Below are 115,954 nucleotides of genomic sequence, written 5' to 3' on the forward strand. Positions count from 1 at the left end.
GATGGAGCAAGTAAGGCAAAATAGTAGTGCTCATTAAATGTGGGTGTTGGTTATATTACACGCTTCATTTCCAGTCTTTTGAACTATTTCACAATGAAACAGTCCATGCCATGGTAGGATGACAGTGCTTGCAGAGATCAGATGGGGACACATTAAAGCTCACATAATCCCACTGTTCAGTGTCAATCTGTTGACCTGCAAGCAGGTCTGAAAAACCTGAAAATTGGGTAACAGTGATCTCAGTGTAAGGACATCTCGGAGAATGAGCAGAATTTCCAAATAGCTGTTATAAATATGAACATATGTTTTAAACAACTATCAAGAGGAGCCAGACATGCCCTGCATGTGTCTTTTGTCAGTGACAAGAAATTGGTAGTAAATATGGATCTGACTCAACTCAGTTTCCATTGTTTGTTGATATTTACTTAGGTTGCTTCTGTCTTTTACTGGGAGAACATCCACATCACCATCATTGAGTAAAAGTACAGTCAAATGTATATTCAAGTTGAGTCCTATGAAAGTTCTGCAACAAGTAAGATATTCCACTTGTTTTTTGTCATTTGTGCTCAGTGGAAGATAATGTGGACAAATGCTAAGTCATGGAGGAGGGACAACGAGAGCAAATGAAATCTAGTGATTCTAACTTTCAGATCCAAGAACAGCACTTCTATAATAAATATTTCTTTTAAAAAAAAAGATTGATTCATTTATGCATACAAGAGCTGGGGTACAGGCCAGAGATGTAGGGGGTGAGAGGATTCACCAGAGACAGAGTGGGGAACAGAGCAGGCAGACTGATGGAAATACACTGCTGAGGGGAGCAGTGGGCAAGCCAGGAGAGGTCTGCTGTGCCATGTGGATTGCTCCCTGGCCGGCCAGGGCTGGGGATTGAACTCATGTTGCAGTGGCTGCAGACAGCTTCATAGGTTGCTTTTTAACCCCTTGCACCACCAGGGAGGCCCCTATAGCAAATATTTCATAGCATTCCTGTATACCCTAAAATAAAAATTCATAAACCTGTATACACACATAACTGAAAAATATCCTAACTACACTATAAATAGAAATAAGATGAAGGTAATATATTTATTATATTATATTATATTATATTATATATTTTAATACATAATAAATTCGCAGGATTCAAATGATACTCCAGTCTAGAGGACATACTGAGGTAACCAGGTGTTTGTATGACTTATAAGGAGTAAGTTCAGATTTAAAAGATGATCAGGAGTCAAAAAAAAAATAGCGGGGGGGGGGTGTCAAAGATGGTACTGGCAGGCTTGGTCCAGAATGGGCTGAATTTCACAAAAACCTGCTGAAATATTTCCCTATGGCTATAGTCCTGCAGTACTTCAACCAGTGCCTCTGCTTTTCACAAGCTCCCACAAAGGGGCATTTGGAGACATGCCTGTCCCTTTTCTGTGTGCTGTATAAATATTTCTTTAACAAATAGATACTGATGACCTTTTAAGTGTTAGACAATGCATACACACGCTCACACACACACACACACACAGAGTCATGTTCAGACACATTTCCATGTTACCTAAAAGCTCACATGCTCACACAATGCATACATCCCTGAGGGGATACGGGATATTATAGGTGACTCCCAGGATGTCTCATTTTGCTTAGACATTTTTATGATGCAACAATGGGGTTAAGAGTGAAATGGGCAAGGAATAGGGTAAGCCCAAGGGGAGTGTCCCAAAAGACAAAATGGAATGGATGAAACTCTTATATAGCAGAAGACTTAGGGCACTCAGCAGCATTCCTTGACTGTGGGGTGCCTCGCTTCTGTTCTAGAATCAGCATCAAACACCTGAGTCCCTTGGTGGCAGGTAGGTGCATCTATTTCCTCCTGGGGACAGGACTGCAGAGACTGGAGAGGTCGTGATACTGAATACCTGCCTCAGTTTCCCTCAGCCAATAAAAGGAAACAGTTTGAGGAAAAGAAAAGTGGTTTAATTTGTCGACAAATGAGGAGGGCAGCAGACTTGTGTGTGAAAGACCACCATCCTGTTCTTTGGCAGAGTGCAGGGGTATTTATACAAAGAAAAAAAGGGGGGAGATGGGCAAGGGTCTGCAAAGGGGAGGGGTCAGCACGGAGATGGGTGGGCACCAGCTTGCTTTTTTAACAACTGCTTTTTAACTCCCTTTTTTTTTTTTTTTAAAGATGCATTTATTTAAATACAAGCACTGGGTACAGTCAGAAGCGCGGGAGGGCGAGAGAATTCACCAGAGCCAGAGCAGGGAGCAGAGCAGGCAGAAAGACCGAAGTACACTGCTGAGGGGAGCAGCGGGCGGCAGGAGAGGTCTGCGTGCCATGTGGGACCCTCACCTGGTGGCTGGGGATCGAACCGGCGCTGCAGAGGTTGTGGGCAACTTTGCAACCCAGCTTTCAACCGCTGCACCACCGGAGAGGCCCTGTTTAACTCCTTTTAAGAAGACAAACCTGTCAAACAAGGGGATAATTGCAAGAAATAGAGTAAAGACAAACTTGTTAATGCTTATCTGAGAGACTGGTCATAAAGAAGACAAACTTGTCAAATAAAGGGGAATTGCAATAGATGGAGGAAGACAAACTCTTTAATTCTTTTTTTTTTAAAGATTTATTTATTGATGCATATAAGAGCTGGAGTAGAGGCCAGAGGTGTGGGGGGTGAGAAGACTCACCAGAGACAGAGTAGGGAGAAGAATAGGTGGATCAACTGAAATACACTGCTAAGGGGAGCAGCGGGCAAGACAGGAGAGGTCTGCTGCACCATGTGGGTTGCTCCCTAGCCAGCCGGGGATCGAACTCATACTGCAATGGCTGTGGAAAGCTTCATAGGCTGTGTCTTAACCCCCTGCGCCACCAGGAAGGCCCACAAACTTTTTAATTCTTATCTGAGGGACCAGTCATTTGTAATTGCATCAGTGAGAATCCACTAGGAGACACATACCTCTTTTCAGCACAACCCTGCATAACCCTTCAGGTTGATTCTCTTTTTTTTAAAGAGGCATGTATTTTTATTTATTTATTTATTTGTTTGATTTTTGTTTATTTGTTTGTTTATACAAGCACTGGGTACAGTCAGAAGCGCGGGAGGGTGAGAGAATTCACCAGAGCCAGAGCAGGGAGCAGAACAGGCAGACTGACGAAATAAAGTGCTGAGGGGAACAGCGGGCGGCAGGAGAGGTCTGCGCGCCATGTGGGACCCTCCTCCGGTGGCCGGGGAGCAGCCGGGATGGAACCAGCGCTGCAAAGGCTGCGGGCACCTTCACAACCCAGCGCTCAACCGCTGCGCCACCGGGGAGGCCCCAGGTTGATTCTTGAGGGCCCCAGGGTTAGCGACTTGCCCTTGTCACCAACAAGAAGGCCAGAATGTGGACAGGAATAGTCTTGAGGCTGGGGCTCCATCCTTATCAAAGGGGTTGATTTTGAGCCCATTCCCTGCTGTGGCAGCAAGAACCAGCCACTGCCAGACACACCACTCAGCCATGTCCCCACCCTGGGAGACTCAGGCCAGGGTGGGCCCTGCATGGCTAGACACCAGAGGAAGGAGGTCTCCACCTAAGCCCTGGTACGAATCCTGCTGTCCCAGAAATGTGTCTAGAGGGATCCATGATGAAATCAGAATGCTGTTTTTGGATATCTAAGAACAATTTTCATGTTACCTAAAATCTCTAAATGTGCAATTAAAGTCATAGAATGTTGGTAACAGAAATGCTGACAAGCTTAGTATCTCTGATGAGGGGGCAAATGCTGTTGCTTTAGGTGGGGTGCTGAAGGAAAAGGAGGTAGCAGTAGGTTGAGGGGAGATGGGCTTGGATGGGGTGGTTGCAGCAGCAGGCAGGAGTAAGTTGAAAAGCAAGTTCAATGTTTTGTTGTGGAAGAATAGACATGTGGAGGGAAGAACAAAGGCAGCTATTTAAGAAGAATATTGGGCCTCCCTGGTGGCACAAGAGGTTAAGCACAGCACAGTGAAGCATCCGCAGCCTCGGTAAGCTCGTGTTTGTCCCCCGCCGGCCAGGGAGCTACCCACATGGCGCAACAGACCTCTCCTGTCTTGCCCGCTGTTCCCCTCAGCAGTGCATTTCAGTCAGTCTCCTGTTATGCTCCCCACTCTGTCTCTGGTGAATCCTCTCACTCCCCCACACCTCTGGTCTCTACTCCAGTTCTTGGATGCTTAAATAAATACATCTTTTTTAAAAAAAAGAATATTCCTTGTTTGGGGATGGAGTTGAGGCAGGAAGATTCATTCATTCACAAGCACCTCCCAGGGGCCCAGCCCCAAGTAGGGGTCACGATCAGTAGTGATGGTAGGGGTCACGATCTCCGGGCAGCCTGGCTGGCCCTCGGTCACAGGAAAGGTATGGCCTACTCTCCTGGAGATCTTGAAGTGAAGCAGAACCTCTTATCAGAGACTTTAGTGGAGCTCTCAGGTGCACGGAGACACAGATCTTAATGACTTTCTGGTTGTGATTACCTTCCCAGGTTCTCTGGTCCAGGAGGTAGAAGACCAGAGAGTGTTGGCCATGCTCAGGGCAGCACAATGGGCCTTTTTCAGGGGTCATCGCTGCTCCTCCATCCCAGCAAGAATGCATAGCAAAGAGGCTAATAGGATCCCTGCCGTGGCCAAGAAAGTGGCAGTGATCACTGGGTCTACAAAAGGGTGAGCAGATGGGATTCCTGGCTGGCACTAGGCCAAGTGTTAGAGTCTCTGTTTCTGAGTAGTCTCTGCAGTCCACGCCCTTCTCACACATCCCTCCTGACACCCCCACCTTGTCACACAGCTCCAAGTCAACTCCAAACCTCAGCGTCTCTCCATAAAATACCTGGTTTCTGATTCCGAAGGAGGATGCAGTTGGAAAGCCAGCTGCTTCTGGGTGGATCAGAGCATTTCTAAATCTAGCCTCTGCCACTTACTGGCTGGATGATCCTGTAATATTTAGAGACATCGGGAAGGCCCTCTATTCCCAGGCACATAGTCAGCATCTTTTAGGGCCTAATAGGGACAAGTGTGAAGCCTATTTGTGTCTCATACATGGGAACTTTGTTGACTGCAGAAGGCCCACCACTAAGGCACTTGGGCAAAGGGCAGGGCCACATCCACATCTCAACACCAGCTTGGGGAGTTTTTATACAAGAACTTCTATTCATTATTACATTTCTTCTTATGTACCCCCTCCCTTCCCTCTCTGTCATATTGAGCCACAGTCTGTAAGGCATTATAATCACCAGCAGGAGGTGTTGTGGGGAGAAGATCAGGGTGAGGCCAGACGCATGGGGGTGAAAGAATTCACCAGAGACAGAGGGGAGAAAAGAACAGATTTATTGAAATACACTGCTAAGAGGCACAGCGGGGAGACAGGAGGAGTCTGAGCACAAAGGAGTTGAAGCTCTCTCTCTCTTTTTTTTTTAAAAAAGATTTATTTATTTATGCACATAAGAGCTGGAGTACAGGCCAGAGATGGGGGCGGGGGTGGTGTTGAGAGGATTCACCAGAGACAGAGTGGGGAACAGAACAAGCAGATCTACTTAAATACACTGCTGAGGGGAGCAACAAGCGAGACAGGAGAGGTCTGCTGCACCTTGTGGGTTTCTCCCTGTCCGGCCGGGGATCCAGGATCATGCTGCAGAGGCTGAGGATTCCTTCATAGTGTGGTACTTAACCCCTTGCACCACCAGGGAGGCCCCCTCAGGATATTTTAAATCCTCCTGAGTGCTCACAATGCCCAGTCTGCATAACAAATGAATACCATCAACACAGCAGGCTACGCTGATAGTTTACAGAAGATGGGGGAACCTGCCTCTTTCCTTCCCCCAACAAGGGGCCCAGCCAGCACCCAGCCAGGGTGCTCCAGACTTCCTTTAAGAAAGCACATGCAGCAAAAAATTTTAAAAACTGCACAGCTCGTCAGCAAAAAATTTTAAAAACTGCACAGCTGAGGAGAGCTGTTAGGTTCAGAGGCGGTGTGATTTATCCCAGAGGCCTCTGACTAAAACAGAGAAAGAAAAGGCAGTCTAAGAGTCCCTGCAATTTAGGCTGGTACCCGGCAAGCCTACCGCTGTACTGATGGAACACTATTTTTAAAAAACTCCTCCTTTTAACGTTGATATGAAAATTTTCTCATTTATAAAATATGATTAAGTGAGGCTTCTGAAGTTAAAAGGGAGAGTGGAGGGTGAGAGGGACACAAGGGGTGGGCGGCAGGGGATAATGCCCACTGAACATGGCAGCTAGGACACCTAAAAAAAAAAAAAAGAAAAAGAAAACCAAGAAGAAAATATTGCCATTGCACATACAGTTTAAGAATTAAATGGGGTGGCCCTGGTGAAGGCTTTATACATACTTTGCATTCAACAGTTGCTCTTGCCTGCTCAGAAGGACTGAGAGGCCCTTTGGCTCACAGAGGCAATTTATTTAGTATCCTGTGGTCAGCTCTCAGGAGGAGAGGTGGAGAGCTGAAAACATCCCGGCCATCTCTGCCCACAGGATCGGCTTTGCCATCGCCCGGCGTCTGGCCCAGGACGGGGCCCACGTTGTGATCAGCAGCCGGAAGCAGCAGAACGTGGACCAGGCAGTGGAGACCCTGCAGGGGGAGGGCCTGAGCGTGTCCGGCACCGTGTGCCATGTGGGAAAGGCTGAGGACCGGGAGCGGCTGGTGGCCACGGTGAGGCTGGGTGGAAGGAGGTACAGATGGCACCATGCAGATCAGCCCTAGCAGAGGGAGTTGGGTCTCTGGCGTTGGTGTTTGGGACAACACTTGTAGCCTGGGATAGGGTGCGGGTCTGAGGATGAAACAGACAACCAGATGTGACTGAGAAGTTCTGGGAACTCACCCGGCCTGCACTAGAGTCTTGCTAACCAAAGGGTGGTCTAATGACCAGCAGTCTGGCCTTGACCCGGGAACCATGGAGATCTTCCCTCAGCCCTCACCAGCAATGCTGAATGGGATCTGCATTTTAAAGAGCTCTGGGGTGATTTGCATGGAGGTTAAAGTTTGAACAGCCTAACTCCTGGGCTCTCCAGCTGTTGGGCTGGGGAACCCCCTGGGGTTGGAGACTGGATGAAGACCTGTTCCTGTGTAACAATCTAGGAAGAGGTGAGTTGTGTGGTGAAACTGAAGGAACACAAAATGGGCAGACACATGTTGTGGAGAAGGGTTTCTTGCGAGGCTGAAGGATTTCCAGAGTGGGGAGAGAAATGAGAAGGAATTGTTTAAAAATGGAAAGGGTAGGGCCTCCCCGGTGGCGCAGCCGTTGAGCGCTGGGTTGCGAAGCTGCCCGCGGCCTCAGGGGCGCCGGTTCCATCCCTGGCTGCTCCCCGGCCACCGGAGGAGGGTCCCACATGGCGCGCAGACCTCTCCTGCCGCCCGCTGCTCCCCTCAGCAGTGTACTTCGGTCCTTCTGCCTGCTCTGCTCCCCGCTCTGGCTCTGGTGAATTCTCTCACCCTCCTGCATGTATAAACAAAACAAATGAATAAATAAATAAAAACACATGCCTCTATAAAAAATAAATAAATAAATAAATAAAAATGGAAAGGGTAAAAGAGGGTCAGCAGTGACACCTGGTAAGTAAAGATCTGGACTGGGGGATGGCGGGGCCGCAGCTACCAACAAGGCATCTTGTAGGAGCAGAAACCAGATGATTCCAAGGAGGTGAGAAACAAATATTTCACTCAACCTCTGAAGACCAAGGCCTGACTCTGGTCCAGATATAGCTGCGGGATGGTCTGCAGTGCAGAGGGGGTAGTCACTTTGCGCCCTGTGTTCCCAGCCTGACTGGAGAGGGAGAGAGGTTTTTTCTCCATTCCTTCACCCCACGCCTCTGTCATTTTCTCCACAGGCCCTGGAACCCTTTGGGTATGTTGACTTCCTGGTGTGTGTGGCAGGGGTCAACCCTTTTGTGGGGAGCACCCTGGGAGCCAGTGAGCAGGTGTGGGACAAGGTGAGACCTGGGATTGGGTTTTATACACCCTGCACAACTCTCTGTCCACCATTTTTCCACACACAGGTGTACGTGTGTGTGCATGCACACATACACACCCACACATAGAACATAAACTCCCACATGCCCTTGTCAGTACTGACTCTGGTGGGTGGGGGATGAAGCTGACCTTGTTCGAACTGCCCTTCAGCAAACTCAACAGGCATCGAGCATGCCCAGCCTGCACCAGGCCCCCCTAGCCTCCTCTGTGTTACCCCCTCTCCCCTGTCTTCGTGTTCACTCTGATTTCAGATCCTGGAAGTGAATGTGAAGGCCCCGGCCCTGTTGCTAAGCCAGCTGCTGCCCCACATGGAGAACAGGAAGTAAGGGCATGAGAGGGGCCCGTGGACATTGGGGCCTCTGGGCACTGGTCTTTTCTACCCCATAGGAAACACTTGGGGAGGGGTCCAGGAAGTGGAGGATGGCAGGAGAGATGGGAGGTGTGTCCTTGATAAGTGCCAGACCTACCCTCACCCCCTCAGGCTGTGGATGTGACACTGTGATGAAGAGAAAGTTTTGTTGGAGGTACATGGGGTGAAGGTCAGGGAAGAACCTGACTTCTGGGACCTCAGAAGGCTCTGTGTGAGTTTTTTTATTTTAAAGAATTTATTTATGCATACAAGAACTGGGGACCAGAGGTGCAGGGGATGGGTGGATGAGAGGACTCACCAGAGAGAGGGTGGGGAGCAGAACAGGCAGATCTACTGAGATACACTGCTGAGGGAAGCAAGTGGTGAGGATGGGAGAGGTCTGCTGCACCATGTGGGTCACCTCCCTGGCCAGGGATCAAATTCATGCCACAGTGGCTGTGGATAGCTTTGTAGTCTGAGACTTATCCCCTTGTGCCAACAGAAAGACCCTGTTTGAGATCTTTGATCTCCAAGAACACAGGGACTATCCCCCTTTAATGACAGCTGCAGGGAAATAGAATGTAGTAACCTGGCTTCCCAGTTCTTGCTCCTTAGCTCTTGCCCTTCTCTATGGTGATCTCTCCCACTCCTTTTTGGACAGATACTTGGTGACATTTGCTCCTCCTCACCTCCCCAGCTTCCCCTTGGCTTTCCTGGGTCTGGGGCCACCCGGGACGGGCCATTCTGGGCCTGGTGGTGGTACGCTGACCTCATGGGCCTGATGATACATGAGCAATTCTTGAGCTCTGCTCTCCTCAAGTGCTGCCTCTCAGTCTTGGGTCCCTGACCAAGGAATACCCCCTGACTATGGTGTCACTGACTCCATCAGAGATCTTGGTGTCTGTTAATTTACAGATAGTCCCACCTTTCTCACCATGAATCTTGAGCTGGGTTCCCTTGAGCCAGACAGTTTGCTGGCTCATGGTTGAACTTGCCTTCCATCTTGCCCCATCTGCCTTTCTTCTTACAGGGGAAGCTCTGTCGTTCTGGTCTCATCTGTGGTGGGATATTTGCCAGTACCAGTGAGTATAAAACCTCTGGACAGCAGGGTGAGGGACAGCTGACTGGTTTCTTGTGAGGCCCTTAGCGCTGTGCAGGAGACCTGCAGTTGATTCCAGATAGGGAATTAGGAAGCATGATGCCTGCAAAACACCCTGATGGCTACAGAGTTGGTATTATAATCTCCCTGTGCCATAGCATCTCTGAAACCCAAGGATGTTCAGCCTTTCACCTTAGGTAAGCACAGTCACTTCATGGTAAACTAACGGCTAGGATCTGGGTTTTCCCACTTTCAGTTTCCTGAGTGTTTAAAAGCACAGTGCCACTTGCTCTTTGTCAAGCTTGGGCATACATGACAGTGACTTCCTCTAAGGCTAATGATGCCCCTGCACCTTGCACAGTTTGACTCCTTGAACGCTGTGGTGGGATGGTGAGGCTCAGGAGAAAGAATTTTAGTTTGGGCCTAGAGTTCAGTGTATCTTCTAAATCTGAGATCCAGCGTCCCCATGCAGGTTGTTCGGGACCTACTCCCTCCTCCCGCTGCCAATCCACTTCACCCCTTTCCTTTTGCTTTGCAGGAGCTGGGAGTCTACAACACCAGCAAAACAGCACTGCTGGGCCTCTGCAAATCTCTGGCTATGGAGCTGTCCCCTAAAGGCATCCGAGTGAACTGCCTGGTGCCAGGGTTAATCAATACTGACTTTATCCATCTGGTGAGACTCATAAGTAGCTCCTGCTCCCCTACTCCTACACTTGTCTCTCACTAGTCCCTTTGTGGCCAAGCTCCTGCAGGGCCAAGGCCCATAAAGACCTGCCCAGGTCAGAGGCCCAGCCCAGGCTCATCATTCATAGGTTCTGCCCTGCAGCCTTTGGGACAGCAACCTTATCCTTTCCTGCAGTGAATAGATCTTTGTCTTCTGAGGGGAGCGGCCCAAGTATGTATCCTCTGTCCTGAGCAGTATCATCCTCCCACGAAGACATCAGTCTGCCACGATGCTTTGATGCTTTTCCCACCCACACTGCCCCCAGCCCTGCCAGTGGTCCTTCTGCCCGAAGTTGATTTTTAAATCTTTCCTTAGGAGAACATTAAGCGACCAGTGAAAGATATCTTTAAGGGAGCCTTCGGATTGCAGCGGTAGGTGGAGTTTGGGGTTTCGATAGCCCTTGTTTACTTTAAAGGGAAGTTTAACCTTTTTTTTCTTTAAATGAACATAAGAAATTGAAGCTTTTTTAAAAAATTTTTTTTACATTGTTTTTTATTTTTGTAAGATAGTTGATTTCTCTGCTCATGTGTAGTCCCCACATCTGCCTTGAATGGTCACCATAGTCCCTTGTGCTCCTCCCTCCTCTCCTCTCATGTGACTCCCCTCCCACCCTCTCCCCAGCTGGATGCCTAAGATCGCTAGTTTACCTGTAAGTTTTCTTTCTCTCTTTTTTTGACCCTTTGCTTGGATTCCCTATATTCCTTCTATAAGTGAAACCATCCGATATTTTTCTTTTTTAAAGGAAAGTTCAATTTCAAGAAGAGAGATAGCACCCAGATTTTCTCCCAGTTTTCTGACGGGGCCCCTTGCTGAAGTGTGGAGACAGCACAGTCCTGGGGCTGGGGGCTGGAGTGGGAAGCCATCCTGCCAAGCCCACCATGATCTTCCTCGGGTCTGTTTCCCTAGAATTAGTATATAGGGGCTGCTGCTGGGCTCTGCTCTGGGCCAGCTGAGCCAGCACTGCGTGGGTGGGCCTCAGCTCTGTTCTCTTCCCTTCAGGCTTGGGGAGCCCGAAGAATGTGCGGGGATCGTGTCCTTCCTGTGCTCTTCAGAGGCCAGCTACATCACCGGGGAGAATATTGTGGTGGCTGGCTACTCTCCTAAACTGTGAAGAGAGGGGGCCATGGTTCTTGGGGGAAAACTACGAAGTTGGTGATGGGGAGCGTCAGGGCCTTTAGCATCCGGGGTCACTTAGGTAAACTTACTCAGAAAATGAAAAGGAAGGTGAGATATTTGAAAATGTTTACTTGGAAATAAACGTGTGTGGGCACATCTGTTTGACTGTGATATATGAGCCGTTGACCTTGGCCTGAAAGCCTCACTTGTGGACTAGTTCCTTCCTTTATCATTGTCCCTCATTCTTAAGACTTTTACCTCTTCCTCCCTCTCTTCTCTCCTTTCCCATGAAATTGGAAACTGGACTGACTACTTCCTTTCTGCCCATCCAAATCCACCCCCCACGCTTCTCTGTTCTGCTCTGTATTCCAAGATGCTGAGCTGTAGGGAGTGCTTCAATAGACCTCTGTAACCTTTGGTCTTCCAGTTGGGTTTGGTCAAAGGGAGACACTTGGCAGGGATGACAGTGAGGTCAGGGATGTCTCAGGATCTTTCCTTCTTGGTTGACACATTGGGCTGTTTGTTCCGCCAGAGGTTACAGCTCTTGTCAGGCAACACCTTCCACACAGCTAGATTTCCACAGCCGGCCCCATGGCTCTCAAAGCCATAATCGGCCTACAATGGCTCTGCGTGCAGCCATTGTGGGTCCTGTTCAGGCTACTTTGTGTTAGGACTCTGCTGTTGACTGTGGCACCTTGCCTGGAGTGGGTGTCCTATGCAATTATTTCTCTCCCACTGTCGACACAAGGGAGGAAGCTCAGCTGATGGCTTTTCCCTCTCAGTGCCTATATTCCTTAAGACCCACTGGGGCTAGGGCAGCTAGGGAAGCCAACTAGGGCACTACTAGCTGACTCTTCGTTTGGGAGGCTGTGGGCAGTCATCCCTCTTCCTCAGTGAGGAGGAAAAGTTTATGGGCTCCTGGGATCCTTTTCTAATTTCTTGGCTCCCTTGCTTCCAGAGCCACCTGTCTCTTCTGTTCCCTTGCTGTGTCAGCAAAATCATTTGAAACTGGGAAATAGGCTGAAGATATGGAAGAATATTTTTTAGGTTAGTATTAGGCTTGTCTTTCTAGCTCCTATAGTTCAGGTGTAGATTTTTGTCTGTTAGAGAAGCAAATAATTTCTATTAGAATAGACGGTCTCAACAACTATGGTTTATTATCTTACTAGACATCAACTAGGCTTTTTTAAAAAAGATTTATTTATTTATGCATACAAGAGCTAGGGTACAGGCCAGAGGTGAGGGGGTGAGAGGATTCAGCAGAGACAGAGTGGGGAGCAGAACAGGTGGATTTTCCCTCATCCACTGTCCTTCATACACTGCAGAGGGGAGCAGTAGGAGAGACGGGAGAGGTCTGCTGTGCCATGTGGGTCACCTCCTTGGCCAGGGATAGCTGCAGTGGCTGTAATAGCTTCAGAGGCTGAGATTTAATCCATTGAGCCACCAGGGAGACCCCAAGGCATCAATTAGTTTTGTCTTAGCTTCTCAAATGTTATTTGAGTCAGTCATAATATCTTATTGGTTCTCTTGTTTATTAATGAACTGAATACGATTTTGATGCATGTTTAGTTTATATTTGTTATTTATACTTGAAAGTCATGATACTATTTTTTTTTTAAATTTTACTTTAACATTGATTTACTGTGTGTGTGGGTGAACAAAAAGGAGAGGCTGTTAGACTTTAGAGTAGAACCATTTTTATTAATTATGTTACTGAATTTCTACCTTTCTATTATTTGTTTGCGTTTCACATGAAACAAAAAAAAAGACGTTTAAATTCTTTCTCATTTATAAAGAGAAAACTCTCCAGTAATCCTTTATCATCCCGTAGCTCCCATACAATAATATCTTTATCCTTGACAAAGTGGTTTTTAAAACCACTTGTCTTGTCTAAAAAATTGTCTTAGGCTAGATGTCTAGGGCAACACATGAAAAATATAATTAAATATGAAAAGTTAATGTTAGATGAGTGTAAAAGGTTTCAAGCCTCTGCGAGGTGATTACAATGATAAGAAGGAAGTTTTCTGTGTTTTCCTACTTTGCTGCACAGTTTTGACCTCTGCAGGTACTTTCAGATCTCCTCTGATCTCCTCTGACCCTTTGCCTTACTCAGCTTTCACTAGCTCTCAAGGTAAGTAAAAGCGTCTAGTCACAATGCATCTCCACAGACTTTCTCTCATATCAGCATAGAAACAGGACCCTCAGTGTGAAAAAAAAGTCACATAATAAGGAAAACTGCTGTAAAATATGGATTAATGAGTTGAACAGCAAACAGAGTGGAAGGTGTAGTGACAGCAAGGGCAGCTGGGGGAAGGCAAGGGGTTGTTGCTGGCCTCAGAAGGGAGAGAAGGAATAGAATCTAATTCTTGTCCTGGGAGTCTGAGTTCCCACATCCCACGGGGTCTGGTTGGAGGCTCCTGTTACAGGGTAGGGAGAGGGGCGCCCCAGACCTGGCAAACCTGCCTGCTCTAAATAGATTCTGCCATCCGCCTCATCAACAAAAACATATAAGACTTTAATGGGAAGGAACTTTAATACAATTAGGAAACAATACAGGAAAGGCAAAGAATCTAGTTTCTAAATCAAACACCCAAAGCTACCCGTCTCCTCGTGGGTAAAATTTCACCCAAATGGGATTGACCCAGAGCAAGGCCCAAAGCCTGCCACAAGTCTAAAGCATCTTCCAGTGGGGACCCACAGAAAAGGGTCAGAAACCACCAGACAAGTCTGGAGGGAAAAGAACAAAATCAAAATCAAGACAAAAAGCGCCATTGTCACCTCCCCACAAGTCTCACCCACATCTGTGTCACCCAGTCCACGACCGAAAGGCAAGAGCAGTTTCTTCACGTGTCTCTCGGCTCCATGTGCCTCCTCCAGGTCTTCTGGCTCTGCATCCTGCTTCCTTCCTTCCTCAGTCTCCTCTGCAGCCTCTTCTCTCCCTGTTCAGCTCCACCCTCCTTTTTGGGTGGGGCAGGGAACCTGGAACCTCTCCCTTTCCTGGGGACCACCCTGTTACACTCCCACCGTGGTTGTGGAGCAGTAGTAACAAGCTGAGTTGCTTCTGCATATTATTTTGGGAGATGCCATGAAAATGACACAGGAGACTTAACAAGTCCACCAAAGTCACATGTTGAAATGGAATACCAATGTGATGGCATTTGGAGGTGGGCCTTTGGGAGGTAATTAGATCATGAAGTAGTGCCCCCATAATGGGATTAGCAGCCTTATAAGAAGAGGCCAGAAAGCTGGCTTGCTCTTCCTATCCTATGCGGGTAAAAAGAGAAGTCAGCAGTCTGCTATCTAGAAGAGGATCTCACCAGAACCTGACCACATTGGCACCCTCATCTCAATCTCCAGAAATGTTATTTATAAGCCAGCCTGACTGTGATGTAGCTTGAGCTAAGACAATAAGTTTAACAAAGAGACTATGCAAATTGATAAGAAAAATGCTAATACTTACATAGATAAATGGGCAAAATTTATGAAAAACAGTGCATATCCAGCAACTTAATAATCAAGATACTATAAATAATAATAAAATAAAAATGCAGTAATAAAATAACGTTAAAATAATAAGTAAAACAAATAAAAATAACAATACTTTACGATTTTTTTGTCCATCAAGTTGACAAAGATTTTAAATGGACAATACCTAATGGTGTTGAGGGATGAGTATGTTTATACATTTTTGGTAACAGTGGAAACTCCTCCACCAGCTTTTCAGGAAATCTATTTGGCGTTGTGAATCAAGAACTTCATTTAATCCAGAGGCTTTACCTATAGAAATCTATACAAAAGAAATAATTCATGAAATGTCAAGTACAGAATTATTTATAAAATCAAAATATTGGAAATAGACTGGATGTCCCCAGGTCAGGACACTGTTAAGTAATCTGCCTATCCTGCCCATTTGCCCTTGCTCATGTGGCATCCCGAGAGAGCTTGGTGCTCTCTGTTGCTCGAGAGCGAGCCGGGCCTGCTCTAGCACCAGTCCTGCTCTTCTCTCTCCTTGGAACACTCTGCCCACAGCTATCTGCAGTGTTTCAACCTTACCTCATCCAGGTCTTTATTCAAATGTCTTCATATGATACCCTTTATTCATGGCGCCCTCTCCCATACCCCCTTTGTGGCTTCATTTTTCCTCCCATCCCTTATCATCATCTAACATTCCATATAGGACCTCGATTACAATTCATCTACAAAGTTCATCATTGTCTGGTAGCCTTGAAAAGGGTTTTAAAATTTAAAGCCCAATTAAATTCTACATTTCATTGCACTGCAAGTTATTGCATGTTTCTAAAAATAAGACAGAAAGAAGGACCTTTGAGTCGAATCAAGATTTAAAAGGGTAGAGTCTCCAAAATGTGAAACTGGCTGATGGGGAGGCCTCTTTCCTTGATAGGCCTCTTTCCTACCTGCCCAACCCTTCCTTGGAGTACCTTGACTGTCTCAGGCCAAATGTCTGTTGAAGCTGGAACTTTAGGAAACATGGTTGAAAAATACCAGAATGTTAGAAAATATTGGCTGTTTCTTGTGGCCTTTAGGAAAGCCTGACCCAAAAAGATACGAGCTTAGATCTGAACCAACCTGGCAGGAGGGGGACAACACACAGCTTTGTTAGGAGATCCCTTGGCCACTGGAGTGTGCTAAGGCTCAGTTAACCATGCTTTTTACAGAATTACAAAAGTTGGAATTTCTGCCCCATTCTAAAATTAGCTTTAAAAATTAGATAGGGAGGTAAAATTGAGCTGTGAGGCCAAAGAAATGGAGGAGGCCAGATTCCCTGGGCCCTTCCCACTTCCTTGAATGGTCTGAGGTAGCCCTTCAGGGTCTGCCAATGGGCTGCAGCCTGGTCCCAGGTGTAGGTTATTCCATTGTTTCACAAAGCCAAGAGAGAAACAATTGTATATAGGCCTGGGGCTAAGAGCAAAATCCCAAGGCTTATAGCTAAGAGAACAGCCAGGGTAGTATACAGACCTGTGACCAGAAGGTTCTTTCATCCCTTTTAGAGTTTTGGAGGAGTTGATTACCAATGAAACTTCAAGCCTGGACACAATGGGAGCCTATCTTGCTTCAACCTTAAAGACGACCCTAGATCCCACATCATAAACTGTGCCAGCTGGAAGTGGGCTGCTGAAGAAGTTCAGTCTCTAATAGAGATTGCTGTGTTGTTGTTGCAGAAATAAATTCTAGCCTTTGACCCAGGCAAGGGAAGAACAAGCGGTACTTCAGGAATAGTGAGGTCAGGAGAAGCTTTATTACTCATGCATGAGGTCCCAGACCTGGGCAGTCCCATAAGGTCTGAGCACTTGTCTAGAGACAAAGGGTTTTTTTTTTTTATACATAACCATCTTCCGTTGATAATATCGGTCAGTGAGCACAAAAGTTCTTGACTAAAGGGGGAAAAATGCAGATACCCGAGGATTGCCTGGGAGATCAATCAGCTTGGCCAGTCAGAGATCAATCAGCCTGAACGGTGGTCCCACTGTGTTAGAATGTAACCTCCTTTAGATATGCTTATTAAGGAAGCAAACTTCTTATTTACACTTACTTTGCATTATTTACTGCAGCAGGCCTGTGACTCTTTAGCAGGAAACAGGAAAGATTTTATTTGCTTAGCAGTTCCCTTTCATTGTGACTCTCTTCGACACGTGTCTGAGGACGAGAGTTCTCTGAGTGGGCAGGGCAGCGGACAGTCCTCCTGTGCCCAGACAGGCACCCCATCTTCTCTCTCCCAGAAATACATACTTTAAATTGGTGACAGTTGTTTCCCATTCTTTTCCCAGATGGCAGATTTTTTAAAGTTACGTTTTTCTTCTATTTTCCTCCGTCACTTTCTACCTGTCAGGAGGGTGGAGCTGAGCAGAGAGAGAAGAAGCTGCAGAGGAGACTGAGGGAGGAAAGAAGCAGGATGGAGAGCCAGGAGGAGACCTGGAGGAGGCGCATGGAGCCAAGAGACACATGAAGAAACTGCGCTTGCCTTTTGGTCGTGGACTGGGTGACACAGATGTGGGTGAGAGACCCATGGGGAGGTGACAATGGCGGTTTTTGTCTTGATTTTGGTTTTGCTCTTTTCCCTCCTGACTTGTCTGGTGGTTTCTGATGCTTTCCTGTGGGTCCCCACTGGAAGATGCTTTAGACTTGTGGCAGGCTTTGGGGCCTTGTTCTGGGACAATCCTGCTTGGCTGGACTTTTACCCACGAGGGGATGGGTAACTTTGGGTGCTTGATTTAGAAACTAGATTCTTTGCCTTTCCTGTATTGTTTCCTAATTGTATTAAAGTTCCTTCCCATTAAAGTCTCATGTTTTGTTTTGATGCGGCGGATGGCAGAACCCATTTAGAACAGGCAGGTTTGCGTGGTCTGGGCTCCCCTTCTCCCTGCCCTGTAACATTGTGATTCCTCTTCCTTTATCCTCTCATCAAATGCTGTCAATTATATATCACAAATATTTTTCAAAACTGTAGCTATATTCTGTCTTTGCCTCCATTTGGCCCAGGACTTATGTAGGCTCCTCATTGCATGACTGCAGACCTCCTAGTGAATGATATTGTGGCCCTGATTTAGGCCCTCATAGTTTCTCAGTTGAGTAACTGCTTCAACTTTCTAACGTTCTCCTTACACCAGGCTCATTTCTCTTCAATCCTTTCTCCAAACGTGGCCAAATATTTCTTCTAAATGCAAATGGGATTATATTACTTATTTGCAAAAACTCATTGCTTGCCTTAATCTTAATTCCACCTTAATCTTTTACTATCTCAACTCTCTCTTTTTCCCCCGACTTCTGCCCCCTCAACTCTCTTTCTAAGACTTTGCCTTACCAAACATTTGCATTTCTCTAAATGTACCATGCTTTCTCTTCCTCATTTGCATATATGTGTCCTGTGCTTTGAAACACAGTCAAAGACAAATGATAGACTTGGGGCAAATATATGCAACACAGATGATTGATAGTATACAATGAATTCTTATAAATGAATTCCCCAAAACCCAAACTGTTGAATAGAATAATAGAAAAACATGAACAAAAATGACTATAAGCAAGTGATTAATAAACATGAAAAGATACCTAACCCCAATAGAAAAGTTGTTAAAGAGCAAGGACTTTCTGCCTGATGCACATAGAAGCTGATACTATGGCAATGACTTCTGAGAAAAGATAAAGGTTTTATTGTGAGGTTGACTGTCAAGGGTTGGAGGAAAACCTCAAATCTGCCTCTTAGATCAGGGGGCTAGGATTGATTTTTTGAGAGTGGAGGAAGAGGAGGAAAAGCTAGGAATGAAGACATGATAAACTTGGCAAGGTTTGATCGGTTAGTCACAAATCAATTCATATACAGAGAGGTTTCTCGAGATAATCAGCTCTTCCTTGTTGATGGACCCATTGCTTTGAATGTAGTTAGCAGTCCCTTCTCTATCTTCTTGGTTCCATATAGGTGGTCTCTTGATTCCAGGCAACTGGGTTTAACTTAAGGGCAATTACTTCTGGATGTGTTTGGGTTGTATAACTTGTGGACAAGCATCAAACTCTGCTGTTTCTGCAAAAAGAAAAAAAAAAGCACAAAAAGTAGTTAAACACCAATAACTATTCCAGCTCAGTCATGAAGCCTAATAATGAAGCTCTGTTTTCAAATTAAAATTTAGGCAAATATATATAACATTATTAATGCACCTCATCATCTTTACCTTCTCCTCTAAATAAAATGGAATTTTAAAAAACTGATGCGTGGTTTCTTCCTTTTTGCCTTTCTCTATATTCAAAAATATATGCAAAATATAATTACAAATATAAAGTTTTGCTGCTGATGTTTATCTTTATAAAAATGGTATATATTTCTCTGCAACTTGTTTTTCTCACTTGATAATATATAAGGAGTATCCATTCAGGTAAATAATATAAGCATGTTTCATTCTTTTGAAAGCTACATAATAATCTACTGGATGGATAGGCTATGATTTATCCAACTTTTCATCCATTTATTAGGCAAAAAAAAAAAAAAGTAGATAATATCCCAAGGAATAAGATTAAGACTGGCATCAGATTTCTTGTCAGCCATATGAATGCTAGAAGACAATGCATTTAAAGTAGTATGTTTTCACTGATAAAATTTTATAATTCCTGACAGTCATGAACTTTTATGCCCCATACAATGACAGCCTGATGACTTTTGCCAGGTCACACAACCCAATACGGCCACACTGGGCTGCGTACTCTCTTTGAATTTCTCTACATATTATAAAAGCAAAGGTTAAAGAGTTAGGGTTGCAAAAGTGAAGGAAATGTATTGCTGTTCAGAGTGTAAAATGAGACAGTCTTTCTGAGAAGCAGTTTGACAGCTGCGGTAAGACTTTATTACTATTTGTCAAATAGCAATTCGATCTACCTGCCTTCACCCAAAAGATTTAATCAGGTGGAAAAGCAAAGCTTTATCAAAAGGATCAACATAGCATTATGTATAATCAGGAAAGCCTGAAAACAATATAAATAATTCAACAATAGGAAAATTATTACATTAATTGTAGACCATCTCTGAGGTGGTATATACATCTTCTAAAAATCTTATCTTAAAGACTGTAATGTTATGGAGACTGCTCAGGGTCAAAATAAAATATTGGTTTCAAACCACTTCATAGGCTGCACGGTGGGCTGCACGGTAAACTGCACGGTAAACCACACGGTAACCTGGAAGTTTGTTACTATAATATCTACTTTTAAAACTAAAGTATTCCTGACCACTAGGATCAACTACAAACTTGTAAAAAGTAGATATCCAAGGAGAGGGTGTTGGAAAAGTTCATTGCCTGTGAAGGGACATTGGTACTTCTGTAGAAAACAATGGGCCCCTTTCACTGAATGCACGGTGTTCTGTGAGTCTGTCAGTCTACTAGGATTGCACAACAGTGCCCTGGGTGTGCTGGTATATCACTCAGGATAAGCAGTGAAGGACTTTAACTGTGCAATTATTACTCTGGTCTGATAAATGTTCTCTATCTGTCCTGCACAATATGTTAGTCATTAACCACATGTGGCGATTAAGCACTTGAGATGTGGCTCGTCTGGACTGAGACCTGCTGGAGGAGTAAAATACACACTGAATTTCGAAAGACTGATAGGAAAGAGAAATAAAATATAGCATTAATAACTTCGTACATTGATTACATGTTGAAATGATAATAGGTGGCTCACGGTATATTTCTATTAGATGGCACCACTCTGCCCCTACCACCTGAGAAGACCACGGGTACAGGAAGCCAAGGATATCATTTATTGTTTCCTTGTGTTGCAGCAATTTATGATTAACTTCCTGGGATCCAGTCTGCGCTGCAGAGGTACATCCTATTTCACTGCCTCAGCTCCCTAACTAACTCCCTTTCATACGAGCATTTGAGAATCTAAGTCTCCTGATTTCTGTCCTGCTCTCCACTCCCCAACCAGTCCCTCTAGCTAAAGGTCAGTGGGCAGGTACTAACTTTAGGAGCTAAAGAAAATTACTCTGCTTCTCTCTGAGGTAAACAAATTTGGAATGACTTTGAAATCATAAGTTTGAATTAAATTTTAATGCACGGTTGCATAAAGCTCTTCTGTAGGAACAGTGACACTTGTCCCTTTCTCCCTCATTCATTCAACAAATATTTATTGTTTATTATGTGGCAACGTTTGTTTATTACGTGGTAGTCACTATTCCAGCCACTTGGGATACATTGTGGAACAAAACAGATTTCAGTTCTTTCTGGGAGTTTATATTCTGGCAGGCAAGAGATGTTAGAAATAAGTAAATGACATAGTGTGTTGGAAAGCGATATGGTCGGACAGATGAAGTAAGGGATCCAGAGTGCTGGAAGAAGATGGGGTAGAAAGGGGTCAGATTTGACTTCACTGAGAAGTGACATTTAAGCAAAGCCTTGAGAAAAGGGAAGGTGATAGGTTTGTGGCTATCTGGGGGGAAAGCATTTCAGGCAGAGAGAACAGCATTTTAGAGAGAGCAGAAACCTGAGGGCAGGAGAGTTCTCAGGATGTCTGAGGAACACAAAGAGGCCAGCGGGGCTGGGAGGAGGCTGGTAATGAGGTCAGGTTGGAAGGGGGCTGCACAGAGTATTCGGAACCCCCTTGGATGGGTAAGGACTAGGGCTTTGCTGTGGGCTGAGTATTTTCATGTTCCCCACCCCCAGTTCAGTTCAAATGCTGAAACCTAGATTCCACGCTGACAGTGTTAGGCGGCAGGCCTTCAGGAGGGCCTTCGGTCATGCGTGTGGAGCCCTCCTGGATGGGATTAACGCTCTAACAAAGAGGCCAAGAGAGCTCCCCCCTCCTTCCACCATGTAAGGGTGCAACCTGCACTTTAGACACTGGGCACTGGACCTCTTATTGTCATGCTGCCTTTGATCATTTCCACAGTGGGTCACTTTCCATACTGAGACCACACAGCACGGTCCTGAGCCCCCTCATCCCACCTGTCCTGCTGGCAGAGATGGGGAGAGCCATTCTGCTAACCACCTGTTCCTTCTCTCCTTGGTTCTCACAGTCCAGGCCTTCAGGGCACCTCCCCATGCTCCCCTACATCTCTGCCCCTCCCTCCCTCACCCCACCTCAGGCTTTGGTAGGAAACTCAAATCTCAGCACCTGCTCTGAAAGGTGCCCTGAGCAGTGCCCGTGAGAAGACTCCCCTCTACCCACTGCAGACACCAATACACCCACTTTCCTGACATCCTGTTTTCACTGACCTGCTTTTCTGGAGGTGCCTGTGGAGTGTCTGTGTAGTAAATGACAGGGAAGGGCTTAAGCTGAGTGTTCCTGGTGGCCAGGGTGGGTCCCTAGGGTCCCTCCTCCAGGGTGCTGAGGCCACATGAAGAAGTGCTGCACGGGACGGCTCCTTCCCGTGGGACTCAGGCCACCCGAGGCGACTGCCAGCTCCCTCCCCTCCCTGCTCTGATTGTTGACCCTGGACCTGAATGTGAAGGCCTGAAGGTCTGGGTGCTGCAGCTGAGCCACCTGCTGCCCCTCATGGAGAGAGGGGTTGTGGGCAGGGAGGGCCTGTGGAGCTGGGTGACTCTGTCTTGCTCCCTTTCCTCCAAAGGGACCCTTGGGGCAGGGGCCTCACAGAGGACTCTGTAAGGTGAGCAGGGACAAGGAGTGTCTCCTGTCACCTCCTGAACCACATGTCAGGCCGCTTGGTCTGCAGGGCATGTGGCCATCACAGTGAGAGGGAACATTTGCGGGGAGGGAATGTGGCTGGCAGATGCCAACCCACAGAGGAGCCCCTGTCCCCTCTGGCATGCTCAGCCAGAGTATGATCAGCAGGACAATGGCCAGGGACCAGGACTCAGGGCCCCTGACCCAAGGGTCCCCTTGGAGGAAAGGCCCAGAGTGCGCAGAGGCCAGAGCAAGCCCTCAGTCCCTCCCCTGCACTCAGCTAAGGTCCTCATGTCCCAGGGTTGCCCAGCTGGGGAGACTGTGTCAGCACCCTCCTATGTCCAATGCCCCAAAAGAGTTTGCTTCTCCCCTCCCCTGGCACTGTCCTCCCTTCCCCACCTTCTCCTTATACTTTAGCTCCATCTCCTCATCACACGGAAGTCCCTGTTTTGGAAACATCCAGTGTCCAGGTTGTGTCACTGCCCTCCCTGGTCACACCTGCCTGTCTCACAGGGAAGGCTCTGGAGGTGCTGATTGCCACTGTCACAGTCTATGTTCCCCTGAAACAGTGAGTGGGGAGCTTTGGGGTGGGGCAGTGGAGTGGATGTGGATGGCCTGTGGGGAGTATACACTGATCCATGTGATTATGAGGTCTAAATGCACGGCGTTGCATACCCGTCCTGTCCACATTTAAAACCTTGCGTCTGGCTGGTATGTCATCCCGTCCTCACAGGCCCAGAGCTGCCTGCTATGATAGTAAAGCTTGTTCAACGTGCAAGGGGACCCAATGCAAGGACAAGGGGAGATTGGGACCTGAACAGGCTCTGCTTGCCAAGCACCCCGCCCCAATGCTCTGTTCGCCTGAAGAAGGAGGTGTCTTTGATGTTTGCGTTCAGCAGGTTGTCACCAGCGGGGCTGTGTTGGCTCAGAAGAGAGCTCTTTTTAAAACTCACGCCAGGGGGCAGTACAGGCCATCAGTGTCCCCATTTCTGTGCTCATCACCAGGCAGAGCTTATAAATTCACAGGGCAGCCGAGAATATGGAGACCTAGAGATCTTAAATGACTTGCCCAAGGTTGATCAGTTTGTGGCATAGCAGGGATCTGGCCCTGGGTCTTTTTAGTTTCCTTCCCAGCCTTGCGTCTAAGCTCTTCTTTCTGGGTCGATCATAGACAAACATAGCCTCTGCTTTCCTGACTTTTCTTTAAGCCCAGTCTTCATCCTGCTACCGCTCGGATTTTGTTCCTTGGTAATTCCCCGTGTGGAGTGGGAGGAAGATCTGAGCTGGACCTAAGAGCCACACATTTCTTCATCACCTTCCTGGAGGTCTTATAAGAAACCCCCCTTAACTGCAAAGTGCTTTTCCTGTTTAATTTTCATTCTTAGATGCAGGGAGTCTCCACACACCCCTGCTGGAACTGACCGGCTCTTTGGCTGTGGGGCTGGCACCAAAGGGCACCCAGGGGACTGCCTGTGGGCAGCAGCCCTCTAGACTGACCTGCCAGGTGGCTACGACTCAGTAGCTCCCAGTCAGCCGCCCTGTGCTTTCCCCACTCCCTGCCAAGGTGCTCTGAGACATGCACGCTCATGCCACTCACTCTGCAGCCTCTGAGCTCAGCAGCTCCTCACATCTCTGTGGGAACAGTGCAGTGGAAGCCCCAACTCTGAACAGGATGGTCTTCCCACAAAGACGCATGTCTGCCAAGGGCAGCCTCCCTTTTGCCGCCTCACAACCCTATCTCACTGACTCTCTGAATCGTTCAGGTGGAAGATGAGCTGACTCTGCAAAATTCTTTTAAAAATCTCTGTGGATGGCAGCAGCAGAGGGTCTCCCCAGAGGGCACAGGCCCTTTCTCTCACTGGGTCGGGGTTGCACAGTCTGGACGCTGGATCTGGAGCACAGGGAGCCCCGGAGGTGGGTTCCAGGGGTGGAGGTGTACTGAGAATTCCACCATGGTCAGCAGGGCAACTAGTCCGTTAGAGTTCATCAGTACCTGGGCTGAGAACTCAGTTCTTCCTCTCCTGCAGGGAGGGAGGCTGAGGGTTGTGGGAACTCTCCTTCCCGTGCTCTCCAGACATCAGGTCCATCACTCTCTAGAACATGGTGGTGGCAGCTCCTTCTGGAGTCTCCACCACCACCACCAGGACCAGATGTCACACCACCCAGGCCATTCCTCGGGTGGAGATACTGCACTTTACCCTGGGACCCAGATGGAGATTGGGTTGGACGATGAAGGCCAGGGGCTTCAAGGCGCCAGGGGCTTCAAGGCGCCAGGGGCTGGTAGACAAACAGATTTCTCAGATCTAGTGGAGGACATGTCCGGACATGGGACAGAGCTGCTGCTGGATAGGTACTGAGCCTAAATCTGTGTTCAATTTTTTTTTTTAAACTGGCAATAAACTTGTTTTGAAACTCCTAACTCTGCCTCCTCATGAGATCTGCTTTGCCTACAGATTCCATTCATGCCCATTTCCTCATTACTGTCCCTATCTTTAGGAGGTCCTATCTCCAAGCTTGTCACCAGCACTTGAGCATCCTGAGATGCAGGAAAGGAGGGGCTTTGCCTGGGCTGTTAAGAAGAGGGTAATTAAAGGGCATACCAAATCATCCGGAGTGCAATCAAGAGCCTGTCCTCAGAAGGTCAGTGCTTCTGAGAGAAGAGCCACACAGTTGTCTACCTCCCCACCTGCCCACCTGCCCACCTCCCCCTCTGGGAGCCGAGGAAATAAATCTGGGTTAGGAATGAACCATCTGTCTGTCTCCGTCATAAGGGGATGGCCTCTCTCCTAATCCGGTTCCAATTAAGGAACAAAGAAAGCTGGAGAAATCTGGGACCCCCCAAAGGGCAGTGGTTCAGGCCCTCCCCCTGTCCCCCCACTTCAACCCACATGGGGTGTGGCCTACCACTCATATCTCTTCCACTCCAGCCTTGTCCTCCTCCTCTGAGTTCACACTCTCAGCCCCACCAACACCAACAGTGACCCTTCCCTCCCACCTCCCTTGGGGAGCCAAGTCCCCCAGGGCCTCGCCAGCTTTCTCCAATGATTTTTTTTTTTAAAGGTTTATTTATTTTATGCATACAAGAACTGGGGTACAGGCCAGGGGTGTGTGGAGGGGGTCAATGAGAGGATTCACCAGAGACAGAGTGGGGAACAGAACAGGCCGACTGACTGAAATACACTGCTGAGGGGAGCAGCTGGCAAGACAGGACAGATCTGCTGCGCCATGTGGGTAGCTCCCTGGCCAGGGATAGAACTCATGCTGCAGTGGCTGCAGATAGCTTCATAGGTTGTGTCTTAACCCCTTGCACTGCCAGGGAGGCCCCCAATGACTTTTTCAAACCATCACCCACTTCCCTCGTAGATTCACTCTGTGCATTGACCTTGCTGAGCACTTCACACTGAGAACAAGGGCAGTGAGCAGGTACTCGTCATCTCGCCCAACCCTGGTCCCCATCTTACATGCAATTGCTTCTATTTTTACCCAAAGGCTCACACACCAGTGGGAGAGGAGTATTTTCCCTCTCTAGAGGGATCCTCCATATCCTCTCGGGAGGTTATCCTCTCCCATCCCCCAGCGGCCTTCCCAGGAACCATCTCTTATCTGCAGCTTCAACCTCTCAGCTCTAACCTGAAGACAAAACAAAACCATTGAACAAACAAAACTGGAGCTGCAAGTCATTTCTTATCTCTGCCCCATCTGCTCCTAGGGTGCTTCCCAGGCTCCACAAAGCCCAAGCTCATTTCTCTAATTACCCCAAAGATACTTCTTCCCACAGTAGTCTTCTCCTGTGTCCTTGGCAGGTTTTTTCATTATCAATGCACAAATTGAGGTTTTATTTTGCTGCCTTTTTGGGTGTTTAGGAATTAATATGTAGACCCCTGCTGCTCTCCACATACTCAAATACTCAGTAAGGTCTTCAAGGTTAGCCTCTGTGCTTGTTTTTTTTGTTTTGTTTTGTTTTAATCTGATTGAATTTTCTTTCCTTTTCTGTTTCAGAATGTGGCCATTTCTGTCCACAGGCCATTTCTGGCCTCAGTGCTTTTCCAGAAGTTTTTGAATATATCATTGCTTTAAACAAGAAGTTCCAGCATCTTCTTGATTTTTTTTCCCCCTGCCCTATAAGGCAGCATAGAGTAGCTGTGGCTCCTGCTGTAATGTGATTGCCACCGTGGGCTTCACTGCCAGCCCACTTGCTAATTCTGTCACCTCAGTCCTGCTCTGAAAGCAGTTTTTCTGACTTCTCTGGGGAGTGGGGCAGAGGATTTCTGCTATGGACTTCCTTTTCTGCTCTGAAAATAATTAGTGTACACAAGTGCCCCTTCCAGAAGAAGATCCAGGACATGCTCACGACCTTTCTCAAGGGCATTTCCCCTTGGACAGCTCACAATTGAACTGGGCAGGCTCTCTGCCTGACATTGTGGGGTCTTAGTAGTCCCAACCAGGAACATGGTTTCCTCCATTCTCACCTGGTTGGTATCCCAAGACTCCTGAAAGGGAATCTGATTCCCACAGCACAGCCATGAAGCATTTGGTCACCATAGTAAGGAGCAGGGCCTGGGTTTAAGAGGTGGGAGATACCACACAAATCCACCAGCGTGGGGACATACAATATTACAAGCCCTTCAGGAAAATGTGAGTTGGGGGTTCCATGTGAATGTATATGTCCATGTATCACAAAAGGTCATAATGGAGCTGCAAGTCATTTCTTGTGTTTGTCCCATCTGCTCCTAGGGTGCTACCTAGGCTCCAGAAAGCCGTGGAGGAAGCTTCTCACTTCTCCACACATTCTCGTGCCTCTCATGAGAGGGGCACTGTGTACAATAACTCAGCTCCTTCAAAAGTGCTGGTGGGGAAACGTTCACCCTTCGCTCATCCCTTACTTTAGTCAAAGTGTTAAAGGACAGGGAGAGGGGCAGCCCAAACCCCGCAAACCTGCCTATTCTAAATGGGTTCTGCCATCCGCCGCATCAACACAAAACATCGGAGACTTTAATGGGAAGGAACTTTAATACAATTAGGAAACAATACAGGTAAGGCAAAGAGTCTAGTTTCTAAATCAAGAACCCAAAGTTACCCGCCTCCTCGTGGGTAAAGGTCCACCCAAGCAGGATTGGCCCAGAGCAAGGCCCAAAGCCTGCCATGAGTCTAAAGCATCTTCCAGTGGGGACCCCCAGAAAATGGTCAGAAACAACCAGACAAGTCCGGAAGGAAAAGAGCAAAATCAACATCAAGATAAAAGCTGCCATTGTCACCTCCCCATGGGTCTCACCCACATCTGTGTCACCCAGTCCACGACCAAAAGACAAGCGCAGTTTCTTCACGTGTCTCTAGGTTCCATGTGCCTCCTCCAGGTCTCCTGGCTCCATCCTGCTTCCTTCCTCAGTCTCTTCTGCAGCTTCTCCTCTTCCTGCTCAGCTCCACCCTCCCTTGGGTAGGGCAGGGAAACTCCCCCTTTCCTGGGGACCACCCTGTTACAAAAGAAGTAGCTAAAGTCACATATCCAGTACCACTGGTGCCTGACAAAACAAGGCAGTGGCCATCAGCTCTTCTTCCAGGGACTACTTGCACTTAGGTGTGGGGACTCACGTGACATTTCTAGGCTCTAGCAAGCAGGGCTGGTTGCTGCTCTGCCTGGCCAGGACTCCGCTTCAGGTTTTGTCTGAAATTTGCTGGCATATCAGGTCAACTATACTCTGCCCGTCACCTTCAATCGAGAGAGGAGGTCGTGGAAAGCCTCATTCTAATTCAGCACGAAGATGACTGTGGCTTTGATTTCATGTCTCTCTCCCATATATAATTCTCAGCTGCTTAGAACCCACTAGGGAAGCAGGTAAGTGATTAGCTCCTTCCATGACTATGCTGTGTTAGAAAACACCTCCTTCCTCTCTGCTGCATCTGGATGGGGTGAGGCTCCTGGCTCTGCCCCAATTGTCCAAAGGACACAGAGTCTGCTGGTGCTCCCACTGTGACTGTGGATGAGGGATAGATGTGGGGTGTGCAAATTTGCACTACATGTGCTACATCTCATTTGCTGCCAGAACTTCTCATGCCATCTCTTATTTCTGCAAAATCCAAAGGCCTTGACTACTATCACTATGGCAACAGCAGGTATCAGTTCGGGGAGGGCTTGTGTTATCAAAGATACAAAGCTTCAATTTGTTTTTTTCTTCTTTTATTACCACACACTTAACATTTTTTGTAACTACATTTTGGTAATCTTCTAAATACTCAGGAGTCCTTAGGGTTGGACTGGAAGAAAGCTAATGAGAGTGCCATGCTGGATCACTGGGAAGTCCAGATTCTTCTAAGACACTTTGTTCAATTGGGCATAGTCATTGTTTTTTAGACCATGATGGGTGGATCTACTCCCTTCAAACTGGCCTCAGTGCTTTTCCAGAAGTTTTTGAATGCATCATTGCTTTTAACAAGATGTTCCAGCTTCTTCTTGATTTTTTTCCCCCTGCCCTATAAGGCAGCATAGAGTAATTGTGGCTCCTACAGTAAAATATAGTGAAATGCAATGAGGCACAGAGATGTCTGCTCAGCTACACATAAATACATGGTGCTGAGTGCAGAAAGAAACAGAGTGAAATCTGCATCACAATATCCGTTAATTTAAAGGTATGCACAGAAAACAACAGTGCATGCTTTAATAAGGACATGTGCAAATCAAGTGTATAAGAGTGCCTTTGAGGGGAGGAAAATGGAGGTGGAAGTTGGGGATAAAATAGAATAAATAAATAAAATAAGAGTGTAATCTTGGACAGACCAGTGATGAGAGCACTCCACGAAGCAAGGAAAATGAATTTAACTCCCTGTTCCCACGGTTTAAAAAAGCTAGAGTAATGGGATAAGCTCTGGGTCCTGGGATTTGAGGTTATAACCAACTCAGTCCCCAAGTTATGGGAACACACAACTTAGAATCCTCCCCTCTCTCAAGAAGGAAGGATCTTGGCGCCTCCACGAGCGCTGGGGAGCCCCAAGGCAGCATGTGGCGGGCTCTGGCCAGGAGACTCCTGGACCCCGGCATCTGCCTCCGTCCTCTGTGCTGGACCCCATCGCCCCTCCCAGCGCCGCTCCAGAGCCCTCGCACGTCTGTGAGAGCAGCGACAATGGATGCATCTCTGGTCACAACCTCAGGAGATTTTTTAAGTATGATATGAAACCACTGCCATCCATGGAGGGCCTGGAAAGATCTTAGAATATTGTCATATGTCCTTGGGCAGCTTCTAGGAGCAAGGAAGGCAAACAGAATGTATACTGATGGGAGAAGAGACGGTGGTACTAGAAGACACTTATGAGCTAAGAAATATCTGGAGGATATGGAGAGATAAATCACTGCACCTTCCAAGATGATTCTGAACAACCACTCAAACTATTCTTTAATGCCCAGAAATGTATGGCTTCTTCTACTTAATCCATTTCTTCTATACAACGTGAAGAAAACAAGTGCAAAGGATAGTCTAAGGTCATGGACTACAGGTGCTTTGCTGGTTTCTAAATTCCTACTATGAGTGAGACCATCCAGTGTTTTTCGTCTTCTTTCTGGCTTATTTCGCTGAGCATGATCCCTTCCAGCGCCATCCATGTTGCTGCAAATTGTATGTGTTTATCTTTTTTGAAGGCTGAGTGATATTCCATGGTGTATATGCACCACATCTTTTTGATCCAGTCATCTATTTTTGGGCATTTGGGTTGTTTCCAAGGCTTAGCTATTGTAAATAGTGCTGCTATAAACATAGGGGGGCAGGTGCTCTTTGGAATTGATGTTTCTGTGTCCTTTGGGTAAATACCTGGGAGTGGAATTGCTGGATCATATGGAAGCTCTATGTTTAGTAGGTCCAGAAATCTCCACACAGCTCTCCACAGTGGTTGGACCAGTTTGCACTCCCACCAGCAGTGCAGGAGAGTTCCTTTTTCTCCACATCCTCGCCAACATTTGTTGTTGCTAGTTTTTTTAATATGTGCCATTCTCACTGGTGTAGGGTGGTGTCTCATGGTGGTTTTGATTTGCATTTCCCTGATTGCAAGTGATGTTGAACATTTTTTCATATGCCTGGTGGCCATTTGCATTTCCTCTTTGGAGAAGTTTCTTTTTAGCTCTTCTGCCCATTTTGTGACTGGGTTATTTACTTTGTTTTTTTGAGTCTCTTCAGCTCGCTAAGAGCATTCATTATTCTATGAGGACATCAGAAGTCTGCATACTTAAATCTCTAGAAATTTCTAAATATTGATTTTACACATGATCATCACCAAAGAAATCTTTCAGGATCAGTACAATCCTGATTACTTTCTGAACTGTGTAGGTTTATTCTTCTGATTCATCAATGAAAAATACTTGTTTTAGAATTGAAAAATCCCCATACTTTGCCCCCTCTTGTCACCGATGAAGACATGGAGGTGCCGCTGAAAGCCATCTTCCCTCAGCGCCCACGGGCCCTAGGAGATCGTGATGATCACTGAGGGAAGGGAAGGGCAGCCGAAGTCTCTTCTGACTTGCTGGAGAAGCAGCTGTCAGTAGGTCTCCTGAAGCCTCCTAATAAAGGTTAAGGGCTCCATTTAACTAAGCCCCTGGCGGGGCCTCCAGGATGGCCTAGGGGTTAGGCTCAGCGCTCTCACCGCTGTGGCCTGAGTTCTAAGCCCCCGGCCAGGGAGCTACCCGCAAGGCGCGTGGGAGTTAGCCCCCATAAGGGGGGCATGGAGCTAGAGCGCATGTGGTGCAGCAGAAGGTCTCTTCTCTTTGTGCCTGCTGCTCAGCTATGCTCTGTGCTTCAGATCCCCTCGCCCCGATACTCCCGAGTGCAATGCCACTAAACACCCTCCGTATGTTAAAGCATCAAAAAAAAAAAAAAAGGAAGGATCTTGTTTCTTGATCTTGAGGGGGAATCATCAGGTGTGTTCAAGTTCAGACTCTACATCGGGATTCAAGTTCTATAAATATGGTATTATTACATATAAATGCTGCCATAAAGAAATGAAAATTATCCTCCAGAAGCCAAAGGAGAGTACATGTGGGCACAGGACTCGGGGACAGAGCATGGCTACACATGCTGATTCCACCAGTGCCCACTGGAGCTTAGACCTGGTGTGCTAAGACCAATCTCCTTGGGCATCAAAACTGCGAAAGATGAAGATGGTAAACTATTTTTAAAGGTTGCACGGTTTAGGATTCCTGGAAGTACAGGTTATCTTTCATGCTTGTCCTGAATGATAAATTGTAAAAATTAGAGAGGGAAAGAATGAATTGATTGGATATAATGCTTGCCATACCCCATTAGGAACCATTGACCAAAAAGAAATTCCTTCATGTTTTATTCCGGTCACACCATGTTTATAGAGTGTTTAGGGGAAACGCTATAAGAAAGGACTGCAATCGATTGTTTATACGTTTGGACTAATGGCCCAGAATACTTTTTATATTTCAGTGTGGAAGAAAGTGATAAATATTAATTGTGAGTCTGTGGGGGCAGATTAACTCAACCAAGTTTATAAACCATCATGTTTATGAGCTATTTTATAAAACCCTAAGATGTACTTATAGATTATTTTAAAAGAAAATGTCCCACTGGTACCTCAGTGGTATATACAATTTGTGCAGTTCAGTTTCTGATAGTTCTGTCCTATTTGGGATTTTACTATAAATCTTGAAGGGAAAATAGGGTTTGTGTTAAGAGTAAAATTTGTGACATGGACTGGTTCACACCAGTGCTGATTTGCTCCCACAGACTTCCGCCCAGTCTTTGCCCTTGAACTCCCTCAGGCCATCCTTCCTTACCAGAAAAAGTGTGCCTCAAATAACTGATGATTTTTTTTAATATTCTACCACTCCTGCCCACCTGTGATTATGCAGTTGCCTCTCTTTTTCTTTCTCCTTTTCTTAATAAGCCTGCCCTTTTAAAATGTAAAAAAATTTAAAAAAAAGAAATATTGCAATTAATCTGTGCACACCTAACTCACTATCTCTCTCATTATCTGTTTTTATTTTAATTTTTTTAGATTTATTTATTTATGCATATAAGAACTGGGGTGTATGCCAGAGGTATGGGGGGTGATAGGATTCACTAGAGAGAGTGGGAAGCAGAACAGGCAGATGTACTAAATACACTGCTGAGGGGAGCAGTGGGAAAACAGGAGAGGTCTGCTGCGCCATGTGGATTGATCCCTGGCCAGGGATCGAACTCGTGCTGCAGTGGCTGCCAGTAGCTTCATAGGTAGTGTCTTAACCCCTGTGCTTCACCAGGGAGGCCCAGCAAAATAATTTTCCCATCATGTCAGTGGCTTAGCTGTTGTAGGAAGCAGCAGAAAAGTAATGACACAACACATAACAGCTTCTTTGGAAGGTGGAAGTTGTTTGAAAAATCAGTGAATTTGAATGATTAATGGCAAGTGAGGGCCTTAAAACTGTAAGTACATGGACATGAACTTAGCAAACTGCTTTCCTTGATGCAAATCACTGTAGTGATTTTCGAATTGCTACAGAGCTTGAATTATTCGGAAGATCTCGTCCACACCAAAATTGTCAGAACTGAAAATCCAAAACTCCATAATTTGTTGGGTTCAAATTATTTCTACTATTTCTAAGCTTTATATGAGAGAAACTTAAATAAGAAAGAGGAGCTTATTGTGTTTGAAGCTTGCAAAGAAGTAACAATTTTATGTAATGGAAGCCATCGGTGAATGCAAGGTAAATAGTACCATGCTGTCTGGTATTTCCTCTGAAGTCAGACTTACCTTTTAAAGACTTTATCATAGGACTTTACCATTGACAATGCCCTCAAAAAGATCCCTGTAACAAATATAGTATTTGGTTTCATAACCACCAGGCTGCTGACTGATCATAGAAGACAGGCCAGATGGGAAGCCCAGACATAGAAAAGTGCTAAACACCTTTGTCAGACAACTCTGACAGGGACATAAAGCAGGGAAAAGGTAGGATGCGTCCCTCTGCACGCAAATGGCCATTGTGCTTCCAAAGTCTTCCATTACCCAGCTCCTGGTGAGGGGGGCCTCAGATACCCTATCTAGTCTTTGTCCTACCCTTGTTTCTGTGTCACTCCCCAGGAGCCAAGTACTGCATTAGTGACTTCAACCCTAATTCATCTTCCTCACACAGCCTCAGCCACTCCCATTTGACTTCCAACATCTTCGCTCTGCCCATCCACAGGAGCATGCAGCCAGGCTGACCGCCTGCCTCTGCTCTGCCTCCTAACATACAGTTGGCTCAGCCCGTCAGCCAGGGCCACTGGGGGAGCCCAGGCCTTGACTATGAACAGGTTACTGGTCCAGGAGTTGGGTCTAGGGCTTGCCCAATAAGATCCTCTTGTCTATGGAAGAATATCCTAGGTCACAAGCATCTGTTCCAGGAAAGCCCTGATTTTGAAAACAACCAGGATAATCCTCATTGATCATGTCTTCTGTCTTCCCCGGAAGGGCAGTTATAAATCCTGTTCTGACCTACGCCTTCATTTGCGATATTCTCTGCACACTTTACTTCACATACTGATCCGAGGTTCCAGATTTGGTGGTTTCCTCATGTCCACTGTTGTCTTCTAATTGCATTTGACATATTCTGCATGAATTCTTCCAAGACTGTCGAGAAGTGGGATCTGTGACATATTCTACCTGCTCTACATTTAGCTACCACTGCTCACGACCTTCACAAAAGGAGGAACCTGCTAATCCTTTATCTGTACAACGGAAAAACCATCCAACTGTCCTTGTTATTCTTGATTCAGTCGAATTGGTCATAGCCGCATTCATTAAAAAAGGGCCTCCTTGTTCCACCATCATCATTCTATATGATTTCTTTTCATTAAAAGAAAAAATCTGATCCCCCCCATAATTCCATAATTACAATATCTAGAATTGAAAAAGAATGAAAACAATAAAAAAGTAATTCAGAACTTGTATAATTTGGAGATCCAATTTTCAAATAACAGGAAATTCCAAAGGTGGGGGGAAAAACAGACAAAAAAATCAAAATCAATACCCAGAGAAAACACATTCTATTAGAAAAAAAGTTACAGTGAGTGTGTCCAAACTCCCAAACATAATCAATAACAAAAGCAGCACGATGACATAGTTCCATAAAAAATCTTTAAGTATAAGGGGAAGAAAAAGAATTCTGCAAGTTTCCAAGCAGAAAAAGTAGGTCGTTTTCAAAGAGCAAAATACCAGGCTAGCTTTGGCTTTTTCTGCTGTAATGAGCAATGCTAGATGACAATGAGATGCCACCATGCATGGAAGGGACAAGCTGCAACTCAAGAATAGTGGGCCACATTAGGCCGTTTGTATGGGGAGGCTATAGAGAGACATCTTCAGACATGCCCAGATTCAAAAAATGTGGCAACCAGAGTCCTGTTTTGAAAAGATTGCTCAAAGTGGCGATACATAGTATGCAAGGCTAAAATCAGAGAAAGAAATGTGAACAGAGAGTGGCTGAAGAATGAACTGTAATAATTATAAATACCAACTATGGTTACAGAAGAAAGAATAACTCTGGAAGGAAGAGCTATTTCTGAGAATAGTTTCTTTAACTTAAAGAATAGACACTGAAAACATAACAAGAATATGAAGCAGAAAAAGTAAGAAGTATCAGATTTAATTGTGAATGAGAAACTGGAGTAGAGAATAAGACGTGCAGAAAAATAAAGGTGAATAAAACTTGCCTTTGATACGGTAGAAAACTAGAATGCCTATAGAATGTTCTAATATATTCACATGACTTTAAAAGAGGTTTTTGTCTTCCAAACATTCTAGAAGGTAAAGGGGGAAATATGTAATCGAGACAATAGAGATGCCTATTGTCATCTTCGAAAGGATTAAGGCCAAATGTACTAAATATTAGATTTAATATAAATAATCTATACTCACCATTAAAAACTTGTTTCTTACAAACTCAACAAGAAAAATAAATATTTCAAGAGTCAAGTTAGAAAAGTTGGTCCAACAGTAAAAAAAAAAAAAATCCAGAAAACAAGAAATTAAAGTTGGCAAGAATTAACATCATAGAGTTGGACACAAGATTGATTAGCATGATACACAGTTTCAATAACAAAAACTACCAATAGTCAATTAAATGGCACTGTAAAGCAAGGTTTTAGGAACACAAGAAACTTTCCATTATTACATGCTCTTTCATCTTATAGAGTACTGAAGCAAGTACAATGAAAATTTATTTTTTGCTCTCACTAATCTGTCATAGACCTTTTATGTGATTCTGTGGACAGAAACTATAAAACGAGATGTTTATTCTTGGCTACTAATATTTCTGCAAACTTGTATACTAACACAACACTGCTGAGGGGATAAGGAGGCAGACAGACATAAAGCTTACAATTGAGTAACATTGACCGGGGATGGCTAATCTTTTTTTTTAAAGATTTACTTTTTATTTATACAAGTGCTGGGGTACAGACCAGATGCGCGGGAGGGTGAGAGGATTCACCAGAGACAGAGTGGGGAGCAGAACAGGCAGACTGAAGAAGCACACTGCTGAGGGGAGCAGTGGACGAGACAGGAGAGGTCTGCTTCGCCATGTGGGATTCTCACCGGCTGGCCACGATCGAACCCGCGCTGCCGAGGATGTGGACAGCCTGTGCCACCAGGGAGGCCCAGAAGGCTAATCTTGATATAAACTGCAGTATTAAAATATCTTTGGAAACTGTTCATTAGGCCTTTGGTGAACTGATAAGCATGTAAATCTTTCTTATACATTGTCATACAGACCCTAATTTTTGTCATATTAAGGAAACAGGAAAAAAAAATCACTCATAGCACTTTTTTTTTTTTGCATAGCAGTTAAATATATCCTCATAGCAAAGACCCTACTCTACTTGCAGAGATGACCAAGAAGATAGAGATTCTGCAAAATCTCCTTGTTTGCTCCCCAAACAAGGATAAGCTTGCTTTTGGAAGGATTGAAAGCCCTGAAACTCATCGTTTGTAGAGCCCTAAGACATGTTCTGAAGGAAGAAGTGTCAACAAAGGATGGTATGGGGACACTGCAGGCCACAGTCCAGGTCTGGCCTGGAAAGGTTGAGGAGCTGAGGAGCCACAATGTCTCTACTTATGAATATTAACTGATGCATAAAGCTTCTGAGAACCAATGTCTGTTGTTGGGAGGTGTGTGAGTGGGTAGTCAAGTTACTCCTGGGATGGTTAGGACAGATGAGACCACAGGCGCAGTAACGGCAAAGCCTTCAGGCCTTGCAGGTGACGCTTGCCCTGAGGTTTGTACTGGACTTCCCTGAGCTGCCTGCGGTTATTTAGCTGGGATAACCCGCCTCTGGAGGGTGGACTGTGGGGTTATTGCTGTCTCACTGATATGCAGAGAGAGGACATTAGCTGAACCCTGGGGTCAGTTTTCTTAACTAAGATTAAAAATTCAGAGGTCGTAAAAGAAAACAATAAAACAAGCCGGGTCTCCTAGGAGAAATGGTTGATTCCATAACTGGGGAGGGAAAATATAAAATGAGCCTGGAATATCTTGTGGGGACAGAAAGTAAGGAAGTGCTCAAAAAATAAACAAATGGAAGGTGGGGGGCACAATGAGAGAGCACAGAAGCCCATCTGAAGGAGCTCCCAGAATGCCTCTGGGATAATCTGAGTAAGAGCATAAATAGTGACAATATTGGATTAAAAACCCAGAGAATAAAATAAATGTCCTTGAGCCCACACACATATAAATAAATAATTGAGTAAATAAATGAGGGAGAAGAGACAGGAAAATGCAATTATAAGGATGAGAGAAGTAGAGAATTACCATTAGGCAGACACCACAGCAATAATTGTTGCAGGCAAGATCCATTTATAGATGCTAAAATCAGTGAGCAAAAGTTTGAAGAAAAAACAGAATATTTGCATAATCTCAAAGTATCTCTGCTCAAGATGCTTGTGAATTGTAAAGGGAACAATATTTCCTAGCACTGTGGAGAAACCAGACAGAACATCTTACCCCAGTGATGAGGGACACATCACCAAGTGATAAGACACATCAGCATCATGTTCCCCCAGGAAGGGGTTGGAGAGGGCACACTATCACTCCTGTGGTGTTCTTGCTAAAATGTCTCACCTCGAGCTAATCATGAGAAAACACCAGAAAAATGCAAATTGTTAGGCATTCTCCAAAATCCCTGGACAGGACTCTTCAAAGTATCAAGATCACAAAAGACCAAGAAAGACAGGAATTAATATAGATTGGTGAATGCCAAGGAGAGAGATCAACCAAACACAATATGGGAGCATAGACTGGATCCTGAGCTGAAAAAAACTGGTGAAATTTGAATAAAATATGTAGTTTAGTTAATAGTATTGTATCAATGTCAATTTCTCAGTCTTTATAATTGTGCTATGACTATATAAGATGTTAAAATCAGGGGAAACTAGATTGCAAGGCTATTATTTTTGCAATTTTTCTGAAAATTTGAACTAATCTTAAAATAAAAAGTTAAGAGAAATATAAAGGAATAAACCCCTCTAATAGACTTTTACAAATAATATTAATATACTAAGCATTTATAAATGACAAGAACAAGAAATTAAAAGATTCCTACAAAATATTTTTTTCTCTTCTTATACTTTAAACATGTAGTTCTTCATGAAAATGTCCTTGCAAAAGATGTAACAAAAACAGGAAGGATTTCAACTGTGAGTTTTAGTAACAGTCTTGGTTACTACATGATGAGAAGTAAATACCTTGTAAATAACACTGAAGTTTTAATATGTGCTATCTAATTGTAGAAGAAAAAAGAGCATGCAATATCCCCAATTAATATGTCTCTTTGGACAAATTAAAGTGATTTAATATTTTTTATTTTAAAACAGCTTTATAGCTTTTGCCAGTAAAAATGTTAACACAACATTCCAATTCATGGAAATCTTGGGTTTATTTTTCTCATGAAAAACTTAATTAATTTGAATTCCCTATACCAGTTTTGCTGTTCACATAAACTAACATCACTTTAAGCTTGAAAATTGCAAAATCATGTGTTCTACTAAATTACTTGATTATGGGTAATGACTTGATAAAAAGATTAATTTTTAGACTCTACAAACGACTTCATGTGTCAATATAAATTGTATTTTTTAGATCCTTAGCTAATTTTCAGTCCTTAAACTGATATAACTCAAGTTAATTAATAAATAAACTCAAGTTAATTAATAACTAATACATAATTTTTATATACCTTACTTCCTTACACAGTAGCCTCTAGTGTTCAAAGGATATACAAGGGCCTCCCCGGTGGCGCAGCGGTTGAGCGCTGGGTTGCGAAGCTGCCCGAAGCCTCTGCGACGTCGGTTCGGTCCCGGCTGCTTCCTGGTCACCAGAGGAGGATCCCACATGGCGCACAGACCTCTCCTGCCGCCCGCTGCTCCCCTCAGCAGTGTACCTCGGTCCTTCTGCCTGCTCTGCTCCCTGCTCTGGCTCTGGTGAATTCTCTCACCCTCCCACGCTTCTGACTGTACCCAGAATAAATAAATAAATAAATCTTAAAAAAAAAAAAAAAAAAAAAAAAACAAAGGATATACAAACACTTTGGGGATAAAAACATTTATTTATTTATTTTCAGGAACTAAAAAAATTTTTTGTATATTAAAAGGGCAAGAGGAGGCAAGCAATATAAAAATCAGAAGCTTATCTGGGGCCTCCCCGAAGGTGCAGCGGTTGAGCACTGGGTTGCGAAGCTGCCCGCAGCCTCTGCAGCACCTGTTCGATCCCCGGTTGCTCCCCGGCCACCGGAGGAGGGTCCCACATGGCGCGCAGACCTCTCCTGCCGCCCGCTGCTCCCCTCAGCAGTGTACTTCGGTCCTTCTGCCTGCTCTGCTCCCCGCTCTGGCTCTGGTGAATTCTCTCACCCTCCCGCGCTTCTGACTGTACCCAGTGCATGTATAAATAATTAAATAAATAAATCTGACAAAAAAAAAAAAAAAAAAGCTTATCTGACTTAAACTGACTTTTCTTTCTCTTCTGGTCATATGAGGGTTGGATTTAATTTGTACACCTTCTAAGGAGCCCAGTCTGCACATGAAATCCTTATCAATGGGGAAATCGTGGGGCCGAGGGCCCTGGGAGATGGCTCTCACTGGGTAGGGGACAGCGCCTGGCTGCCCATTGCGCTTCTGTCTGCCTCAGAGTGTTATAGAGCAACCCCGATATTAAACGGGTTCCTGGCTGTGGGTCCTCACCCGCGCGCTTTAAAGGGACTTATGAATACCCTACTACAGACACACGCAAAAGGGTTAATAAAAGGTTTATTTACAAGAGAAAAAGAAATAAGGAAAATGTACAACTCAGGGAGAAAATAGGGAAATAAAGTCTTTAATGCGTCCTACCCGATCCGCCGACCTGGAAACCCAAAGTCACTCTCCGAGCTGGCCGGACGCTGTGAGCTGGCCAAGAGGCCAAAAATGGAGAGAGCCCCTCAAAGCCCACGTGTCTGCCTTTTGTATCCACCTGGCTGCTTAACCCCACCCTCAGGTCCCAGCCACCTTCCCTTTGGTGGTGATGGGATTTGGAGTTCCCAGTGTCTTTGGCTTTGACCTGGGGTGGGGGTGGAGTCCACAAAGCCTATATGGAATTTGCTTTGGGACTGCCTTTTCCCCCTAACAAGAGCACTACAGTGCAGTCACTGCAGGGCACGGTGCGCTCCGCCACCACCCAAAAGCATCTCTGGACACCCACTTTGCCGTCTTGGCCCTGGTCCAGATCCTTCGTTATTTTGTCCACGGCCAAGAGGGTCTTTGATTTTTCCCAAAATCCAGGGAACTCCTTTTCCTTGAGTACTCACTAGGCCTCCTTTGCTGAGTAGCCTTTGTACCCAGCAAATTTGTGCACGAGGAACATGACCGTTTCCATGGTGTGCTCACTGGTGAAGGCATTTTGGAAACTTTGCCAGCGAAGCGAAAGGAGGGTGCCTGGCTTGCTGGGCAGCAAGGCAGGGCTAGATATTTATTTTTGAGATTTTTGGGACCAGATTGTCCCTTGTACTTTGTCTTTACATTCTTTCTTGAAATCTAAATCAGTCTATGTAACTTGAGATTTTTGATGTCTGGCAGCTGGGCTTGGGGAGGACATACAACGTTTAAAATAAGTACAGATGTCAAGAAGCCTGTAGTGATTGCTTGGAGATATTCAGGAACAAAAATAATCTTGTCTGTATTTCACTTCCTTGGAGTGTGGAGGAAGAGATGACTCCTTAGTATTTGCACATCAAAAGCCTCCCTTCCTGAAAAGGTTGCTGCAGGCCTTGTGAGGAGTTGCTGCACAGCCTCCACAGCCCCCTGGCCATGTTTATCCCAAGTGGCTTAAGGAATGTGCTGGTGGTAGTGGGGTGCCAGCAGCAGGGGATAACATGGTTGTTATTCCTACTGTTATAGAGCAACCCCGATATTAAACGGGTTCCTGGCTGTGGGTCCTCACCCGGCGCTTTAAAGGGACTTATGAATACTCTACTACAGACACACGCAAAAGGGTTAATAAAAGGTTTATTTACAAGAGAAAAAGAAATAAGGAAAATGTACAACTCAGGGAGAAAATAGGGAAATAAAGTCTTTAATGCGTCCTACCCGATCCGACGACCTGGAAACCCCAAAGTCACTCTCAGAGCTAGACGGACGCCGCAAGCTGGCCGAGGGCCCCAAAATGGAGAGACCCCCAAAGCCCACGTGTCTGCCTTTTGTATCCACCTGGCTGCTTAACCCCACCCTCAGGTCCCAGCCACCTTCCCTTTGGTGGTGATGGGATTTGGAGTTCCCAGTGTCTTTGGCTTTGACCTGGGGTGGGGGTGGAGTCCACAAAGCCTGTATGGAATTTGCTTTGGGACTGCCTTTTCCCCCTAACACTACCACCACCTTGCTTGCATTTTCTGTGTTAATGAAATCTAGGGTAGATCCGAGAGCTTTTCTGGTCACTTTGGTTATTAGTAAATTGTCTCATTTTCCAGGTAATAGTAGGTTTGACCCAATTTCATATCAGGGCTTTAAGTTCATATAAATTAAATCTTTTTCTCAACTCCTGGCTCAGTCATGAATCCCAGCAGTCTCAGAAACCTGAAGCCCCGCAGGGTACTGGCTGGCTTTCCCCTATTTCCTTTTTGTTCTTTCCCTCTGTCTCTCCCTTACTCACCCCGTGACCTTCAGTATCGCAAAGAGACAGTTTAGGAGGAGGGCTCTGGGAGGGTGGAAAGTGTCTTTGTGACCGGGACAGTCATGTGTGACTTTGGTGCCCCCTGGGTGTGGTCAGTATCCAAATGCTTGTCTTTTTGTGGCATGATTTGGGGGTTGTATTGCTTTTGACCCTCAATTGATAAAGGTATCCATGGAATAGATTACTATACAAGCATGAAAAAGAAAGAGGCAGTTGCAATTTACTGACACAGTACTCTCTCCAAGATACATTTTTAAGTGTGGAAAAAGCAAGATAGTAACAGGTGAAAGATTGGTGCAATAAACAGCCTGTGCCTATGAGTGTGTATTAGTAAATGCACAGAATGTCCCTGAAAGATAAAGAATTTGGTGACAGAGTTTATCACTGAGAGGGGAAACTAGGCAGTGGGTGGAAAGGTGATTGATTTTCACTATATATAGTTTGTTATACTTTGAACTGTATGTCATATACACCTGTTCCGCCTCCAAAATGCATGTCAATAGCCTCCCATACCCGGCTAAGTGGTCCTTTGGCACACTATTAGTGTTAGGGGGAAAAGGATGTCCTAAAGCTAATTCCATACAGGCTTTGTGGACTCCACCCCCACCCCAGGCCAAACCAAAGACACTGGGAACTCCAAATCCCATCACCACCAAAGGGAAGGTGGCTGGGACCTGAGGGTGGGGTTAAGCAGCCAAGTGAGTATAAAGACAGACACGTGGGCTTTGGGGGGTCCCCCCATTTTGGCTCTCCGCCAGCTAGCAAAGTCCGGCCAGCTCTAAGAGTGACTTTGGGTTTCCAGGTCGGCAGATTGGGTAGGACACATTAAAGACTTTATTTCCCTATTTTCTCCCTGAGTTGTACATTTCCCTTATTTCCTTTTCCCTTGTAAATAAACCTTTTATTAACCTTTTGTGTGTGCCTGTAGTGGAGTATTAATAAGTCCCTTTTAAGCGCGCGGATGAGGACCCACAGCCAGGCAACCCGTTCAATCGGGGCTGCTCTATAACATTAGAAGCAGAACTTTCTGCTTGTGATCCCTATCTAGTCTCCTACCCTCTTGACCTGGACGGGTAATGTACAAAGAAGCCCCAAACCCCACTTCTTCCTTTTGCCAAAATGCCCAGGTTCTAGGACAGCTGTAACCCAGGCAGCTGATGGCTTCCCCAGGTGGCTCCCATAGTGCTGTAGAGCTGTGTGTCCCTAAATTGGCCCCTCCCGAATACCTCGGCATTCCAGAAGGTAAAGGGAAAGAAAGAGAGTGAGGTGTTTATAACCCCTTACTCCAGGGATTTCCAGTTTTCCTCTCTCCAGGCCTAGGAATCACTTTGGTGGCTTCACAGTAGTTCCTGGCTACCAGAATAATCCTCTCACCAGGGAGGAAGTTGGAAAATGGAGGAACAAAATATGAGGCCAACCCTTGTTTCTAGCCCTGGCTCTGCCTTGAGTTAGCAGTAAGACCTCATGTGCTGTAGTAAAATAACACATCGTCACTGAAACGCACAGGACCAGGCAACATGGCAGCTGTCTTGCACACATTACTCATCTAACCTTCACAGTGAGGCCATGAAGTAGGTGGCATTATCCATTCCCTTTTATAGGTAAGTTGACAGCCTTGCCCTTGAATTCCTGACTGTTAAAGTTTACACAGCTCTCTGGGTTCCACACCCCTTATTTGTATGATGTTGGGATGAAATAGCCTCTTCATGTCCTTCCTACCTCAGATAATGTTGACTCTAGATCATGTTGAGACTCTCACCAGGAAACTCCCAAATATTAGACCTGGGACTTTCCTGCTCAGTCCAGATGTCATGCCTTGGACACTTCCCTCTGGGTTTCCATCTCACTCAGCCTGCACCCAAGCCGGACTTGTTTGTTAAGTGTGTCTTGGTAAATTTTGCAAGTGTATTAGTAATTTTTTCTCCCTTTCCCACAAGGTCTGTAGCAAGTCCCTCAAGAGCCCCAAAGCAGGCTTCCAGGCTCCCTGTATGTGTCCCGCTTCTCAGAGTTATCCGAGGCCCTCTCCTGTGAAGGCCTTCAAGTTCCTCATCCCCTGACCTTCACTGTGCGTTTCTCTGACCCCCCCAGGCAGAATGAGATCCTCATTCTTCTCCGACACTTGGCAGATCTGCATTCCATAAGGAGGCTAAGAGGCAGGACCTAATGCTGCAGGACAAAGGAAGGATAAGGAGATGGACAGTCACGAGTGGTGACTACTAAAAATCAGGTCATCTCTTAGAGTTCTTTGTAAAAAGTTGAAGACGGAGACTAATGAAGGACTAAAAAAATTAATTATTTAGAAACTTTAAACAGAGAGCCAGCATCCATGACCTTAATTTATTGCTAGAATGTCAGTAGACCAAGCATTAAAACTTGGGGGAAAAGGAATGTAGGGCACCAACAGATGATGATTTTGGTGGAAAGCAAAATGTGACAACAAATGAATAGTGATCAATTATTGTGAGAAAAAATTCAGAAGCAGATCATTTCACCAGGGCCTTAGAATAGAATAAACAGCAATGTCTGAAAAGAAACGGCAAATACTCTGCTCTGGATGGTTGCTGAAGTTGTATGTCAAGGAGCAAAGGTTCTGGGAGAACTTGATTTCTTTTAAATTACAAGTTTCTCTGTAGGTCTCATGCAAAGCAGTTTAGGATCTCTTAGTGCCGGCCATCATCCATGACACACCCACGCTTGACCTACCCATCTTCTTCTCCCAAAAAAGATCTCCCCCCCACAAAGGCCCAAGTGGGCTCTGTCTCATTTCATTTGGTGCAGGCGGAATGTTTTTTGGCATACTTACTTAGTTTTGCCATTAAAGGGATAAATTGGTTTACAACTCATTTACACAGTATTATGTTATATGGAAACCATAAGTTATTAAACCTTTAACTACTGTTAAAGTTTCAGGTTGTTTCTATATTTTCCTGTTGTAACAAGACAGCAATGAACATCCCTGTATGTGTATCTTTCTGTATTACTCCGGGATAAATTCTGAGAAGAGAGACAGCTGAGTCATATTTTAGTCACATAATTGCCTAATATTGACTAAAAGTAATTGAGTAATATTTGCTTTAGATTTTTTAAGGATTTTGCATTAAAATAATCCTTGTTTATAAAAGAACTATGCTGTTATAAATACAAATGATTTTATTTTGCTCCCACACCCTGGTTTTGATTTTAAAAGACTTATACAAAGTCTCTAGTGGTATGCTTAAAAATATATAAATGTAAATTTTAATTGTTTTTCTTTAAGAAGTGTTTAAAAAGCAAGACTATTAAAATAATGGCAAAGATATAGTCTGTCGTTTGGTATTAAGTTTTTTTTGTCTATTATGTTTTGTGCTTAAATGTGAAAGAGAAATAACAATTTTAGTTATAAATGCATTAGCTAAATAATTCTCTAATGAGGAGTTATAATAAACTCTAGTAATACCTCTGGATGAAGATCAAACATCTTTCTCTAACTTTAATTTGCCTAAACAGTACACAGGTGATTTAAGAATAAGTAAATAGATTCAGGGGAGATACAGGTCCAGAATCACTGGTGTTTAGTGTTTAAACAAAACCTAATGCTGTACAAATATTGTTGACTGTCCTCATCAATAATAATGAAATTACTTTCAGTAATTAAGGTAAATTATCCTGTAGTGAATTTGAAAGATACCTCTATTGGTGTTTACAAGAAGATGACCTTCCTAACAGTACCCTTGAAAGGAAATTCTGAAGGAAAAATGATAGCTGGTAGGCACATGAATGGTAGAGTATAAAAACATTGTTTCCTAAATTAATTAGTCTTTCCTTGTACAGTAAGTACATATGTGAAATCAAGCTATTTCACTCTTAAATTTCAGTAAGATAGAGGAGCTAAAACTTATAAATTGAAGAATGACATAGTACAAGTGTGACTTCTGAAATGCTCAAAACTTCTGTATGCCAAAAGTCATAAATTATAAAATAGTCTGATATTGGTGTAAGAATAGAAAAGTTGAACATCAGAACAGAGAAAGTCAAGAAACAGACCCAAGGGTAGGTGGGAAACTCATAAATGATTAAGGTGGCATTTGAAATCAGTGAGGAAAGAAAAAAATCGTTTGGGGAAACATACCAGAGCGGGGTGAAATCAGTAAAATTAGATCCTTACCTCACATCGTATGTACAAATAAGAGCAAATTGGTTAAATATTTTAATGTGAAAAATACAGTTTTGGAAGTAGTATGTCAAGATATAGGAAAATATTTTTATAATCTTAAAATGGGCAAGGAATTTCCAAGTATAACTCACCCCCAAAACTACAAAATACCTATAGATTTGATTATGCAAACTTTAAGCTTCTGCATCATTTGAAATAACAAAGTAAAAAGGACAAACTTAAAAGCTAGTTGCTACAGCTACACAAGACAGTCAGCACTTACCTGAATTAGTGCTGACAGCAAGTTCCAAGGAGGCGTGCAAACTCATTTCAGCTTCTGTGCACATATATTTAGGGTGTGAGCAAGGTGCCAGCCGTGGTGGAAGACAGAGGTGATACACACATTTTCAAAACAGTGGACTTTATGGCGAGGGCAGTAGGCTCCCATTAAAGTGTGTTAAAATGTTCAAGGAGGTTCGCGTTCAGATTTGAATGTAGCACAATTGTGCTGGCCAAAGTGTGGAGAACCCATTGGAGGGTGTGTGGATAAGCAGATCTGAAGGCAGGGAAACCAATGGGGAGACTTGGCAGTGCCTCAGGTGGTTCCATTTAAGGATGGGACGTGGGGATTATGAGAGTGAAATATCGAGTGAGCTATTTAGATGGTAAAGAAGACAAGAACTTGTGGATTGTATATGGGGGTTGAAGCAGACGTGGGAATAAAATAAGATCCATGTTTCTGGCTTACATACCTGGGAGAAAGTGGTGCCTTTTCAGTAAGATAAGGAAGCCAGGTAGAGGGGAAGATAATGAGCTTACTTGATGGCATATTTGGTAACGTGGATCATCCAGGTAGAAATGTCCAGAGAACAGCTTGGAAGAGAAATCTGGGTTGGAGAGTCACCCTATGTATCCCATGTGTCTTAGGCTTCAGCAGCCAGGAGCACAGGTTTTGGTCTCATTATATCCCAAATGTCATGTGCCTACATCTCCCATCTATATCATTATAGGAATTTTAGTCTCCTGTACCAAGTCTCTGGGAATTTCCAAGGATTCTCAAGGAATACCTACAAGTGATCAGGAATTAAATCTACCTTTGCCTTCAGGGTTAGAACTGTTCCCATCATATGAGCTGATAATTAATGACATTCAGTGCCAGCGAAACTAAGAATGAGGAGAGCCATACCAGACCGCGGGTCATGTTCAGGCTGGCATGGGGTATCTGAGCATATCTGTCCCAGGGTCCACAACGCTTCTCTCCTGCAGTGAACACATCCAGGAAGGTGATCAGGTGACTCTGAATTCTAGTCCCTGCCACTCTTTCCCTGACAAGGCCCTTCCCTCTGATCTGAGGTACTAATACGGACCCTCACTCTTGGCCTAATTCCATCCTACCCAGAGGGTTCTCTTCTGGCTTCTTTGCTGTTTTCCCCTGCAATCTACCTCCCTTGTGTCTTCCCCAGCCATCAGTCATTTTCCTATATATCTGATTTCGGGGGTCCTTCAGCCATTATGGAAATAAATGGCTATGAATAGATAGGGGGAGAAGTGGCATCCAATATTCCCCTCCTGCAACATATCAGCTCAAGTAATTGCTGAGACAGGATTATATACTCAGTTCAAGTTGTCTAAATTGAAGTCCTTAAAAACTTAGGAATCAGGCTTCCCCAGTGGCCTAGGGGTTAAATCTCTGCACTATCACCACCACAGCCTGAGTTCGATCCCCCGCCAGGGAGCTAGCCCACATGGCGAGGCAGACCGCTCCTGTCTTGCTGGCTGCTCCCCTCAGCAGTGTATTTCAGTAGCTCCACCTGTTCTGCTCCCCACTCTGTCTCTGGTGAATCCTCTCACACCTCTCACACCTCTGGCCTATACCCCAGTTCTTCTATCCTAAATAAATAAACTTGATACTTAGGAAAAAACAACTTAGGAGTCTCCAAAAGTCTCACTCAAGACCCTCTGCATTCTGACAAGGGTCTGTCTATCTCTGCAACCTTACATCTGCTCACACCCACATGTCCATCAACACCAAATCACAACACCTTCCCCAGTGTGTCACACTCTGTTGATGTGCCTTTTGTCTTGGATAGCGTCATCCCACATGGCCTCCTCTGAGTCTCATCTGGCTCTTGGGCCATCTGCAATGCCCCAGCTGACAGCCATGTGTAGAATCATGCTCTCTCTACTACTCAGTGATCAAAAAACTATGTCAGAGACACACTATGGGAGGGGGGTGGGGGAAGGGATTACGGTCAAAATAAGGGAGGTGGGAATTGTATGGGGACTATAACCAAGATGAAAAAGCATACATTGTGCAAAAATGAAAAATGATGTACATAATATATACAATAAAAAAATACCATTTCAGTATTTCAAAAAAAAAAAAAAAAAGAAACACATTGTATTTGTGTCAACATGGATGGAGCTGGAAGGGATAATGCTAAGTAAAATAAGTCAGAAGGAAAAGGATAAATCCCAGATGGTGTTACTAATATGTGGAATATAGAGAAACCAAACTAAGGGTCAGAAAAAACAAGCTTATCATCCAGCCCTCAAAAGCTGACTATAAAATGAAAGCTTCCAGATGGGGGGAGGGGGAAGGGAGAGGTAAGAACAAAGAGGGAAGGAGGCACAATAGACTTTGGTGGGGGTGTGGTAGAGTGACAATCCTTGATGGGGATATCCTAATATTATCTTTTTTTAAAAAAATTATTTATTTATTTGTTTATACATGCACTGGGTACTATCAGAAGCTCGGGAGGGTGAGAGAATTCACCAGAGCCAGAGCGGGGAGCAGAACAGGCAGAAGGACCGAAGTACACTGCTGAGGGGAGCAGCGGGCGGCAGGAGAGGTCTGCGCGCCATGTGGGACCCTTCTCCGGTGGCCGGGGAGCAGCCGGGGATCGAACCGGCGCTGCAGAGGCTGCGGGCAGCTTCGCAACCCAGCGCTCAACCGCTGCGCCACCGGGGAGGCCCCCTAATATTATCTTAATTAAAAACATTAAATTTTTTTTAAATACACAATCAAAAAAAAAATTCCAATTAAAAAAAAAACTCTAGAAATGACTGAGAATTTAAAAGCAAGTCCTTTTTAGTATTCTTAGATTTCCCCAATGTAACACCCTCTTGCAGTCTTTGTTTTTTTTGTGTGTGATTTTATTTTCACAGCATTTTAACTGAAGTATTATTTTTAAACGTGTGAACCTATGCCCCTAAATTATTTTTTAAAGATTTATCCATCAATGCATACAAGAACTGGGGTATAGGCCAGAGGCATGGGGGTTGAGAGGATTCACCAGAGACAGTGTGGGGAACAGAACAGGCAAATAGACTGAAATACACTGCTGAGGGGAGCAGCGAGCGAGTCAGGAGAGGTCTGCTGCTCCATGTGGGCTGCTCCCTGGCCGGGGATCGAACTCACGCTGCAGTGGCTGCAGATAGCTTCATAGGTTGCGGCCTAACCCCTTGTACCACCAGGGAGGCCCTATGCCGCTAAATTTTATACAGTGTTTTAAGTCAAGATTATCTCAATAAAAATAATATAATTATTAAAAAAAAAGTCACACTCTCTCCTTCCACAGGCTTATAGCACCTGGCCTGAACTTTGGCATAAACCCTTGTTTATTCCTGTCACAAATATCAAATGAAATAGATTATTAAAAGTCAAGATAACATCGTGGCAAAAAGTACCATTGTTTGGTCCACTGCCTGGACTCGCTACTTACAAGGTGTATAAATTTTAGTAAGTTATTTTATTTTTCTGTGTTTGTTTTTTGATAAGAATGGAAAAATTTGGGATAATGAAGCACTTCCCTCTTAAGGTTATTATAAGAATCAAATCAATTCATTCATGAAAAGCACATAGTCCAGTGCCCACACAAATGTGTGTTCAATAACCTTTAGTTGTTGTTTTCTGTTTTGCTTCAATCTAGCCTAGCCCCTGTTACATTAAGCTCCCTCCTGTTCACTTTCTCTGGATCAGCAAATAGGACAAATACAAAAGTTTAACATCTGCCTCTGATCACATTGAACCTGACGTGCTTTCTTAAAGAATGCTTTGATACTTTTCATTTTTAACAATTTTTATCCAGCAGAGAATTGTCCCAGAATGCGTGTACTGAACATTTTTTGCCCTGATTGCATCAACTTTTCCTGGCTTCAATTCTCATTGAATGGTAATTAATGGAACCTCCACATGGCTGGACTCTGCTAGGTTAGATGTGTCATTATGGACAAACATGTGTTTCTGTCCTCAACGAGGCTTATGGGAGGCAAGTATTAAATAAATATAAAAATAAATGCACAAATAAATATATATAATAACAAACGTCCTATCCTGAAGAAATAGGATAGGAAGGAAACAAAAACAGGAAGCACCTAACTGACAGTGGAGGCTAATGATGATGCATTTGAAGAAGTGACCTTTAATAAGAAGCCTGAGATTTGAGCAGGAGTAGCCTAGGGAGGAGTGAAAGGAAGAATCCAGGTGTGCCTACAGGCCAGAGGAAGGAAAGAGCTTGGTGAGATCTAGGGGTGAACCTCACCCCAGGAAAGAGCTGGAACCCAGCAGGCAGGTAGGGCCAGGTTATATGTGAGCTCCTAAGCCATGCGGGTGATCTGTGATCCTACCCCAAGAGCACTGGAAAGCTGCTGAAGGGTTTTATGCAGTGGAGTGAAAAAGAACTGGATTGATATCCTTAAAAGATTGCTCTCACTGCAGTGTGAAATATGGATTGGGAAACAACAAAAACATGAATTATAGCCCTCTGCATCGAGACCCCTAAAAATACTGTTAAGCCAAAAAGAAGAAAAAAAAAGCCCATGAGAATGTGTTTAGGCAGATTTCATTTCCATATAGGTCAAAAAACAGACAAAACTAAGCAAAACCTTAAGGATCTATACATGTGTTAAAAATATTAAGACATGCAAAGAAACCAGTATCTCAAAATTCAGGGTCTTGTTGCTTCTGAGGGGACATGGCAGAATTTCTGGTTTGGAAGGGGTACATGGGATGCTTTAAAGGCATCTGGTGCCTCAATTAAAAAAAAAAAAACCACCAAAAACCTATAGAGAAACATTGCAACGAGTCATTCAAAACCAAACCAATAATAAACTCTTAACATCTGGCTGTAAAAATAAAAAGAGGTAACCAGAGGGGGAGGGGATAGTGTAGGAAAGGGGGAGGTAGAGGCCCAATGGAACAGGATGGAAGGTTGTTGGGGCACTGGAGGGCAGGGGGTGAAAGTATACTTTTGTGGAGATTTGAACTTATAACCTCTGGAGCAGATGCAAAGATGTAAACCTACTTTACATAATTTTGTACAGTAATGTAAACCTCAAAAAACATAATTTTTTGGGAAAAAAATTAAACAACCACTAAGTCATATACAGTGTTGTAAGCAATATAACCTCAATTAAAAAAAAAGATATTTGGGAGCATTTTATTTCTTTAGCTGAGTGGTAGGTGCATGAGTATTTGTTCTTTAAAATGCTCATTTACTTTGTATATGATCTTCTCTATGTGTGTGATACATCAAAATGCACAATTATGTCACCTAGCTCCAAAAATCTTGTAAAACATTAAAATATTAAAAAGTTGGAGACTGAATGAATGTTGATTATACTCATGCATGTCTGTGAATGCATTTTTATCATTTTCTATGTGCTTGAAATATTCCAAAAATAGTGATAATAACAAAGGGGAAATAGATCTGAAGAGTGAGAGAGGAGAGCAGCAGGGGCAGGGTCAGCCACTCCTAGGATACCTTCTTATTGCACCCTCTTGGCTTCCGGGGTGCTTACACAGTGCACCCTGAAAGGTGCATGCTGGAGATGGCCTAGTGAGGAAGCTACTGCAGAAGTCTTGGTGTGAACCGGGTGACGGGCTAGGATAGTGGCATTGAGAATAAAGGAGGGTAGACATAATCAAGTTATATTTAGATGCTGGAAGAGGAGAGTGATAATGATTGGATGCCACCGGATCAAAGGGAAAGAGCACCGGCTCCCTGTCACTGGTTTTTCACAAAATGCTATTCAAAGAGCTGGGAGTCAGCCAGGTCAGAAATGCTTCACTTGTGCTAATAATGCCTCACCTGGAGCCTCGGAAACTTTGATACACGTCTCAGAGGGTGGTTTCTCCAAAGTCACCCCAGAGACTTGAAGTCTGTTTTCCTGCCAGATTTCCTCACAGCAAGTGCCCGATGGCTGCGGAGGGAGGATGAGACAGAGAAGAGGCTCTTGGGGCACTGAGGGGCTAGGCGGATGGCAAATTATCTCAGGACTCCATTTCCATGTCCATTCCTATTCAATGCCATGGTTCATACTCGCGTCCTTAGATTCCGAAGTCATAGGTTTTGCTCAGGAAGAGAGGTGCGTCGGGGACACTTTCCCGCCCCTGACTCACACACCACATGGTGGGTTGTCACTTGGTCCTGCCGCTCCACCCCTGTTGCCAGCCACCCCCGGGTGAGGCCTGGCCGTGCGGCTGGCCTACCTGCTTACTATAGGTGCCCCTTCTCACCAGCACGCCTCCCTCCAGGTACAGACATTTGCGTGGAGATTTGAAAAGTGGATTATTTGACATCCTACTCTATGCTCAGCCATTCAGGGTGGGAAACAGGCTTCTCCTGGGCGTTGTTGGGCGACTTCTCAGCACTCAGAACACTGATCACAGACAGACCAGCAGATCAATTATTTTCCTTCTTTCAAACCCTGCTTATTGAGGGGCCTCCTCTGGTGGCGCAGCGGTTGCGCGCTGGACTGCGAAGCTGCCCGCAGCCTCTGCAGCGCCGGTTCGATCCCCGGCCACCAGCGAGGGTCCCACATGGCGCGCAGACCTCTCCTGCCGCTCTCGCTGCTCGCCTCAGCAATGTATTTCGTCATTCTGGCTGTTCTGTTCCCTGCTCTGGCTCTGGTGAATTCTCTCACCCTCCCACGCTTCTGACTGTACCCAGTGCTTGTATAAATAAATAAAAATAAATCTTAAAAAAAAAAAAACCCAAACAAACAAAAAACCAAAACCTGCTTATTGAGAGCTTCTCCACTGGGATAACAGGGGTCAGACTCAGCATAAACTAAATTCCATTATGTTCATTACAGCACTATTTACAATAGCCAAGTTATGGAAACAACCTAGGTGCCTAGCAGATGAGTTAGGAAGATGTGATATATATATACACAGTGGACTACTACTAAGCTATAAAAAAGAGCAGATGAATTCTTGTCATTTGTGACAATATGGATGGAAATGGAGGGGATTATGCTAACCAAAATAAGTCAGAGGAGGAAGAAAAATACCAGATGGGTCAGATAATACCAAATCCTAGAAATTCTGACAGTAGAATTGAGGCTACTAGAGGACAAGGAGAAAGAAGAAACTGGGGAGGGAGTGGACTATGGTGGAGGATTATGGGTATCTTGGTGTGGGTATGGTGTGGTCACACACCTGAGGGAGAGATCCTGTACCTCTAAATCACATTGGACTCTGTAAACCAATGTGACCTCAATTGCAAAAACGTAAACAAGACTGTCACATTATCACTTGTACTTTGTGAATATGTATGGAGTGTTCTGAAAGCTAAACATGAATACTCTTTCTCTTTCTTACCCATGTACTAAATTTTTCCACCTCCCTTAAAAGTTTTGCTTGTACATAGTCTTTCATCCATTTTATGGGATGGTTTATATTCAATTTGTATTTATTTTAGCAATAGACACTACTAAGTTGATTTTTAACAATGATTGGATATTTTCTGTCCACAGATATTTCTACCAGGAGTATTTTAAAATCCATAATCCTAAAGTGATGCTAAGGATTTCTGAGGGTATTTCTCTGTTACCCAGAGACCTGTGTTCTTGGGCTTTTGTATGCAAGTGAGAAATAAGGAACTTAGTGTGAAACACCGCAGTTGTTAGATTCAATGGAATTCTCCAGAGTATGGTGGGGAATATAATGATATATATTGATATTTTGATACCAAATCCTGACAAAGAAAGCAAACAAAGGGAGTATTTTAGATCAATTTTGTTTGTGAAAATATATGTAAAAAATAAAATGTTAATGAGTAGAGTCAGCAGTATGTTAAAAGAATAATACACATGACCAATAATACACATGACCGAGGAGTTTTATTTCTGAAATGAAAATATAGTTTTAATAAAGAGATTTATTAATTTATGAATTACAAACAATGAAATCACTTCCAAAGATGCCAAAAAGAAACTTAATATAGCTTAACAAGTATTTTAATTAAATAAAAAGCTATATATTATTTATAACATTAAAATAAAAAGAACATAAGAGCAACCAAAAACCAAAGCTCATTCCATTAAAATCAGGAAGACAATGATATTATCACTGCCATTTAATAATGTTCATGAAATTAGTTTAATAGGTCAAATAAAAAAATCTTTAAAAATATTAGGACACAGGGCCTCCCTAGTGGCACAAGGGGTTAAGCCGCAACCTATGAAACTCTCCGCAGCCACTGCAGCAAGAGTTCGATTCTGGCCAGGGCGCCACCCCCATGGCGCAGCAGACCTCTCCTGACTCGCCTGCTGCTCCCCTCAGCTGTGACCTTCAGTCAATCTGCATATTCCTTTCCCCACTCTGTCTCTGGTGAATCCTCTCACCTTCCATACCTCTAGCCTGTACCCCAGTTCCTGTATACATAAATAAATCTTTAAAAAAATAAATTAGGGGCAAAAGAATGAAGCTTGACCACTACCTCACACCATACACAAAAACCAACTCAAAATGGATTAAAGAACTAGACATAAGACCTGAAACCATAAAATACATAGAAGGAAATATAGGCGAAACACTACGTGATATGCACATCAAAGACATCTTTCCAGACACATCACCCAAAGCAGTGATAGTGAAGGCAAAGATAAACAGCTGGGACTACATCAAATTAAAGAGCTTCTGCACAGCAAAAGAGACAATAACAAAAACAAAGAGAAACCCCACCGACTGGGAGAATATTTTTGCACACAACACTAATGATAAAGGACTGATCACAAAAATCTACAAAGAGCTGATGAGACTCAACAACAACAAAGAAAATAATCCAGTCAAAAAATGGGCAGAAGAACTAAAAAGAAACTTCTCTGAAGAGGAAATGCAAATGGCCAACAGGCATATGAAAAAATGTTCAACATCACTTGTAATCAGGGAAATGCAAATCAAAACTACTATGAGATACCATCTTACACCAGTGAGAATGGCACATATTAAAAAAACTATCAACAACAAATGTTGGCGAGGTTGTGGCGAAAAAGGAACTCTCCTGCACTGTTGGTGGGAGTGCAAACTGGTCCAACCACTATGGAGAGCTGTGTGGAGATTTCTGGACCTACTAAACATAGAGCTTCCATATGATCCAGCAATTCCACTCCTAGGTATTTACCCAAAGGACACAGAAACATCAGTTCCAAAGAGCACCTGCACCCCTATGTTTATAGCAGCACTGTTTACAATAGCTAAGCTTTGGAAACAATCCAAATGCCCAAAAATAGATGACTGGATCAAGAAGATGTGGTACATATATACCATGGAATATTACTCAGCATTCAAAAAAGATAAACACGTGTAATTTGCAGCAACATGGATGGCACTGGAAGGGATCATGCTCAGCGAAATAAGCCAGAAAGAAAAAGAAAAATACTGGATGGTCTCACTCATAGCAGGAATCTAGAAAACTTAAATAAGGGACCAGGAAAATGAATAACTATAAGAAAGTGAAAATCAAAATCAACAAACAACTATGAACCAGAGACACTCTATGGGAGGTGGGGGGAAAGAAGGGGAGGGATTGGGGTCAAAATAAGAGGGTTGCAATTGTATGGGGAATATAAAAATAAAATTTATTATAAAAAAATTAAAAAATAAATTAGGAGACAAACTTTACATTATTTTCAGACGTTATCATTGACTTCTAAAATAATTCAAGAAAATGAACCAAGAAGTTATTAGAAAAAATAGTTTATAATATGGAAACAAGTTATAAATTTTCTGGAATATATAACTTTCTATATACCAGCAACAGTCCATTAATAATACAGATGAGAAGAATCCAGTCACAATTTTTTAAAAAGGTTTATTTATTTATGCATACAAGAACTGGGGTACAGGTCAGAGGTGCAGGGGTGAGAAGATTCACAGAGACAGAGTGGGGAGCAGAACAGGCAGACTGACTGAAATACACTGCTGAGGGCCTCCCCGGTGGCATAGCAGGTTGACAGCAGCACTGTGAAGCTGTCTGCAGCCTCAGCAGCACAGGTTTGATTCCTGGCCAGCCAGGGAGATTCCCACATAGCGCAGCAGACCTCTCCTGTCACGCCTGCTGCTACCCTCAGCAGTGCTTTCAGTCCGTCTGCCTGTTCTGCTCCCTGCTCTGTCTATGGTGAACCCTCTCACCCTCCCGTGCCTCTGGCCTGTACCCCAGCTATTGTGTAAATAAAAAATAAATCTTAAAAAAAAAAGAAATACACTGCTGAGAAGAGCAGTGGGCGAGACAAAAGAGGTCTGCTGTGCCATGTGGGCAGCTCCCTGGCCGGCAGGGCATGGAACTTGTGCTGCAGAGGCTGTGGATAGCTTGAGAGTGCTGTGCTTAACTCCTTGCGCCACCAGGGAGGCCCTCCAGTCACAATTATAAAACAATAAAATATCTAAGAGTAAGTGTAAATTGAAAAGATATGTGTAAAATCTATATAGAGAAAAGGACAGAGAAGAAAACCTGAATTGTGAGTGATGTACCATGTTCATAAATTAGAAAAATTGATATTGTCAATGTCAATTAGAATTTTTAATTCAAGGCAATCCCATTAAAAATAGTCTGCATTTAAAATGGAAAGAATTTAAAAATCTAAAAATATTAGTAAATAGTACAATAGACATTTGCAGACACCTTCTCTCAGTTAACCAATTGTTAACATCTGCCAGTTTTACTTCATCTCATATACTTCTCTTTTCTGGGCCATTTGAATGTAAGTTGCAGACACCAATGGCACTTGCCCCTAATACTTCAATATGCAGCATCTGAAATTAAAGGCATTTTGACATGGGTATGGTATCAGTTTCACAGTTGTAACTCAATAATACCATCAAAAATAGTGCAATCAAATTTTACTATACATACAAGTCAGCTGGGGATCTTGTCAAATGCAGATTCTGATTTAGCAGGCCTGAGATGAAGGCCAAAGTTCTGAATTTCTACAAGCTACCAAATAATGGTGATGATCCGAAGACCCTTCAGTTTGCAAGGAGCAATAAAACAGTCCAGGCCCATTTTTTCCTAGAGGGCCCTAAATGGCTTTTTGCAACTGGTGTGTGTGTGTGTGTGTATGTGTGTGTGTGTTTCTTTCAATTCAGAATCCAGTCAAGTTTCACATATTGCAATTGGTTGCTACGTATCATAGTCTTCTAAAATCTAGAAATTACCAGTCTTTTTCTTTTTTTGAAGTTTCAGGGTGATTGTTTGGCACAAAATCCCATATTTTAGATTTCTTTGTTGGTTTACTCGTGATTATATTCAGGTTAACCTGTTTGGCAAGAACACAGCATTCTAATGTGCCCCATACCCAGCTTCCCTTACTGTTAACATCACACATTAGTATCCTTGGTTTCTTTGTTATACGTTATCAATCAATAATAATATATTTTTAGGGCCTCCCCTGTGGCGCAGTGGTTGAGCGCTGGCTTGCGAAGCTGCCTGCAGCCTCTGCAGTGCCGGTTCGATCCCCGGCTGTTCCCCAGCCACCGGAGGAGGGTCCCACATGGTGCGCAGACCTCTCCTGCCGCCCACTGCTCCCCTCAGCAGTGTACTTCGGTCCTTCTGCCTGCTCTGCTCCCTGCTCTGGCTCTGGTGAATTCTCTCACCCTCCTGCGCTTCTGACTGTACCCAGTGCTTGTATAAATAAATAAATAAATCTTTTAAAATATATATATATATTTTTTTAACTAAAGTTCTTTGGTTAATCAGATTTCCTTAGTTTTAGTCTAATTCCTTTTTTTGTGTGTGTTCCAGGATGCCATCCAGGACACAACATTGTATTTAGTTATCATGTCTCCCTAAACCCTTCTTGATGGTAACAGTTTCTCAGACTTTCCTTGTTTTTGATGACCTTGGTAATTTTCAGAAGTATTTGCCAGGTATTTTGTAGAATTCCTCAGTTGGGATTTATCTGATGTTTTCTCATTATTAGACTGAGGTTATGGGATTTAGGGAGAAAGATTCGCAGAGGTAAAGTACCATTCTCATTATGTCATATCAAGTGTTCCTAGTATCACCTTTCTCCACTGTGAAATATCTCATTTCCTCCCTTTTCTCTACGCGCTCTTCGGAGGGAAATCATTATGCATGAACCATATTTAAGAAATGAAGCATGGTTACACTCCACTTTGCATAAATTATTTGAAAGAGATTTGTTTATTTCCTACTTATTTATTTATTTCATTTTTTTAATCTCAGTGTAGACTCATGGATATTTATTTCATACTGTGGATTATAATCTGGTGCTACCTCATTTGTATTGTTGCTGAAATTATTCAAACTTGAGCAATGGATTTATTTTAAGTAGAAATTGACAAACATTCTAAATTTTGCTTAGAATTGCAAATAGCAAGAACAACAACAATAGCAAGAACAAAGAAAAGCAAAGCTCAATGATTTACATAACTCAAGACATTTTACAAAACTACAATAACTAAACCAGGGTGGTATTGGAGCAACTATACAAAAACACATTAATGTAACAGCGGAGCCCAGAAAGAGATTCATATATCTATATATATGACATCCAATATAAGACAAAGGCTCCATAGCAAAGCAGTGGAGGAAGACTGGTCCTTATATAACTGGTGCTGGATCAAATGCATATTTAAATGGAGTCAAATGAACCTTTGTATTCATTTCAAAGTACATATAAAAGTCCAAATGAATCATACATTAAATGTGAAAGATGAAACAAACAAAACTTATCGAGATAACATAGGAGAATAACAATGATTTTGCAATCAAACATTCCTTCAAAAGGACATGAAAAACACAAACTCTAAATGAAAAAATTGATAAACTGGAATACATTAAAATTAAGGTATTATTAAGAGAATTATAAGGCAAGCCACAGAGTAGGAGAAAGTATTTGTAATATTCATATCTGAGAAAGGATTTATAGTTAGAATATATACAGGACCACAAGACAAAATATTATGTTTTAATATGTTAAGCCAGAATACACGTAGGAAAAAAGTTGCAAGAATATTTGCCAAAATAAACTACTGGTCATCGGTCTTTCCTGGGGATATGATTACAGGAAATTTTTTTTCTTTTTGTTTCTGCAGTGAAAATAGCTGTATTGTTTTCCTAGATTCTATAAATAACATAGTCATTTAAAAAAAAAACCTTTGAACAATATATTCAAGTATGATGAAGAATGTAGAAAGTACTTGAAATCCTACTAGTCCCCTTCACTTTTATCATGTAAGATCACATATACACACTTTTTTTTGTGTGTGTGCACATAGGGCTGTTGGCCAATTTCTTCTCCTCTTCTTTCCCTTAATTGATGTCTTTGTTCTGGCTCTTTGATTGTTTCATTCAAGCCTCATTTCATGTAGTTTGTTCACATAGAGTGTAGAATTTTTGCATATCTACAAATAGTCCATTATATTGTGAAATACTTTAAACATATAGAAAAAGATACAGTGAACACCCAATTACCATATTCCAATTTAAGAAATGAAATAACACATATCTAGTGATTCTTTCTAGCCTCTCTTTCCAGGAATCACCTTCCTCTCCTCCTCTAAAGAGGACACCATTATCCTAGACTTGGTGTGAATTAGTCTTATGCATGTGTGTCTGCCTACTCTTCTTCTACATATGTATCCCTAAACTACATATAATATGTTGTTGATATTATATTGAACACATTGAACATATTCTTAACAACTTGCAGTGTTTGCTGACACTATATAAGGCTTATCCATGTTGATATATGTAGTTCTGATGCACTCACTTTAACTTCAAGAAATCTAGTAGAGGGAAAAAAAGAGATGATTGAAAAAACATTATGTATTATTTTTGTCTGTTTAGGCTCTATAACAGAAGTCAGAAGCTGGGTATCTTGTAAAGAACAGAAATTTATTTCTCACATTTCTGGTGGCTGAAAGTCCAAGATCAAGGCGCCAGCATAGTCACCTGGTGAAGCTCCTCTTCCTGGTTCACAACTGGCCCCTTCTCTTTATTTCCTCACATGGTGGAAGGGGCAAGAGATGTTTCTGGGGTCCCTTTACAAACATGGGCTCTTCACGAGGGCTCTTCCTCACAACGTATGCACCCCCCAAAATCCCCTTCTTCCAATACATCATATTGGTATTAGGATTTCAACATTGCATTTGCAGGGACACAAACATTCATACCTTAGCATGGTATAGATGTTATGAAGTCTTGGGGAACTTAATATTTCCATGTGTTATGACTGGATTTAATGTTCATTGTTTTATTCACAGGGTATTTATTGAAAACTTACTATCATATTGTGGGAGGCACTAGAGATACAGTGATAAGCAATAGTCCTGCTCTCAGAGAAGTTACATTTTGGTTGTGAAATAAGGGTCAGACATTAATCAAATTGCTGTGCTCATTTATTAATTGCAAATCCTGATGATTATCACTCTGAGTTGAAGAGATGGAACTTAGAGTTCGGGAAGACCACAGCTGTTTGAATTTTAAGGACAGAGGATCAGAGAGGAGAGAATTACAGAGAAAGAACACTATAGATTTACAAAAGCTGCCTCTTGAGTGTTCGGAAGAGTGCCAGTCAGCACATTCTTGTTGGGAAAATTAACCAAGGTCAGTGAAAGAAGCCCGAGAAAGGTGAGTAAGTGCTCTCACAAGTAGGTGCTCTCACAAGTAGGTGCTCTCAGCTGTGCCAGCAGTCAGACTGAAAACCCTATAATTCCTGAGGTGTTGGGCAGAGCACTCCAAGGGTCTTGCCTCACTTGTGTTCCCACCTAACTTAACTGCATCCCAGAATAAAATTCAAGAGCATGGGCCTCCCCGGTGGCGCAGCGGTTGAGCGCTGGGTTGCGAAGCTGCCCGCAGCCTCTGCCGCGCCGGTTCGATCCCTGGCTGCTCCCCGGCCACCGGAGGAGGGTCCCACATGGCGCGCAGACCCCTCCTGCCGCCCGCTGCTCCCCTCAGCAGTGTACTTCGGTCCTTCTGCCTGCTCTGCTCCCAGCTCTGGCTCTGGTGAATTCTCTCACCCTCCCGCGCTTCTGACTGTACCCAGTGCATGTATAAACAAAACAAACAAACAAACAAACCAGCAAACAAATAAATAAAGCATGCCTCTATAAAAAAAAAAAAAAAAAAAATTCAAGAGCATTATTAGGCATATAGCTTTAAAAATACAGCATCTAGGAATATAAAATTGACTTAAAATAAAACATGCAAAAGAACAGAAACAATCCAGTCATAATAAAGAGAGAAAAAAATCAGTCAATCCTAAATGACACAGATGTTAGAATTAACAATCAAAGACACTAAAGCAGGTATTATAGCTATATTCCATATGTTCACAAAGTTATATAGGAATGGAAGATTTTTTAAAGACCCAAATTGAACTTCTAGAAATGAAAACTACAGTGCATGAGATGAAAAATATTTTAGATGGGAATAACAGAAGATTTAACATTGAAAAGAAAGAAATTAGTAAATTTGAAGACAGCAATTAGAGATAGCCCAAATGAAACACAGAAAAACATATTTGAAAAAAGTGATCAAACCATCAGTATGCTGTGGGACAACCTCAATATGGGGCATATCCATATCACTGGAGCTTCCAAAGGAGAGAAGCAAGGAGGAGAAATAGGATAAAAAAAAAAAAAAAAAAAAAACCCAAAAAACTAAAGCATGTTAGAGTTAAATTTTTTAAGAAAAAAGTGACAAAAACAACATCTTTTAAAAAGTTAATAAAAAAACCCAAATGTATTATATATAGGAGAACAGAGATAAGAAAGACAGTATATTTCTCATAGAAGCAAAACAAGAGGACAGTGGAACAGCATTTTTAAATAATTGAGTGGGCAGGAGGGAGAACTGTCAACTTAGAATTATAAACCCAATGACTATCTCTCAAGAAAAAAAAGTGAAACACTATTTCATACAGTAAAGGATGTCCCTTTCTAAGCACTGCTATTCAGCATTGTACGGCGGGTTCTAGGCAGCACAATAAGGTTAGAAAAAAGAACAAAATGCATTCATATTTGGAAGGGTAAAATCATCTAGATTGGGAAGAAGTAGAGCTGTCTTTACTCATGACTACATGTAGACAATGTAATGAAACTTACTATAAAGCTACAAGAAGTATGAAGTGAGTTTATTAGGACCAATGTACAAAAATTAATTCATTTCTATACACTAGCAATGAACAATCAGAAACAGACATTAAAAAAAATTCAAAGTGATATTAAACTATGAAATGTTCAGGATTAAATCTGACAAATATGTATGAAACATTTACACTGAAAACTCTAATACATGCTGACATAAAGAAGACCTAAATATATGAAAATATACCAAGTTCATGGGTAGGGACATCTGAATACTATTTCCTCCAAGTTGATCTATAAATTCAACACAATCCAATATAAATCCTAAGAGGGTTGTTTTTTAATTTTTTTGATAGAAATTGACAAGCTGATTCTAAAATCCAATGGGAATGCAAATGACCTAGAAAACCAAAACAACTTTGTAAAAGAACTAAGTTAGAGGACTAACAATAACTTACTTTAAGCCTTACACAAAACTATAGTAATTGATAGTGTGATATCGCTGTAAAGATAAATAAATAGCTCAATGGACCAGAATAGAGAGTCTAGAAAGAGACATATATGCAGACCACTGATTTTTGACAAAGATATAATGGTAAGGCAGAGGAGAAAATATAGTCTTCAGTAATTGGTGTTAGAAGAAGTAACTATCAGTAGACAAGAAAAAAATTAACTTTGAGTCATACTTCATATCACATACAAACATGAACTCAACATAGACCACAGGCCTAAGTATAAGACCTAAAATGACATCATTTTAAAAGAAACTATAAGAAAAAATTTCTAATTTTCTTAGATGCGTGACCCAAGTGCCTATAATAATCACATCTAGGAAACCTTGACTCTCATTCCCAGACAGGCCTTTTTTTCTTTCTGTTCTTTATAAATGATATTCATCAATTTATATTGATGTGTTTATATTTCACTCCTCCATCGAGCACCCCTGGAATAAAGATTGTCTTAGTTGTTTTAATTTCTCTGAAGTCCAATAAGTGATCATTACAAGATATCCAACCTCAAGCTTAATCAGGGAGAAAATCTTTCCCAGGAGTCTCTCAGCATGCTTCCCTGATGTCTCACTGGCCAGAATTGTCTCACAGAGTTACCTCTAAGCAAACCACTGGATAATGGAATTACCATGATTTACTTGGACCAACTGTGTTTCACTCTTTGCAGTAGGTTTACCTTTCCCTGAGGAGACACGTCAGGCCAGCAGGCTAGCTACCGAGAACCTGAAACAGATCCGTGAGTGCCCAGTTGTGACACTGACCCAGCTGCTTTACTTTCCATTGCAAAGTTATTATTCACAAACAACCTTGCCTATTTCTAGATTTCAGGAGGCAAAAAATTACCTGATATCCCTGCTACCATAGGAAGAATGAAATCATCCATCTGAAATAGCAAGACTTGGCACTGAGCTTTTTATAACTTCTTAGACAAAGCATCTGTAGAAAGAAGCTTAGTAAGCTTTACTACTGAATCACTTACATCAACTCATTCAGTTTTGAATATTCATTAATTTTCACAATAGCCATTGTTTTAGAACATATGCTATTCTTTACACAGTCTTCACAAACCTTATAACTAACTCAAGCATATGTATCTTTTGTGTAAATGTCAGAAGCAAAAAAATAAAAAAATCTAGCTAGTGCTGTGAGTACTAGGAATGTGTATTTTCTCTGTGAATATCAGAGCTTAGAGAAAACAGAACGCTAGAAAAAAAATATGTGTAAATGTTGAGAGTTGTTCTGACTTAACAAATCTGGTCAGCAAGCATTTCACTGAGAAAAACTGGCTGCTCAAAGGAAAAAATTCTATTTCTGATTTTATGTGTTATTGTTTGTTAGTTGGTTAGTTTTGTTTTGTCACATAGGATCTTATATATTTCTTCTACACTCAGCATCTCGGGCACTATCTTGACTGCTTCAAATAGAGAAGCAACCTCTCAGTCCAAAGTATACAGAAGGATAGTTTTCAGGTCTAGGAACAAGCAAATGGGAGGAAGAGGAGAATCTGCAGCTGCATTTTCTTCTCCTTCCTCTGAATCTACAATGATTTGTGCCGTTAGAGCCCTGGGGGGAAAAGTGGGTAATCTGTAATTTGTTGCTTTCTTCTAACCCATATCCCAGAAGGAAATCTCCCAGCTCCAAGACTGAACTCCCTCAAACATGGCAGAAACTCCCGCAAGGGTTAAAACTGCCATCCTACCTACCCTAACTGACCCACGAGGTTTGACTGAAACTCCTTGTTTTGACCAGAGCAGCGTCAGTCACCAGGAGTGCTGACCTCACAATGGGCTTCACATGCAGCTCCATCCCAAAGAGTCTGTCCTGTAGGATCAGAGTCAGCAGTAAATAGGATCTGTAGCTTCGGTTGTCTCTATCAAGTGGGGAAAAGGCATAGCCTTAAGAAAAGACACCATGGGAGCCTTTCCAGATCAGCGGCCATTCCTTTCACTGAAGTTCAGGACAGCATTATTTGGGGTTGGAGACTAGAGTATGAAAGTGGTACTGCTGAGTACCATGTTCCTCCAAGGATCCCAGTCTTGCCTCCAAGAGCCTGGAGGTGCAGGACCCCAAAGTTGGAAAGTATGCTAGACCCTTCACACAGGGCAGCGGAGGCAGAAGCCAGAACTCATTGGTTATCAGTTCTGTTCATTGCCCATCTGGGTGTGGCAATGGTAGACTGACCATATCACGTTCTCCAGTTGTTTAGAGGGCGTCGTTATGGCTGCATTTTCTTCCAAAGCACTAAGATTTGAGGATGTAGTGCTACAGTGCTGCGGACCAGCACAGCAGTAGACAATGAGGCCGTCTCAGGGTTGAGAGACTGCGCAGGGTGGTCAGGGATTCGGTTAAAGAAATGACAAACAGACACACTTCAAGAGAGAGTGTAAATCTGAGTGTAACTTTATTTTTGTTAGTGGTCAGTATATATATGTTTTTTCTAAAGGCATAGGAACAATGAACATAAAAGAAATCAGTTTGTTCATAGGTTTAGCTTATCATTGACAGGGCAGTGATTTATGTCCAAAATACATTTGGACCTAGCTGCATTCCTAAGTAGACAGGTTATTAACTCTTTCTATATTCTTGTACTAATTACTACTACTATTACCTACTTATGTTTACTCATAATTAATTGTCATAGGTAAATTTATATTATAATGTAGTTAATATCAAAGGTACTAAAGTTAAGCACATAATAGAAAGATTATTAAACTACAATTCTATTATAACACAGTGTTTAGTAATGTTTCATTTGCATTAGCCTAATTATTAAATTACGTATGCTTTTTAATTAGCAATCAATGACCAGAAAAAGGAAAGATTTTAGAGAGACAGTTGTAGCAGAATAAAGTTTATGGGCCTTGAGAAAGCGAGATAAGGTTCCAGGTGGTCAGCATTTCTTTTAATCATCTTTGTGGCAGCTTCTGGTGGTCGTTATCTCTTGGCAGGCATTTGGCTTCTCTGCATCTTAGGGAGTTTGCTGTTCTCCCCCTGCGCGCATGGTTCCTTGCCCACGCCAGACCTCAGGGACCATGGCAACAGCCATTAGCCCTGAGGGTCACTGCAGGGGGAGGTGCAGCACTACAGAACACTTGAAGAAAGATGGACTGGATTATGAATCTGGAGGACACCGAACAATGATGTCAGAATAAGCATAGTTGATTGTAATTGTTCTGCAGTATGGATGTAACAACTAAATTCCTTGTGGTACTCAAAGGCTCATAAAAAATAACTTGTAGTATTGCATAATCCGGATAAGTGTTGAAATAATTCTGTCATCTCAGAGGAAAATAAAATATTGATGGTCATAGCATAAAAACTTCTCTTATTCTCAAAAAAGATAAACACATGCAATTTGCAGCAACATGGATGGCGTTGGAAGGGATCATGCTCAGCGAAATAAGCCAGAAAGAAAAAGAAAAATACCGGATGGTCTCACTCATAGCAGGAATCTAGAAAACTTAAATAAGGGACCAGGAAAATGAATATAAGAAAGTGAAAATCAAAATCAACAAAAAACTATGAACTAGAGACACTTTTTGGGGGGTGGGGGTGGGAGGGGAAGGATTGGGGTCAGAATTGGGGGGTTGCAATTGTATGGGGGAATATAAAAATAAAATTTATTATTTAAATAAAAAAAAAAACTTCTCTTATTCCGAAAACCATAGTTCTCAATATAGTGTTTTTTATCAAAGAAAAGAAAAATTCCAAAAGCTTTAGCTACCTCTAGAATGGTGCATGAAAAGGTGAAAGATCTAAAGATCCTCAATGGAATGCTGGCAGAGATTTGAGCAGTGGTTTAGTGCTCAGGAGAGTAATTTTCATTGACCTCCAGAAGGGCAATGTCTGAGGAATGAAGGTCATGGTAAAGGAATAAGCATTTTACTCTAGAACAAAAGGTAAAACTGAAACAGGCCCCTTCTAATAAAACTTAAAACCAAACTCTTTTTTTAAAGATTTATTTATTTATGCATACAAGAAGGGTGTAGGCCAGAGGTGCCAGGGTGGGGTAAGAGGATTCACCAGAGACAGAGTGGGGAGCAGAGCAGGCAGATCTACTGAATCACGCTGCTGAGGAGAGCAGCAGGAGAGACAGGAGAGGTCTGCTGTCTGCCATGTGGGTTAGCTCCCTGGCCAGGGATCAAACTAGTATTGCAGTGGCTGCCGATAGCTTCATAGTGCTGAAACTTAACCCCTTGTGTTACCAGGGAGGCCCAAAAACCAAACTCTTAAAGGATCATGGTAAACTTCCAGTGACTTAACTTCCGCCAGGACAAATCCAGAGATATTCAAAAGTACATAAGAGAATCTGCAAGGTCTAGAAATATATCATCCATAATGTAGAATTATATACAGTCAAAAAATCGTTAAAAAGTTAACAGATATGTGTAGTGGGGGATTGCAATCCTTATTGAAAAGTAAAAGTAGTTATTAGAGATAGACCCACAGATGACCTGGATGTTAGAATTAACAGACGGAATTTCAACATACCTATGAAAGATATGTCAGGGGACTTATAGGAAAAGATGGATATAATGAGTGAACACTGGGAACTCCAAAAAACTAAACAGAACTCTCATTTGAAAAATATAATATGCTAAAATTTAAGGTCTGTTGGATAAAGTTAACAGCTGATTAACAATGCAGAACATATGGATAACTCTCAAAATAGACCAGCAGCAATCATCCAAATTGAAGTATAATGGGAAAAAAGATTGGGGAGAAGGAGGGAACAGCATCTCCAAGACTGCGGAGCAGTATTAAGGAATCATACCTGGCGTCCCAGGTAGAGAGCAGAGAATGATTCAAAACAGGTATTTGAGGAAATAATGGACACAATCTTTCCCGATTTGAGTAAAAACATCAACCCACAGGTCCACACTCAGTGAAGCTTAAGCCAGATAATTATAAAGAAAACGACTTTAAGCACGTCATAATCAGATTGCCAAAATCAAAGATGATCTTCAAAGCAGCCAGAGAAAAAAGGCACATTACATACAAAGAAGTAAGGACAAGAATTATAGTTGACTTATCAGAAATAACGGGGGCCAGAAGACAGTGGAACTGTCTTTTCAGAGTGCTGACAAAAACCCAAGAACAAAATTATTGACTTTATATGTGGTAAAGTCATCCTTCAGAATTAAAGGAGACGTGAAGACATTCAGATGGTCAAAGCTGAGAGAGTTCATTACTAGAAAACTTGCACTAGAGGAAATGTTAGGAAAAAATCTGGCTGAGGCAGAAAGGAGACTTAGAACTACAGGAAGAAATGAAGAGCACTGGAAACTAAATATATGGATAAATAATAAAGACTTTTATTCTTACTTCAATTCTTTATAGATAGTTGACTGCTTAAAGCAAAAACAACAACAACAAAAAAAAAACCAACGTCACGGGTTTGTAATTCGTTTAGAAGAAAAACATATGACAATTGCATAAAAGAGAATAAGTTAAAGTGATACAGTTGAATGTTTCTTGTGTTACACGTAAAATGGTACAATATTAAATCATGTTAAACCCTAATGAATCAATGCAATGTAATCACTATGGCAACCACTAAAAAACATAACAAAAAAGTTTTGCTTAAAAAATAATAGAAGAGATATAATTGAATAGATTTTAAAATCCTTGACTAACACAGAAGAAGACAGGAACAGAGGGAAAAGCAGAGAGCACAAATAGAAATCATAGAGTAAGATGGGAAACATAAATTCAGGCATTTCTATAATTATATTAAATGTACAAGGATTGTCCACTCAATTTAAAAAGCAGAGATGGTTCAGATGACTAGAAAAAGCAAGATGCTATACTGTATAAAAAACAATTTAAATGCAAAGAGACAGATACGTTGAAAACAAAAGGATAGTAAAAGTTGTATCTTCAAAATGCTAACCATAAGAAAAGTGGTGTGATGCAATTTGCAGCAACATGGATGGCGCTGGAAGGGATCATGCTTAGCGAAATATGCCAGAAAGAAAAAGAAAAATACCGGATGGTCTCACTCAGAGCAGGAATCTAGAAAACTTAAATAAGGGACCAGGAAAATGAATAACTATAAGAAAGTGAAAATCAAAATCAACCAGAGACACTCTTTGGGGGGTGGGAAGCGGGGAGGGGAGGGATTGGGGTCAAAATAAGGGGGTTGCAATTGTATGGGGAATATAAATATAAAATTTATTATAAAAAAATAAATAAATAAAATAAAATTTAAAAAAAAGGAAAAAAAGAAAAGTGTTGTGAAAATGCTAATACCAAGCAAAGTAAATTTCAAAATAAAGAATTTTGTAATAGATGAAAGGATTGTTTCACCATGATAAAAGGATCTGTTTACTCAGCAGCTACAACAACCCCAAATTACATGAGCTTAAAAAGAGCTTCGACTTGGGGGCGGAGCAACATGGCGGCGAGGAGACGCTGCGAGTAAGATCTCCCATTAAAAAAAGTTAATAGGGAGGAAAAGCGGCAGGTCCCAGTGAGAACTGAGACAGGGAAGATAAACGGACGACTCCAGCAAACTGCCCGAAGAAGAAAGTTGCCATAAAAGAGGACGAGAAGGGAGGGAAGCGCAGAACCCTGCTCCCCTCCCCCGCCCACAGAGGCGGCACTCTCCGACCGGCAGAGACGAGGGAAACAACAAACCAAAACGCCCAACAAGAAAAACGGATGCAGCAAGTGGGACTGTGAGTGGAAAGGAACTATTTCAGCCACCACACCCCGTGAACGGGAGCTGAGGCGAACCCTGCAGGATCCGCCGCGGAGGTGAGCTCCAGGCGCCAGTAAAGAGAGCCCCGCCCACCAGGAGGAGCCCAGCACCAGCACACAGCCCCGGCCGCCCGGTAAGCTTGCGCGAAAGCGGCGCTCGGATTGCAGCTGCCCAGGGCCCTGCGCCTGCGACCTAGGCTTGCGGGGAGACGGCGGAGGCCCTCCCTGAGTGAGCAGGAACAAGGTGCCCAGGCAGGGGAGCGGGATTCAAAAGGCGCCATTCCCGCGCCACTGATCTGGGCTATAGCCCGCGTCCTGGAACTGAGGGCTTTGGAACTGAGACCCGGGCGGAGGCCCTCCCTGAGTGAGCAGGAACAAGGCGCCCAGGCAGGGGAGCGGGATTCAAAAGGCGCCATTCCCGCGCCACTGATCTGGGCTACAGCCCGCGTCCTGGAACTGAGGGCTTTGGAACTGAGACCCGGGCGGAGGCCCTCCCTGAGTGAGCAGGAACAAGGCGCCCAGGCAGGGGAGCGGGATTCAAAAGGCGCCATTCCCGCGCCACTGATCTGGGCTACAGCCCGCGTCCTGGAACTGAGGGCTTTGGAACTGAGACCCGGGGCACGAAATTAGGGGCGTGGGTTCCCCACGACGGTGGGGCACAAGGCAGACACAGCACCCCAAAGCCGTTGAGGTGTACCCTACCATCCCCGCTCTGCTCCCTGTCCCACTGGGTGGAAAATCAGCTCCCCAAGGGCTCTAGGAGAGATCTCTGGCGCCACCTAGCGACTTGACCCCAGCACAGGCTACTGAAGGAGCTAGTGGCCAGCTGGGGAGTTAGCCCACACCGGGCCCCTTCTGAACAAGTAGTCTGAGCCCACAGGGAGAGCGAGCACCCACAGCCGGGGCAGACCAGGCGCGCAGAATAGTGTGCCTGAGACCAGAAGCGCAGGGAGTGTGTCCCACATCACCATTTTAGAACAGGGACATTTCTTCAGTAAAGACTACCTGCAGAAGGCTTCCTCAGGAGCCAGAGGTGAGCGGGGGAAGTTCGCCCACGCCAGACCCCCTCTGGCCTGCAGTCCAAGCCCAGAGGGGAGCAGGAACCCACCGCCGGGGCAGACCAGGCGCACAGGGGAGTGTGTCCCCACATCGGCATTTTAGAACAGGGACCTTTCTCCAGTAAAGGCTGCTTGAAACTAACAGATGACTCCTGGAAGAACCAGAGGGGAACAGAGAAGCCCACCCAAGATGCCGGCAAGTCCCAACAACACAGTGTCCCAACGCATACGGCAAATTAGAAAACAGACAGTAGGGAGGAGAAGAACCACACGCAACCTAGCAACTCTCCAGAGAAAAAGCACACCACAAAAAGAAAGCCAGCCCCCAGATTGCAACGACAATAACTTGGAAGAATTTCTGAGCCTTCCAGAAAGAGAATTTAAAATTGCCGTGATTAAAAAACTGACAGAAGTCATAAAGGAAAACAATGATAAGGGAAAAATAATCAACGATCAGAAGAATGCAATTGAGTCCCTAGAGAGGGAAAACAATGGTCAGAAGAAAGAAATTGAGTCCCTAAAGAGGGAAGTAAAAGAAATGCAGGAGATCAAAGAATTAATGGAAGAACTAAAGAATTCTGGGAAAAGCAATGAAAGCAGAATAGATGAAATGGAAGAACGAATAAGTAATCTTGAAGACACAGAAATAAAAAGAACCAAAACAGAGAAGGAAAGAGAAGTACGAAGGAAAAAGAACGAAGAAAGACTTCGGGAACTATCGGACTCCATGAGGAAAGGAAATATAAGAGTTATAGGAATACCAGAAGGAGAGGAGAGAGATGTAGGAACAGAGAAAATATTCAAAGAGATAATTGAAGAGAACTTCCCAAATGTGAAGAAGGAGCTGAAAATTGATATACAAGAAGCAAGAAGAACACCAAACTTCCACGACGAAAGGAAAAATACAGCAAGACACATAATAGTAAAGCTCCCAAGAATCCAGGACAAGGAAAAAATAATGAAGCTGGCAAGAGGGAAGAAACAGATAACATTCAAAGGAAAACCAATCAGGCTGACATCAGACTTCTCCGAAGAAACACTACGGGCAAGGAGAGAGTGGAGGGACATAGTCAACAGACTCCAAGAAAACAGATGCCAACCAAGAATACTCTATCCCGCAAAGCTCTCCTTCCTCTTTGAAGAAAGAATATGGACCTTCCCAGACAAACAGAAACTCCGGAATTTCATTGCATCTAAACCCCCACTCCAAAAAATACTACAAGGAGTTCTAAAGCCAGAACCTCAGAGCGACGAATAACAATGAAAGAAGGCCAAAAAAAAAAAAAAAGTTATTAAAAGAATAAATAAATAAAATCAAAGGAAAGACAAACACAATGGCAAATACAGATGTTAACATATCAATATTAACTCTAAATGTAAATGGACTAAACTCTTCAATAAAAAGACACAGAGTTGCAGCCTGGATTAAGAAACAAAACCCAACCTTTTGCTGTCTCCAGGAAACACATTTAGCTACAAAAGATACAAATAGGCTCAAAGTTGAAGGATGGAAAACAATCCTACAAGCAAATGGACCAAAAAAGAAAGCAGGAACAGCTATACTTATATCAGATAAAACAGATTTCAAACTCAAAAAGATAAAAAGAGACCCCAATGGTCACTACATTATGATCAAGGGGACAATACTTCAAGAAGAAATAACACTCAACATATACTCACCAAACGAAGGAGCACCAAAATATATCAGACAACTGTTGTCCTCTCTGAAAACAGACATCAGAGAAAACACATACGTAGTGGGAGACTTCAACACACCACTATCAACAATGGACAGATCAACAAGACAAAAAATAAGTAAAGAAACCAAAGCTCTAAATAAAGACCTAGAGCAATTGGGCTTAACAGACATCTATAGAACACTAAACCCCAAAAAAACGGAGTACACATTTTTCTCAAGCGCACACGGATCATTCTCCAGGATCGATCACATACTGGGGCACAAGACAAACATCAACAGATACACCAAGATTGAAATCATATCAACCATCTTTTCTGACCATGAAGGCATCAAACTAGAAATAAACCATAAAAAGAAGGCAAGGAACTTTCCTACCTCATGGAGATTAAAAACCACACTACTGGAAGACCATTGGACTAATGAGGAGATCAAAGAAGAAATTAAAAAATTTTTTGAATTGAACGACAAGGAGGACACCAATATCCTAAATGTATGGGATGCAGCAAAAGCAGTAATAAGAGGAAAATATATAGCAATAGAAGCTCACATCAAGAAACAAGAAAGAACGCAAAGAAACAACCTAATCTCGAAGCTCAAAGATCTAGAAAAAGAACAACAAGAAAACCCCAAAACCAGTAGAAGAAAAGAAATAATAAAAACCAAAGCAGAAATAAATGAAATTGAAACTAAAAAAACAATCCAAAAGATCAATGAAACCAAGAGCTGGTTCTTTGAAAAAATCAATAAAATAGACAAACCCCTAGCCAGGCTCACAAAGGAAAAAAGGGAGAAAGCACAAATAAACAGGATCATCAATGAAAGAGGAGAAATCACAACGGACACAGCAGAAATCAAAAGAATAATCAGTAACTACTATGAACAGTTATATGGAAACAAGTTTAACAATCTAGAGGAGATGGACAAATTCCTACAACTCTACAATCACCCAAAGCTAGATAAAGAAGAAATAGAACACCTAAACAGACCAATTACAATTAGCGAAATTGAAATGGTAATCAAAAACCTCCCCAAAAACAAAAGCCCAGGACCTGATGGATTTACAAATGAATTCTACCAAACATTCAGAGACGAATTAGTGCCTATCCTTCACAAACTCTTCCAAAAAATTGAGAAGGAAGGGACAATACCAAACACGTTCTATGAAGCCAACATTACACTAATACCAAAACCGAACAAGGACAACACAAAAAAGGAAAACTACAGGCCAATCTCCCTAATGAACACTGATGCAAAAATCCTCAATAAAATTTTAGCTATCAGAATCCAACAATGTATCCATAAGATAATTCACCACGACCAAGTTGGATTCATTCCAGGGGCACAAGGATGGTTTAACATCCGAAAATCAATCAACGTTATCCAACACATCAACAAAAAGAAATATAAAAACCATATGATAATATCAATAGATGCTGAGAAAGCTTTCGACAAAGTGCAACACCCATTCATGATAAAAGCCCTTGAAGTTCTTGGGATACAAGGAACATACCTCAACATCATAAAGGCCATCTATGACAAGCCAACAGCCAGTATCATTCTCAATGGTGAAAAGCTGAAAGCAATTCCATTAAGATCTGGAACAAGACAAGGATGTCCACTCTCACCATTGCTTTTCAATATAATACTGGAAGTCCTAGCCAGGGCAATAAGACAAGAGAAAGACATCCAAGGAATCCAAATAGGAAAAGAAGAAGTCAAACTATCACTATTTGCAGACGATATGATATTATACATAGAGAACCCCAAAAACTCCACAGAAAAGCTAATTCAACTCATCAATCAGTTCAGTAAAGTGGCAGGATACAAAATCAACACGCAAAAGTCAGTAGCCTTCCTATACACAAACAATAAATCTGAAGAAGAAGAAATCGAAAAGACCATCCCTTTTGTTATTGAAACAAAAAAAATCAAATATTTGGGAATAAATCTAACAAAAGAGGTAAAGGACCTATACAAAGAAAACTATAAAACACTGTTAAAAGAAATAGAAGAAGACACAAAGAAATGGAGAGACATCCCCTGCTCATGGATTGGAAGAATAAACATTATTAAAATGGCCATCCTTCCAAAAGCAATATACAGATTCAATGCTATTCCAATCAAAATTTCAATGTCATTCTTCAAAGAAATAGAAAAATTATTGATGAAATTCATATGGAATCACAAAAAACCCCGAATAGCCAAAGCTCTCCTGAAAAAAAAAGAAGGGAATGGAGGCATCAGACTCCCAGACTTCAAACTATACTACAAAGCCATAATCATCAAAACTGCATGGTATTGGAACAAGAACAGACATACAGACCAATGGAATCGAATAGAAAATCCAGAAATAAACCCACAGATTTATGGTCAACTAATCTTTGACAAAGGAGCAAAGACTATGCATTGGAGCAAAGAAAGTTTGTTCAATAAATGGTGCTGGGAAAACTGGGTCGCTACATGCAAAAGAATGAAGCTTGACCACCACCTCACACCATACACAAAAATCAACTCAAAATGGATTAAAGAACTAGACATAAGACCTGAAACCATAAAATATATAGAAGGAAATATAGGCGAAACACTACGTGATTTGCACATCAAAGACATCTTTACAGACACATCACCCAAAGCAGTGATAGTGAAGGCAAAGATAAACAGCTGGGACTATATCAAATTAAAGAGCTTTTGCACAGCAAAAGAGACAATAACAAAAACAAAGAGAAACCCCACCAACTGGGAGAACATTTTTGCACCCAACACTAATGATAAAGGACTGATCACAAAAATCTACAAAGAGCTGATGAGACTCAACAACAACAAAGAAAATAATCCAGTCAAAAAATGGGCAGAAGAGCTTAAAAGAAACTTCTCTGAAGAGGAAATGCAAATGGCCAACAGGCATATGAAAAAATGTTCAACATCACTTGTCATCAGGGAAATGCAAATCGAAACTACCATGAGATACCATCTTACACCAGTGAGAATGGCACATATTAAAAAAACTAGCAACAACAAATGTTGGCGAGGGTGTGGAGAAAAAGGAACTCTTCTGCACTGTTGGTGGGAGTGCAAACTGGTCCAACCACTGTGGAAAGCTGTGTGGAGATTTCTGGACCTACTAAACATAGAGCTTCCATAGGATCCAGCAATTCCACTCCTAGGTATTTACCCAAAGGACACAGAAACATCAATTCCAAAGAACACCTGCACCCCTATGTTTATAGCAGCACTGTTTACAATAGCTAAGCTTTGGAAACAACCCAAATGCCCAAAAATAGATGACTGGATCAAGAAGATGTGGTACATATATACCATGGAATATTACTCAGCATTCAAAAAAGATAAACACATGCAATTTGCTGCAACATGGATGGCGCTGGAAGGGATCATGCTCAGCGAAATAAGCCAAAAAGAAAAAGAAAAATACCGGATGGTCTCACTCATAGCAGGAATCTAGAAAACTTAAATAATGGACCAGGAAAATGAAAAACTATAAGAAAGTGAAAATCAAAATCAACAAAAAACTATGAACCAGAGACACTTTTAGGGGGGCGGGGGCGGGAGGGGAGGGATTGGGGTCAGAATGGGGGGCGGCAATTGTATGGGGAATATAACAATAAAATTTATAAAAAAAAAAAAAAAGAGCTTCACAGTGCATAGAAATAAAAGTAATAAAACTATTCAAATTAAAAACCAAAAAAATCAATTAATACTTAACACATCCCAGGAACACAAAACCTAAACAAAGATGCAAAGACAGTCTCCATAAAGAAAATATTTTATTTCATAATATTTAAACTTTGGTACATTAAAAAATAACCATAGATAACAATAAAAGAAAAATTACAAGATAGAAAAAATAACATAAAACCAAAAGTGATATGATATTATAATGTAACAAACGGAACAAAAGTAATAATATATTAACTATAATGTATTACACTATATATAAATAAAATTGTGTAATATGCCATGCTGTAGTTTATATTATAATATTATTAGTATAACAACAAAAGGTCTATTAGCAAATTCCAAGGACATCATCAAATCAAGAATTAGTCACTTCAGACAGAATTGTTTCAAACTGAAATCCTGTACCCTACTCTAGCCTTAGGCAAAAGTGTGATTACTTCTCCCGTGATGACAGTACCTGCTTGATCACTAGACGGCATCACAAGAATTGCATAGTTAGCTCTCAGTGTGTAACAACCCCCCCCCAAACATGGTCATTTAACCAACAGTTTTTTATTATTTCTTGGAAACGCCGCATGTGAGTGGGTGGTTCTGCGAGCACGCGCTGGACCCACCGGTGTCTGTAGTCACCTGGCAGACAGTGTGAGTCATTCTAGATCATCCAGCCAGAGTAGGACCAGAAGCACCACCCAATCAACACAACACAGAGTGGTGAAATAAATAATAAATGTTTACTGTTTGAAGCCACTACGTTTTGAAATGATTTGTTATGCAGCAAAAGTAATTAATACAAACTGTCTGAAAGGGCTTTTTGATTACCCATGCATTATATGATGATACACGAGGGAAAATAAACATGTCCTTCCTTAAAGACCCATGTAGCCTACTAGCAGAAATAGGAATAAACATGCAATTAGTTGAACTGTTGTATTATGGTCATGACAAAAGTACATTTTGATGACAGAGGTGAGCCAGGGGTTTTCTTGGTCACTGCAACTGTGGGCTAGACTTGGCAGACCCAGCCCTGCTCCTGCAGCACAGGTCACGCTGGGTTCACATCTCCCCTCAACCCTGTACCTGAAGCCCAGAAAAATTCCTTTTATAATAGGAGAGCAAACTAAACTCTGGGGAGACTTAAAATCATTCATTAGAGTACAGGGAAAACTGTAACTTCTTTGTATATTTATTTTTATTGTATCTTTTAAAAATTTATGTTTTGCTTAAATTTTATTATACACAAAATATATTAGTACAGTCCTACAAACGTAAAATTTAAAAATTTATAAATGCTCAAAATAACTTTTATTGATAGCATTGTAGACATCTGGAGAGACCCTAATGCAGACACACCTCTAAATTTCTACATTCCAGGCAACCCAGCACACAGAATATGTATCTCCTTCTAACCCACTTTGAAGGAAATGATCCTCAGTTACTATAGCCATCAGATCCCTCCCTTGTATTCTTTCCAGAAAACATCTTCTCAATGGTGTTAAGAGGTTGTCCTTTTTTTTTTTTTTTAAGATTTATTTATTTATACATACAAGAACTGGGGTACAGGCCAGAGGTGTGGGGTGTGAGAGGATTCACCAGAGACAGAGTGGGGAACAGAACAGGCAGACTGACTACTGACTGAAATACACTGCTGAGGGGAGTAGCAGGAGAGACAGGAGAGGTCTGCTGCACCATGAAGGTCACCTCCCTGGCTGGGGATCGAACTTGTACTGTAGTGGCTGTGGTGAGCATCATAGGTTGCGTCTTAACCCCGTGTGCCACTTGGGAGGCCCTTAGAGGTTGTCCTTTAACAGTAATTGGTGAAACACTTGTAATACACCAGAGCTAGACCCCAGGTATAAGTGGTGAACAAGGTGTAAGGTCCTAATGGACCTTACAAGTTGTCTTGTCTGTTTGGGTGGCTAAAACAGAATGTCATAGAATGGGTGGCTTTTAAACAACAGATTTGTTTCTCACAGTTCTGCAGGCCAGAAGCCCAAGGTCAAGGTTCCTGCAGACTTGGTACCTGGTGCAGAGCTGATTCATAGATGACCATCTTCTTGCTGGGTCCTTCCATGGCAGAAAGAGGAACAAGTTTTCTCATGGCTCTTAGAAGGGGACTGATTCCTCAGAGGTTTACCTTCATGACCTCATCTAATCTCAATTGCTTCCCCACAGGCCCTACCCTCAAATAGCATCACATCAGAGGTTAAGGTTCTGACACATGAATTTGGGGATGCACGTGTTCAGTCCACATACAGTCACATCACCCAAGTCTCTTCCTGGCAAAACATTATATGTCCACCTTCATGACATAGAGTCCCTGCTCCTAACCTTTCCCTGATCCTGAGAAGGAGGAACACCGAATGGTTTCTATAGAAAACTCAGATCAATTTTGATGTTTTGATATATCAGCAAACATATAAGGGGGAAAAAAAGAGAAAACCTATAGGTATCTCTCCTGAATTGAGGGCAAATAAAAGCCCATTCATTGTCCCACTCTCTCCACCGGGACCAGGTTTCCCCTGGTTGCTTCTGGCTGAAGAAAGCAGGAAGGAGAGCTTTAGGAGAGAAATCCCTTTCCAACACTTCCTTCCCTCACCAGAGGGTGAGGCCAGGTTGTTCCCTGAGCCCTTGATCATATCCACAAGCTGAATGCTGCATGGTAAAGAGAACCCATGCCTCGAACAATAGGCTAAAGAAAGGAAAGAAAGAACCTGGTGCCCTGAAGGAGGGGTGAGGGAGGAAGAGAGGTTCTTTTTGATGGTATCAGTGTTGCTCTGAGTTTTGAAGGGTCAAATGATACCTGTCCCACTCACCACTGCCTTCCTTACATCCATGTTTTTTCCCTATTTTCTATTCTGCTTATCCCCATACTGGAAGCTGTGCCAAGGATGAAAGAAGGAAAACATATGCTCTTTATGTATGAGTGCTGGTAAGAAAAAGAGACAAACCCCCCAAAGGGGAGGGCGTGTTACGGTACAGCAGAGATTTCTGTCTCTGCATTTGTTCCTTGCGCTATCTTTGGCACCCCAGATAGCTCCAAACATGGGCTAGGCCTCATGAATATTTGCTGAATGGCTAATCACCCTCTGGTGGCCCTGCTTATGGCTTGCATAAATGGCCCTCTGATTTGGTGATACTGGGCAGGGTGGAAACTGAAATCATCAAGTTTGTAACTTCTGGATCTCTTGACCCCACCACAAGCAGTGAATAGAAATGCTTGACAGAGCATTTTTAAAGTGCTGAAAAAACATAACTGTCAATTCAGAACTCTATTTTCAGTGAAAATATACTTCAGGAATGAAGGTGAAATAAAGACATACTCAGATGAAGGAAAACTGACAGAATCCCCAGCCAGCAGGTGTGCGCTAAGAGAACTGCTAAAGGAAGTCCTTCAGACAGAAGAGAAATGATACAGGAGGTAACTTAGAAGGTCAGGATCGAGGCAAGGATACGGGAATGATAAATGTTCACTCAATAAAATACTGTTCTTTTAAGTTCTTGAAATGTTTTATGGTTGAAAATGTAAATTATAACTTAGTCTGATGAGATATTTAATTTACATAAGACAATCATAGGACAGTGAAAAAGGTAAGGGGTCCGGCAATGTTTAAAAGATATTAAAATAACTCAAAAGAAGGCAGGTCACTCTGATACCAAAAGTGTGGGTTTTCAACACCAAACATTTCTCTAATTCTCTGTGGACACCAACTGGGTGTCCTAGAATTTAAGTTTGACACTGACTCCCCTGAATCCCTCAATCCCACAAGCTGCCCTTGACTTCAGATACCAAGTGCAAGCCTGGGTCTTTCATACTTCTGATCAACCAGCTATAAGTCAGGAGTCTTCACAAGCCCCTCCTCAGTTTCAATAATTTACTATCTGAAATTTTGATGTCCACCAAGCCTCTTTTTAAAAGTGAAGCCAGGAAGCCTCAACTTCCTCTTTCCTTCCACAAACCCCCCAACTTTACTTCTCTTTGAGGCAAACTCTAGGTGTCTACCTGAATCTGTGTAATCCAAATTTCACTTCTTTAATACCAAATAAATATGCGTTGTCTTTTTTTATTGCCTCCTGAATTCCCATAGAACTCAGGGAAACGTTCCATTCACTACTATCAGTTTATTATAGAAGACACAACTCAGGGACAGCTAGATGGGAGAGCTGCATACTGCTCACTATGTGCGGAGGAGTGTGTAGCTTCCATGTCCTCGCTTCAAGCACGTCACTCTTCTAGAACCTTCCTGCGTTTACCAACACAGAAGCTCTGGGAACCCCTTCATTTTGGATTTTTGTGGAAGTTCCATTATGCAGTCACAATAGATTAAATCACTGATCAGTGATGACTGAGTCCCTCTTTTCTCCCCAGAGGTGGGGGGTGAGGGTGAGGGAAACTGAAAGCTTCAACTCTCAAATCACAGGGTTTTCCCTCAGAAAACCAATTCCCACCCCCTAATAGTCACCTCACTAGCATACAAAAGACAATCACGAAGGAGCTTCCAAGAGCTTTAGGGGCTCTGTGCCAAGATTTGGGAAGATGATCAACTAGACATTTCTTATGTCACAACATCACAGCAAGAAAGGTGGAGAGGAAGGAGCAAAACACAGAACAAACAAGCAAAAACAAATGTTTAAAATGATATAGCTACACCCAATATATATATCGATAATTGCATTAGAAAGAACAAGATGTAGCTATATCCACGAATGTAGAAAAATCTCCACAACATTGTTTTGTTAAAAAAAAAAAAAAACAAAACTACCAGGTTACAGAACAAAATACTCATTACAATACCAGTTAAGTTTTAAATATATTTTACATATATCTCTATATGTCCATTCCCATTGACAGTTCTTGAAGTATATTAAAACTGAAAGTAGTTCTCAGCAGGTTTATACATGGGGAATGGGAGAGAGGCCCTGAATTTCATCTGGAGGCATCTTTCTGCTGACTAGTAGACACCATGAACAAAGGTTACCTTCATAAGTTGAAAATTTTATGGACAAAAGTTATCATTGAAATTAAATGGTGGTAGACATGTCCAAGGAAAAAATAAAGGGAATTTGATCCTTTTATGAATCTTGTGGAAGATGCCAGAATGATGTTGGGATGGTGGTGATAGAAGGAAATAGGATCATGTTAGAAGCCTTGGTCAGAGTATAAACAAAGTCTGGGTTCACCAGAGATATCAGTTGCTTCCACGTGCCCCCTCTCCACTGCATCTTTTTACTATGATATAAGAACTGGGTCATGTACATTTTCTTATTGAACTTTTTTTTTTAAAGATTTATCTATTTATACAAGAACTGGGGTACAGGCCAGATGTGCAGGAGGTTGAGAGGATTCACCAGAGACAGAGGGGGAACAGAACAGGCAGACTGACTGAAATACACTGCTGAGGGGAGCCGCAGGCGAGACAGGAGAGGTCTGCCGGCCTTATTGAACTTTTTAATTAAACTTTTGTAATAGTGAAAAAAAAAATGGTTCTTGAAAAGTCACTAAAATTAGAGAGGAGAATCAGAGTCAAGAGAAACTTTTTTCTGTGTCATCATTTTTATGACAAGAATGTATTTATGTATTACTTTGTCATTAAAAATAAATGAAACTGAATTACTTTTAAAAGAACATATTGTTCACACTATGCTGGTGATACCATCTGGGAATTAGACATTTTTAGGTCCCATGACTCAGGAGTGTGCCCGACTGTTTTCAGCAGAATTTATGAAATGAAGTTACTAGTATTACAATCTATTCCTATCTGTGCCACTTATCTCCTCCCATTTTTATCCACCTTCCCAAATTTAATGCTCAGTTCTGGAGACTTATAACCCTGTGAATCCGACCTCCTTTCCCTTTCCCCAGACAACACTAATTTTCTAGAATTTAATATATTCAGAATTTAAAATATACCCGGCTATGGCTTTTATATTAAATACAGTAAGCAGGTTTTTTTACTACCACTTGTAAAGTGACTTTTAGAATAGTGTCTTTCAAATTGTAGGTCTCAATCAGTAGTGGATCACAAAAGTAAAACAACTAGTCTCAATTCACATTTTTTAAGGATGATTATGTGTTAATAATTTATATTATTTTATATGATAAAAATTCCATAATTAATTTACACAGAATAATTATTTGGATTGATCTATTGATAGTTTTGGGGTTTTCACTAGCCAAATATATTTCACAAAATAGTCAACATTTATTTGGATCGACCAACATTATAAATCTGCCATGACATAGGAAATTTTAGTTCTTTCTCCCTTTAAAGACTAGGATCTCATTTTAACAGAAATATTTTACAATAAAAAATTCAACAGTCTTTTACCACCTTATGAGTAAATCTACCAAATTGACATAATATGGTCAAATTCTCAACACATTTCATTGTTTCACTTCAAACTCATTACTTGCAGGTATTATAAACCAAGGCAAATAAAATCCCTTCCCCTCAAACCTTCTACTACTAACTATATACCCTCAGGTTTAGCTTTTTCTCTCTTCATTCACATTCTGGCACAACCAGAACATTTTTATTTTAAGACAAATCCATTCTCCTTTTCCTTCTTTTTTTACTTATTTCCAGTCAATTGCTTTCCCTCTTGTTTTCAGACACCACTAAAACTTTCAGCAAACCATGAAAGCAGTTTTCTTTCAGTAATCCAGAATATGCTGAGTCATTTTATGTGTGTTCACCACCCCAAAATATTACACTTTCAACCTTGGAGTTTTTGAAATTGGCTCAAAATCAGTGTGACTTGGTTTCACTTTGTTAGGTTAATATGATTTTTTAAAAATTATATATGTCTGTGTATAATCAAGGAAGAAAAAATACTTTAAAGACATGTCAATTTGAAAAGGCATTAAAATAAAAAAAAAGAAATACTTAAAATTACAATTAAAAAAATAATTGGCAGGTTAAATGAATGAAAAATTAGGAATGTGCAGTGAAAAACAAACTTATATAAAGCATCCTAGTTGATAAAATGGAAAATCTATTAAGTTCGATGGCTTGTTTCCCAAGGAACTTAAACCTCAGTGTAAATTCTAAAAGATTACAAACATAGATTCCACATAGATTTCAGATGCCAATGTTAAAACTGGAAAGTCTACACAAAGTTTATCAAAGAAATATTGGTAATAAATATTTCATTTGATTAAAATTACCAGATTCGCATGTTCTGAATTATCTGAGAACACATCTTAAAAACTACCAAAATAAAACAAACCCCCCTGCAGTTGAGTAGTAATCTGCATATATCTATATCTGCCATTAAAAAAAAAGGAAAAACAACCAAAACCACAGAAGATGTTAAGATTGGTATTAAGTAACCCTGCAATGTTCTCATTACATGCTCACATGACAAGGAAAAACAAACTGTACACTTTTATAAATAAAGTCTCTCCACCAGTTAATGTACAGGGCTTCCTTTATACCAAAGTCTCTTTCTATTTGCCACCAAATTGGGCTTTGTCCCTTGCTTTTCGGAAGCCAGGTTGTCATCCATGGATTTTTACACTCTTAAGCAGTGGGCACTGCATTTCAAAAGCATTTCAAAAGCGCCACAGAACCACATTCTGAAGTGTCCCCATTAACTCTGACCTGAGTCACACTAGCTGCTATGGATGCACTTCTCTGGCCTCTCACATTGTGGGCAAAGGGGTGATTTTTTTTCACACTCCTCCTGGAGGTCTGGCGAACCCTGCAGCTCAGCTGGCCTAGACACCTGCTGGAAAGGGCATGGCAGCTTGGATGTAACTGAACTTCAGCTGCTTGTGGAACACATCCTTGGCGTGTAGGGTGTGAGACTGCCCTGGAGGGGGGCCTTGGAAACGAGCTCTAAAGATATTTTTGGCTTTATCTGAGTTGCTCAAAGCCCATCAAAAAGACCTTCCCATCCTAACATCTCCACCCTGCAGGTCTTCCAAAACCAACCCCTGGACTGGGGTGGTTGCCTGTAAACCTGGTAAGAGAAACATTCAGGACCTCCCTGGTGGCGCAGCGGTTGAGCGCTGGGTTGCGAAGCTGCCCGCGGCCTCTGCGGCGCTGGTTCGATCCCCGACTCCTCCCCGGCCACAGGAGGAGGGTCCCACATGGCGCGCAGACCTCTCCTGCCGCCCGCTGCTCCCCTCAGCAGTGTACCTCGGTCCTTCTGCCTGCTCTCTCCCCACTCTGGCTCTGGTGAATTCTCTCACCCTCCTGCGCTTCTGACTGTACCCAGTGCATGTATAAACAAAACAAACAAACAAACAAATAAATAAAAAAGAAAAAAAGAGAAACATTCATTTTATACAACAGGCTGAGTCAAAACCAAGATGTCATGCAACAGGAAAAGGCAAAGCTCATGTCCATTTTATTCTTCAGTTCCCCATGGCAAAGCAATATTTTGCTTGTTTTAATTCTATGATCCTTCTGCTTTTCATCCGGATGCTCCAGACTGTCAATGTAATATTGGCATTCTGATTTGCCTTTCCTCAAGTTGATAATTGAAAGAACTCCGTGCATTACTGATAACGTTTCCTCCAGAAGCTGGTGGTCTTTTGGAGTATGTCTCAGAATTTCTTTTAACAGTAAAGTTAAATTAGATTACACGACTTCAGGGAGTATTAGGAAGCCCCAAAGTTCTAGTTTTTGACTAAAGGGAGACTCCTGACACAACTGAAGGAATTCCTGGACTCTTGGACTCCATTTCTTTTGATTAAGAAGAGCTTTGGCAGCCAGATGGTTACTAGAGCAGCCTTTGTAGGCATGCAAGCCTGGCAACAAGTTCACTAAAATGTGACCAATCTGCTCCTCTGTTCTACCAGGCTAGGTTGCCTCTCCTATTCTTGTAACACATCTTCATGCAGAGGTATGTAAGCATACAAATCACTAAATATATGTGCAAGTTCTTCTATTGACATAATAGACAACTTCAACAGGGCGTTGTGGTAGGATTTTCTTGCAAACTTGAGATCCTCAATTGAATACTGTTTCTACATTTCATATATTGCCCCCTGATGTTTGATTTCTTTGGTAGTTACAGACTCCTTCATAGCTGACATCTAACACCTCTCCCCACAGGTCACTGCTTCTCCTCTTGGCAGACACTGGGACTGTTGATCAGCATGATAACTTCTGCGCAGAAGCCTGGGATCTGTTGTCACCATGAAGGGTAAATGACTATATTGTCTGACCAAAGTGAAGTCTACTTTGGGTCTCCAACTCAGTCTCCCTGGCACCACCCAAAAGGTTGGGTGGTGATGGGTGCCAGGGGCTGGTGGGACTGGCATCTCCCTCACCACTCTGCACTGAGAAGTTCCTGTCAGGAGAGCACCACTGCCACCACCTTCGGGAGAGTGGGTTTGAAAAATTACAATTGTATTTTAAAGATACGAAACAACAGAAAAATATCAGAGTTACTGAAACTACAGTGAGAGTGAAAACGGTTTTGTGAAATTTGTGTGTGTGTGTGTGTGTGTGTGTGTGTAGTAGGTTGCCATGGAAAAATGTACTTCTTTCTGTGTGCCTCGGTAAAGAAGAGGAGGTGGAAAAAGGTTTAAAAACACAGCTTTGGTGAAAACATTTTAAAGAAACTTGCTGCAATTTACCTTCTTTCCTTTTGATGGTTACACAATACGTATTTAATGACTAAGCAAAGATTTCTTAGCTATGTACACTAGAAATCTTAAGTAACTGCAATTTTTACAAACAATGCTCATCATTCATTCAGCCAATATTTATTTCATATCTGTTATATGCTTGGCCTCAGCAAAAAAATCTTGGAAAATTTCAGGGGGAAAAACCCAGTCTCTTGCGTAGAACAGTGAACATAAATAAGCAATATGTTTAGACAGGGACTTCAGGGGGTTTATAAGCAAATTTCATGCTATGAACAGAGAGAAGTCCCCATGAACTGTCTCCTGGGAGCAGGTGAGTGGCTGGAAATAATTGCAGGAATAAAATAGGCCACCATGGTGGTGCACAGCTCCACCTCAAGATTGGATTCCTGGAGTGGGGATGCAAGCCTTCTAGAACCAGAAAATATTCTTTCTACCTGGAAAAATTTGGTGCATGCTTACACCACTTAATTAACAAAAAAGGGATTGGAAGCAATGATGACTGTGGATTTTTAAAAGGAAGGAAGAAAGAAGGAAGTGAGACAGGGAGGGAAACCCATATTAAAATTGTGGCAGAAACAGTTGGGCATGGTTAACTTTATATTGAGCTTGTCTTTGCTGAAGCAACACAGTGTGATGTCCAGTTATGAGTCATGCATTCCACATGCAGAAATAATTGACCTTAAGTTAACTTTCTGGGACTAAGAAGACAAGAAGAGGGACCCCAAGGACTACATATTCAGAAGCCAGGGTAGTATCCATCAGGAACCTTCAGTCATTGGTCACGCTCTGGTGATTTCAGCACAGTCCATGTTCCTTTGCCCTTAGTCTGCCCCTTAGCCAATAAAATTTAACTCCTCTTATCTCAACCCTGCTCCCCACAAAATGATATAAACGCCTCCCCTTTCCTGGGCCAAAAATCAAATTTGAGATTCTTGCTCCTGTCTACTTATAATAAACCAATTCACAGTACACCTTATCTTTTTTTTTTTTAAGATTTATTTATTTATGCATACAAGAGCTGGGGCACAGGTGGTGAGAGGATTCACCAGAGACAGAATGGGGAGCAGAACAGGCAGACTGACTGAAATACACTGCTGAGGGGAGCAGCAGGCGAGTCAGGAGAGGTCTGCTGCACCATGTAGGTAGCTCCCTGGCCGGGGATCAAACTCGTGCTCCAGAGGCTGTGGACAGCTTCACAGTCTGCTTCTTAACCCCTTACTCCACCAGGGAGGCCTGAGCCTTATCTTCTTTCAAAATGCTGGTGCCATATTATTGGCTTTATGCACTTTGAGCAGTGGCTTGGTATCAATATTGGTTCAGATGTGGAAAATAGTCACTCCTGAGAAAAAGAGTCCATGGTGTGCCACTGTTATTCTTCCATGGTGATCCAAGGCCAACCATTGGGAGGTTGGCCAACTATGCCAGTTTATAGATGAGTTGAAAGGTATAGAGAAGGGGCAGTCCTGGGAGAAGTTGTAGCTACTGAGGTATCTCACCAAGACCACCCTAATGTTCCCCTGAGTTTAATAGAAACTTAGACTGACCAGCACTCCAGATCCCTTACTGCCCTTTTCTTAAAGAATTTATTTTTGAAAACCAGTAATTATAATTTCTCACTCTACACTTTGAGAACTCAATCCTTTTTTAAAAGCATCTTTTTAGGATGTTCTTAAAACCCAGGGAGGTTTTTCTCAAGGACCTGGGATGTCAAGGAAGATACAGTCCTTATCTCCCACTTTCCTTGGAAAGGAAGAAGTCCAACTCTGGCAGGTGCCTTGATCCAAGTTGTGAAACTATTTCCTGTCATGACGATACCAGAATTTACTTTTTCTTTAGGTAAGGCAAATTAGCAAAGACAGATAACCTACAATACCCCTGCCCCAGCTCTTTTTTTTTTTTAACTTTAATGGGAAGGAAATTTACTATAATTAGGAAACAACACAAAAAAGACGAAGAACATAGTTGTGAGTCTGCTAGTCTTAAGCGGCCTGCTCAGCCACCATTATGGTTACCTGCAGTTCTGCATTCCTACAAAAAGGTGAGAACTGTCTAGTCACAGTTATATGAGCCAAACCTTACAAGGTGCTTTTCATAGCAATCAAGAGTACAAAGCATGATCACTCTGGGAAGGGTATGCATCAAGAGGTATGACCAGGAATGCCCGGGGGGCGGGGTGCAAGGACCGATGTATGACAAGAGACCCCAGAAGCTTATCAGTGGAATGCCTTGTTGATAAGATTAGGACTGGGGTCTGGGGTCTAGTTTCGATTACAACACTTGGTCATCAAGCTGATAACATGGTCAGCAGACTCATGTACCCCCCAAGCCCTAGATGACATTCCTGAGTTTCACCCATCCTTTTCTCCTTGTCCTCCTAACACATGTAGCTGATGCTCTATGATTTTTCTATCAATAAAAATGGCCAGGATCTTGCTCTCAGCAGCATCCTACCTTGTGCAGCCTGCTCCATGACTCCCCTGTCTTTATCAGTATGGTGTTGCATGACGCAACACATAGTTTCTAAATCAAGCACCCAAAGGTAACCATCCCCTCATGGGTAAAAGTCTACCCAAGCAGGAATGGCCCAGAACAAGACCCCAGAGCCTGTCACAAGTTTAAAGCATCTTCCAGTGGGGACCCACAGAAAAGGATCAGAAACAACCAGACAAGTCTGAAAGAAAAAGAGCAAAATCAAAATCAGGACAAAAACCACCATTGTCACCTCCCCACGGGTCTCTCACCCACATCTGTCACCCAGTCCACGACCAAAAGGCAAGCGCAGTTTCTTCACATATCTCTCTGCTCCAAGTGCCTCCTCCAGGTCTCCTTCTGGCTCTGCATCCAGCTTCCTTCCTTCCTCAGTCTCCTCTGCAGCTTCTTCTCTCTCTGCTCAGCTCCACCCTCCTTGGGTGGGCCTGCCCCTGTTCTTAAAAATTCTCCTGCCCTGTGTTTCCACAGGGTTGAGTGCAGACTGAGTTCTGGCCTCTATTCTTTGTTGCAATAACCTTGAACAAAGTCTCATTGCCTGTTTAACTTTATCCAGGGAATGTTTTGCTTTGACATAACCATGGTCTAGCCTGAGGGAAAAAAATGCTGGGAGTTGAGTAGCTGAATCAAGATCCCCCCTCTGCTCCCAAATTAGAGATTTGGTGTCAAAGAGCTTTACCCACTTGAGCATCAGGAATTTTCACCTGCAAAATTTAGAGATTGGAAAAGATGATCTTCAAGATCTCTTGCAGCGTCAAGGTTTTTAGATGGCTGGGTATGCATGATTGACACTAAATAAAAGAACAAATCCTTAGATAAACACATGGTGATTAAAATTCAGGTGTGTTGTCATGAGAACTGAACAACAGACCATACGCTGCTGCAGTACTCTTCCCTTGTCCTTAGAAGACCGAGGCGCTCTTTGGAAAGCATGGATTTGGTTCCCAGGTGGAAAACATTTAAGTTCTGAAGGAGTGACAGACCCCAGCCCCAAATACTATTACTCCTTGAACTCCCCAGGGATGCTTGTTTTCAGGCAGGCACCATTGAGGCATTTTAAAATATTCTTTTTCCACAGACTCTTTTCAGTTGTCATATAAACTGCTCTGTTTTATCATGAATCAGACACCAAGACAGCTAGTGAGGATTTGGAACACTGAAGGTCAGAGCAGGGATAAGGGTGCAGATAACTAGTGAAGGTTCTGTGGTGACCACTCCATCTGCTTAATTTACTGTGCACTTTTATTGTGAAACCTATCACCATCCACTCATTCTCCACAAGCAGAACATCATTCATTCATTTATCCAGAAGAAACACTTAGAACCTGTGATGGGCCAGGCTCTGTGCTGGTTACTGGGGACAAACCTGCTATAATCAAGACACTGCGAGCTCTGTCCACATAGATCTTACTGTTCAAATGGGGAGTTGTGTATTAAATAATTACACACACAAAAATATAAATTTAAATTATGATAAATTCAGTGGTAGCATGAGTTGGAGTAGGGGGTGGCGAGCTTAGTCAAAGGTATCATAGGAGGTTTCCTTAAGTAGATTAAAAATAAACTGAGGACAAAAGTGAGGACATGGAGAAACTAGAACCCTTGTATATTGCTGATTAGATTACAATATGGTATCACTGCTATGGAAAACAATAAGGTGGTTCCACAAAAGTTAAACATAGAATCACCATATGATCCAGCAATTCCATCTCAGGGTATATCCCCAAAAGAATTAAAAGCAGAATCTTAAAGAGATTTTTGCATATTCATGTTTATAGCAGCAATATTCCCAGTAGCCAAAGGATAAAAGTTCCAAGTATCCATTGATGGCTGAATGGATAAAAAATATGGTGTACAAGTAAAATGGAATAAAGGAAGAGAACCTGACACATGCTACAATATGGATACACTTTGAAGACATTATGTTAAGTGAATAAGTTTGTTGCAAAAAGGTAATTTCGTAGAGACAGAAAATAGAGTGGCGTTTGCCACAGCCTGAGAACAGGGAGCTAGTGTTTAATGAGTACAAGATTTCAGTCTGGGAAGATGAAAAAAGTCCTGGGGCGGGATGGTAGTGATGGTTGAACAACAAAGTAAACTACTTAATGCCACCGAACTACACACTAAGAATGGTTAGCGTGCAAGTTTCGTATGACATGTATGTTGTACTGAAAAAAAAGCTTGGGCTTGAAAGATGCCTATGAAACAGACGGGAAAGAGGGACACGAAGAGACTGTGAGCACGAGCAAGAACATACAGCATCTTGGTTGGAGAAGAGCTTCAATGATGAGAACTAGAAAGGCCCTGAAGCTGGAGGGCATGGGCTGGCAGCAGGCAGGGAGATGATGAGAGGTGAGGCTGGAGAGGTGGTTACTCTCCTGACCAACCAGTCACCCAGCCCTGCAGTCCAACCAGAGAAAACTCCCCGGGAACCCTGCAGCCCGGGCTTTCCAAGTGTCTTCTGGTAATAAAATGAAAACCATCTCAAGGCCTCCCAGGTGGCGCAGGGGGTTAAGACACAACCTATGAAGCTAAAAAAAAAAAAAAAAAGACACAAACTATGAAGCTATTTGCAGCCATTACAGCATGAGTTCGATCCCCAGCCAAGGAGCTAACCCACATGGCGCAGCAGACCTCTCCTGACTCGCCCGCTGCTCCCCTTAGCAGTGTGTTTCAGTCAATCCACCTGTTCTGTTCCCCACTCTGTCTCTGGTGAATCCTCTCACTCCCCCCACCCCAGTTCTTGTATGCATAAATAAATAAATCTTTTTTAAAAAATTAAAACCATCCCTTGACTGGGCACCTCCTGCCAGTCCTGCGACCACAGGTTCTGACCTGGATTAGGACCCTGACTTTGCCACTTGCTAACTATGACTTTGAGCAAGTTACTTGGCACCTTAAGCACCAAAATAATCATTCCTGCACCACACAGTCTTTGAGAAGATTCAAGGAGCCAGCACATAGGTAGCATGTTCAAAGTTCAGGCAATAAATTTAGGTCTCTAAAAAATGTAACTTTATTCTAATGTAATCAAACATTTTTTTATTTTGAGCCATCATTTTGATAAATTGATCTGCCTATTAATCTTGGTCAATACAAGGTAACCCAGGGCTTTCATTTCAGAGACTTCCCAGGGCATTAACATTAGCAGGAAAGAGCCATCTGATCAGACTCAAGAGTAGGATTGAGGGCAGCAGTTTATTTCAGATCCCAGGAAGCACCAGCAAGTGAGGGGTGATGTGGGTCACAGAAGGGAAGGAAGCCAAGACTAAGTGCCAGTAACTACTCTGAGCTACTGCTAGGTTCGCCAGATAAAACACAAGATTCCTTGTTGAATTTGCATTTCAAATCAACAACAAATCATTTTTAGTATGTATGTTATAAATATTGCAAAGGACATCATTATACAAAAAAGGTACTCATCATTTATCTGAAATTCAGATTTAACTGAGTGTCCTGTATTTTTGTTTGCTAAAACTGCCAACCCCAGGTACAGGCCTCATAAAAACCTTTCACAGAGACCTCCAAGCTGGAAATTACTCTGAGGTGTGTCCAGTGACAGGTGACGGAGATGGGGTATTTATTTACTTTCTTCCATTCATTATTGGTTGAGGACTTCCCTGGCATTTCTGGTCTCCCCCATTACCAAGGGAACAATCTTTGGCCAGCCAAGTATAGTCACAGGTGCTGGCCTTACATGAATGTCTGTGGCAACAGTAGGTGCTGGGAAAATGGACAGGCTCTGGCGAGGTCTGCTACATTGTTCCTCATCACAGAGCAAGGCAGGCACGCACTGTGAGGTCAAAGCCCCACGTCGTCCTTAGTTTTCTTGGGCCCTGATACCCAACAGCTTATGAGCTCAGATGCTATGCTAAAACCAAAGAAAATGTGAGTCCGTACAAATGGACAAGAGTTCCCATGTGACACACACACTCACATCTGTTTTCTTTTTTTTTTTTTTTTTTTTTTTTTTTATTTTTTTTTTTAATTTTCTAGAGGCATGTCTTATTTATTTATTTATTATTTGTTTGTTTGTTTGGTTTATACATGCACTGGGTACAGTCAGAAGCGCGGGAGGGTGAGAGAATTCACCAGAGCCAGAGCGGGGAGCAGAGCAGGCAGAAGGACCGAAGTACACTGCTGAGGGGAGCAGCGGGCGGCAGGAGAGGTCTGCGCGCCATGTGGGACCCTCCTCCGGTGGCCAGGGAGCAACCGGGGATCGAACCGGCTGCAGAGGCTGCAGGCAGCTTCGCAACCCAGCGCTCAACCGCTGCGCCACCGGGGAGGCCCCACATCTGTTTTCTTGAGGAAGCAGTCCCCATGTGGCCCAGACACTAAGAGTGGACATCTATCCCTTTCAAATTCAGGCTCATTCACACGTCAGACCTCGCATTAGCCAACCAGCCCCCAAAGTGCCTGTCCTGCTGAGTCCCAGCAAATGGAAGAGGACCATGAGAGTTGAGGCAACTAGAACCGACCTGATTTGTCTCGCTCCGTCCTGAGTGAATGTTATTACACAGCAAGGACCTCTGGTCACAGAGCTGGAGGAATGATCCAAAAGCTGTCTGTCTGCTATGTTTCTGCTGGGAATAAGAGTTGCCCCCAACCACCACTGTCACCTCATCACAGGAGGGGGTTTTGGGGTCTGGAGCAGTGTTCTATCAGAATGGCTCTCAGTGAGGGGGACACACTTTTGTATTCCATGGAGAAAGGACTTAGAAGCATACACAGTGACTGGAAAGGTTGGGGAATACTGTTGCTGGTTCATGAAATCAAGAAGGGCTTAATCCTATGGAAGCTGCCGGCATTAACCAAAGCTGTCTATACCCCAAAGCAGGCGATTTGAAAGAGGTGATATAAATCATCTGTCTTATGTCCAAGCACCTGTTCACAGCTGACACAGGACCACTCCTGCTTTCCAGGTGTCCTGTGAGTGTTTAATTGGCAGGCTCTACCTCGCAGCCATCCAGGAGAGTGATACTGGGAAGGGAGCTCCAGGCCTCTTGCAAGTGGAGTGGAGAAAGGGACAAGGACGATGCCCATGGACACATTATAATCAAACTTTTCAAAAGACAAAGACTTTTGAAAACAAGAGAGAAGCGGATCACCACATACCTGGGATCTTCAACAAGTTATCAGCAGATTTCTTACCAGAAACTTTGGAGACCAGAAGCCAGTGGGGTCATGATATTCAAAGTGCTAAAACAGAAAAGAAAAAGTCAACCAAAAATCCTACATCTGGTAAAACTGTCATTCCAAAGTGAGGGGAAATGAAAACTCTCTATATAAACAAAAGCAGAGGGTGTGTGTGACTTCTTCAGAGACCTACTTTGCAGGAAATGCTCAAGAGAGTTGTGCAAGGTGAAATGAAAGGACACAAGGCAGTAACTCAAAGCCATGTGAAGAAATAAAGATCAAGAAAGGCAATTAGATGGGCAATGATAAGATTTGGTATTATTGTAACTGTCCTTTTTATTTTCTACATGATTTAAGAATATGACAACTAAATGTCATGGGTAATTCCAGATCTGCAGCCTCTGTTTGGCATTATTGGCAACACTTGAATGAGATCTGTGCATCGTTTTCTCCTGCCTATCTTCACTCTACTAAATACATGGAAGCAGATGCTAACTGATCATTGTTATTAGCTTCTTAGATGAGTCATTATTTACCTAGATTTTTTGAATCTAGGTCATCAAATGACAGCATATAATCGTCAAGTGAAAGATTTAGGAGAGATTATTAGAACTGCTAGCAGACCACATGTTCTTTGCTCCTTCCTATGCCCCAGATATCGCTAATAGTTGTGTTAATCGACCTTAAGCAAATAATGAGAATGATCCTGCAGGCCCCAACATTCCTTTTTAATAATATCTACATGACATCATTTCCCTCACCAGACTTGGCACCTTGTCCCTCTAATATCAGTTGCCCGCGCATCCTTGTCACAACTCCGCCAGCCTGCACACACCGTCCTTTATACCTTATCATCACCTCCCCGCATCAGCGCTTTTCCCATTTTCTCCACATCTTCATCCTAGCTTAAAGATAAGGCTATAGGGGGCCTCCCCGGTGGCGCAGCGGTTGAGTGCTGGGTTGCGAAGCTGCCCGCAGCCTCTGCAGCGCTGGTTCGATCCCCAGCTGCTCCCCGGCCACCGGAGGAGGGTCCCACATGGCGTGCAGACCTCTCCTGCTGCCTGCTGCTCCCCTCAGCAGTGTACTTCTTCAGTCCTTCTGCCTGCTCTGCTCCCTGCTCTGGCTCTGGCTCTGGTGAATTCTCTCACCCTCCCGCTCTTCTGACTGTACCCAGTGTTTGTATAAATAAATAAATAAATAAATCTTAATAAATAAATAAATAAATATCTCCTCACCTTTAAAAAAAAAAAGATAAGGCTATAGGAAACATACTCAATTCAGAGAAGAGCCATTTGATATGAATTTATACGCCACAGAGAATTAACTCTCCAAACCTTTCTCAGAGAGGCTCAAGCCTTCAGTCTTGATTTGACAGTGCCTCACTGAGGAAGTTATGGGGTCTCTCATCATCACAGTGAAACAGTCCAATTAAGTATAATCCATAAAATGCACAAAATAGGTAAGAAACTTCAATGTGCAAGGAAATTCTTTTGATATGGGCATGGTTAATGTTATAAGGAAAAATGAAAATAGAAGTTCATGCCGTGAAATCTAGAAACAGGAATTTTTTTTTTTTTAATATTAAATTTTATTTTTATATTCCCCCATACAATTGCAAACGCCCCATTCTGACCCCAATCCTTCCCCTCCCGCCCCCCACCCCCCAAAAAGTGTCTCTGGTTCATAGTTTTTTGTTGATTTTGATTTTCACTTTCTTATATTCATTTTCCTGGTCCCTTATTTAAGTTTTCTAGATTCCTGCTATGAGTGAGACCATCCGGTATTTTTCTTTTTCATTTTGGCTTATTTCGCTGAGCATGATCCCTTCCAGTGCCATCCATGTTGCTGCAAATTGCATGTGTTTATCTTTTTTGAATGCTGAGTAATATTCCATGGTATATATGTACCACATCTTCTTGATCCAGTCATCTATTTTTGGGCATTTGGGTTGTTTCCAAAGCTTAGCTATTGTAAACAGTGCTGCTATAAACATAGGAGTGCAGGTGCTCTTTGGAATTGATGTTTCTGTGTCCTTTGGGTAAATACCTAGGAGTGGAATTGCTGGATCATATGGAAGCTCTATGTTTAGTAGGTCCAGAAATCTCCACACAGCTCTCCATAGTGGTTGGACCAGTTTGCACTCCCACCAACAGTGCACAAGAGTTCCTTTTAGAAACAGGAATGTTAAGGCCTAACGCTGTAAGAGCTGATGAACACAAAGGCTCAGTCCCCTTTAAATATCCCTCAGCTGGGAGAGATGACAAATAACCTATGAATAGGAAGGAAATATTAACATTGAATCAATATTACTGTCAAATCCACAGCTCATAATCCATTTAAATATTTTAAATATTCATTTTAATATTATTATCTAACCAACAGCACTATTTCAAATGTAAATGGTGTAAACATCCCGATATAGCAGTTGACGACCATTACATTGGATGTTAAAAGGTACTCTCCAATTATGTGCTGTTTATGGAAATGTGTCTTAAATATAAAAATACAAATAAGTTGAAAGGAGATGGATGGAGAAAGATACCTCAAGCTATCTAATCAAAAGAGAGTTGGAACTAATTAATATCAAACACAGTAGATTTCAAAGTAATAAATATTACCGAGAGTAAAGGTCATTTCACAATGATAAAGGTGTCAACTCATTAAGATGATATCCTAAAATTTCACTGTAATCTCATAACAGTGTTTCCAAATACATTAAGCAAAAACTAACAGAACTGTGAGAAATGGATAAAGCCACAATTACAACCAGAGATTTAAAACCCCACAAAAGATGTAAAATACCTGTACATTGAAAACGACAAAACTCTTGAAGGAAATTAAAGATCTAAATGAATTGAGAGATAGGCCTGTTTATGGGTTGGAAGAATACTGTTGTTAGGATATCAATTCTTTCTGAATTGCTTTATAAATTCAATATAATCCAAATCAAAAGTCTACTGGATTTTTTTCTAGGACCTGACAAACTGATTTCTTTTTTTTTTTTTTAAAGATTTATTTATTTATTTATACAAGCACTGGGTACAGTCAGAAGCACAGGAGGGTGAGAGAATTTACCAGAGCCAGAGCGGGGAACAGAACAGGCAGATGGACCGAAATACACTGCTGAGGGGAGCAGCGGGCGTGGCAGTAGAGGTCTGCACGCCTTGTGGGACCCTCGCCGCCTTGTGGGACCCTCGCCGGCGGCCAGGGATCGAACCAGCGCTGCAGAGATTCAACCGCTGCACCACCGGGGAGGCCCCCTGACAAACTGATTTGTAAAGTTTATATGGAAACACAAATGACTGAGACTTGTCAAAACAACTTTAAAAAAAAAAAAAAGTTTGAAAACAAATATTTTCTAATTTTAGGACATTTGAAAACTATAATAATCAAGCCTGTGTGATTCCATTACCCAGCCTTAGAAAACTAAGCATATAGCTACCATATGATCTAGTTGTTTCTCTGGAGATAATTGCCTAAGAGACTCATGTGGGGACTGAACTTAGTTTAGAGCTGGGACTTGACTCTCTACCGAGTGCTAGGTTTCACCCTGTCGACCGGTATTATATCTTCTTCTGACTTCTCAAATTTTCTAAATTTCTATTTATCTTCATTCATACTCAGTACAGTCCAGGGTACCAGTCTCTCTGGCCTGCAAAATTGCACACACCTGTGAGGGCTTCGGCACACTATACTGTATCCTGTTGAAGCTTAAAAGTAACATCACAGTATGGAAATACTTTCCTTTGGACATTGGCCAATTTAATTATAAGAACAATTTGTTCTTCAAAGACCGGGGTAAGTAAATTGCCATTGTACCTAAATTCAACTGAAGCACAAACTTTGCTTTCAGCACAACAATGTTGTCATTGGTAGGGCTGGTTACATGTTTGGGAGTTCATGTTATTTTAATATGACTTGGTTTAGAAGCAGTGATCAGTCTCCATCCCAAAGCATTCAGTCATCTGACTTTTGCTCTGACCCTGACAGTTGAAAGTTCTCTTGGTTTTCCTACAAGTTCACCTTTATTTTCATTAAGGACAAGAGTGACAATATGTTAGAGTTGAAAATATATTTTATTTTAATCACCATTGGTGCTTGCATTCTTTCCTCAGAATCTCTGAAAAATGATATTCCACCGTCTGTCTAAAGAACCCTAGTGCTGGGGAATTCGCTGTTTCATCGTGGCTGTATATTTCATCTAGGGATAGCTCTGTGCATTTCAAATTACCTTCTTAAGTTGTACAAAAAGAGAAAAATTAAAAAAAATTTTAAAAAAATAAGAGAAAAATAAAAAGGTCTCCCTACAGCTCTTTCCCATTGACTTTACAGTGACCCAAGGGGTCCTATTGACTAAGTCAATTCTTTTTTCCCTATGACTGCCCTTCAAATGATAACACAGCTCTCTCATCCCCACCCACCCTCTTTTATCTGCTCTTTTCCCTGTTAAACATCCCCAGTTCCTTCTTTAAATGCCTTTGATTATTGGATTAATAACATGTACTAACATCACCCTTCCCACCAGAAAGATATTGATTCTACTATAGCCAGAAACTCATAAGCATAAAACACATGAGTATTATCAAAAGCTTAATTCAATCCACACATTTTTTTTTGAGCTCCTAGCTCACACTTGATTTGTAGGATAAAACTATTCTTAAATCTCCCTAAATCTCCAAGTGTTCTGAAAAGCACCTGACCCCATGAGCAAGCATCCCTTAGTGCAGGCTGAGCTCACAGACAAAAATCTCTGAGAAGCATCTCAGTTTGTATTGGCATCCCGCAAGAGGCATCCATGGTCGTAAAATGGGACTGAGAAGGAAAGGGTCCTAAGAAGGAAAGAGAAGGGTCTTGATTCCCAATGGGCACACATCCTATTCACCTCCACCCTTCAATGGAGGCTGCTCCCCAAATGCTGGTTGAACCAGAGCTGTTTTCTCTGGGGTGTTGCTTGATGTGGCTTCTTGCCTGGCCTCCTTCCCTCCTACCTCTTCCTTCCTCTCTCCTTTAGATCTCCCATAGTACTTGTTGATCAATGACATTTACACTTTTTAGGCCTAGGGCACTGTGTGGAAATTCATAATCACTTAGTAAATAGTAAGTATTTGTTAAATTGAATTATCAGAGATTTAAACTAAATATATGGCCTTTTTTTACCTCCCAATTCTTTCTTCTATTAGAAGATCTTTGCTGACCCCCGACATTGTGGCAGATGAGCAGGCCCCTGGAACCTAGAGGTGCAGAACCATGAACTTCCCAAAGGCTACTACCTGGGGATGGGGTGGGGATCACCAAACTTCACAACTGGACAGAGCAGGGTTGAGCCTGAAGGCTGTGACTAGATTTTGCCATTCTGTTGAAAACTTCACCTTTAATTGCCAGTTTTAAGTCAGGGTTCAGCAGTATATTACATTGTAGCACTCTGAGAGTTATTAATATAAGAGAAAAAATTGCATTTAGATGAACTAGGCTTATGCTCAGGTTCTGGAAGCAGAGGGCTTCCCGTCCCCTCCCCCCTCATGCACTGAATGCTACAGAACCCTAAGATGCCCCTGGAGTAGTTAAACAGAACCTCTTTCAACACACTTCTTTCAGCTCCCACACATTACCTAGGATTTTGCTCCACCATATTAGCAGGAGTAGAGGAATCTGCTGGAAAGAGAAGGCTGAGTTCCTTTAATATGCAGTTTCTACAGCATACTTGATGAGCCAAAAGGTTGGCGATACGCACAAGAGTATCACCCTGGCACAGGATTGATTCCCGGCCTCGCACAAGAGTGAAGTTTTTTGGTGCTAGCGATCTGAGGCCTTCAGGACACCTACTGAAGGACAAATTGTTGCACTTCTCAACTGCAATTAAGAAAGATGGGGTTTCTAAGTGAGGTCACCTGGCCTCTACTCCAGAGGAAGAATGGCTACCATTCAGAGAGTGGGCTAGTAAATGGAAGAGAGCATGATGCCAGGCACTTCAGATAGGTTATGACCGTGGCACTCGATTATGGATTTTATGATGCAACTTGATAAACAAAATTAACTACCTTTCTGATGAACTCATGTTGACTCTGAAGAAATCACATGAAATTGTTATTCATGGCCCTTATCCAATATATCTTCAAACATTTGTAGTCTTGGAAAACAGTCTAAGAAAACAGTGGCATTAAATACTTCAGCTTCATCCATTCCAAGGAGACTCTGCCCCCTAGCCCCCAGCTAATAACACAAACTATAGAAGAGTGCTGAGAATCACTGAAAAGAATTGCTGGCATTTAAATACTTGGAAAAACTAGTTTCAGTGCTGGCTACTTTGTGTCAGTGTATCTTTGCTTTGGTCTTGTAGACAGAGCTCTCCCCCTGTGTGTTCTTTGCTAAGAGCAGAGGCGTGAAGAATGGGGGGTCTTAATGAAAATTGTCCACACATCCGGGGCCCCATTCTAGAAAAGATCTGAATTGAGAGCACTGCAACACAGGATGAAACATTAATTTATAGTATCAGATTATACCCTTAACCAAATAAAGTATAGAAAAGAGAAAGGTACGTAATCTTCAGGCTTCATAATCATCAAAGAGGCACCCCAGAAACCTGCACTTAGAATGATCTCTTTGTTGGCAACTGGGAGATACTTTTCACACTGAGTCAATACCCCACCATGTCCACATCTGAAAGTTTCTACTTTGCCATACTTTTGCCAGCTCTAGGTATTATGAAACTTTTAATTTTATTGATATTTTGATCTCTGTGTTTTTAAATGAGTGAGCCTGAGTATTTTTCCACAATTTTACAGGCCATTTATATTTTTCCTCTGAACTGTCTGTTCTTATAACTTGACTGTTTTCTTCTGAGTTGTTTTACTTTCTCTCACTCATTTGCATGAGGGTTATTTTGCAAATTAAGGCAATTAGCCATTTTATCATATGTTCTGCAATTACATTTTCACAGTCTGTCTCGTCTTTTGCCAAACAGAAGTTTTAAATTTTTACACAGTCAAATTTATCAATCTGTTCTTTTATGGCTTCTGGGGAACAGGCATTTTAAATCGTATTTTGTGATTTGGAAGTTTATGTGCTTTTCTGAGCGGACTGGTTAGAATGTCTGAGGTGAAGGGGGAGGGGAAGAATTAAGACAATTGCGATATCGAGGTGACACTTACTGGAAGGAGCCTACCCTGGGCATATTGAGAAAAAGCCTAACTGACCCTTTTGGGGAGACCGAGCCCACAGGGGACCTTGTGGGACTGGGCACCAGAAAGACTAATGATTAGAGGACAAGAGTTTCAAGCTCAACCCCCATCTCTGGGGAGGGGAGAGCAGCCATAGAGGTCAAACGCATTGTTTCCCACTTTGTGCTGGTTCTTTCTCCCAAGCCTCTCTGCTCATGCGTCCTTCCTTGCTTGAGGTACCCTCCCATATCTCCAGTCTCCTCCCTCCATTCACCCTTTTAAGAATCAGTTTAGGAAGAGAGAGAGAAAGAGAGAGAGAGAGAGAGGAAAGAAGCAGTGTACTCTGATTCCATTCATGCGAAATTGCATAAATGGATACTAAATGAGAATAGATATATGCAAAGGTGACAAGGAGAATGGTTTGAAATAAAGTAGTTAAATTAGTGAGACTTCAAATTTTTACTCTGTTGAAAGATAATGTCTTAAGATGTAAAATCATGACTCTCATATAAATGTAAAGTGAACAAATGCCAAAAGTTTTATTTAACTCATTGACTAAAGAAAGGAACCACTAAGAGATTATAATGAAAGTTAATTCGAAGAATCACAATATGTAGGCCATAAGGAAGACTAAAATAGATGCGAGTGGGGAAGGGAAATTTTTCCCCTTCAGATAAAATGTGTCAGCACCTAGGATCAACATAATTTACATTACTATTGGTTATCCACAACTTGAAGAGTTATAAACTGTTATTAAAAGTTATAAAAAGTTTTATTATAATTAGTCTTTTTCCTGGTCCCTTATTTAGGTTTTTTAAATTCCTGCTATGAGTGAGACCATCCGGTATTTTTCTTTTTCTTTCTGGCTTATTTTGCTGAGCATGATCCCTTGTAGTTCAAAATCAACAAGCAACTATAAACCAGAGACACTCCATGGGGGAGGGAGAAGGGAGTAAGATCAAAACAAAGGGGAGGGCTGGGAATTGTATTGTATGGGAACTATAACCAAGATGGAAATTATGCATACATTGTACAAAAGTGAAAAATGATGTAAAAAATACATAAAATAAAATAAAAATGTAAAAAAAAAAAGTCATAAAAAGTCACAGAGACCCCAAAGAATCACATTACCTAGAAGAAGATGTGAGGCTGAGTTTTCCATTAAAGACACCCAGTCCATTTCAAAGTCGGCTCCCTTTCAATGTCTGTCACAACTTTTCCTTGACCTTTTAAATTTTTCCAAAATTAGGGAAAATGTGTATTTATAGTGAATTTTTTTCAGCACGCATCTTTAAACTCTGAAAACAATGAAAGAGAACTCTTTTTCTGAGTCAACTTAAGGATCATTTCCCCCAGGATGTTTTCTCTAGCGACCAGACCTCAAGGTTGGCTTGGGTGCACTTCCTTCTCTTGTTGCCAGAAAACTGTTAATCATATTTTGTTCCTACCCCAATGTATCATAATCTTTTCTTTTCTGCAAGCTCAGTCAAAAATCTTTGAGTTCACATCATTCACTAAAACTCTGAGAAGGTATCTTTGTAGTCTGAGTGCCCAGCACATAGTGGGTTCCCGTTAGATGTTTGTTGAAAGAATGGAGAAGCTGGTGTACGCCTAGGTTCTCTGCCTTTTTATATAAAATAAAGGATGATGGGGTGGGACCCAAGAAACTGAAAGAAATCGTTTTTGCCTCCCTTGAAGATTCTCCTTTGCCAAAAAGACTAAGAAGCAGTTTGGGGAAAGGAGACAGTGGCTCTGTCTTTGGACAAGAAGACCCCAGGGATTTAATCACGAACTGCCTGGACTGACACTGATAGAAAGTGAGGTAGGAGGACACCCTATACTTTACTGTGACCCCTTGGCCACAAGAAGGTGAGGAGACATAGTGAATGAGTAGGAATTGCAATGAGCTGAATTTCTAAGGGAAAAAAAAAAGATTATGAATGTATAATGAATAGTTTGCTTCAAAAGCCTGTTCTGCTTTGATATTTGTCTAAGATTTGCTGAAGTTTAAGTGCTTAAATAAAACCTGTTTTATGTAAATAAGTTCATAGTTATAGATCTGTGGAGATTTATGCAGAGGGTCAGAATCCAGAATATCCGGAGACACAAAGCCTGGGGCCGTGGACAGCCTGAGCACCTCAAAATCCAGAGGCTCCTTGGAAGTAAATAGTGAGAGGTCAGGGCTGAGCCAACACTATGGACAGCATAGGGGAATAGCAGGACCCAGGAGGGTGGCCCCTGGGTCTAGTGAGGCCCCTAAGAAATCATTTCATTGCAGTCAGATCTCTCCCCATTCCTTTATTCATCCACACCTACTAGTGAGTGCGTGAGATAGTGTGAGAAGGGGAATAAGCGCAGGGAGCCGCTGGGTCACATGGGCTAGGCAACAAATCCACCATGGAGGCTGAGAAAGGACTCCCTTAATGCGCTGAAAACAAAGATATTTCAGAAGATGAGGTTAAGGAATGAGAAGCCGCCAGAACCAGACAGTGCAAGCATGGGGTGAGGTGCATCCAAAGATTTGCGGTGAGAGAACTAAAAGGGATATAATGATGAAACACACATTAACCCTTAAGAAGCCATGGAACAACTTGTATTTTTGTAGCTTCCAAAGCACTTTCACAGCTTCACTTATTTGGCCCTTTCACAATAAACCTGTGAAGTTGGTGTTCATTATCCTAGAGGGTCTCAATGAATAAATGTTTAATGAATCAATGAGTGTATGTTAGGATTTTATTCTAGATTTAAAAACCCCTCCAGTTAGTTCAAAGATTTCATATTGTAAATTCTGTGTTGAGCAATACCTAGAACTGAATTATAATAAAAACATGTATATTGTTATTTTACTGGTGAGAGCATCTATGAGCTCTGCCATTCTGGAACTAATCCTTTTCCTCCTTCTCTTTTAGGCAAAACTTCTCAAAATTGTCAGTAATTTATGCTCAATTCCTGTCTCCTTGCTTCCACACCCAAATTCTTGGTTGACCAAATCTGAACAGGTTTTGACACCTTCTTCACCCCATAAGCCCAAAGAAACTTCCCTTGTACAGAAAGACTATTAAGGCAGTTATTTAGAAGGAGATTTACAGTCTTAAATGCTTACTTTATAAAATAAAATTAATAAGCTAAATATTTGCCTTAAGTAGTTAGAATAATAACAGCTAATTAAACCCAAAATGTTCAAAACCTTTAAGACTACAATGAGCCGATTCCTTAAGTTCATAGTATAAGGCTTTTTTTGTCATATTGGCAAAAATTGTTTTATAAAGGGAAAGTATTCCAAACTTCATTCAAAGACAGCTATTAATTTACTCTAAGTGGTTTGGCCAACCTAAAAATACTGCATGCCAAGGGAAGCATGTAGAGATTACTCTGGGGTTACTTTAGACAACAAATTCATGTTTTATCAGGTTTTTCATTTCTGTTGACTATTTGAGTTTATAGTTCTAGGAAAGCTATAATTCTAGGAAAGGCTTAGAATGAAGAGGTTATTTGGAAAAGGACAGATAAACCCCGGAACACTATACAGAATGTGCTCAGATCAACTGTTATGTTTAAAACACATATTTTAAATCCCTCTTTACAATGAAGTAAAACATGTATCTCTCTAGTTATAAATAATACCAGTTACCAGAGTATTCTAATTTTAATGATCAATAAAAACCAAAACTGGAATGTGTAGGGAAAAAAGTAAACACAGAGAAGGTAGAAGAAAGGAAATAATAGAGAATATAAATTAATGGAAAAGAAAGAAAATAAAATATAATAACAAGGATGAAGAAAACCAAAAGTTTTTTTTTTTATTAATGATTTTGACAATTTCATGGTGGGTTGAATGAGTGAAAAATTGGTAAGGTACAACATGCCAATATCAGGAATAAAAACAAAAGGCATCTTCATGGGCCCGAAGACAATAAAAAGGCACTAACAGAACAATAATACCCAAGAGAAGTCTTTATGCCAAATATAAATTGAAACTGCAATGAAATGATCAAATTCTTCAAAATTATATATTTTACCAAAACTAACCAAAGAAGAAATGGAAAGCCTGGTTTTTTCTATGACCATTAATTGTGATCTATAGTCAAAATATTTCCCACAGGGCTTCCCTGGTGGTGCAAGGGGTTAAGCACAGCACTGTGAAGCTGTCCAGAGTCACTGGAGCACAAGTTCAATCCCCAGCCAGGGGGGTTACCCACATGGTGCAGCAGACCTCTCCTGACTCGCCCAGTGCTCCCTTCAGCAGTGTATTTCAGTCAGTCTGCCTGTTCTGTTCCCCACTCTGTCTCTGGTGAATCCTCTCACCCCCCGCACCTCTGGCCTGTACCCCAGCTCTTGTATGCGTAAATAAATCAATCTTAAAAAAAAATATTTCCTACAAAAACAGAATCCAAACAAACAGAATCACTGGCAATACAATTTGAGGAACATCATTGAAGACTGAAAATGAAATGTATACCTCCACTAGGTCCCAAATATTCTCTCTGTCTCCCACAATTCTCCACTCCTCTTCACACAAGCTCCATGCTCAGTCATACTCAAGGTAACTGTCTTCAGTTCACATATCATCCCATCTTTCTCTTCCCAGGCAAAGTTCAGTGCTCATGGTCTCCTCACGGGCAGTCTACAACCCAGATGTTGTAAGTATGAGCGTAGCTCCAGGTCAGCTAAGAGGAAGCATGTTTCCATTTCATCCAGAAATTTGGGTGCCTAGAAATATGCAAGGTTTGACAATTGCTCCCTCAGGACTACCCATGTGCAAAATCACTGTGTGTCATAGATCTTCCTTTTACATAAATGCACTTAGTGGTTGTTCCTTTCCCTCTGTCTCAGGCATTATCTCCCAGACTTGAGGACCTGAAGGTATTCTTATTGGGAAGAACTTCCTGCAGAACCCTGAAGGTCCAAGTGACTCTCCCTAGTTTCCCCCAATTTTAGGCTATTTATTTCTTTTTCTGTCTACAGGAACTAGGGACCTACAGTGGGCTTGGATTAGAGGCACACCCTTAGCACTCCAAATTAGATTTGATGAGAAGCCAGTGGCCACACGAACCCCAAGGCAGAGGAGGACAGCCTTGTCCCACTGTAGGGCCAGGGTACAGCAGTCAACTTCAGGGTCATGGTGTTCAGGTTCAGAAGAACTCCCTCCTTCCCCAGCCCACACTGTCCAGTTGTGTTTCCTGTCTGAGCCAAAATACTGGCGAGCACTATCATTAACCTTCTCCCCGGTGTCTGAGGAACGGACACTTCCTGGGAAGACATGACATTTCCAGAGACAATGCCTGATGGTGCTGACAAAACCCAGTAATTACATAGAAAACCTAAGTCTGGTTTCCAGAATTTAGCGATAGGGTGAGTCACCCTTTTGATTAGTAGTAAAAGAATTTTCAGCTAAATGAGGACCTAAGTTCAGACTCTCTAGGCAAACAGAGTCACATCAGCCCTCCCCCGATGAGCTCACTGGAATGGACTATTTGGTCCTTGGATGCTACTACATATCCAACAAATCCAAACATTCCTCACTTTGGCCTCATACGTGTACATGGAAGCAAAACTCCTAAGAAGAAGGAGTCAGAGTTCCATTGACAGTCAAAGTCACCCCAGAACATCTGAGCGGGAGTGGCCCTCACTGAGCCCCGTCAGCAGAACCATTGATGTGGCCTAGGCAGAGGAGTAAGAATCTGCAGGACAGAAAGAGCTCAACTGATGCCAGAAACTTCCCTGACCCAACCAGCCGAGAAGCAGCTCTATGCCTGGCCAGAAGGGCCCAGGGAAGCTCTGAATGGTAACATCGGAAGACTGTGTGGTTATGTGGTATTCCTTTGACCAGGTGTAACCCAAGGGAAGGGGTGTTATCACTACATATACACCTTTTATCACTATCCAGTAAGAGATGACTCCCTGACTTGGTGAAGGCTAAAGGGATGGGAGATTGAGAAGTTGCTGGGGGGTGATACACAAATGAATTCCTCACCAGGCTACTTTGTCTGAGGTCTTAGAATTTAATTCACAAAGGATTTGAAGCCCCAAAGGAGGAGCAAAATATTAACCTATTCCTACTTCTTTTCCTGGTTTCTGAATATTCTTAAAGGGCATTCAATCATTTTTAAAATAAAAATTATAAGGGGTAAAATTTAAATGATTTATAACACCACTTTCCAGACATTTGCTATTAACTATTTATAAATGAAAGCAATGTGATAACAGGCATATGATTCTATAAATCAAATATTACAGGTTTTAAAAGAAAAACCTGACAATTTCACTTCCTAAAGTCAACCACTACTGCAAAAAATGTTTACCTATCACTCGTAAAAATATTGTGTGTGCATATATCAGCACGCATATTTATTTCTTTTTTATTTATATCAAAGGCATACACAGACTATTATGTGTACTGTGTTTGGCAATATCTAATACATTTGGAGATGAGCACATAGAGATCTACTTCCTCTTGCCAATTGGCGCAGTGTTCCATGGTAAGGGCAGATGGAGATACCATAACCTACTTAACCAACTCCCTACTAATACATATGAGGTAGGTTCCAATTAGGTTACTCTGTTTTGTTTCATTATTGCAAAATGTTAATTCCAATGTAAACGTTTTGTACATATATGTTGGCACACATTTGCAAATCCATCCATAAAGTTAATTTCTATATCAAATAGGAAGGGATCTGCATTTCAAGAGATCTCCCACCTGGCCTTCTTCCTTAGTGACCACGGTCCTCTCTTGCTTAATGAATGTGGTCAGTTAGTCTCATCAGGACGATGAATACTCTTCCCCTGCTGCCCTTGTCACGAGCAGCCCAAAGTACCCAAATGGCAACCATAGCCTAGAGTTCAGTGGCATTTTTGTTTTTTTTCCCAAACAAAAGCAGCTCCTCTTTGGGGATGTTTTCACTTCACAGAGATGTAGGGAGGGGGCAATTTTCCCCCCAGTTGGTGACTGGGAATGATGGTACATGGGCCGCTCCCACTTCACAGTTCCTGGGCATCGACTCAGATGGCCAGTTCCGCATGTCATTCTTCCCTGCTGTGGGTCCCGGCCTTGACATGGCTGACTTGCCTCCGCTGGGAGCTGCACCTTCTTTGAAGCTTCTCTGCTGAACCCCAGCTTTCTCTGCCCTCAGCTGCAAGGTTGCTTTGCAACCTCCAAGAAGATCGTCCTGCTTTGACACTTAGCTTTTAATAACTGATCACTCTCAGCTTTTTAACATTCTTTTCCAGATCATCAGTATGTTACTATCACCCCCATGTTTCTAAAGGCCTGATAACCTGAAACAGTTCATGCCCTCCCTCTACCAGTGTGTCATCACGGTTTGTAACCAGTGACTAATGGATGGCCCTGCCTGTCCAGCTGAGCTCCCTCTGTCCTCAGTGAGGCCAGATGTGTGGCCAGTCATCTAGTTCTGAAATCCTACCTCACCGTCTGCTTTCTTAGACTTCTCCCAGTACCCACTGTTCCTGCTTGGGTTTCCAGGAGAGGACTCTACCACAGGAGCTTCATTTGGGGGTGTTTTTGATACTAAGGCCTATGGAAGGGAAACACAGGCACAGGGAGTGGCCGAGGATGAGGTAGAGCTGCAGTGCTGTCTCCATGGCATGCCTAGCCAGTCCTGCGGGGGGACCTGTGGAAGTGCGGGCCCTCAGACCTCTCGAGTGGGGGTGAGAGAGGTGGGCTCCCCACCCCTCATTCATCAATCACTGGATGTGGGCTGCTGGGAAGGGACATGACCTTGGGCATGGCAGCTCTCTTCAGCAAAAGAAATCCCCGAGGTGTTTGAATATTGAGGGCTTTCTGCTATCAGCAGGAATAAATCCTCTTGGGGTAATAAATCCTCTAATCCTAAAGGGTGATCTGGGCAGCAAATATCAACAACCATGATATGTGCAGCCTTACAAACCTGTTATATAAACCCTTAGGTGCCTTTTGTCAATAGAAATACGTACCTGGTGATGACATGCGCTGTCTCTATTCATTTCCAGGAACAGGCAACTGTGAGGACAAAGCGCCCCTGACACCAGAGAGCCTGTGTCCGCGCAGGGCCAGTGTCTGTTACAGCCGTTTCTTATGACACAGTCAGAAGCCTTTGCAGGAGGCCTGAACTCCTCATTACATGGGCGCTCCTGGGGTCCACCTTAGTGTCCTCACAATGTAGCAGTGGTCTTCCCCAGAGCAGGGGGCTGAGAGCAGAAAGAGAAGAAAGACTTAGCACCATTTAAAACCTAATCTCAGACATCACACACCATCGCTTCTGCCATATTCCATGCTTAAAAGGAAATTCACTATGTCCTACACATAAGGTAAGGGAAGCAGGGGTCACCTTTTGAAAGAAGTAGTATCAAATAACTGTGGACATATTTTCCACACTACCATATAGAAAGAGGGCGTTTCACCAATCAACAATAATACAAACTGCTGACAAAAGGAGTAGACTGGAGGAGTCAAATACTAAGTAACTTTTCCTCTGTTTTTTAAGGTGGTATCCTTGTCAGACTTTTGTAGTTTAAAAACAGAAATATTATTAGCTACTGAAAATGTGGCAACTGGTGACACTGGGTAGAGAGCCAGGTGCTCCTTGGACAGCAGACCGAGACTGACTGCCCATCTCTGCCCTGGCTTCTCCTGGCTGTCCCCACCCAGTGAGACTCAAGGGAACGGGAACAAAATGATTATTGCTAAGAGCTTCTTGGAGGAGTCATCATTTTCCCAGCACATAAACAAGGAGTCAGATGGCTGCACTTTGCTGAGAAGTGAAGGCTGGGAAAACATTTGAACCATTAGTCTGCTTCCTGCATCCCCATTCTTCACCCACAATTTCATTTAAGCGGAAGTCGGCTTGTTAGCTTTGATGGCTTGATCGCTAGCTCTGTCTGGCTGGGCGCAGCTATCCGAGGGACAGTGTCCAAGAAGGTTCCTTTCCGCTCTCCCCCATGGACCCCCATTCTCCCACCTCCAGAGTTTACCCCAGTATCTCCAGGCTGTAGGGGAAGTCTGTGGGATGTCCAAGGCTAGAAATCACACAGTAGAGATGTAGGGGCTGTCCCCTGGGTCCCTACGACCAATTAGGAACATTTTCTCTCCTGGGAGTCTAGATGTCTCCACCCTTCCTGGATCTTTGCTGACCCCTTCAGGCAAGGAGAGGAACTTCAGCTGTGTCCACCCCAAGGTCACAGACGTCTTCCCCAGTTGCCAGCATCTTTCTTACCTGAGGGGCCTTGCAGAGGAGACACAGCAAGAGTCCTCGGGCTCCCAGGAGGAAACCTGGCCTCTGGGCAGCAAACAAGAACAGATAGGACCTTCTCCCCTTTGTACTTGGTAGTGTTCTCTCTCCTCATTTAACAGACTTAAGAACCATCCTGTGGCCCCAAAGGCATTCTAGAGTTATCCCCACTTAGCCTAGTTATACTCAGTTGACATTCAAGTCTCACATTTTTCATCTGTTTATGACATTCTCCCTTTTGAAGATGAGCATACACTGGAGAACTCCCAGTTTGGAGATATTCTGGGGCCTCCCATTGGTGTGTGCCAGAGTTCACACAGTGCGCAGAGCAGGGGTGGACAGACCATCCTGGTTCCACCCAAGGCCCCTGGGGCTTCTTAAGAGGCAAAGTCTCTTTCTAGCCCAGTCCCCCAGCATAGTGCCCACCCTCCCCACTCTGAGAGACTCATCACAGGTCAAGGGTAAACAATGCCCAACTACCCATCCTCCTGCAGGATTGAGAACCCCATCTCCACAGCTGCTCTAGAAGTGTCTCCACATGGGGCCCTGATGTCTGCTCTCTGCAGATAACCAGCTACTGATTTCCCAGCACCTCATTGGTCAGACCAGCAAAGATTGTTTTAAAGGGAGGTATGGTTAGAGATGAGTTAACAAAAGATAGATGGATATAAATTGTAGGCAAAATGACAACTTTTTCCTAAGGACTTATCTTCCCCATCACCACCACCACTCAGGCCCTTATTCATCTGAGAATGTGCTAGAAATGCCCGCGGATGCCTGGCCAGTCCACACGAGAAGTAGCAAAGTCAGTTATTTCTGTGCAGTGAGCCTCCCTGAGTGGCATCCAGCCTGGCAGTTCTTCTATTCTCTTCATACGCCAGGGCAACTTATAAAACTCCACAGTGTGGAGCAGAAAGAGATAAGCCGTTTCCCCACACTATGCAATATGCACTCTGTAGAGTGAAAAGTACACTTCTTGGGGCAGTTTCAGCATGGCCCTGAAGATGCCTACCTATTAAGGATCTTGAGATAGGAGATTATCCTGGATTATCTGGGTAGGGCCCAAATATAATCACGGGTGTACTTGAAAGAGGGAGGCAGAGGGAGGTCTCACCACTGAGAGAAGGTGATGTGATGATGGAAGCAGAGGTGGGAATGATGCTCTTGGAAGAAAGGACAGTAGTCAGGGAAGACAGGAGGCCACCAGACGCTGAAAATATAAGGAAAAGGATTCTCCTCTGAGAGCCTCCAAAACACCAGCCCTCCCAAAACCTGAACTTGAGCCCACCGAGCCTGATTTTTGACTTCCAATCTCTAGAACAACAAGAGAAGTTTATATCGTTTTAAGCCACTAAATTTATGGTACTTTGTCGCAGCAGCAATAAGAAACTAATATACATTATGAGCTCTTTTTAACAACCCTCTTGAGGTGTGACTGACACAGTAACTGTACACATTTAAAGTGCACAGTTTGACAAGGTTGACGTGTGTATACACCCATGGAACCATCATCACAATCGAGGTCACAAACATACTCATTACCTCCAAAAGTTGACTCATATGCCTCTGTAACCCCTCGCCCCTGCTCTCCCTGAGCCCCCACCTTCAGGTAGACTATATGATAGATGAGCGTTTTACTTTTCTAACAACTATCAAACTCTTTTCCAAAGAGGTTGTATTGTCTTACCCTCCCAGCAGAGCTTGCTTTCACATTTTTCAAGTTATTTCTGTTTTTTATTAGGAGGAGCTCAGCCCCACCCCTAAAGAAAGCAAATACATGCGATGCTACTGTAATGAAAATATGAGTGCATTAGCCATGGTAGGATGTCTATGCAGAGAAAAGGAACCAACTATTTCTTGACATGCACACAACACAGATGAATCTCAAAACAACTAAGCTGAGTGAGGGAAGCCAGACAAAGTGGCTTGAATATAAATGAGAGAAAATGAAGATCTGAGAGAGGAGATAGAGAAAGAAAGAGGAAACAAAGAAAATACTGTGGTCTGAGGGAGAAAATTGGAGAAGAAAGAGACGAAGGAAAATCAGAGAGAGAGAGAGAGAGACAGAGACAGAGAGACAGAGAGAGACAGAGACAGAGAGAGAGAGATAGAGAGAGAGAAGAAAGTGGTATCAATCAGAGACCCAGCTAGAAACAGATGGTTTGTGCAAACCAAGCTGTCTGAGATTTTAATAAAGGTATTATTTATCAAGTCACAAGCAGGGCTTAAGAAACCAACAATGGGTAATGCAGTGCCTCCGTTACCACCACTAGTCCTGAAGGGTCCCCCAAGAGGCAGATTCTGGGCACTGGACAGAGTATGTACAAGGAAAGGACAACCCACTGGAAGTGGGGTGTGGTCATCCCTCTTGAATTGAACAGAGTGAGCTGCAACGAACACCCCCATTCCCTCTGTACCCTCCCCCATCTCCGTCTCTTAGTTGGGTTTCCTTAGCCCAACGCAACCAGCAGACAGAAGACCTGAGCCTGTGCTGAGGACATTAGTATGGCTCCTCCTGGCTGGGAGGGGAGAGGTGGTAAGAGGATCTGCAGGGCAAAGAGAAGGCACCTGGTACAAGAGCTGATAGAGGGCCGGGACACAGAGCTAAGCTGCCTCTGTTTCTGACATGAAAAAAGGTGAAAAAACAACATAGAAAGATTTCGAACCCCATCTAGAGAAGGCAGTGCCTTGTGATATGCAGGGGTGTGCCCCAGAATTTTGATGGCAATTGATCCCCTCAGTTTTGAGACTTATTTTGAATGAGTTATTAACTTGAGCTTCAAAAACAAACAAAAATGATTAATTCTAAAACTGCTGCTATAGCAGATGTATCCTGATTGTCTCCTCACTAAAAAGGGGGAGCTTCTAAATTATGAAACACGGTGCCCAAGGTTTGTGTGAACACGGGCTAAGAAAGTAGATACAGCATGAAGGCTGAGGACACCAGCAAAGCAAGGACACAAAATGCCTTTAAATCTTGGATGAGGCACAAAAGTTTTAAAGGACAGGCTAACAGGGTGGATGCTTATTCTTCCTCTGTCAGATGACCTTCCTATTTTGGGGATAATCATCTCCATTTTATTCATTTCAACACGAGCATTGCCTGTGAAAGCACAAGAAGAGCGAGGGAAGAATGCGAGCACCCGTGCCTACTGGAGAAGCTGGAAACTTTCTCTGCTGCCTTTTTTTTTTTTTTTAATGTCTGAAAACCCTAAACTTCACTTCCCTTAAATTATATCTCCATTTTATCTTTCATGGAATCTTTTGGGTGTCCATAAACAAGACGTTCACAATCAAATATTTTTAGTTGGGACACAAAACAAATCTCAACAGCCTTAAGACGACTGAAACGATATCAAGTATGTTTTTTCCAACCACATTAGTGAGAAGTTAGAAATCAACCACGGAAGAAAGCTGGAACCATCAAATGAGTGGGGATTCACAACAGCCAAGATATGGAAATAATGTAAGTGTCTGTTGATGGATGAGTGGAAAAAGAGGTGTTATAGAAACATACTGGAATGCTGCTCAGTTATTTAAAAAAAAAATAGATGAAATCTTGCCATGTGTGCCAACATGGATGGCCTTGAGGAGATTGTGCTCAACTAACAAGATCAGGAGAAAGATAAATACTGCATGTTTTCTACTCGTATGGAAGAGAAAGAAACAAAGCAAATGAACAAAACAAAAGCAAACTCTTAGATTCTACAGAGTGGTGGTTACCAGTAAGAGTGGCACATATCAAAAAAAACTACCAACAACAGGGCCTCCCTGATGGCGCAAGGGGGTTAAGACGCAACCTATGAAGTTGTCTGCAGCCTCTGCGGCATGAGTTCGATCTCCAGCCGGACAGGGAGCAGCCCACATGGCACAGCAGACCTCTCCTGACTCGCTCGCTGTTCCCCTCAGCAGTGTACGTCAGTCAATCCGCCTGTTCTGTTCCCCACTCTGTCTCTCGTGAATCCTCTCACCCCCCACACCTCTGGCCTGTACCTCAGTTCTTATATGCATAAATAAATAAATATTTTTTAAAAAAACTAGCAACAACAAATGTTTGCAAGGATGTGGTAAAAAGGAACTCTCCTACACTGCTGGTGGGAGTGCCATCAGACCCAATCACTATGGAAAGCTGATTGGAGTTTCCTCAGTCTACTAAAAATGGGGCTACCATATGACCTGGCAACTCCACTTCTAGGGATCTACCCAAAGGACACAAAAACATTGATTCAAAAGATTACCTGTACTCCTATTCTTATTGCAGCACTATTTATAATAGGTAAAACCTGGAAACAACCCAAGTGCCCAAAAATAGATGACTGGATCAAGAAGATGTGGCACAATGGAATATTATTCAGCAATCAAAAAAGAAAAACTCATGCCATTCACAGCAATATGGATGGAGCTAGAAAGAATTATGCTCAGTGAAATAAGCCAGAAAGAAAAAGAAAAATATGGATGGTTTCACTTATAGCAGAATGTAGGGTAACCAAATAAGACATCAGGGGAAAAAAATAACAGTACAAAACACAGCAAAGCAAAAACAGACAATTATAAATCAGAGGGGAGGAGGAGAGAGAAGGGAGGGAGGAGCACAGGGGACTGAGGTGATGGTGCACGGGTGCACCTGGGGTGGGGGGTGGGGGGAGCAAACATTGTTTACAAACGAACAATGATGTAAAATATATATAAATAAATTAATTTTAAAAAAGAATGGTGGTTACCAGAGAGAAAGGGGTTGTGGGTAGATAAAAAAGGAAGAGGGGTCAGTTATGTGCTGGTGGGTGCAAACTGGCCTTGGGTGGAGATCTAGCCGGAGTGGACACAGACTTCCAGCTATAATGTTGCATAGGCCAGATAGGTTCCCCATCAGTTCCGACAGCTTAAAAAAGAAACTCGGAGCCCTTGGCATCACCCCCACAGGTTTTTTAATAGTATGCAGGGGAAACATGTCAGCAGGGAGACAGCAACGTGAATCTCTACACTCTCTTACCTCTGGGTTCTCCCTGGTTTTCTCTCCTCTCACAGCTGTCGCTTGCCCTCTCGTAGCCACTCTGTTGTAGCCGTTTCTGATTAACGCTGTGTAGGGTAAAGAAAATGTCAGGCTTTTCTGCCCTTCCGCCATCAGGATAGATGATGGATCCTTGTCCTGAATGCATGCCTGATGGCGGGCACCTGGAGTAGGGTGTGGGCATAGGTAGATGGGATTCAGCTGAGCTGAGACTGTGCTTTTTTAAGGGCGGCGTCATGGGGGGACGCCAGCAGCAGCAGCAGCAGCAGCAGCAGCAGCAGCAGCAGCAGCAGCAGCAGCAGCAGCAGCAGCAGTAGAAGCGGAAGCGGAAGCGGAAGCGGAGAAGCAGCAGAAAGAACGCCAGAGAGCCCAGATAGAGTGAAGACTTGCTGGGGGGTGGGAGGCCTGCCAGCCTCCCAGCCCCCCAGCCAGCACCCCTGCCTGCCATATGCCTGGTGAACCCCAAATAAAAAACCTGCAAAACTACTGAAGACTCTGACTCCTCCTTTACCCAGTCTGCATGGGATCAGAAAACCTGCACTGTGCCCAGTTCCTGCCTTTACACGCTGCCTTTATCCCCTCCCTCCTAGGCACAAGTATGCACACTTGGATGCACACAAGCCCATGCTCAGTGTCCACAATCAGGCATGCATGCCCCACACCCATGTGCCTTTTATGTTAACAAGATCAAGGCCGCAGGTGATAGGCACAGAGGCCCATGGCGTAAAAGGCTGACCAATTCTCTTATCCTATAACAGCTGAGACCTGATGTAATGTTATAAACTGTTACCTCAATTTAAAAAAACTGCAAGATATTTTTAGAACACTTTCCTAGCTCTAGCAGAAAACTGAGATCTTTTTTTCCGCATTGATTTTAATAAAAACTGAAGGTATGAGGGTATCAGTGACTGGTGTGGATAAATTCACCAGCCACGTTTGACAAAGTGAACACTGAAGGGGAACCTTTGGATGGTTGGTAGCAATTTTAACATCTGGCTATGCAGTCAAGATCCCTATAATTGGAGCTTTCTGGGGATCTGGGGGTTTGTTCTCATCACTCAGAACCTCTGAAGAGGAAAGTTAAGAAAAGTCAAGCTTATTGCTGTTAATTGCACCTTCCTGTTCCTACAGTCTAAGAATCTAATGAGGTGAGGCTAATAGGACAAGTTATTTGCAGTGGTCCCAGCATTTCGATAGGTGGAAAGTCCTCAGATTTTTCTATTCATCTGCACACAAATGGAGCCAGTTCAAGGGCAGAGCAGAAACAACATTTAAACAGGAGGTCAGGAGCTTGGTGTTCTAATTCCATGTATTCTACTAGCCAGCTGTAGGTGTTCAGGTAAGAATCACTTAATTCTTCTTGATCTGCCTCCTATAACTTCCCAACAGAGTGGTTATACTTAATAAGACTAATCCATATTCAAGAAACTGAGTGAGAGTCCTCCCTGGTGGCACAGGGGGTTAAGACACAGCACTATGATGCTATCCTCAGCCACTGCATCATGAGTTCTATCCCCAGCCAGAGAGGTGATCCACATGGTGTAGGAGACCTCTCCTGTCTCTCCTGCTGCTCCCCTCAGCAGTGTATTTCAGTATATCTGCCTATTCTGCTCCCCACTCAGTTTCTGGTGAATTCTTTTACCCCCCCCCCA

General features: G+C 42.7%; 1 protein-coding gene and 2 pseudogenes across 1 annotated transcript; 2 read left to right on the top strand and 1 right to left on the bottom strand.

Annotated features, from left to right (window-relative positions):
- Nucleotides 1-4,364: 4,364 nt before the first annotated feature.
- Nucleotides 4,365-11,308, top strand: LOC119238072 (dehydrogenase/reductase SDR family member 2, mitochondrial-like). Its single transcript, XM_037501816.1, has 9 exons — nucleotides 4,365-4,434; nucleotides 4,487-4,664; nucleotides 6,489-6,666; nucleotides 7,842-7,943; nucleotides 8,235-8,305; nucleotides 9,363-9,414; nucleotides 9,970-10,104; nucleotides 10,471-10,526; nucleotides 11,155-11,308. The coding sequence occupies exons 1-9, from the start codon at nucleotides 4,365-4,367 to the stop codon at nucleotides 11,264-11,266; spliced, it is 954 nt and encodes a 317-aa protein (XP_037357713.1). The 3' UTR covers nucleotides 11,267-11,308.
- Nucleotides 11,309-11,891: 583 nt separating this feature from the next.
- On the top strand, nucleotides 11,892-80,847 carry LOC119238073 (small nuclear ribonucleoprotein G-like; annotated as a pseudogene).
- A 2,249-nt stretch (nucleotides 80,848-83,096) lies between these two features.
- Nucleotides 83,097-87,313, bottom strand: LOC119238074 (neuroepithelial cell-transforming gene 1 protein-like; annotated as a pseudogene).
- Between the last annotated feature and the right edge of the window lie 28,641 nt (nucleotides 87,314-115,954).

The sequence above is a fragment of the Talpa occidentalis genome, unplaced genomic scaffold, assembly GCF_014898055.3.
Source record: "Talpa occidentalis isolate TD23 unplaced genomic scaffold, MPIMG_talOcc4v2.1 talOcc4.11, whole genome shotgun sequence".
In the NCBI taxonomy this organism is placed as follows: Eukaryota; Metazoa; Chordata; class Mammalia; order Eulipotyphla; family Talpidae; genus Talpa; species Talpa occidentalis.

Excerpts from the sequence above, each read along its gene's own strand:
- LOC119238072 (XM_037501816.1), top strand. The coding sequence starts at position 4,365 with ATGGCCTACTCTCCTGGAGATCTTGAAGTGAAGCAGAACCTCTTATCA. Across the intron at positions 6,667-7,841 it reads GGGAGCGGCTGGTGGCCACG|GCCCTGGAACCCTTTGGGTA; the intron begins GTGAGGCTGGGT and ends TTTTCTCCACAG. Across the intron at positions 9,415-9,969 it reads TGGGATATTTGCCAGTACCA|GAGCTGGGAGTCTACAACAC; the intron begins GTGAGTATAAAA and ends TTTGCTTTGCAG.